The sequence below is a fragment of the Coffea eugenioides genome, chromosome 2 (genome assembly GCF_003713205.1).
Source record: "Coffea eugenioides isolate CCC68of chromosome 2, Ceug_1.0, whole genome shotgun sequence".
Classification (NCBI taxonomy): domain Eukaryota; kingdom Viridiplantae; phylum Streptophyta; class Magnoliopsida; order Gentianales; family Rubiaceae; genus Coffea; species Coffea eugenioides.
Genome location: NC_040036.1, coordinates 1,294,268 through 1,434,661, shown reverse-complemented (window position 1 = coordinate 1,434,661; position 140,394 = coordinate 1,294,268). Strand labels below are relative to the sequence as shown.

Sequence of the window (140,394 nt, the reverse complement as noted above, 5' to 3'; positions counted from 1 at the left end):
TAATAAATTTTGAATGGGTTTATTTAATTAAATTCATTTAATAAATATTTGGTGGATTGACTTGAGTCATCCATTTATATTTATTTAAATGCGATTGTACATTTTCTTCAAAAAAAAAAAGTGATTATACATTTAAACTTAATTTTTAATGAATATTAAACAGATAATTTGAATTCCCTACTAATCTAATAATAATAAAATATCATTATTTCTTATCCAAAAATAAATAAAATTTCAAGTGAGTCATAAATGAATAATTGAGTGCATTCATACTCATTTATTAAATGCCTATAAATGAGTTGAATCATTTTAATCCATTCATTAAATAAATATAAATAAATTGATCTAATTATATTCCTTACGTGATTGCACCCAATTATGACCGTCCAAACTTTTTTTTTATATATATAGGGACCGTCCAAACTCAGCCACTCGACACCTCTACCACGCGTCTCTCTTTGTCAATACTTAAACTAGTAGATTCCATGCGGCCCTTTTTTTATTGGTTCGTTCCTGCTACCGTTAGTATTAGTTCCTAACCTCGCCAAAATAATAATAATAATAAAGTTTGAGATTCTCTGCCTGTGGTTGCACATAACCGTTCATGATTGGAGATGAATAAATTTAAATTTAGATGGTTAAATTGCGCCGGGCACACCAAACCCAAACAACTCTTAAAGACATAAAAGAATAAAATCCAGTTGAGCTTAACAAGACGACGGTATCGGAAACTAAAAGAAGATTTAAGAGCCAAACCTATTGATAGTTTAATTTTTATTTTTGTGCAGGATGACTTTATTAGAAAAACAATGTTGAACGATATTGGGAAAAAGAAAGTGGAATATCATATTCCAGCATTGCTAAAAACCGGTGAAAGAGGAAAAGAAGAAGGGAGAAGAGAAGGAAACAAGCACAAGAGCGGGGAAAGGGTATTTACAGATAGTGGAAAGGGTTCAGGGGTTGGAACTTGGGAAGATTTATTGTCTTAACTGTCAATTTTTCGAATTTATTTGGTCAAGATTCTCATCATCCTTTATTAACATCGAAATCAATGTGACAAAGAAAAGTTGACCATCAAAAGGGATTTAAAATCCTTTTTAAACTGTAGGTCAAGATTTAAACCTTACACCGTACAATTAATAAAATTCAAAAAAGTGTGCTAGAGCACATTTTGATTTAGATCAGTTTATCTTTCCTCTAATCCCTTGTACAATCCAATTAGGTTTCCCCTATGTTGTTGATTTACATTAAAAAAAAAAAAAAAGTGATTTAGATCGATGATACATCAATCGATGAAGATCTTAAAGAGGCACGGTATATACCATTATGATAGTGACTGGGATTGACATCGATAATTGTGTATCGTATTTCCTTAAGAATGCGTTTGGATTGCAATTTTTCAAAGCTACGTTTTCAATTAACACATTTTTCAATCACATTTTTTAATTTATATATATCAAATCGTTACTGTAATTTTTTACAAAAAATCCACAAAAAAATGCAATCAAAATAAAACAAACTGCTATAAGACCAAGATCAACTAAGAGTTCCTTTTTTACCATAGTACCTGGTTCGGCATTTTATAAGCCTATTAACTACTACTCCCTCCGTCCTACTTTGATAGTTCTGGTTCTTTTTTCACACAGTTTAATAAAAAGTAGTTAACTTTATTGGAACAATCAATTTAAGTAGCTATTTTCCTAAAATACCCTCACATTAATTAGAGTACAACTTTATGGGAACTTGAATTGATGGTAAAAAAAGAATCAACTCTCGTTAAATGGAGTAGGTTAAAGTGGGACGGAGGGAGTATAAAGATCGGTCATTGTATCAGTTGTAGTATATATGACACCTATATACAAATCCCCACTTCAACGTTCTCAGAGAAATCAGGCAATGTTTGGGGAAGGAATGGGAGTGCAGATTTCAAAGCGAGAGGGCAACAAAAGTATAGATGGTCAAGCAAAGCTGAGCTTAAAGCTTGAACTGGGTCCCAAAGTCGGAACCCTCTAATTGTTTTAGAAAACTTTTGACACGTGATGTAATAGGAGTGGCATCCCCCTCCCCCCACTTAGTTTGTGCATAACGGGCTGATGGCTCTCTGTGGGACCCCGAAAAAAAAAGAAGAAGCCTCTTTTGGATTTTAAAAAAAAAAAGTCTCAAATGATTTGAAATTCACTTAAACGGATCTAATTGTTTTAATTGCTTAAAAGTGATCTGGATTTGTAATTCAGTAATTATCTAAATATATTTTAAATATTAGAATAATTGGTGATTTATAAATTTAAATACCTCGTAAGTAATCTAAATAACTAGAAAGATTTGAAAGAATTTAAAATGTTTCGTCAAATTCTTTAATTTAACCCCTTATTTGGTACACAGAAATTGCTAGAAAGAAAAGGTCTTTTCTGGATTCCCATTCCTAAAAAACTTAGGGAAAGCCTTTCCATCTTTATCCTAAAATGGCGAAATAGTAGAACGTCATATTTATCCTTATAAATTCTTATACTACATCATGATATCCTAGACTATTTGTAAGGTAAATTAATATTTGAATATAAGTTTTCATAATAATTAATTTTCCTTATATTTAAAATTTTTTTGTACTAGAAAACAAATGTTTTAAGATGCTTTATTTTTTGACATTTAAACAATTGTGCAAGAAATAATAAATTAAATATAAATTATAATCATTTGACTTCATGTAATTCATATTTTACATTATTAATTATGTTGCTAGTAACTATAAAATTTTAACTTAAAAATCTATATATTAGAATGACTCAAGTATTACAATTGAAGAATTTTGATATTAATTTTCATTTATTTTTGAAGTAAAAGTATCAAAATTTCACATAAGTATACAAATACTATATAGATCAAATAAAATGAAAAGCAATAAGATATATTATGTCCTATAAACTAATTCAGGGAAATTAAGTCAAATTTGTATTTAGTATATTCCATTTGGGAAATTTGCCAAATTGGTCCCTAACATTTACCAAAAACACTTTTTTAGTCCTTTACATATAAAATCAGCCAAAATGGTCATTCACATTTAAATTGTGAGCCAATGTGGTCCTATTGCTCGTTTTTGCTCATTTCTCCGGCTAAAAATAGCACGCCTCTCTCACGTGGTCATATTTTTAGGGGCAAAACCGGAAACACATTTCATTACCTGTTAAAAGTAAAAGGTGTGGACAACCACCAAAATACACATTTCACCTTTGGCCCTCAAAGTTTCAAGAAACCCTAAATTGCATCCCACCGCCACGCCCTCAACTGACTCAGCCGCCTTCTCCCTCGCTATCCCTTCTCCTCTCTCCACTGTCCGTCCTCCCCCTCCCCCTCCTCATCGCCAGCATTTCTCCAACCTCCGGCAAGCTCTCTCCTTCGACGATGATATTGATGCGAGGGACTCGCAAGACGAGGGAGAGGATGAGGAAGAGCACCAGGAGGACGAGGAGGAGCTTCTCGAGCTGGAGCCCCGAATCGGATCTTGCCGGGTCCGGGAAGCTGCTGATGAGTTGTCTGTGGGAGGTGTTGAGGAGGCTCCCGCCTCCAACACTGTTGTCGGCGGCCAGGGTTTGCAAAGGATGGAGGGACACGAGTAAGCGGCTTTGGCGGGCGGCGGAGGAGCTGAGGCTTAGGGTTCCAGCTAAGGCCCAAATTGGATTCGTGGGATCGATGTTGCACAAATGTCCTGGACTTGTTAGACTCTCACTTAGAATGGAAAGTTTAGGACTTTCGGATATAAGTAAACAAGAACCAGATCTATGGATTCATCAAGCACATCACTTATACAGGAGAATTACAAAATAATTTTCGCCACCATTCGGGGATGCAATTCAGGTTTCTTGAAACTTTGAGGGCCAAAGGTGAAATGTGTATTTTGGTAGTTGTCCACACCTTTTACTTTTAACAGGTAATGAAATGTGTTTTCGGTTTTGCCCCTAAAAATATGACCACGTGAGAGAGGCGTGCTATTTTTAGCCGGAGAAATGAGCAAAAACGAGCAATAGGACCACATTGGCTCACAATTTAAATGTGAAGGACCATTTTGGCTGATTTTATATGTAAAGGACTAAAAAAGTGTTTTTGGTAAATGTTATGGACCAATTTGGCAAATTTCCCATTCCATTTTGATATCTAAACGTTGATTACACCAAATATTGAAAATCGAGAAAACATTCAATTTTGACTTTTTCACCAAACTCTGGAACAATAAATTCTTTTTCCGCCATTCTAGGAAGAAATGTATTTTGGATGGAAAAGCCTTTCCATTTTGAGCATTCTTTCCTACCAAAGGAGAGTAAACGCGGTCTAAAAGAATAATGAGTTTACCTAAAAGGTGTCCAATAGGCACTTCTTAATATAAGAAGAGAGTCTCCCATGTTAGTTCTTTGGAAAGTATAGACTCTGTACGGATTATGTGTTTTTGAACCTATGTTTCGTAAATTTTATTGTAACAATGTATATGAAAAATTGTTACTATAGTTATTTATGGGAGTGTTTTTAAAATTTCAAATATTGTTATAATACTTTAAAAACTTGAAAAAAAAAAAATTCCAAACCTACCACCACCCTTCTCCTCCCTCCTCCACCATTGAAACCTTGTAGCCCCTTCCCCCCCCTCTCTCTCTCTCTCTCTTCCTTTGTTTTACCTCTCTATTTTTCTCCTTCCTCCCTCTTCTCTCTTTTTCTTTCTTTCTCTTCCTTCCCTCCCTTTCCTTGCCAAAGGTCGCTATCTGCTGATCGCAACCAGAGAGAGAGGATAGGGGTTTATGAAGGGGAAGGGAAGGAAATAAATAGGGTGGCAGGGGAAGGAAGGGGAGGAGGGAGTGAGAGAATAGAGAGAAGAGAGGAAAAAAGAGAGAAAGAATGAAAGAGGAGAGAGGATTGGGAGAAGCAACAAGGGTGGTGATGGTGGAGAAGAGGGAAGGGAAAGGGGTCGTCGGTGGTGATGGGTGAAAAAAAAATAGAGGTGATAGATTTTATTTATTTATCTATTTATTTTGTTAGTTGTATTTAAGATTTGTAACAATTATGTCCTTTTGAAAGTGTTCTTAAGAGTGTATTACTTTAGCATTGTATTTGGTATACAAACCCATAGTTAAGTTAAGAAGGTGGCTAAATGCTTGTCATTGTGTGTATTCATATAATAAATTAGATGAGCTAAAAAATGCCTGTGGAGCCCGTCATTGTTATTGAAGAAGAAAATCCTTACTTAATTTTCTCAAACTCTGATTGTAAGATCCTGGTTTTAGTGTTCATTTAATAGTCAATCTTTTAAATCCAAGTGCAACGTTTCTTGTAGGATCCTGATTTAACTAAATCCAAGTGCACGTTTCTTGAATGCTTGATCAATTTGCAAATGCAAAGCCTGAAGCCATGTTATGAAACCCGAACTAATATTTCAGCCATAACATCACGTGGCTATGTGTGTTGAGAAGATTTTAAGTTCGTTCTAAATCCACCTTCACAGGCTCGCTTGAGAACGGGTTCAACCCAAAAGGCACCTTTCTGGTTTTAATTAATTCTTGGGCAAAAGAAAAGAAGGCGGATTCCTAAAGGACTAAGGTTCTGTTTAACAAGGTAAGTATGTGACTTATATGGCACGTGGAATTTCAATGCAGAAAGAGCAAAAGAGCATTCTCAAGTATGAAATATGTGCTGGGAATGGATGAATTCTTACAACGTATGCGTCTTTGCTGAGCAAGGTAGAAAAGTGCACAGGTGGTGAACGAACGAAGCAGACGGAACCTGCACCCTAGTAGGAGAAAAGGGTTTAAACAGCAGAAGAACCTGCACCAAAGTAGGAAAAACTGTCTACTTTAGCACGGGAGTAAAAGACAATAATAAAATGTGATCTACAGAGCGGCAATATACAAACAAGATCCACATCATGTCAGAATGAAAAGGAAGGAAGCTCACGAATCTTGGTCCCAGTTCTTGTAGTAGTCGGGAAGTAAAATCTTCTGAATTTTCTAAGGATAGATCCAGTAACGAATTACAAAAGGAAAAAAAACAAAACAAAAAGTATAGACACATCTGCAAAAGGCATATGCTACAGTGAGTAATTACCCTATGACCTGATGGGAACTCAATATCACTGGTTGAGTGAATTCACTTTTCTGTCAAAAAAATGGTGTTAGACTCAACTTGACGATGGGAAGGATAATCCCCGTGAGTCCCGGCTCTCAGAAATTCTAACGCAGGTAGAATAAATTTGTATTTCGTTCTCCTCGCATCGTGAGCATCAATATTTAGTAGTATGCTGCTTCAGCGACCTACACAAAACGTCAATCCCATTGCTATGGTCTAATTATCATTTATAACCAGACTGGACATAATTGCAGCAATCCCCACATGCTGCATAGCCCTTAAACAAAATCTGGGACAATCTTTGTTGCTCTGGTCGGCTCCTTTCTTCTTACTCTTCTTTCTTCACAGCTTCCCCAATCTCTACCTTCTCTTCTTTTTCAGCTTCAGAAGCCCTGTCAGCAATTTCATCTGCCCTAGTGCCTGGAACATTCTGCATGACCTGTTTCTGAACCTCAGAGTCATCAGTTATAACCTGAAGAAGATCCAATGGGGTAGCCGCAGGGTCCAGCTCCAGGCAACCCTCAGGGGCGTTTTGAGCTTCTTTACCTGTAAGCTGGTAATTTGGGACCTGATGAGAGAACCGAAACATCTCCTCTTTAGGTATTTTCATTACCTTTTCTGGCTCCAAATTTGGAAGAAATACCGTCTTGAAACCAGCAACCTTGACTAGAGGGGCAACAGACACACCTCGTTCCTCATCGTAGTCAACAAGCACTACCATCATGTCATACTTGTGTATCAACTCCTCAGGTGTATCCTCGTTCCAATCAGGGGACCAATTTTTATACAGTGCCCAAACTTCTCCCTTTTTGGGAAATATGTGAACAACGCCACGTACTTTTGACCACTTAACCTTGTGGGAAAATGAATTGATGGACTTGTTGATTTCATATCTACCAAGTCTGAACTCCCCACATGTTTTATAGAAACCAGAACCAATCCAGTCCATTTTACCAAATTCGTTACTGGTTTTAGAGTTAAGCCAGCTAATTCTCAGCTTAAATGGATTCCTTGATATCACCTTATTAACCATAGCATAGAAACGAGGCATGCCATCATCGTCATCATATGCAGCCCAAACCTCATTTTCTCCAAAGGAACTCTCTGCCCTGTCCTGATCAAAATCATGAAAATCAGGATCTGGGACATTCATTGCTTCTGCCACAACATGTTCTTCATCAACGTCACCAGCAGTGGGGGTACCAGCACTCTTCTCTGCATGGTCAGCCAGTCGGGTAGCAGAAGACTCACCAGACCCATTTAGATCACGACCATGATCATTCCTGGAGTTTCTTTCTTTTTCTTTCTTTGTATCTGTCGCCTTCATTTTCTCTGTCTGGACAGCTTTGCTTGCATTCTGTGATCTCCATTCAGTTAGTTTCTTTAATATCTCCTTGCGTGCCTTTGCCATTAGCATGTTCCTGTTTTCAACTGGAGTCAGTTCTCTCATGCAGTTGGGCTTACTGTAAGCAAAAGAAAAACCATGAAGCTTATCATGTTCAAATCCAGCTTTTCTTGGTGCTGATGTACCAGCAAAACTGGAACCACCATTTACTGTGGTTCGGTGATATGCCGTGTTTGCTCCATAACAATAACCATCATCATCTAGTCGTGTCTTTTTGTAAACCCTCTCTCCATCAAAAGCAGAATTGTAGCTGGAATTTCCGTCCCACCCTGCAGCAGCAGCCTGTGATGCATCACGCTCTCTCTTCATTCTCTCCTGTGCCTGCTGAATGACATTGGCTGCCTTTGCTGCAATTGAAGGATCTGTGCTGCCAACACTACCAGTCCTAGAAAATCTATCCTGGGGGAAGTTACCTGTATAAGTCGATGAATGAAACCCTGCTGGTCCAGGTCCTGAATCCTTAGCAGAAGCAGTAGCATTTCTTTTTGGATCAAATAAATTACTAGTAGGTGCATGATTACTTGAATTTTGATGCCGATGCCTTGAAGCCAAGTTCGACGACTTGGAATAATTGAAGGGTGGAGCAGTCTCTGATGCATAAAAAGCCTCATGACAGTTTGGACAAAGAAGAGTGTGGTTGAGATATTGTTTAAGATATTCATAATGCATCTTGCACCGATGACAAATAGTCCAAAAAGTATCAGTTCTCCTAGTGTTCTGTGTCTTGGGAGCTGAAGTTGTCCTGCCTGAGTGATTGTGGTAACCATTTGATCGTGGAGGTTCAGATGGACCACTAGTCTGAGTTGGAACTTTTTGCTGAAATCCTTTTGGAGACCTCCTCATGTTGTATGCTAACCTCTTAGACTTGTCAGATAACAAGCTCCAGGCCTCACAAAGAAGTTTAAAGGCACCATCGGCACCAACAGATCTATTTTTATCAGGGTGAAGCAGGAGAGCCAATTTCCTATACTGCTTCCTTACTGTTTCATCATCAGCAGAGGGATTTACTCCAAGTACACCATACCAATCAACTTCTCCGCTAATCTTGTTTTCAGCAGAGATATAAACATCAATGGTTGTCAACATTTGGGAAAGACCATCAAGTCCAGGGTATAGACTTTGAGCTTTCAAAGCAAATTTCTTAGCACCAGTGAAGTCCTTGTTCTCTAGCTTCCCCTCAGCAATGGTTTTCGCTCGAAGGGCCTCGTCTTTATTGCACTCCATGATTCAACAATATGTTTCCAAATATGCAGGCTGCTTCTATACTCGGTGTGCCATGAGTGGCAGTCAAAAAACACAAAACCAACAAGCTTCTCAAGAAAAAAGGATCATTTGTTTGAAATAATTGATATCCGATCCCACGCTGAAAGAGGAGGTTTTGACAATCAACACCTGCAGTACATAATAAGACAAATGAAGGACAATAGAGAAAATAACCTTTGGACCGATGAAGTACCAAAAAGAGAGTACTAGAAAAAGAGGGAATGCATATCCAGCTACAAAATACAAGAATTAAACAAAGACCAAATGGAATAATCTGAAGATTAATCAGAAAATATCCGACTTAAGTAAAAAGTTCAAGAACAACGACATTACTATCTAGAATTACAATTGCGATCTTGGATTCCATCATATTTGATGCATTTCCTATAGAACTCTAACCCCACACCACCCCTTCCCCACAGGAAAAAAAAGAAAAAGGAAACAGAAACCCAGAAAGAATCTCCTGAGGGGTTGTCCGGAGAATCATCGAACTAATCAGAGTGAAGGAAGAACTCTAATTCACTTGCATTATGTCTAACATGGTTACCTAACATCATTACCAATGCAAAAGATTACGAAAACAGAAATTAATTGTGATAACAAAATGCGGTCATCAAAGCGCTCAAGCTATATGAAAGCCACAATCTTTAACCAAACATTGCAGAATGCAGGAGATAACTATCCAGATGCAAGGACTTTTGTTTCACTAAAACAACTCAGCTCATAAAATCACAAGAACAGGACTCTAAGCATCCCTGCAACTCTCTTCCCTATACCAAAAGCACTTAGGGGAGGGGAGCCAAAAAAGTACTAGCAATCGGGGAAAAACGAGAGAAGCATATCTAAGTACCAAATACAGTACTAGTTAAGTATCCTTCAAACTCGAAGTAGCAATTCCAGAGAAATACAAGTAGCAAAAATGACAATAATCACCGAGTTGATTTGTATAAGCACCAATTACTAACCACAAACAACAAAAATTAATTGGATCACCCATCATAATAGAAGACGAATCATATTCAAATTACGCAATTGGAAGTGGATCTGAAGAATTAGCGATGTCTAACCGTCGAATTGTACTGTTCATATTGAGAAAGATAATCACCAGTGAAAGAAATAGAAAACCCTAGAAATCAGCAGGAAGGTTATAATTCGCGTAACAATTGGGGAAATGAAAAAAAGACGAAATTTTTGAATAATTACCCAGGGGATATGAGCACGTGAATCGGCAAATTGTAGGTTTTTTTGCAGGTTGTTGAACTTGGAGGGATTTCCCACCAAATTGAAATGGAAAAAGACCCCCAAGAACTGAAACTTTCGGTCAAAACCCCTCAAAGGCCAGGAAGAACTCTCAAATACCCCCACAAACCCCCAAAAAAAGAAAATTCTCCAATATTTGCTGGAATAACAGGTAGGCAATAGGCATGGGCTTGGTTTTTATACCTTGACCCACTTTTGATTTAACCCTAACCATGATTCTTTAACCGTGATTGAAATATGACCATGGTTACTTTTTTAACTCTTGAATTTGGAACCTTTTCAGGCTTTTCTTGATCATTTTCCTTTTTCTTTTTTCTTTAATTCAATAGAGGCTCCAAACCTTAAGAGGGAGAAGGGAGAAAATGAAAAGTCGAACCAAAGACGTTACTAATATTTAAATATGTTGTTATAATCTTTTGTTAACTATCTTTAATTAGTTTTTTTGTTTTTTGAAAATATTATTTGCACCTTATTTTTTATTATTTGCACTCCTACCATTTGTTTTATCATATGATCTAATAAATGAAAACTATATGATTAACAAAAATGGACACTTGGCATCATTTCTTTTTTACCATGCCCTCATTTTGTTACTTCCTTCGTTCTATTGAAAGTATCATATTTTTCATTTTGAAATGTTCTAAAATGTTTGTCATTTTACCAAAATCAAAATTACTTTTGATCTCTTTTTTCAATGTTATCTCAACCTTTATCTATATTTCATACTAAATTCAAATTTGAAATTTGAAATTTTAATGGTAATTTTGGAGACAAATCTATTAACATCACTATGAAGCTAATATTTTAAAAAAAATTAAAATCCTAAAATGCAACAAACAATTTGGGACGGAGAGAGTACATTTTAGGAAGGAAGAACTAAATTAGGTTATATAATAGACTACTCTACTTTAGGGGTGTGATTGATAAAACTGGAGTTTAAAAACTGAAACTTGAAATTTGAAATGTAAAGTGTGAATCCATTAAATTATTGAATTGATAAATATCAAATCCGATAATGTGAGTGTATATCACATTAAGTGATAAGTGATTCACTTATCACTTATTGTTAAGAACAAGTTTTATCGAAGAAATTCAATATCATTTAATTAATTTAGATGCTCAATTTTTTTACTATCAAACACGTTTGAATATGTTAAGTTTTGAATCAATAAAGTTAAAATCCTGATTTGGATTATCAAACAAAATTTAAAAATAAGGGAAATTCAACTTAGTTATATAGAGGGATGTAGGAAAAAACCCTTTAGACTAAGGCATTGCATTGACACACCATCTAGATAACCCGTGGGGTGTGAGTTTAAACTGACAATCTAGAGATCATAGAGGGATACTAAAACCCTTTGGAGTCGGTGGATAGCACAATCAAAGGTTTGTTTGAGTTCGATTAAATTTGAACATAAGTTGTGGTCGAGTAATTCGAATATATCGGGTTTGATTTCCATATTATACTACTCGGGAAGCTTGTTAGCTTATCAAGTATTTACGAACATATCAATTTTTACCACTCTAACTCGATTCAAATAAAGCTTGGGATCAAGCACTCGTTCCTCATATTCTTCTTCGACAGCCAACTTATCCTTGATAAGTTAGTTGGATTAAATGGGACTAGTTGTACTAGTATTAAACTAGTTTAATAATCCATGTAAAGTAAAATAAACATAATTCCAAAAAGCAAGAAAGTATAATATGTTCAAATAGACCGAACCACTAATTTTTTTAAAACGACTTGTGCATTATTTGTAGAAACATTATAGGTCAGAGATTTGGAATTAAAATTGTAGAATGTAGAGATTTTCCGGAAGTTTTGAAATTCAGACCGTGGAGACTTCCAAGTCGAAGGGTCTGTTTGGTTGGAAGTAAAATGTTTTCCTTGGGAAAATATTTTCCGTGGAACTAATTTTCCATGAAAATCATTTCCCTTTTATCATTTTCAGGTGTTTGGTTAGCTTATTGAAAATATTTTCTTACTTCATTTTTCTGGTGTTTGTTTAACTTTTGAAATATTTTCACTTTTATCTCTATCTTTACTTTCTACACATTATAACTACATACTTCTTCCCATGCAAAATAAGAAAATTTATCTCATTGTTTAACTTTAAAAAATCTTGGAGAAATGTATATATGAATAAAAAATATCTCCTTAAGCAATAAACAAATTGCTGGCCATTTAGTGTCAAATATCAATCACATGCAATGCTTATTGTGACATATATCTTGCACTCTCACAGCTGAAAGTTTTCCTAGAAAAGAATGTCCCTATTATACATAATTAATTACTAGCATAGGATGAGTAAGATGAGATTTTTTTTTATTTTGAATATACTAGGGGGAGGGTTGGGTTGGGTTGGGTTGGGTTGGGTGGTACGGGGGAGGGAGTGTAAGGAAGGGATCTTGGGTTCGAATCCTCCTGTTTACACTAAAAAAAAAAAAAGAACATACTACAAGATGTTTTCAGTAAGTTTGGAACATACTACAGGCGGGATGCATGCATTTCGGAAAAACAACTTCAGTAAGTTTGGAAGGGAAGTTGTTTTCCATAAGATGAGTGAAAATATTTTACATAGGAAAATATTTTCAGTAACTTTTGTGCAACCAAACACGGGAAATTAGGAAAATATCTTCCTGGAAAACATTTTCACCCGAAACAAACGGACCCGAAGTTTGGATATTTGAAATTCTAGAGCAAATGACAGAAAAAGGTCACTCACCTGTTTAAATTACACCGTTTAGTGATGAAACTTTTTGTTTGGTCAAAAAGGTCACCAAACTCGTAAAAGGGTACTTTTTTTTTTATTTCATTGAAATTCGGTGTTAAGATAGTCAGAAATATATCTACACGAGCAATACACAGAGAATTTCAAGGGTAAAAATGTCTCACAACATTTAGCACGTATTAAAAAAAAGATTAACAAACTTTTGAGTTTCCAAATTTTACTAATTCTCTCCAAACATCAACTAAAATTTCTAAGCATTGTTAAACATTATTATCATAATCTGGAGAAAAATAATAAAGTTTGAAAATTAAAAAGGCCCTTAATCTTTTTTTTAGTATGTGCCTAAGTTTGTAAGATATTTTTGTCCTTGAAAATCTAAACATACTGCTCACGTGGATCCATTTTTTTTAGTATGTGCCTAAGGTCATTGTCGAGTCCGTTGCTGTGAGATTTCTTTCTACCATGTAACTTGAGTTCTAATTTCAGGATTAACCATCCCACCGTCCCAAGAAATTTGGGTCAAAATGTTGAGGTTATAAGTTGGGGGCGTAGAACGAGTGTGTTTCTAGTTACATGCCTGTACATGCTTTTCATTACCTTTCCTTTTTCTTTATTTCTTTTTTTTGGGTCTGAGAACTCATATTTGATTTAGAATCTGATTCGGATCCTCAATTCTGAATAATTTAATTTAATTTTGAAAATTTTGCAAATGAACAACTCTTGTATAGATTCCTACCAAATGATTGAAATGTAAGTTCCACGGAATTAAAAAAAAAATCCACTAGGATTTCTATTATCTGTTGCAAACTAAAGAATTCAAATAATTTAGATATGAGTATCATATTAACAAGACATTAAATTAAAATATTTTGGCATTCTTAAACCATAACTCTCACCAATAACGAGTGATATGCCTAAGAATAAAGGATACCAAATTTGAATACTACAATAGGTGCACAAGTTGTTAGTATCATAATCCTTATATATATATATATATATATATATATATAAATAATCCTTATTCTTTTTTTTTTTGGCAGCAATAATATTTGTATAATCTAATCTATCCTATTCTATAGAGAGGGGGGAAGGGAAGTCTAAAGAGACTGCGTAACGAGCTAACAGGTGTTCATATTTGACTTAGACCAAATGGGTGTTTTAACACCATTTTTAAATTTTTTTCACTGCAGGTACACCCGACCTACTGTCCAAAAAGGGACTTAGTCTATTTTTGCTGGGCATTGAGCCAAAGTTGTGGTTAAATCGCAATCCTTGTTTTTTTTTTTTTTTTCAATCGTCATCCCTACTTCTACTCCTACTACATCTTAATCTAACTATGGGGAGATCCAACTGGATTTATGGGAGACCGATGGGGGTAGAATCACCATCGGACCAGACGGGTGCATGGATTTTTTTTTAAGAACCACAATTGTGGCAAATTGGTGGGAGGCAAGGGGTTTGTTTGGACAGTAGATTATTTGGTCTACTATATTTGCTGACATCACCATTATAATTTCCAATACAGCTTTTTATCTTTCCAATTATCTCTTTGTCTCACATACTACACATCATAAAAAGTGCTACAGTAATTATTTCAAATAATATTTCAAATAAAACCCTATCCAAACAAACCGGGTTCGAACCCTTGCCTCCCACCCCACGATCGCAATCCTTGTTGGAGAGGCGATTTTGGTGTCACGAGGAAAGACACGGCAATTGATCCCCGGCATGTGCGGAAGCGAAATGCTTGTTGTCTCTCTCAACTGATCACACATGCTAAACATATGACATATATTAACTACCAACAATCATGCAGAGCTAACCGAATAAAATTCCCTGGCTAATTCAGACTGAATGGCATATCAGCAAGATTGACTTGCTTAGGAATTTTCTACATTGACTTAGGAGCCGTTTGGTTCGAATTTCACAATCACTATCAGTATCAGTATCATAAGGTGATCAATGATAATGAGTTTGTTTGGACAGCCAAATAATGGCTAAAAATTATTTGCTTACATTACAAATACAATTTTCAATACATATTTTTATTTTCTCAATTACCTTTTTATCTCACATATCCTGTAATATGAATTTTCATCATATCATAGTGTGGTCAATCAGTGATGATGGATTTTCATCATATCATTGGGTGGTCAATCATAATAGGTTTTGATGAAAACCCATAATGTGTTTGTTAATGCGCAATGAATCTTACAGTCAGATGATTTTGCTTAGGAATTTTCTACATTGACCTAGTGTTTCTCGAAACAGAAAACTGAAACTCTCTTATTACAAAGTGCCAAACAAATAGAAACTTGGAGGATGATGATATTTACAGGCGCTTGGAAGTTTCTGTCGCACCCCTATTAAATTGAGTGCCATCCATATTTTTGTCATTTAGTTTTTTTTTTCATACTTTTGCCATTTAGTTTAAAAGAGGTGTATGAATTGCCACCATTCATTCAAGTCTAGGGCCATGATTTATTATGTCATAGGCTAAGCACCAAAGCACGAGGCATTCACCCCTGCATTCAAACGTCCGGCTCCGATCTGTTATCAGCTCCTATGAGCCTATAATCGGTCTCTAACAGGACAGCCCCGTGTTCTCCAGCTATCAGACGAAACCCATTTCCACATGAGCCACCACAATTTTGGCCCCAACAAATTGTGGGCTTGGACTTGATCTGCCCAGCTTCCTTTACAACGCCAACACACCGGGTCTCCATGGGCCCAAAACTGTAAGAAACTTCGTGATCGACCGTTTCCAGGTTCTTTAGTTTTCGTTTCCCATCCTTGAACTTGTTTCGATGATGGGGCTAGAAGGGGCCTATGTTCTAGATGCATTTCTGCTATGCCCACATAAAACACAAATAACAATCAATGGGAAGAAAAAGATAAATACACAACCGAACACAGAAAAATTTCTATTGAATTTGAATTACATTACACATCCTATAACCAACCAGACAAGACATACATCGCTACAAAGCCAGCATGCCTCCAAAAACCAATGAATGAACAAATCACTGCCTTGCCGATCTGCACATTCAGCAGTTATAAACCGGCAGATTCCCATACTGGAATTCTAAACTGCAAGGTACTGCCCATGTTATGTCAACAAATTCTTCAGTCACGCTGGGATTCCTCTGATTCTGCCTTCTTATGGTGAAACTTCACAACAATGCATGTGATGTTATCAGCACTTCCCCGCGTAAATGCAGTCTCTGTCAACTTTCTAGCAGCTGCTTCTGGTTCCTCTTCTGCTCGTGCAAGTGAAACAGCGTCCTGGCACATCCAAAAGACAACAATATTGAAAAAGGGGGTGGGGAGGGGCAGGTTAGGTTTCCCATCTTTCAGATTTCACTTTTATATATAAAACATGAAGAAGAGCCGTAATCACAACTAACCTCATTAGGAACAACATCCCATATTCCATCACTTGCAAGTACAAGCAATTCTAATTCTTCATCAACCTCCAAGTCCTGAGAAGTAATCAAACAAAAAATTCAACCAAACAAATGTTACAAGTTATTTCAACAAAAGAAAGCAAATAATTATACAGCTTTTATCTTCTGCTTTTAGCACTTTTCTAAAACCTTCCCCCCCCCCAAAAAAAAACTGTAAATAGAAGTAGATTTGGTCTCCTCAATCCAATGCCTGCTTCTTCCCACCACAAAAAGAACTGAACCAGTGTTACTATTCGTGATTTAGCACAAGCATAATGGTCAAGCTTACTGAAGGAAGGGTGTCTGTTGTCTAAGTTAGAAAAGTTGTGCTTCTTTGTGTCGACATGCTGCTTCAAATTATTCTGCATTTCCCTGTACTAGTAATCTAAGTATGCCCAATGCTAGAAAGAAGTTCCAATTAAAAAATAAACAAAGGGTGAGAACATGGCCATGAAGATATATCAAGTGGGACGAAGTCCGGCAACTGCATGCAGAAAGCCAAAACAGTTTTGCAGATCACGTCTAATGCTTTGTTTCAGTAAGAAATATGCCAAGGTAAGCAAAATAAAGGAAATAGCCAAAAAGGGATAAGCCAATTCCAAATTCATAGTGTAACAGTATAAATCAACAATTCTACATGCATGGAAACCTAATGCAAAACATTTAGTGCCATAAAAAGGTAAGAACAAAGAAAGAAAACAAATTCAGTCAGATGTAACACTACCATACTAGTGTGACAGGAATCTAAGTAAACTTGCTTTGACATGAACTAACTTCAAACCAAACAAAAAAGCATAAAAATTTCATGTGAAAACTTATTTCCTAGTTGACACAGGATGCATATACAACACATGCAGTCAGACTCAGGCATTTCATTATCATACGCACCTTACACTACAAAAGAGAACATAATGATACATGTAACCAAGCAGTTGAGTGCGTCACAAATTTTCTTTGACAGGGACGCGCTGCTCGAAAAAGTACCATCAATACTGCCAGGGGAAATATTATTTGGGCCACGGTTGGAAAGACCCTATGACTCAGTCATATCTAGTCAGCCGCAGTTGTCAAGATTTCATACTACTACTACATGGATTGGGTTCTCACAAATTAGAAAATACTGATAGAATATACTCTCTTAACCTTCAGACTTATGTTGCATATGCAAGTTGATCGTTAGCTAATGGAGTGAAACTTCTGAAGCACGAAACAATGAAAATTCTTTGGCACCCTATGATTTAGCATCATTTAATCTATAAGTTGCTTTCAGCATAACTTTAATGATTCATCCTAGTCCAACCCAAAATGGACTATAGGCCTGGAGTAAGTATTATGCTCAGATCAATCTCAAAATGAAATATTTGAAGAGTTGCTCTAATATAATTCCCACAGAATGGCTACAAAAGATTGCCGTTGATTACATCTTCCAGATCATGCCATTTACAACCAAGAAGTCCACCTCCACTATTGAAACGGCACAAAGTACCTGTATCTCGGGTTCAGCCACCACAAATTGTTTCAGCATCCGGTTGCCAAAAGCACGAGACATTGCCAATACACCTCCAACCCTCCAAGTACCTATCGATCATTCAAGATAAACTGTAAACTGGCAACAACTCAGAAGCTGATGACATGCATTCAAGATTTTCCCAAGCATGTGTAGCTAGGGTTTAAAGGTTCTCTCTAAGTATGCAGTTATCAATGCTCCAAGAAACCACTTCACCTTTAATCTCAGATTACATATCAAAAACAACAAATTGGATGCTAAATTGAATTTGTAAAGCCAGGGTAGCTATCATAGATTTCCATGCAAAATGTAGATTTAAAACCTTATTTTGGTGCAGATGATTACCCATCAGTAGCAGGATACCAATCATAGAGCTTCATGAAGAATCTAGGATTAGACCTTATTACTGGTAAAGGTAAACTCATCCATCACAAGTTTCAAAAGCCCATTTGGGGAGTTATCTTTTCAAGTATCACAAAACTTCTTGATGAAAGCAAGAAACAATTCAAAGGTCTGATAATCACAAAAGGTTCAATCGCTTAAAAATCCAGTATCTTGGTTGACTTCAAACACCACCATCATTTGACATCTGAGTTTGCTAACTACAAAAGATTCAATAGCAATGTTACATCAATTCACAAGTACTTATAAACTAAGATTAGGAATAGTCTAATTTATTCCCACATATTCTACTATATACCTTCTCAAATTAATGTCCACGGTCTTATATTTTGCAAAATTAACAGCTAAACATAGGATAAATGCAAAAATTGGGCTTCACCTGCCCACATGACTACACCTCCAGCATTTTCAATTCTCTTCCTCTCGTCACTCCGGTTGGGTTTATGATCCTCAGAGAGAGGAATTGCTGTGAGGCAGAAAAATAAAGATAATATGAGAAACTAGCGGGGGGAGGCTAAATTTCCAAGAGTAATAAAGTGACACAATCACTGTTATTGTAGTCCATGAATATGAAGAAAGAAAGCAAATTAGTAAGTGCCCAAATAGCTTAAACTCATTTACTACAATATAATGATTCACTCCATTAAAATGAAGTCAAGAGCTGAGGATAAAGTTAATTTCATTACTATTCTTCCTCAACAAACCATTTCTTGTAGAAGGGAGACAAGAACAATGAACATAACAATAGTCGCTCCTGTATGACATTAAAAATTTCCCATAGAAAATTTAAACTTTATGCATTTTTCAAAAACTCTCCACAAGAACAAAAAGAGGCCACTTTATTGACACTCATTTGCCCCCTCATACCCTACAGAAAATCAAGGAACCTGATTTGAAGTAACCAAACTGCATATCTGTATACCAAATTTCTGGCATGATAACTAAGGCAGATACATATTCTTTCAGCATCAGCATTTAAAGGAAGAGAAACTCTACTTCATAAATCTCTGAAATAATTGAACTATCTAGTTACCATAATTAATGAGTCAACCATCTATTTACCATACTATCTCAAACCGTACTTCAGCAAGAAACTACTTTAATGCTGCTAATGACTTCCTTGCAAACCTTTATGGTACATTCTATCCTTCCCTAAATCAGTAAAATATTAGCCTCATCAATGCACCAAAAACATCAAATAGGCAAATAGCACTCGTAACCAGTAGTTGAAAATCTTAAAGGCTATATTTCCCAATCAAGCATGAAGTGCATAACTAGGAAATACCTCTCCCAGCTTTGGATATTATAGTTCGAGAATCTCCAACATTGGCCACATATAAATGATTGCCAACTAGAACTGCAGTTGAGGCAGTAGAACCATCATCTCTGAAAGTATCTTTTTCGGATTCCAAAAAGTCCACGTCAGTCTGTTGATAAGTCTCACCTGCAATTTTATGGTGTATTTAAACATTTCTCATGGAATGGCATCCAAAATCATAGACAACAAGGTACATGCCCTAACTATCAACAAGCTTAAAGAACATTGTGAAAAACAGAAACTACAAATAAATTACACCAACTCACTTATAGCCAGTTTTGTGTTCGCTATGAATTCTGGATGTTTCATAAGATTTTCAAAAAGATGTTCCCTCAGAAACTCAGCTGCACGAGAGCCCCCATGACCTGCAATAACCAACCACAATTACAGCGGAAAAGTAAGGATATTATAGGTCATGTCTTTGTAAAGGTACAGGCAAGGACAAGCATAGGATTTGGTCTTCAACAAAGAAGCAGGTAGCATTAAATCAGAGACCTGTCTGGCTGTACCAATGTTCATGAATGGACAATATTCTATTTGCAGAAGGAAAAAAAAATATTGAAGTTGAAAAAAGAGTTAGGTTTTGTGAACCCTGCAGTCCAGCACTACTAGCCGTCAGTCATCAAGTGATTCAACTAGATTTTAAAGTGAGTCCATTTAATGCTTTAAACTTCCACAGAGAGGATTATCATATATCTGCTTCCAATTAACCCAACAGAAAATTCAACCCACTTGACAAGAGAAGTATACTTGGCTTTAAAGACCTTCATGTGTATAAACTACCTCAGATCCATACACGGCAACAGTTAGTCTGACAAGCTAAGATTGCACTTCTTTTTTAATTATGTGATTCACTCTAGTCGCCACAAAATCATGAAGACCTTTCCACAAACATTATCATATTACTCTGTAGGTGCCTGTAAGTAGATAAAGCAGTTCATGCCAGAAACTGAAATTTCAACATGTATTTTGATAAAACTGTCAATAATCTCAAACTTGTGATGAGAAAAAAATCTAACCATCAAATATTCCAAACAAACACACTGTTTGCCCATCAATTTTTGAAGTCTTGATGTCATAGAAATCCTCCATGCTAGCTCTTTTGCCTCGGAAACTTGAATATCCACAACTGAGTCTTCCATCCTCGCTGCCACTCAGAATGACTGGAAGTAAGTCTCCGCATAGACATATACGTGTAAATGAATACATAACATGCATATTTATCTACATAACCAGAGAGTGAAGATTTCATCAACGCCATATATGTGACATCATGCCCAAGTCTAGCAGACCTATAAGCAAATATTATTGAAGAAACCAGCAGATAATCAGAAGAAGAGAAATTTTTGACAGTGAGGAGACATAAGCAATTACATTCAAATATTGAGTGCTCTAAGTGAGATGCAGCAGGAGCATTTCCAAGTTAACTATCCAATTCCAATGGCTAAAACTAGATACATCTCAGTACATACTTAGGAAGCCAAAAAAGCTGGCCCCCATCATCAATACAAGCAAATAATGCACCTTACTGCATTTAAATTATAATGAGAACGAATATCTTTAGCCATGCCTCAACTAGTAGTCCATATACGGAAATTAAATGTAAGATAACATCTTTATAATCCTACTCTTACTTGAGAACTTGCTCATCTATTAACTAGCACCTTCCCAAAGCTTATGACTACCTTTTTATTTATTGAGACATAATACACATTAGCAACAAAAACCAAAAACCTTCCCAACTGATGAATCATGGGCCAGTTACACAGACCTGCCATGACACATCCGAATATACTGCAAAAAGTTCTGTACGCGTGCAAGAATAAATCTGTAATGCATGTTTGTATAACACGATGACCCGAATCAAGGACCAAGAAGTTCAAGCCTTCAAGGGCCTCAAGAACGTCTAAAGTAACAATCCATGACAATTTGCAAATACAGCAGGAACATCAGCTAACAATGTTGCCCAGCCTTACAGGAAAGTTTTCTTATTGACATGCCAGCATTATAATGTCATTTGAATCTTCTAAAAAAAGAAAGATAAAATGGGACAACATTTTAAGCATGCTAGAAAGCTGAATCTCACCTCTTCCATCCTCCACTAGCATATCCACCATCATCGTCCTTCTCGGGGAAGACGTCACCAACGGGTCCTCCTTTTGCAGTTGCACCAGTGTCCACCATCATCTTTCTTCTTGTTGAAAATTTTAACTCCTCCAGATAACTAAAGCGCCCGGCAGCATTCAACCTTCTCCCACCCCAATTGCTTAAAAGCTTTCCTTCACTATAACTCCTTATTTTCCCAACTTGAATAGCCACAGACCTCAACCAGTTATTGCATAACATCTAAAAGATTTACTCCCTTCGGCTCTGTCACCAATTCTGAACCTAATTCACAAAAGAATAAAATTCCTTTTTAGAACCCCAAAAAAAAAAAGAGGAGGAGAAGAGCATTACAAAAATTAATCATTGATATCTTTTTTTTTTTTTGATCAACTGATTAGCTCTAAAACGTGAACTTTGATATCTTGTTTCCGATAAAATCAATAAAAGTTTCTTTTCCCCCTTTATGGGCTATTATCAGCCATGCAGAACAATAGTAATGCTGATTCAATCAATTTATTTCAAGAAATCCATTTGATCATTTTCCTAGCAATAAAAGCTAATCAACTATAATTAAATAATACGGAGATAGCTGAAACGGATACGGATCGGATCTTACCGTCAAGGAAATTGAATCGGCGAGCCCAGGGAGAACATCTTGGTATACGGATCCTATACATAACATAAATACCTCAAAAAAAATCACCACGGAAATTTAATTAATAGAAAAGATAATAAACTCAGAATTTTCTTTTTTTTTTTAATGTGCAGAAGTTGCAGCCGGAAAGTTTCGGTGCAAGAGTAATCAAATGAATCAAAGAGTGAATATGTGGGAGATCCGAATCAGAGATTCGAGTTTGAAAAGAAAAAAAAAAAGCATACCTTGAATTAAATTATTAAAGAAAAAGAGATAATAAGTTCTTATTATAATACAACAGCACTTATTAGTTATGGCTTTTGATTCCCATTTCGTAATTCGTATGGAATCGGAATAAATGAATGAAATGTTTCCTCTTTCCTATTTCTTCCTTTTTTTTTTTTTTGTCTTTTTTGTTCTGGGTGAGGAAGTGGCGAGATAGAGAGTGAGGGAAAAAAGGAGGGGACTGGCAGAGAGACGCCTTTTTTGGAGGCCCCGGGGGTGGCGGTGTCTGGGGTCTGTAGCTCCTAAAGCTCGCCACCGAAGATAATTTGGTTACGTGGCACTCCTCATGCACCCGACCGTTGTTTGGGGTGGGATCTCATGAGATGCACCTGATTTCCTTTTGAAAACCCAAATTCTTGAGCAATAATGTATTATTATTGTTAACAATTGATTAACCACATTTAATTTTAAAATTAGATACTCTTTATAACACAAGTAATATGCCTTTTATGTTAGTCTAAAGTTTAATTTCCTTAATTTTGACTATTAATAAATAATCATAAACGCCAATTATTGTTGGTTTTAGTTGGTTTGTTGCTTTTGGTTTAAAAATCAAGGATATTTAGATACATATATAAAACTTAAAGCTTGCGATTAATCAATTTCTTTAAAAAAAATTTCCAACAAGGGAAGGTTGGGACTTAAAAAGTGAATTTGAACCTATAACTTTTAATTTTTAAAACTTTAACCTTACTCACTAGATTAAGACCTCATCGGCACCTGTGAACTACTAGTAATATAATAGATTTGAAGTGACAATAATGAACGGGAAAAAATAAAATAAAATCAAAGAAAAAAAGAGAGGGTGAGAAAAGAAATAAAAAGTGTAAATGAAGGAAAAAGAGAAACAAAAAAATAATTAAGAATAAGTGATATTAGCACTTCTATAAAATGTCCTATACACTCTATTCTTTCTTTTTATAATGCGAAGAGATAACATTACCTGTCAGCCAATTTCCTCTATTCTTTTACTAATGCAATTTCCTTTAGGCTCTCTAGAACCATTAATTGTTAGTTGCTCTGACGGAAAAAAAAAAAATTTCTTCCCTAACTTTAGACCAAATTCCTTTTTGTCTTTCTCTTCAGTGTAAAAACCCATGATCTTTCTCTCTAAATGTATGTTTTATAGAAATAGCAAAAATAAAAATCATGAGGGCCTAATTTAGAAGAATTCTTTGGATATTATCTTCAATCTTTCATAGGTAATGTGTTTCAAGATTGATATTTTTTTGTGTTTTTCATTGATATCTTTCACAGGTAATGTGTTTTTTAATTAAAAGCAAATATGTTCAAAGCAATTCATGAATATACATTTCAACACAAAAAATTAACCGTTTTGACTGGGGATCCTTGTTTAGAATAGTTGAAGGTTAACAAAAATAGAATATAACATATTACAGAACACAGAGTTAATTTGCTATATTATGGAGTGTCTGAAGTTTTTTTTTTTTTTTTTTTATCATTTGCTTAACTACAATAATTGGGTAAATGGCTTGTAATTTATTTTAGACAGCAAAGTGCAAAGAGGGTCATAATTCATCGGATAAACTGCAAATTAAAGTCTTTTTTCTTTTATGGTAAAAAGCAAGGGTAATCTTGGAAACTAGACATCTGGTGACAATCAAACGTGATTTTGACTGATACCGGACAAAGTGCCTAAAAGATAACATTGAGAGTCAAAATGGTCCAGGCACCAAATGTTTGGGGCTTCGTTGCAATTAACATCTTAAGGGAGTGTAAATTACTGAAGCAACCTGATGGAGATGCGTTTGCCATGTCACCAGACCACGTGGAAGCCCATGATTGAGTGCTGCCATGAGCAGCCTAGTGCTCGCTCTTTCTGCGTCTTGATTGTTTGTGGCAATTGATGGAGGAGGAATTTTGGGCTCCGAATGTTAAAAACAAATGATAGAACACAAAGGGGACCCAAAAGAGGAAAAAAATCCCGATCTCAGGAAACAAAATGGAGAGGAGGTTTTGTTCATAAATGTTCAAGAACTTGCTCATCATATTCATTAGCCTTCTGCTTAATGCAACTTAAGGTAGAGAATATCCGCTACTTATCCATCCCACGTCGAAAGATTATGAGGTAGTTACCCTGGATTTAATATTCTTAACCACACTTCCAGTTACCAATTGACTGGATGGTATTAGTTTGTGAGCTCCACCTTAAATTGTACTTTGCATCAAGATTTCGATTGCCTCTAAGTGTTAATCTAACTTTGTTGTGTAATTTCCAGTAATTTCGATTGTTGAAAAAAATATCCGCTACTTAATTGTTGGTGTGAGACCTACATGAACGTCTGGAGTCTCATTGAATTAATAATAGCAACTATAAAGAAAATGTTTAGTAAGTTTTCCTAAAACATAATTTATCATTTAATAAGTATAGATTTGTATTTATTGTCTCCTTGCATTTAGTTGCACTTTTCAAAAAAAAAAACTAAAATCCCTCTAATCTTAGAAGGGATTTGTACTGAAAACAACCCATTAGTATATTACTTGATGCTTAAATAGCATAACCATGCAATTGGATCATTACGTTTTACACCATGGGATGGAACCTTAATTAGCTGGCTAGCTGCGTTAGTATATATAGGTAAAGAACCCATGCATTTCCATTATTATTCTGAAGCCATGGTTAAAGAAGCGGCAATGCGACATCTGAAACTCGATCAAACAGGAATTAAACCAGCAGATGCCGGCAGTCGTCTTCCTCCATGCAATCCAGAGCAGCAGAGCCGTTTCGGTTACTCGACTCTGGTCGTCTCGTGGCTTAATTGTGCTGCATGGCAGAAGCGTCGGAGTTGTTCCCATTCGCTTCTTGCTGCAGTCGATCAGCTCCTAAGTATCTAGTTGAAGAAATGACATAGCAGTATCAAATCAAGCGCTGAATAATACTCTCTATTTTTAGAGCGATACACTAGCATCCTTCCTGGCATTTTATTATGCCTTGCGTAATGAAGTAGGTATCTAGTTCGCTTTATTACATTCCGATCGATTGAAACATAAGCACTATGTAACAGTTAAATTTTTTAAAAATATTCCACATGCACACCAACACAACACCATAACCTTTTTATATTTGAGGTTTCAACGATTGCATACAATACCTTGTAATTTTGATAATTACACTTACCTCCCTTACTTGCCTGAAATTTCTATCTAATAAGCCTTTCCGAAAAAAAAAACCAGATATATACTGGGTGTGTTAGGACACAAAATTTATTTTATTTGTATCACAAACACATTTTTAACTGTTTTCAGATCATAAAAAATGTTATAGTAATTATTTCAAAGAAAATGATGCCTAGCAAAAAGATGTGATGCAAACGACATTCCAGTTGTACTTGAAGATGGTTTTCGGGGTGTATTGTGGAATGGCTATGAAAGTTCATGGGGTTTTCTGCATTTAACCCTAAAAAATAATAATAACTTTGAAAAGTCACGAGTAAGAGGCCCACAGAAACCGCCCAGCCAACGGGCACCACCGTTTACGTCTCGTAAGTCGTAACTGTACCTGCGTGGACTCATAATGCTAACACGACTGTCCGCTCCAAGGTGAAAATTTTTACCGGAGAAGAAGATAATATGAAAATGAAGGAGCATCCCATCCATAAATCATAATCCTCCAATCAAATATCTTTTGCACATTCTACTGTTACTACTCTACTGCTGTTTCCATTCTCGTACGTATGCTGCCTGCTAGTACTACTTTTAGAAATAGCGGTGGCACTTATTTATATATATATATATATATATATGTATGTATGTATCTATATATCTATATATATGTATACATATAGAAGAGGAGGGGCGAGTTAAAGAAGCAAAAAGATACTAAAAGAACTCCAGAGAGGAAAGAAATATCCAAAACCAAAATTCGGGCCTTTAAGCAAGTTGTTGACATTCCAACATCCCAAACCCCATACCCTGGTCAACATTTGATTTCATCTTCATTTCTCTCTGCTCTCTATTGCCGTCACCATCATCATCTGCAAGCAACTACTGTCTTCCATTCACATAACATTTCTGGGAAAGAAAGATAGTACTAATATAGCCAAGTTGGAAGGAAGTCTCCGCGAAGCTTCTTCTGAAATTGGACCGTCTTCTTCTTGTCCGTGGTCGTGGATTGCAGCATATTCTCTGTTCGCAATACAAGTTTTTACTAGTACTATTAGGTAGGTAGTGTTTGGAGTTTTTTCCTTCTTTGATTTTGAGTGGTATCTGTTACACACTTGATTTTGCTGCCCAAGGAAAAGCAAAGCGACAACAAGTTTCAAACGGTCTGCTTTTTTGTTCAGAGTCGGTGTTTGTTTTCTTTGTGTTTTTCTTGGTTTTTTACTCAAAACTCTTGCACATTTCTCTACCTGTGTATTATATCTCTTTCACTTTCTTTTTTAGTGCATTTTTATTTTGAGTTTTGCGGATTCCATGAATATATGCTTGCTTTTCATTGATGATTTCTTTTTACGATTCCATTTGTTTTAACTCAAATTTGTTAGCTTATTGTATTTTAGAGTGCAAGATTGATTCTTGTTGTCTGGCAATCTAATTTGCACAATATTGTGAGTAAAGACTGCATTTTTTTTCCCCTTTGCTTTTTTAGCTTTCTGGGTTGTTTTTGATGTTCTGGCTAATGGCTGCGCGTAAAATATTTAGTGAAAGCTTTTAGAAATCCGGACTTGACCTGATTGGTTTTAATTCTTGTACTTCATTAAACTCCGATAGTTTCCTATTTGTGTTTGAATTTAAGAGAACTTTAGGGTTACAAGACGGAAAAAGATTAAAAAGGAAATGTTAGTTTTAAAGTCTTTCTTGAAATGAACTTTAGGTTAGCTATTGCAAAACGAAGTTCTTTGATAATTGATATAGTGCTGTATGTCTAAGGTTCCACCCATTTGGGATAATTTGCATGCCATTCTACAAATTTTTAACTACTATATTTTTCATTTTTCATCTGCTTATTCACGCTTCCACTTCATTTTCACGTGCATATATTTCATCAAATCAAGTTAACAATTATATTTTTCATTTTTTCTTCAGACCACGTGATGTGAATTTTTTTTTACCACGTCATGTAATTAGTCACTGACATATTGAGTTTTCTCAATTATGTTGATAGCTTGCTATTTTTGGGGTAAAAATGTGATATTAGACGTTACAATTTTCAAGTTGTTTTGGATATGATATATCAAGCTACAAATGTTCCTAACTTGCTGTTTGACAAAATGGTGATAATCTTATAAAGGTTTTGACATCGTCTCAGGGTTCTGTATTTTGCGTGCTTTCTTTCTATCAATCACAACTTTTACATCGAGGACTTCTTAGTACCTATGAGAGTTCTGAGGTTGATTACGCATTGATTCCATTTTCACACGTGAGCTGGAGCTATGAATCACCAGCAGGAGAAGCTTGTTAGGTTGGTTGAGCCTTATCTCATTTACTTCTAGTTCTATGATTTTTCTTATTTCTCCAGGTAGCAGTTTTCGTACTGGTTGGTTTCTTCTTGGTTATAACTTCTCAAAGAGGCAAAGAATCAATAGGAGGCAGGAGAGCGTTACAAGAAGTCGTAGGATATTTATGTTAAGAAGAGAAATGCTTCAGAGATCCCCTTTCCCTATGTAATTGGCTTTCATGGTATCAAGATTTGCAACTAGTTAAAGGGTGCGATCATCACCAGTTTAAGTAGGAATACTATGTTATCCTAGAGGTTTATAGCAATATTGAGATAAGTTCTTTATTTGCACATAATTTGTTAACCCGATTTTGAGTTCCTAGAGGCTTTGAAAGTGGTTTTGAAATGATCAAAAGCTTAGAGCCAAACTATTTTTCAAAGTCTCGGACTTATCAACAAATTTTATATTTAGATCTGTGGTATCTTTCTAAATTAGTCCTTTATACAGGTTCCAGGGTTGGGAATCAATTGCAGGCTCAGAAGGCCAATATGCCAGTAAAGATGTTCTTCATGTTGGAAACTTTAGAACAAAAATAAACTCAGTCTCTGACAAATTTTGTGGAGGCTTTGAGAGTGGCTCTGAAAGGATCAAAAGTTTTAAAGACTCATTGCGATCCTGTTCATTAACTAGCCTTTTGCCTAAATGCTTCCGATCTAGCAACAGAACTCTTGATCCACAAGGCCTGTTCCTTCAGAAGTGGAACAAGATATTTGTACTCTCGTGTGTGATTGCTGTCTCTTTGGATCCCTTGTTCTTTTACATTCCAGTGATTAATGGCCATAAAAAATGCCTTAGTTTCGATAAAAAGTTGGAGGTCACAGCAAGTGTTTTGCGTTCTTTCACGGACATATTTTACCTCATTCATATTATCTTTCAATTTCGAACTGGTTTTATTGCCCCTTCTTCCCGTGTTTTCGGGAGAGGTGTCTTAGTTGAAGATTCATGGGCAATAGCAAAGAGATATCTATCATCCTACTTTTTGATTGACATTCTTGCCGTTCTTCCACTGCCTCAGGTAAGAGGGATTCTTTTAATGTTGACTATGAGCAGGTTAGGCAGTAGCTCATTGTGGAACTTATATACATGGGTTGAATGAGTAAAAAGTTCTTGTTATGTCTATGGTATGATGACATTGGAGGTGGTAATGGAGTTTATTATTGGCCGTCTTGTGATCTCATTTTTGTTGTTAGTAGTCTGAATGCTTTTGTGTGCTCAGGAAGATAGACTTCGAGTCATGAATTTCAGTTAGATGGACTTTATGCTAGGAAGCCTTTTTAGAATGCTTAGTTGACCTTCTGTCGTGTGTCCTAAAGTATATAGTTTATACTGCTCAGTGTTTGAGCGTGTGTGTGTGTGTGTTTTTTTTTTGGGGTGGGTGCAAATGGGATGTCTATTTTGTAGTGAATTTAAAAATGGTACTAATTCATGGGACTTGCAAGTTAATTTTTTAAATTAAAAACCTTGTCTTGAATAGCTTGAGATGTATGAGTGGATTCTAATCCTGTTGTCACCTTCACAGGCTGCAATATTGATTGTTATTCCTCGGATGAGGGGTGCAAGATCTTTGAACACAAAGAATATGTTAAAGTTTGTTGTGTTCTTTCAATACATACCAAGGGTTCTTCGTATTTATCCACTCTATAAAGAAGTCACAAGAACTTCTGGTATACTCACGGAAACAGCATGGGCTGGAGCTGCATTTAATCTTTTCTTATACATGCTTGCCAGTCATGTAAGTTCTGTAAGAAAAATTCTTTTTGTTGCTCAAGTTATTCTTTTTCTTTACATGCATTGAACAAATGCAAGTTTTTACTCAAACCTGTTTTTCTTTTACTATTGGTGCCATTAAAATAGTTTTTTCCCCCCGAAATGTTGTGTTTGGCTTTATTTTAATAATCTAATCCAAAGTGAAGCTTATGGCTGTACATTTTCCTTTCCTGTGTGTTTTTAAGTTTAAATAATGACGAAAAAGTTACAGCATGAAAATTTAGACGCAATCACTATCGGTTGTCCTATTCTGTTTTTTAGTTTTGTAGTTTACTTGTACAATCACCTTCATTTAATGATTCACTTGTCTACTTTACAGGTTCTTGGAGCCTTTTGGTACTTGTTTTCAATAGAACGTGAAACCACTTGTTGGCAGAGTGCTTGTGGAAATCGGACTGATTGCATTCATGCATCACTCTACTGTCTTGATGATCACTTACGATTTAAACAGTTTCTAAATGATTCCTGCCCCATACAAACACCAGATACCACACGTTTTGATTTTGGTATATTTCTCAATGCCCTTCAGTCTGGTATAGTGGAATCAATGGATTTTCCTCGAAAGTTCTTCTATTGTTTCTGGTGGGGCCTCCAAAACCTGAGGTACTGCCACTGTAGTTTCTACTTTTCTACTTAAAAGTTCAGTGTGAATGTCAGATCTTCGGATAATAATATGAGAGCTAAGGCAGCATCCCTGGAAAATGTTGGCATTGGCTGTGTTTCACAATAGTATGGTGCCACTTTGGCTGGAGCATTTCTAGTTTGATTGCTTTCATCTCCATCGTTGTCTAATCTATTAACGGTGCCTTAAAAGGAAATCAAATTCACCATTGGTCACTTTGGTCTCTGACATTCGTTTTTATGTTTTGAGGAACAGAATTTTTGAAAGAATAGTATTTGTTTCTTTTTATTTGTAATCTTCCGGTTTATTTGTTTCCATATCTGGCTTGGTCTTGGAAGAAAGAAAGATATCCAAACTCCCCTCCCCCTCCTCTCTTTCCTCTAAAGCTTTCCGTTCCTTCAAGTGTTTGCTTTCTTTTCTGCTATGGTATGTCCTAACGGAAGTTCCTTTGTCTAATGAGGCCCATGCAGCTCAGGAGTTATTTGTGTTACTTAAATATAGCCCTTGAAATTCTTGTTTGGAAAGAAACTTTGGGAAACATTTTACTATTTATTTTGGTTTCTGTTTTTTTCTCTCTGTCCATTTTGTGAAGATTTCAATTAGATTGTTTCTTATTATAGCTTAATATCTGGTGTTCAGCTTGGTCTTCCATATTCTTCTTTTTATTGGGTAATTCATCTTGAAATTTACCTTGTGCTGGGTTTAAAATATTTGATTTAAATGGGTGTTGTATTATAATGTTGCTCTAATTGCTGCATGTCCTGAAACTTATCTTAGTTTAGTGTCTGTATTCTATTTATAACTTCTAATTTAGCATTACATATGTTGTTTTGATATCTGCAGTTCTCTTGGTCAGAATCTCAAAACAAGTACCTTTGTCTGGGAAATTTGCTTTGCAGTCTTCATTTCCATCTCTGGTTTGGTGTTATTTTCATTTCTCATTGGAAATATGCAGGTGAAGGGATTACCCATATTTTTGAGTTTTAGTTGTTAAAATTATTTTGTTGCATAACAAGCTCTTTCTTAAAACTGGTAGCAGCTGATATTCTTTGATCATTCAAAATCCCAAGAGCCGTGCCTTTTTTTTCCCCTGAAATTGGTTTACCACTTCAAGGCTCCCCTCCCTGGTTTGTTGAATGTGATCTGGGACAGTTTCCACTGAAAAGCAACTTTAGGCTGCATGTCTAGTTTTAGTTTTTAATATATTTTGTAGTACATCGTTTTAGCTGAAGGATTTCTAATTTTTAAAATAAGAAAGTCGGTTTCTGGAAACATTGATCTTATGACTTTTGGGTACTTGTTCTGGGTCCTACTGACTAGAAACACTTATATGCAACAGGCATATTTGCAGTCTACAACATTAAGATTAGAGGAGATGAGGGTAAAACGACGAGATGCGGAACAGTGGATGTCTCATCGTTTGCTCCCTGAAAGTTTAAAGGAGCGGATCAGGCGATATGAACAATATAAATGGCAGGAAAATAGGGGTGTTGATGAGGAAAATTTGATTCAAAACCTCCCCAAAGACCTCAGAAGAGATATCAAACGCCATCTTTGTTTGGCTCTGCTAATGAGGGTTAGTTCTTGTCTTCTGCTTTTTTATTCCTTTAATTTCATTTTCTTTCCCTTTCAGAATTAGCATCCTGTCTATCATGAATTTGTTGTGGCATCAAGAAGAAAGTATCGTTCAATTATAAGCTTCCTTTTTTCCGACTTCACCATTTTTAGTAGTTTTTTTCCCTTCCAAATTCTCAGCTAAGTTATCTTAGCTAAAATTTTCCACGACATGTTTAAATGTATTCAAACAACTAGGAAATTCATTTTTTGTTTCAACTACTAATTTTTTTCCAGTTTTGGACACCGTTGAGTAAAAGAAACTATACCTGATTTTAACTAATACCTGGCATGCTGTTATATTTCCAATTCCCCCCCCCCCCTTTTTTATTTTTATTAATCTCAAGATGCTCTTATATCGATTAGCTGCACTAGTTAACTGCCACCTTTTGTTTTGCCCTCTTTATTGTTTACTATTAAGGTTCCAATGTTCGAAAAATTGGATGAACAACTCTTGGATGCATTGTGTGATCGTCTTAAGCCAGTATTATACACCGAACACAGCTTCATTGTGCGGGAGGGTGACCCAGTTGATGAGATGTTGTTCATAATGCGGGGCAAACTGCTAACTGTGACCACCAATGGAGGAAGGACTGGCTTTTTCAACTCTGATTATCTAAAAGCTGGTGACTTTTGTGGAGAGGAGCTGCTTACTTGGGCACTGGACCCCCATTCATCATCTAATCTCCCAATATCAACTAGAACTGTTCAAGCTCTCTCAGAGGTCGAAGCATTTGCTCTAATAGCAGATGATTTGAAATTTGTGGCCTCACAGTTTCGTCGACTACACAGTAAGCAACTTCGCCACACTTTTAGGTTTTACTCTCAGCAATGGAGGACATGGGCAGCCTGTTTTATACAGGCAGCATGGCGCCGCTGTTGTAGAAAGAAGCTAGAAGAATCTCTTCGTGAAGAAGAAAATTGGTTGCAAAATGCATTGGCAAAGAATGAAGGGAGTTCACCCAGTTTGGGTGCCACTATCTATGCCTCAAGGTTTGCTGCTAATGCGCTTCGTGCTTTACGACGCAATGGTGCTAGGAATTCAAGGTTGACAGAGAGAGTGCCACCAATAATGCTTCAAAAACCAGCAGAGCCTGATTTTACTGCTGGTAATTAGGTAGGTTATTGTTTGGTTAAATTGTGTATTTGGGGCTTTGCCACAAATGACATTATGTTGTATATGCTTTCATATTTGTTTGGTTAATTGTGTATATTATGTATGTTGTATATGCTTCATATCCATGCAAAGGTAATTTTTCGAGTGAGTGAGTAAGAAATGAATGATTTCCAATTTTTCTCTTTGTTTTCTAAATATTTTCAAGTTATCAATATCGAGACAAGAATGATGTAATGGAACCATTGATGACATCAATGTATTGATAGAAATGTTCTTTTTTTTGCCTGGAATATCATAAAGATTCAGAATAATATCATGCATGAAGATGAGACAGCTGTTTGAGAAATTTCTCTGCGGGATCACAGAATAAAGTTCTCCTTTTACCTCTGCAGAGGGACACGTCTAAAATTCTGTGCAGTGTTGAAATGGCTTGGAGTATATTTCTCCATTTGTTCAACATGATACAAATTGCAATGCCAAAGCAGAAAAATATTCAGCCATTAGTGCATTTGAAGCGACTAACAGAATAAAATTCAAAAGAAAGAATGACAGGAGTCAGAGAAGCAATTCAATGGGGGCATAAATGGAGCTTGTTTTAGTATAGGAGGCTTCACTGGATAATGCCTGCTGCATCCAATCAAGTGTTTTGAGAACTTGCCTCCCTCCTTGGGCCTCATGGGTAAGTTCTTGTAGGCACTCCTGACTTGATAAGCGACTCCAGAACCGGGCAAATAACCGACTGCAGATGGACAGGATATCTTCTTGTACATCTGCCAGGTCATCCCAACTCCACTCCGATGCAAGATCTCCTCTTCCAATCATAATGCCCAAGGATTTGGCATTTCCATTGCCTCCATAAGCAAAGAGGGCAAATTCTCAAATCTACCTCTTGTTTCATTCTTCAGACACAACACCATCTTCCAAATTTTATGCCTTGCAAGCTCGTGGCACAACATGAGAATATCACCAGCATCTCGGACCACAAGCATCACAAGCAACGAAGTCCAGAACCATGAGATCCTTTGAAGTTAGACATTCACATTGTAAATTACTCCTCGGGACATTTACAGCTTTTTCTAAGCCAAGGTCTAGTTCCCTGAGTGCCGGTTCTTTTGACATCTCCTGATATCTTGCCTGCTGTGCGACCAACAAGATGCTAATGAAGCTGAGCTAGTGGCTTGCAAACACAACAAGAGAGACACAGGATCGGGGCTTGTCCTCTGGGATGACTCTCTCTCTTTTTTTTTTTCTTTTTTTTTTGTCATTGCCACTTTAACTATATTATCCTACTCTATCCTAATCTAGGGAAGGCTCAATTGCGGCAGGCATCAAATTCGTTAGGGTAAAAACATCATTAGTGGTTGCACACTTGCACATGTTAGTTAACCGAGGCAAATGCATGGTTGCTGAGTTTCTGTTACATAAATTGTGTTTGCAACAAAATGCCCGAGCTTGGTTAAAGGCTACGGCCCCAATCTTGAGCATTTTTGACAGTGCAGCCACAAAACTCTATTAATATCTGTCGGGAAAAGCTTTAAATATAGAAGCATATATCCGATGACACAAATTTAATTTAGAAGCATCCCCATTCCTCTATGGATCATGGTTCAAAGTCATGGTCGCGATTGCGGTTGCGGCCCGGATTGTTCCATATCAGTCACGGTCTCGACGAAACGCGAATTTTTGAAATATTTAATATTCTAAAAATTATAAAAAAAAATGATAAACAAAAATAATTAAAAAATAATAAAAATTTAAATTGACTCGGGATGATTCGGAGTGATTCGGTGTGACTCGACTGTTTCAACCATTCACGGTGATGTCTCGGTGAGTCAAGTATCTCGGAATCGTATTGTCCCGATATCGTATCGGGAGGACCCAAGACGGTGACGACTCGGCCGAGTCTTTGAACCATGATAGAGCATGTAATCGAACTGCCTTTAGTTTGTCTAGAAGGCTCTTTTGGTTTTCTTGATTCTCATCCTTTTGAGTAACAGGTGCGGTTGTTTGCAATGGGGAAGTTCCTCGATCACCTGGAGGTGGCTTGTTCCATGTGAACCGTTTAACTTTTCTGAATTGATTGTTGAGACAATGTGATCCTCCTTCTTCAATTCATCTGCAGGGAGGCATTCGGTTCCTATTCCTTATTAGAACTCACTCTCAGCACTGACACAAATTCTAAAACTATAAAATAAAGGAGAGTTGCACACAAAAGCTCATAAAACAGTGCGCAAAGTGGGGTGATGAAGTGCGGAAGTAGAGATACATGCGCAGAGAAAGAGACTGAGACTTTTTGAGGAACCTGGGTTCCTTCCTCCTAATTAAGTCGTGACTTGAGAATATTGACGAAGTTGGAATACTTTTCTACAGGGTGACAATAACGAAGAAAAAGCGGAGTTCTGAGAGTCGAACTCAGATTACAGATAAAAGTAGCTCTTCAAACTTGAAATACCCAAGTAAACAAGAAATGAAGATGGTATAAATTAGAGCATACGAGTAGTGGAAAAAAAAAAGTGGATGGATAAATATGAAAAAGATCTTATCTTTCTTCATCACAAGACCCGCCTATGGTAGCAGACAAGCAGTACATGTACATAAATAATTCACCAGTAATCGTTGCAGGAGCATATGCCATTGTTGATATGGTGGAACCGGTTTGAATCCCTAACCACTATTTCTCTTCCAGTGGCCAGTGATATATATTTCAATGCAGAATGACAATCTCCACATACTCGGAGATTTTTAAATATCCTAATTGGCTTTGGGTGGAACGTGCTTATAAGGCCAAATGCCACGGCTAATTTCTCACTGTGTTGGAATAGATATTGTTCCTTCTGTTCTTCCTCAGCTTCATGAAGAACAAAGTTGGTATTTGGTACATAACCCATCTCCTTGATTGTGACAGCCAATCGATCTAGTTCTTTATAGATTTCCTTAGCTTGTGGATGTTCGGTATCACCTACATAAAACTTGTGCACCTTATTCTCTGCCTCTATCCAGCTACAACCTGCTTCCTTTACCAAATTTCTTGCTCTCATTCCTTTCCTGATATTTGCTACCTTTTCCCATTGACCACTGGAAGCATACAAGTTTGATAGTAAGACACGTGCTGCCGGATCGTCTGGATCCTGCTCATGGATCATTTCTGCTGCATGTTTTCCTAATTCTACATTTCCATGAACTTGGCAAGCCCCGAGCAATGTCCGCCAGACTAAAGCTTCAGCAACAAAAGGCATTGACTTTATGAGCTCAACAGCTCTGTCAAGAAAACCAGATCGACCTAATAGATCAACCATGCATGCATAATGTTCCATCCTTGGACTTATACCATGCTCTTCTGACATAGAATGGAAGTATTTCCATCCCTCGTCTGTCATGCCAGCATGGCTGCAAGCTGATAAAACTGCAACATATGTGACCTCATTGGGTTTGATGCCAGCAGAAAGCATTGCAGTGAACAATTCTAAGGCTCTTTCTGCGAAACCATGTTTTGCGAACCCTGTGATCATAGCAGTCCATGAGATGATACTCTGATCTGACATGTCCCCAAAAACCTGGGAAGCAGCTTCAATGTTACCGCACCTGGAATACATGGAGATCAGTGAATTACAAATGCACTCGTTAGACTCAAAACCTGCCTTGAGCAATCGAGCATGAATTTGCTCACCCTTGCCAACTGCGCCTACGATTGCTGCTCCACTCAAGAGACTGGCATACGTAAAAGCATCAACCACAACTCCAGAATCTTCAATTCCACTAAAAAACTCGAAAGCCTCATCAGATTTCAAATTCTTAGCATAAGCATCAACAATTGTATTAAAAGAAACCAAATTCTTCTGAAATAGAACTTCAAATGCTCTCCGAGCATCTTCCAGCTTATCACATCTGGCATACAAGCTAATTAAAGCATTTCCCACACAGTCAAAATACGCTAGACCTAACTTCACTGCATGGCCGTAAACTATCTTACCCATACCCAAACTAGTAAGATTTCCACATGCCTTCAATAGAGCAGAAAAAGTAAAATGATTGGGTTTTACTGAACCATCCTCCATCATCATGCGATTCAAATTTATGGCTTCCCAGTCATCGCCTCCACCCTGGACATAACCTGTGATAATTGCTGTCCAAGACATAACATTGTGAACCGGCATCCGGTCAAAGACCTTCCTCGAGTCACTCATAGATCCATCTGCAGTGCTTTTGGCATACATGTCCACTAGACTACAACCAACACAGACATCTGATGAAAGGCCAGACTTGAGCGCAGAAGAGTGCAATTGTTGCCCAAACGATAACCACTCCAGCTCAGCACAAGCTGATAAAACACTACTAAAAGTGAACTTGTCGGGCACAAATCCAGTCAACACCATCTCCAAGAATAGCTGAACCGCACTTGTAGGATCGCTGATTTGAGAAAATCTAGTAATCATAAGTGTCCACGAAACAGAATTCTTCAGGGGCATTTGGTCAAACACTTTCTTAGCAAGGTTCAAATCATGAAACCCTTTGGAAAACAAATCAATCAATGCACACCCCACACACACATCTGAACCGAAATACCCTGATTTTATCACAATCCCGAAGATCACTAGCCCAATTGAAGCATATTTAACATTTGAACATGCCTGGATTGCAGCCGAGAAGCAGAATTGGTTCGGATGCTCTCCATGTTCGATCATATCAAAGAAGGTAAAAATGGCTTCTAGTTCCATATTACTATGCGCAAAGCAGGAAATAATAGCGCTCCAAGAAACCAAGTCTCTCTTCTCACCCATAGTTTCAAACATGTTTCGAGCAGTTAACCAATCGCCGTTCTTGGAGTAGAGGCTAATGAGGGAATTGAGCACAATGGAGTCGAGTTGGAGCTTTGAGTCGAGGATCTTAGAGTGAATAAGCTTCCCGAGATGGAAGTTTCGGGTCCGGATGCAGAATTTGAGGAGGACGGAGTAGGATGTGAGGTCAGGCGTGAGGCCATTTTGGGCCATAAAATCCAGGGTGGAGATTGCTCTTTTGATGTCGCCGGCATCTGCATGGCGGATTAGATTGTCCTTGAGAGTTTCAAATTTGGGTTTTGTCTTGCGGTGATGAGTTGGGGAGAGGCTCTGGTGAGAAGGGGGGGTCCTGGGTCTGCGTATGGGCGATTGAAGAGGAAAGAGCTTGGCGGGAGAGGGAGAAGATAGACTTGTCATGATCTTTTAACGCCCGCATCTTTTCTTTTGTTAAAATTTAATAAGAAGGTTTTAGTGCGTTCGGTGACTCTTTTCCCTCTTTTTTTTTTCTTTTTTTTCCTTCTGTATTTTGTAAAGATTACTTTTTGTACACTGACGCATCATCATTAAAATTTCTCTCTACACTCACACATCATCGTCATTAAAATCTCATGCGTGATAGGTATAAAAAATAAAAAAAAAAACTCATGCGTGACAAGAAAGTATATATAAGATTAATTTATTTTTTAAATCTAATAAATTTTTCAAAGAAGTGTTTTACTTTTGTGTTATAACAACAAAATTAAACTTAAAAGTACCAACAACTTTATACCTTAATTGATTAGAACGAATCACTTTTACAAAAAAAAATTATGTATTCAAATTCTATTGCTATGTCAGTGGATGATTGATGATTTATGGTTCAAAAAACATTTTTTGTACAAACGTCTAATCTATAATGATGATTTGAACCAAAATCATCCAAACTTTTTCTTACCAAACAAAAGAAACAAACCCTTAACGACGTGCTAAGAATTTGGTTGGATTTTTTTTATTTCAAATAATATTTCGCTTGTATCATAAATATATTTTTATATTTTCAACTATATTTTTATCTTACATATATTACATTACAAAAAAATACTATAATAATTATTCCAAATAATACTCTATCCAAACAAACCCGACTTCTGCCCAGATCAAAATATAAAAGGGATAATTTCAGAATCCTCCTCCCCTGAGATTTCTGACAATCTCACTCACCTCCCCTAAATTTTGCAAAATATCAGATACCTCTCCTGAACTTATAGTTGGAGTAACAAGATTAGCCCATGTCAGAAAAATGAGCATTAAAAAAATATTTTGAGGAGTGAGATGATATTTGTGTTCCACATATGCCCCTTTTGCTTATCCACAACTTGAGCTAAAGCAAAAGCAAAAAAAAAGAAATAATAAGTTGAACCAGATAGAGACAAATGCAGATAGCTTCTTCAAGCAATGTTACAATGCTATTTATATTTTTTTGTTTTAGCTATTAGACATTTATTTAGCTAATATGATCATTCAATTAATTGAAACATACTTCTGGTGATATAAAAAAAATGTATAGTTTTATAATTTGAGTGATTAAAAGTATAAATTTTTATTAGTTAAGTCATAAAAAAAATTATTTGAGTGATTAAAAGTATACATTTTTACTAGTTAAGTCACAAAAAAATTTTCACTATTTGATTAATTGAGTGAATGGCAATTGCAGTTAAATAAATAGTGTAACGATCAAACAACCAAAATTCTCAATAGTTTAATAACTCTTTTTGCGATTTTCTTTGTGAAAAATGAAATGAAGTAGCAAGATACTTCATTCCATTTAGTGCTAGATACTTTAGTTGAGAATTTTTTTTAAAAAAAATTAATTCACACTATAGTTAGTCAAATTTATTCAACAAGCTTCGTTTGAATACCAGAACTTAGGTAGATCCGATTTTTAAAAATTCAATAACCCAAATTGTATCACATTACTTTATGACATGATGTAATATACAATTTATGTCATTGAATTTTTGAAAACCAAATTTATCCAAATATAAGTAATGAGTTACACTAGATAATTGTCTTACAAAAAAAAACATGAAATACATGACTTTAGAGAAAGGTAACACTAGTGCTAAACTCTTCATTGGTGATTGTACTACGAATAAAAAGTGTAAAGTGGAATAGAAGGCATATCATAAGTTATATCAAAAGTTATATCTCTATTACTCATTTAACTAATTCTATCAAAATAACTTCAAAATATATCATAAGTTATGAGGTATATCTGTCAATTCTTCATCAATGATATCACAAATAGAGCCCCATAATCTGACAAGGGAGGTATCTGATATTTTGCAAAGTTCAGGGGAGGTGAGTGAGACTGTCAGTCTGAAATTATCCCAATATAAAAACATCGTACATGCGCTTTGATTTCAAGAGCAACACCAAAAATTTTCTCAGCAATATAAAGAGATCCATCTAATTAATTTTCAAGAGACCAACTCGACGCAACTTCACGGTGTGCAATCCTCCAGTTGTTACTCACCCCAAATGTATAATAATAACAACAACAATAATAAAAAGAAAAATCGTTAAGTTATCTAGATTACCTAGCGGAGGAAGCTGCCAGGCGATCCCGACCTGCACCTACGTTATTATTCCTCTTCTCATCAAACTTCTAAACGGATAATGCAGCTGTTAAAGGTACATCATGCATTGCATCTTTTATCTAGACAGGAATGCTTAAAATGAGGTTAATGCTCCAGTTCACAACCATCCTTGGTATATAATAGAAAGTTCTGTCGATTAATCGAGATCTCTTAGGAATTAACATCAACAATCTTGAAGATCAAACCCTTCATTATATTATGGTGATTTAAATGGCCATACTAGTGGAACTTTCTCAACAACTCGATGAACTAATTGCAGCATCATGAATAATCGTATCTGAAGCCACCACAGAAGCAATAACTAATGATAAAAGATCAACCAAGTCACTGGCGCTCCTGCAGTTTGATATCACGGAGACAGCTAAGTTCCCTCTTGACAAAAGATGGCAAGGCAAAGGCTGCTTTATGGATCTGTCAAAAACGAGCAGCTCATGAGAGAGAGAGAGAGAGACGGTACTACTCACCCAAGCTTAAGGTTTGGTGAACTCTTACTTTATTGGAAAAAATAAAACTGAAGATTTGGCAATGATGCAAAACCACACTACCAGGCCGCAGTTGGCAAAAAGGGAAGTTGATCAAAGCCAAGAACCTCAAGAAAGCCTAAGTTCAAGACCACAGGCAAAGACAGTTCTTAAACCTGTCTATGGCCAGTGTGGATGGGGCTGGTTCAAAGACCTTCAGTCCCATCTCAACCAAACTACTCCCCCAATTGGTGAAGATAACCTAATGCTTTTTTAGGTTTAAGAAACTCTACAAATTAGACTTTAACATCTGAAAATACATTTACTTAATCAATTTATGCAAACTCATTAGAATGCAGCAAGATCCAGTTAAGTAGGCACCAAACGAGAAGTATAGTGAGGGATGGCAAATAAAAATGAACTACCTCTGAATTGTAAAATTTAAGTTCTCTTTGATGCTGTACTGCCCCCTCTAACTTCTCAATGGGATTGATAGGATGTAGAAAATCTACTGGGGGCCCCTCAGTTGAGCATATCAGAAATCCAATGACACCACTGCACAACAAGTACAGTTCCTTAAATATTTTCTTGGAATGTCAGCAGGTCAAGAAACTCCCAGATTTCCTCCCCTCAAATGGAGACACAAGGGCGAAATAGGGAAATCCAGGGGTTTCAAGAAATAAGCAAAAAAGAAAAACGATATGATTACACAGGTGGCAACATTAAGGGACGCTTAATTAGCAAATAAAGGAAGAGCTAAGCCAATAAATGTCTAGAGAATTTGCAGCAACAGAAAATTCTGTACAATTTTTCACAAGTATTACCTTGGATAAGTAGGAACACTCGTCCATGCATAATGAACAGAACCCTTGAATGTTTCTCGACATATAGATATCATATCCTGTATAAGATGCGTATGAAGCCACATACTTTCTGCCATATTACAAAGAACCCCACCAGGCCTTAGTGCTTTTGCAATTGTCTGAAAGAATGGTCTCTCTACAAGTTCTTGAGCAGGTCCTGCAACCAGAGAGTTAGATTTTGTCTTCTATTTCTCCCAAACTTTACCAAAAAAAAAAAAAAAAAAAAAAGTGGATGAGTTCCGACATAAACAGAAACAAAGCTTTTATGCGCAGGGCAAGGCGTTGTGCTTGCATAACCATCCAAATACTCGGATATAAGAAATGAAAAGGGGTACCCAGCACAGAGAGAGGTTGTCAGTGCCACATCTGAAGGGCATATATGAGCAACAAAGCCACTTTCATGTATACGCAAAGATAAACGATAATATATCCAACAACTTGATACCTCAAAATTGTTCCCTAATCTTTTGCAGACAACAAAGGAAACAGATAACCAAAACTCAACGGAGAATAAAGCAGTTTCCAGAAAAATATAATAATATATACTCAAAGAGACATTAATACTGATGTTGCATAAAACCGAAAAAAAAGGGGGTCATACCTACAGGGTCCGATGAGTCAACAATAATAGCATCGTACTTCCCTTCATGTGCACTCCTTAGAAACTCAGCAGCTGTAAATATCAGAAAAAAATAACCTTAACAAGACAGTAAAAATACAAAGCTGGACGAAAAGCATGTTTTATCCTACATGAACAAATCAATGTGACCACGATGAAATAAGGGGATCTCCTTACTTAGATCAGTAGGCATATCAAGTAAAGTCTATAAACCAAACTCATCATGGGTAGAACTTTTGACGTTCAAGTAGATACCATGTACCCAGATGCTGAAGAAACATGTGTAATACACCACTAAAAGTGCATATGCAAAAGGGGCACCAGAAATCTGAGCAACAGGAAGACATGTTGCAAGGTTCAGACTTACTGTATGTCTTTTGTTTATTCAATTGACACCATTTATCCAGTTTTTACAATGAAAAAAAAAAAAGCTACATCAGTGATCCGGGGGATATTTTTTGAAAAATGAGCCCACAAAAAACACTTTTAAACTTGGAAATTTTTGTTTACCACCAACAGGAAAAGAATAGAGAGGGAGAAATTGGAACATTTGACATACCATCACCAACATGAAGATGCACACGAGGATCATCAAAACCAACAGCTAGCTGTGGAAAAAACTTCTTACTAACCTACAAGCAAGAATTGATAGGAATAGAATAATATCACTAATGATACATTCCGAAATCAACGGAATTCACTTTTAAACTTACATCAATAACCATCTTATCTATCTCACAGATGTCGATCAACTTCACAGAACTGTGACGAGAAATTTCCCTGAGAACACCACCATCACCACCACCTACCACAAGAACCTGTGCTTTATAAACTTAATTAGACAAGAATGAACAATGTTGGAACAATACGAAATTGAAGAAAAAACATACTATGCAGGCAAAAAGATAGCGACTATATCTGATCACATCCTGAAGGACTAAATCATACAAGTTTAAGATTTCTTTATTTTATTATCTAAGAACGGAGAGATTTCACATTTAGGAATCAACCAAAAGAAAACCATATGACATCACCCAAGAATAAACCATATGACATAACAAGCTACTATCTATCACCATACTCCTTGAAGCTATCATCTATAAAAAGAAAATTATCCGGCCATGCTTGCCAATGTATTAGACTCCACATTTGCATGGAAGAAAATGGACAATTTACAGGACTATTCAAATTACAAACATGTGAAAAATTATGGGCCTAAAGTCACAAACAGCAGTACAAGGCACACTATCCTATGGTTATAGTAGATTAATACACGGTTTGACTAAAGCGTAGTAAAAACCATGATATATAAATTTGAATAGCTAATCAAAAAGTAAATTTCAGACAAGCAACCACAATTCTCAACCTTTACAAACATGTAGGACCAATAAGGAAGATAACATACGGAAGTTTGGAAGGAAGATAACTACTTCATTGAAGGATTTCAAAGAACATTGCCATTTCCTTTGCCAAAGATAATACATAGTTTAGGATAAGAATAACAGATAACTAAGCATGTGGTGATTCTACTTCATTGAAGGATTTCAAAGAACACTGCCATTTCCTTTGCCTAAGATAATACATAGTTTAGGATAAGAATAACAGATAGCTAAGTATGTGGTGATTCTCCAATAGTGTACAGTCATAGTGGGGAAAGGGAAAAAAAGAAAACCCATAGACGACAACAACAGACATTTTTGGGGGATTTAATTGAACAGAGAGGAAGATGAGCTATCATCTCCTGATAAGCACACTCGTCTTTCTCAGTCAACTGAACAATGCCATCTAGCACAAGAACTTTCCCGTATGATGAGGACTGCAAGATTTAAAAAAGAAATATGGAATTAGGCAATAGAGAGTACAACAAAAAGATGACAGTGTCCGACATAAATACTTTTCTCTCTAAAGTTTAAGATCCTGAACCTGGAAAACCAAAACCTCCTGAAACTCTGATCTTTCCTTGAATAAAATCTTTTCCACTCTGAGGGAATGTGCTTCTCCTACGGGCAAACAAAAACAAATTCAAATTGCACGCATAAAACAAGCAACAATACTAGTAACATGCTATTTACATTGTGACATGGGATAGCCAACTTCAAACTCCACATTACATTTTCGTTTTACAAGCAGTCAAGCACTCTTCCAACTAGGTAGTATTGCACACTGATCATACATTCTTTGTTAATACCCTCAATCCTTTTTCTGTAGTTAGGCAACAACTAAATCTGAAAGAAAATGTATAGGTTAATTCCCTTGTTTCTTTCTTTTTCCTTGACACCTGATCAGCAAATTTCTTCAGCAGAAAAAAAAATCTTTGCTTCTAATACTTTTGATGAGCTAAAACGCATTCAAACTGCATAAATATATTTAGCACTTGAAATACAGCAAAAACTTTGGGGAGAAAAAGCCATTTCAAATGTATGTAAATATGAAACTTCAATCGAGTATGTATATCCGGAAAGCATTATCTAACGTTAAGACATTGGATCATGTACTGAATAAGTTCATGAAATTAAAAGAAAAAAAAAATAAGGAATTAGCATGCAAGATTATACTCTAAAGAGAAAGGCAGAAGCATATTACTAGATCATATGAAAGTAGGGAAAAAGCAACGCACACCTGGCCACATTGGATTGTTAAAGTACATCTGAATAGGAGTTTTCTCTGTAACACAACATTAAAAGAAAAAAAAGTCAAGAAAACACATCAACTTTGACCAAAAATCATTCAAAAAGAGTAGGATAACAAGCTATTTTGTAATAACCAGATGATGTCTGATGTCCAGAGAACCATCCAGAAACAACTGTTGCGTGACATTTGGCATCACATTCAGGGTCAGATGCCCTGGCTTTCAAGCAACAAGAAGGGATGACAGCCTTGTCTGAACCATTGGTTGCATCAATCTTCTCATCCATAGTCTTCTGGCAACCCAAACCTCTTCCTTCGTGGCCCTCCATATACTATCTTTTTCTTCTTCGCCTCCAGTCTCTAATATCCACCATGATATCCAATCAAATACCATGATATCAAAAAAGATTTAAAAAGAAACAGAAAAATAAAGCATGCATAGCCACCATATCTAGATCGTTTTTGAGACCTATGTCTTAGTGGAGCATTTACATTTCAGAATGTTCATTATGCAAATAAACTGTGCAATGTCTAACAAACTAAGCATAAGAAAGCTTACCAAACAAACAAAGTGCATTGAAAAAAAAAATAAAAAGGTACTTCCGAAGTTGAATAATTTTGCAGCAGTTACCAGCCAATTACTTGCAATGGGAATGAATGTACAGTATTCGTATATACGGAATTGGCAAGAGTCTTCGAAACACGCCTAGATGCACATGACTAGTTCAAGTCAAAGGCAAATAAACTATAATATAAAATTTTGTTCTGGAGCGCAGACGCAATAAACCAAATGTTACCAATCAACCGTTCAAATGGAATGTAAATCGAACAAAATATCTACTGAACTTTAATCTCTCTCATTTCTTTAAGTCTTTTACCTATTTTTTATGCAAACTTTGGAAACATCACCGCATTAACATCATCCATCAAGGAAAACCCACATGCAACAGAAAAAATATTCCACTTCATGTATTTCTAGGAATCAGCGTAAAATTCACGCAGAAGTAAATCAGGAAAGTTGCGCTCTACAGATCAATAACGAGAGGAGGACAAAATAGAGAATAGAGCAAGGAATAGTAAAACCGTCATCATTAAATTCGCTTATTCCTCCGAGAAAATAAAGCGTGAAGCAGTTAAATGCTACTCCGTTAACTATGCTTGATTCTAGAGTTAAATCGATTTAAAATTGGTCACAAATGACTGAAGCTTCATTTTCTCTGTTTTGATTATTAATTACAGCTTGGAACACTTGCTTAGAAGTGACAGAAAGACGAAAAACGGGGAGGGCTTAACAAAGAACAGCCATTCATCCGAATATAAACGAAGAAAACATCTAAATAAAAATAACTCATGACATTCGAATTTCATTTAAAGAAAAAAGGAAAAGGATAGGCAAATTTAAATACCACCAGTCCAAACAGAGAGAGAGAGAGAGAAAGCTATGAAAGACTAAAAAAAATTACGAAAGTACCTGATTGTAATGGCTGGATGGCAGCGACGAAATGTGAATATCAAAGGCAAAGCAGACGCAATTATTGAAATATTATTCAACTAAAAATCTGTACAAATATCTTTTGGTGCCCCTGAGGAAAGAAGGAATCTATTCTCTCTATATATTGCACAGAGAGAGAGAGAGAGAGAGAGTGCTTGCGGGGAGTTTCAGTGCTGTTGCGTCGTCGTCACCGAGCGGGATTTGGACTTTTTTCCTCTTAATAAGGATTTTGGACGATGAAAATGGCGTAGACAGACGGATACTTACTCGATAATCGATTCTGGAAGTAAGTTGGATGGATGGATGATGGTGATGCTACTGCGTACAGTAGTACTATTATTTATTTATACTGCGCCACAATACCCTCCTGTATTCCACGTTTCAACAATTCAGGCCGGGGCCGCTACTTTTACTTTATTTATTGCTTTGTCCCTGGCGTACTGCTTACCGTGAGCATTCGTGCTGCATCATCAGGTTCAAATTCAATTTCTGTAATTCACAGATGAATGAAACTCATTAATTATATGTTTGGTAAGTATAAGATTTGCCAAAAAAAATTTTAATTTTGTATGCTTACATTATACATATAATTTTTAATTATAATTTATTTTATATACATCATATTATAAAAAGTATCACAATAATTATTTCAAATAATCTTCTATCTAAACTGATTTAAAAAAAGAATAAAAATATAAGGTACGATCGAGTGCAGTCTTACTTTAAAAGTAGAGGTACCAAAATAGGTGATTCGGATGAATTTTAATTGGTTAAGATGGATAATGGGTATAAGTAAATCAATTCATTTATACCCATTTAATTAGATACGTATAAATGGATAAGTCAAAAAATAAATTAGATAACCCACCTACCCATTTATAATCCATTTATTTAAATTTTTTGTAAACTCATTTAAATTCATTTTTACAAATTAAGTTATCAATTCATACTACCCTTTATATTCATCATTAGTTTTAAATATTTACTTATAATGTTTAATAAGCCTTATTATCATTTTTTTTCCATCTGAACTCTGTATCGCAGAATTACATACTATTTAATAAATAAACACTTAAGAATATAAAAATTAGAACTAAATACCATTAAAGTTAACATAAAAAATCAAAAATTTTGAACTACTAGCATTTTTTTCGTGTTTAAATTAAAAATTTCCTTTTGAAAAAGTAAGAAAAGAGGCTAAAATTAGTCTTAAATTGGTAATGCCGAAAAATTAGCAAGTTAACAAATAAAAGTAGCTAACATCATAACAAAATGAAGAATCTGAAAAAAAAAATGGGTGAGGGAAAAGAACAGGTTTGCGGAAAGACAATTCTAAATAGGTTAATTGGGTTTGATGGATTAATTGAATTTGATGGGTCTGATGGGTAATATTAGGTAATCCATTTATACCCATATGTAAAAATTTTAAATATTTATATTTATTTATTTATAAACGAGTATGGATAAATTTAGTGAAATAGATTTATTTATCACCTATAGATTTATTTATAAATTCTTTTTTTTTCTTTTAAATTTCCGGGATTTAGGGTTTTAAAGATTCTCGTCCCGACTCCTCCTCTGATAGATGACGAGCCCGGCGGCTGAACTTGTCCTGCGTTAGCGGTACTATCAAACGTAGATTAATTTTATGGTGCATTTTTTTTTTTAATTGTTAGATGTGAGCTTTTTCAGAGTTTGATTGTCTGGTACATACACTCCTAAAAATATATCATTAAAAAGGCGAGGCATTGGGTTCGTGATTGGACGCAAAGCGAATGAGCTAAAGCGATGCTACTAGTACCGACTTTCTACTTTATTCCTTGAAAACAAAAATTATGATTGTTGAATTCCCTCCATTCTTGTTGCTATTCCGATGCACCGTTCCATTCCATTTTACTGTCCTCTCCTCCGCTCATTCACCTTGTCTATCAGAGTTTGAATTGTTATTTTTCAAAGAAAAATTTAAATATTTTTAAATATTTTTTTATTTATATATATTAATTATTATAATACTTTTTTTTTATAAAAATAGCAATTCAAACGACATTCTACATATCTTAAATATATAAAAGGGGGAAGGGGGAATAGCTACAGTGGTCATGGGCCGGTTTCGATGGTAATTCTGATGACTTCGTGGGGTGTCTTAGTCTTTTCATCAACAAAATCCTCCCAATCACACAACAAAATCCATCACCCCCAACACAAGTTCCCAAAAACTAGTATAAACATAAACTCGAATGACATCCTTGGCAAGGGTAATACAAGAATTATTTCAAAGGGTGGTTGTTATAACAGTTAGCTGCGGCTTATTTCTCTGAGGAGTTTCGTAGATCAGAAGGTACTATGAATTAATCCAGTTCATTCACAAATCACGTGCTATATGAGACGTCACTTTGCCAACGTACTAAACGCGTACCCCACCCCAGCATAGGGGGTTGGGTGAAAATTGAATGTAATGAAAGGACCTGACACTAGTGACATTTTGACAAAAAAAAAAAGGACCTGACACCTTAGCAAACAAAGCCCCGCGTCCGTGTCAAATATATATGGGATAATTTCAGAAACCTCCCTTGAGGTCTTTTAAATCACACCTAGCACCTCTAAAGTTTTTGAAATCACACTTAGCACTCTTAGAATGACAAATTTTGTAACATATCAACCCCTTTAGGTAGAAATAGTATTAAAAATGTATGTAGGAGAGAGACTATAATATTCTTCTACGTTTACCCTTTTGCAAGTTGATTTTTGAATACTAGAAGATGAAAATAAAAACAAATTGATTCTTTTTCTGCTCTTTTTCATATTTCTTATGCAAGAAAAGGAAAGAAAAAAGAAAAAAAAATATTTATGCTTGATTATGCAAAAATAAAGTAACAAAAATGCCATAAAATTTGGACACATTTTGGGCATTGTTTTTTTTCGCATATGCAACCGAAGATAGGTTTTGAAGTATTTAGACAATCTAAATATAGAAAATATATCTGTTTTTAACTACAATTTTATCTTATTATTTAGTTTAATTAGTAAGAGGTGAGGGAAAAATATGTTAAAATCATTCATTTAGTGAAGAAAATGGCTGGAATGCGGTAGAAATCATGAAAAAAATGTATATTAAATATACCTATAATGGTATTCAATTATCGAAAACAAAATTTTTGAAAAATTGGTTAACAAACAGTATTCAAAAAATTTTATTTCCTTTCTATCCAAAACTTTGGCACAAATCTTATAACGGTCACATAAATCAACAAAAATTATACAATTCAACAATTATTGTACTTACACCCCCTTAATTTCTATGTAAATATTGCAGTCCTATTTGTTTTTATTTTCTAAAATTCAAAAATCAACTCACAAAAAGGGCAAAATTGGAAGAATACTATAGTCCCTCTACCAAATATATTTTTTAATATTATTTTTACATAAAAGGGCTGACATGTTATAAAGGTTGTCATTCTAAGAGTATTAAGTTTGATTTTAGAAACTTGAGGGGACTTAGGTGTGATTAGAAAAAATCTCAAGGGAGGTTTTTGAAATTATCTCAATATATATATATATATATATATATATCTCTGTGTATAGTGAAGGGTACCAACTCCATGTGTTTAATTGTCCATGCGGGAAGAATTTGTAGGCACACAATAATAGAATTCATAACGAAAAGGAAAATAAGATATATCATATATGCCAGACACGCATACACTGCATACTTGGGTGGGAGTCAGGGTGGTTTGTTTGGACACATTGGACCATTTTGCATCCCTTCATCGAAACTTGCGGCCTTTAAACTTGGACGGGTCTATCCATCGTATCTACATAAACAGGGATCAAACTTCTATGGAGAATTGAGTCAACTCCACATAGATGGAGAATAAACTTGAGAAGGACACGTGTTGATGCTGACATCAGCGTATTTATGGTAGAGAGAGGATTAACATAACAACTGGACAAAGAGTTGTTGAACGCGGAGGTAATAACCGGTGCACACGGTCAAAAGAAAAGGCACTTGCCTTGACAGACAACGCGCCTAATAGGTGTTTATCTCTCTGGCATGCATAAATGTTTTCAAAATAAAGAATAATATGCTCGTATGACAGGATTTTAAAATAAACATGGAGAAAAAATTACAAGGGAATTGTAGACAATTACACAAAAGTGTTTCCAATTTATTTGGATAAATTTAATTATTTCATATAACTAAAATTTATTTATATTGGTTATATTAAAATTTACTAATTTAAAAGTTGATTTGCATTGAAACCTAATGATTTGTTCAATTATTTGCACTAAATACCTCGCTTTCTGAATATATATATATATATATATATATGATCCTCATATCATTTCGGAACATATTTAATAAGAGGGAAAAGTTAGCCAATAACATACTTGTATTTAGATTACTTATATTAATGCATGTTAACGGGTAAGATTTGATTAGATTCCTTTAATCCAAATTTAGGCCCATTGTATTTAATTAGATACAGAAACCCTTGTGAGCCTGAAAAAGTAAATCTAGACACGTATCCTCATGGGTTTGGGCATTCTTGGATACTTTTTTGAACATACAATAAAGAACTAAAGTAAAAAAATTTTACAAATATATAGAGTTTAAAAATAACATAAATACTATATAATTTTTATTTTCAAATAATAAAATTAACATTCAATAAGTTGAATGCAATATTATGAACTCAAAGAAAGAACTAGTATCAATTACTTTTTTTTTATTTTCAAAACTTCATCTACGTCCATTGAGTCACACAATAGATGGGCGGGATTAGGCGATTTTTTTTATATTAAAAGCATATCTTTTAATTTAACAGTCATAAAATCTTAATGTATTTGATCAAATGACTATAGAATATTAGATTTTATATACATGTATGTATATGTTTGTGTGTATATCTATATATATATATATGTAATTTATACATAAATCTGAGTAGAGTCTAGTTTGGATCTGGATTTGGGTATAGATAGTAAAAAATTAGATTCTACTAGACCCATGACTCTCTAAAAGGGATTTGGGTCTGGGTAAAGGTTGGATTTGAGAAATTAAACCCAAACTTTACCCAAGCATATTGGGTTTGAATTGGATCTAGATAAGATTTACTAATTAACATGCCTACTTATATCCAAATTTAAAATTTTATTCTAATGGGCCCGTTCTTGTATCATTGATTAATATTCATTTTCATACCAAATATAAATGTATTTCTACAACATGTAATGCGAGGCAAACCAAATGAAACTTCACGCTATGTACTTTTACTAGAATCGTTTCTTTAAGTACCCATGATATTAATCTTTTAACTATTATAAAAAATTTTAAAAATTAGGTTATAGTAGTTTTGCACTTGGCAACATAACATTTTAAAAAATATGATGGGCATTTTAGGTGTAATTAAGGGTGTAAATAAGCGTAACTCAATAGAGTTACTTGCAAGTTTGAGTTCTTAATGATCGAGTTCAAATAGATCGAACAACTTGAAGAGCTCAAGTTTGAACCCAATATGTGAGTCTCGAAAATTCGTCGAGTATAAATGAGCTCAATTGAGCTTCAATATATATATATATATATATATATATATCAAAATTTTTATATTTATTAGTATAAAATATCTATCGTGTCCTTTGTTTAAAATTGTATAAAATATTAGTTTATATTACTTAAACTTGATTGGGCTCGATTAAACTCAATTGAACTGAATTGAGCTTAATGAAACTTGATTGGGTTGACTAAGCTCAATTAATTGAGCTTGATTGTGCTGGATCTGATTGAACTCAAACAAGGTAAAATAAATTCGATTCAAATTCAAACTCAACTTTCAAGAACAAAACAAACTAGAGTTCAACTTCAAGTTTTTTCTACATGTTGATGCATCATTTTTGGCAACAAGTAACAATTAAGCATTAGTATAAATTTCCATAAATATTAGTTACAAGTCTATTATCATAATTTTCATCACTTGTTTATTAATTTTATAACAAGTGTTCCGTAATTAAATAGATAATTCAAAACATTTGTTGTACTTGCGATATTTAGTTGTCCTACTTTTTCAAAAGTGATATAAATAATCAAACATTAAATATCATACTGAACTATTTACTTGATGTTTAGAAATTTTAACAATGAATACTTAAATTTTTGTATCTGTATATATAGTTGACAATAGAAAAGATTTATATATGCTTGAGAGGGTAAAACAAGTAAAAAAGGTCATAAAGAGACATCCTTACATTTTTATAAAGGCTTTCACAAGTAAAGTCTAATATTCACAAGGAACATTTCAAGAGGATATAAAACAATTCTGAAAATCCTGCTGGCAAGGTTTAATTTTCCGAGGATATAAGCACTAATTTTTAATATTTTGAGGAACTATGAAAAATTTTCTGAAATCTTGGATTTATTTATGCTCCTCAGTCCTACCATTTCACCCCACTGGCGCGTAGTTATGCGGAGTTAGCGACGCGGAATATTGTGGACCACAAAACCACCAAGATTTGACAGCACCGCAGTCCGTCCAACCAACCCATTTCAGACTGACATAGCCGGTTGCCAATTTATAGACTAGTTCATAGGGTCAGCTACAAAAGACACCTTAATTTCAGTGATTGTTTGTTGTCAGCTTCACGTTTTATCTCCCTATATAAGGAGTTGACCTGGTTCTCCGCCATAGAATTGTCCCATAAACAGAGACTTTATACTTTTACAAAACGGACACCTTTAATCCCAAGGAGATTCTTGAGTTGATCTGGCCCGACATGCACATATCACGTAGGCGGAGCACATTTAAACGCCACGTGACTTTTCTTACGTAAAATAATACATCACCAACACGTTACTGCTCTTTTTAACATAACCCTACATCGCCGTAATTATGTGGCTGTGGCTCTTAATGAAATTTATTGGCCTTTCAAAAAAGTTTGATTGATCTCCAACTGCCATTAGTTGCCTTCTGCAGTATTGTTGGAAGAAATTCGTTGGCCTTTTCGTGCTCTGTCTTTTTGTTTCTTTGCTACTATCTGATTCAACATTCAATTGCATGTGATCTGAACTCCACATATTTATAGTCCCAATGGGATCTTCAAATACAAAAGAGAGGGAGAAGAAAACGTGTTTGAAAGCTCCAACTTTACATATGAGATCAGGCAAATGGAAAAGTGGATGTGCAGGAGTATCATTTACCAAGCTTGAATTTGATTGAAGAATTCAACCAAAATAACAACAGCGATGGCTTCAACTTACGGAGTTCCACCCAAAGAAACAAAAGATTTACTCACAGAATTTAAGAAAAAGATTTCAAGCTTCACCTTGCAGATTTCCAGTCCAAAGAATAAACAAATAAAAACTATTTAGGCTTGCCTAAAAGTAATTTTCCCCATCTGAATGTGCTAACTAGCAGCATAATCTGTGGTCTCAATGGATAGATAGTACCAAAGATGATGATCCTCCACTTGTATTTGTCCCATATTCCTCAGCCATCTCGCGTGGAGCTAGGAAAGGTTTTGGAGGCATATGCACGAGATTAGCATCTCCTTCAAGCATCTCAACGAGTTTGTTCATAGGCGGTCGATCAGCTGGCTTCATCTGTATGCACCACAAAGCCACCAGAATCATCTTCTTCACCAGCTTCCTTTCTTCTGCAGTAGCACATCCCATATCTATGTCCTTTCCAGCATGAAGATGGTCATAAGCCCAAGAAGGGAAGTAAATCTGACTGACATGCTCAGCACCTGGATTTCTATTTTCCCTCCTGCTTGCCATCTCCATCAACAGCATTCCGTAGCTATACACATCAGCCTTATACGAGACCCCTCCAATGTTTTTATAGAACAACTCCGGAGCTATGTATCCCATTGTTCCTCTTGCAGCTGGGAGGGATATAAAGCTTTCATTGGTTGGACATAATTGAGCAAGCCCAAAATCAGATATTTTGGGATTAAAATTCTCATCCAGAAGAATGTTGTGGGGTTTGATATCAAAGTGTAGGATCCTCATGTCACAACCTCGATGTAGATAGTCAATCCCACGAGCCACCCCAAGAGCAATTTCAAACAGCTTCTCACAGCTCAAGGAAACAGACTGTCCCCTTGGGAAAATGTATTTGTCAAGAGAGCCATTCGGCATGAAGTCATATATTAAAGCACGTTTTAATCCTTCAGTGCAGAAACCAACGAGCTGCACCACATTTACATGGTGAATCCTACCAATTGTAGCAACTTCACTCACAAATTCTAGCTCACTAGTGATGGAGTTTTCTATTATCTTCACTGCAACAAAAGGCCCACTACGAAGTTTCCCTTTATATACAGATCCACAGGCTCCTTCGCCCAGCTTCTCCCTAAAGTTCTCTGTCATCTTCTTGATCTCAGAGTAACTGTACTTAATCGGTGCAAGGCCAGTTTGGCTTTGCAGAAACTCTTCAATGGTTTCATCAGCTGATAAGTGTCGTCTTCTCCATTTATACACCACTAATGCTATTAAGCACGTAATGCCACATAAAAATCGCAGTCCCACAAGTCCTCCTGCATAAATTTGGAGGGAGAAGATATTGAGAAAAATGGTAATGGCTGTTATATTGTTCTTGAGGAATACAAAGAGTTCCACATTTTGGAACAATTCGATTTTTAACTCCTCTCTGCCTTTATACACGTCATTATCAGAGGAAAACTAGCTAGATGTCATGTATATGGGGATCAAGTTTTTACCTAAAGCAATGGCCGAAATGAGTGCAATAATACCACCCCAGAACTCGAACTGACCTGCATTGTCAACGAGTAAGCTTTAGCAGAATGAGGAAGCCTAGAATTTCATAAATACTGCTAATAAGTACTAACCCTAAAAAAAAAAAGAAAAAGCTAGACAACTAAGCCAAGCATACGACTTCAAAAGCTTTAGCAACATAATGAGGCCAGCATCTTATGGAATAGCTATGTTACTCAGACTGTTCACTTTGCCCTACCATACCTGTGACCGACTCTTCAATTTCCACTAGAGTAGCCGTGTCGACAGGACTTGGTAGCCGAGTCCGAGGAACATAATGGAATAGAGCCAACCATTTGAGCAACTATGGGATTACAGAAGTTCTGTTTTTGCAATAAAATTGAAAAAGATAAGACAGACCCAAACTTTACTCGTTTCATAGTCACTCTTGAGCTCAAAACCAATATTTGAGTTCAATCCATCTCTCACTATTTTTCTGAATTAGGCTTAATGTTTTCAGTCAGCTAAATACTATACTAATTAGAGGCTCTTTTAGCACCCACTGTCTAAGCTGTTTCATATGTTCTGAATAGATTATTAGTCATTAATCTAGACTGAAATGGATTATCAGAATCTGAAACAACTGTAAGAGTACGAAACCAATGAACCAATCCTTCTCAGAAAGAGAATTATCGCAGCGGTAAAGCAGTTTACCAAAAAAAGATCATTTTCCCAAAATATTCAACCTACCTGAGGTTCAGAGTTCAGACTGCAGGCAGAGTAGAGTGGAGTAGTAGTAAAAAGTACTATCAAACACCTATATCATCCGGAAACCAATTAAGAAAATTAGGGGAAATATACGAATCGTACTTACAGCGAAAACCAAGTTGTGAAAGTGGTACGTCTTCAGGGCAATAATGGCGACAAGTAACAGTGTTATCTTGGAGACTGCAAGACCCATGAGTGGATTCACATTCTTGACATAACACCCTGAACCACGAGAGCTCAAACCCATAAGCCAACAACTCATGAACGCTTGCCAAAGAAGTCGTGATATCCTTCATGGGTCCACGGGATGAGACCCTGGTGAACATCTCAACCCCACAAGACTCCTCCAAATCCGATACCTTCAAATCTTCCCCAACGGCAATGTAACTGTGGACCCTGGAAGAGTTGGAAAATGCGGAACTACTACTACCGGCAGCGGCGCTCCCATTTCTGCAGGCAGTATTGTCCAGGTATCGGGAAGCATTTACGGGTTTCAGACAGTTGATGTAAGCCACGGGGATGTTGTAATCAAAGAATTTGTTGTACACGAGGGTTGGAAGATCATCGTATCGGATGGATGCATAAGTGGGGAAAGAGCAGGAATCATTGTTGTCTACACCCGGGTCAACTGCTCTGATTGTGAAGTTATCGTAAGTGATGGCCTGGACATGGAATTTCTTGGAATTCAAGGTTAGAATGGTGCGATTGTTCTGGCAGTCGAGTTCGAAGTCCGGGTCACCACAATTCTTGGGATCACCTTTTAAACGGAAGGGGTAGGCTATGTTTTTTATGTTCCCGCAGGAGGATGGAACACAGCCATGATCGGAATTCTTATTACTAGTGCTCTGGGCTTTGATTATGAGGCAGCAAAACAAGAGCAGAAAAGAGATGCAGAGGATTTGCAGCTTTGACATATCTTTATGGGCCTAGTACGTCTGGAAATGGAGGGAGGAAGTTTTGACATGGAAGTTTTTTATATAGCCATGGATTGGGTAATGGATAGGAGCTCTAGTAGAATCACTACTCTACTCTACAGATGGTGGAATGATCAATTCTCTGTTTCAAGTGGCAGTTGCATTGCGGGGCTGGGAAAACGCGCAAGTTTGACCAACTTGGCTTACCTTTCTTGCGTCGGTCATCGATAACTGCTGCTTTATATGCTTTGACGGATTATAAAATTTCCCTTTAGATTATCAAATTATAAAATTTCCCTTTAGATTATCAAATTATAGGGAGTGTTTGGATACCAAAATTATCTCAAATAATATTTCGCTTGCATTATAAACACATTTTTTAACCTATCTTTTTATATTTCTGATGCGACTGCCGAAGTAGAGGTCCGAATTGGCCTGGTGCCTGGGGAACGAGCTGGTGGGGCGTTCGACCTGCGCGTGAGCGAGCTGCGGGGCTAGGTCCCCTGTAGCAACTCCGACGATCAAGTCAGAATAGATTCGCAAGTAGAAGAGTAGAGTTTGCACTATGAGTAGCGTACCTTGTGTTTCCCCTTCGTGCGGTATTTATAGAGTCTCCAGTAGTAGTTTCATGGTAGGACAAGGAGTCCTTATTGGAGAGGAATGGTTCCTAGGGCTCCATGACACAGACCTGGAAACACGGATTCCGCAGCCCATCAGGCTCATCTGCCTGAAAGGCGGCGCCCGTATGGACCTGCGAGCTGACCTGACACTCCGGCACAGCTCCTCCTGTCCGAGCTCGTGGGCCGGACTGATGTGTTAGCGGACCGGGCCGATGTGCGCCTGGGCCCCACTACAATTTCCAATTACTTTTTATCTCACATACATCACATCACAAAAAATGCTACAGTAATTATTCTAAATAATATTTCAAATAATACACTGTCCAAATTTCTTACCAGATATGGCACTGTGGGGGCTAACCGCTCACGATGATTGATGAAGTATAGGCAAATTTAGGAATGTTGACTGCTCAATTCATTAAGCATCTCACCAATTTAACTTATGTCTTGTTTCTATTTAAAACGAAAGTGATAGCCAACATGAGACTATAGATGACTTGTTAGCACTAGTTTATGCATGGAAAGTTGAAGAATCCTTCTCCTTTTTATGTCCTAATTAACCATGTACGTCCTCTTCACAGAAAATTATTAATTGGATAGTATATTATTTTCAAAAATTTATTTGTTTGATCAACACATTTTTAAACTATCTTTCATTTTATATACATCATATTTTAAAAAAAAAAGAAGTGCTACAGAATTATTTTTAAATAATCATCCTAAATAATCTACCCTTTTTTTTTTTAAGGAAAAATAATCTACCATTCGAAACACGTGGGAGTGTTTGGATAGCAAATTATCTCAAATAATATTTTTGCTTGCATCATAAACACATTTTTTTAATCTAACTTTTTACATTTTCAACCATATTTTTATCTCATATTCATTATATCATAAAAAGTACTATAATAATTATTTCAGATAATATTTCAAATAATACTGTGTCAAAGGCTTGTTAGCTTGTGGGCAATTAGGCATCAAGTTGCAGGCGGAGGGCAGGGCAGCTAGATCATGCAAGTTGTGGCCTTCGGCAGTCCTCCAAAGTTCAAACTCCAAAGAAAGGGTCTGGCTGACCCAATGGATATGATAATTTTGAATGGTCAAAGCGTCAAATGATGGGCGATCTATACTTTCAAAGCAAGACGTACAAAGGTACGTGGAATTGTTCTACGCGCGTTCGTTTGCTTCCAGTGTCCACCTTCTGCTACTAATTTACCGAAGCCAATTGCATTTCCAGATCCAAGAAATTACTTATTGCTGGAACAATACTTCATCAACAGATATCAACTCCAAAATCTGAATCCAGAGATTAAGGGTAAAGAATTCATTACCTTCAATTCTGAATTGGTAAAGAATTTAAGGGTAAAACACACCCACCACCCCCCCCCCCCCCCCCCCAAAAAAAAGAGTTTGAAATAAGTAGAAGGACAGAGAGGAAGTTTTTCGTAAGGCCATGGCCATGCTGGTCTTCGGCTTCATTTGCTTATCATTCCTTGCAAGAGCAGAAATTGCAGCAGGCCAAGATGATTGCTTGCCCGCCAGGTGCGGCAACGGCCCTGAAATCCGTTTCCCCTTCTGGCTAAAGGGACATCAGACGGATCGTTGCGGCTATCCGGGCTTTGCACTGACTTGCTCCCCCAGCAACACCACAGAGATGGAGCTCCAGTACCCAGTAACAGCTTCAACCAATAATATAGTGATCCCTTTACGCGTTAAACTTGGGATCAATGACATTGATTACAAATCCCAGGTGTTGAGCAGTGATAGAATGAACGTTCCTGATTGCCTCCCCAGACAGCTTCCTCACGTGAATTCACCTGCCTCTCCATTTGGGGTCGTTACTGTGTTCAGTGCTGGTGGTGGCTTCAGCTTATTCAACTGTTCTACTTCTGCCAACAATGGGAGTGATTCCAGAAATGGATGGCCCATCCCTTGCCTTAGTACCCCTGATTTCCAAGTCCGATACTTGGATTCTGGCTTTGGTATTTCCGACTTCCCCCTGTCATCTTGTGCAAAGATGTACAGTATTTCTTATGTTCCATCGGCTGTTTTTACCGGGCAAGAGCAATATAATCAGACTTACAATTACGCTCTTCTTAATTGGTCCAAACCATCACGTGCAAATTGTGAGGCGAACGGAAAGCATTGCAGATTAAAGATCAACGGCGCAAACAATGAAACAGAATGTGTTGACATTCCTAGACAGCCTGGAGACGGTACTTATCTTCGTCATACTTTTCCATATGTCGTTGTACAGATTAAGATACGTATTCGTCACCAATTTAAGTAGAATTAGGTAGTGCTTCATATAATTGTTCAGTATGAAATGAAAGCACTAGTACTTCTTGGACGCCATTGCCATAAATAGAATTGTTTGACCAACATATTGGGTATCATGCTGCAGGTTCATCCAACAAAAGAGCGATTATAGCAGGTGTGGCTGTTGTATTCATAGTTCTCCTTCTGTTGTGTGTCATTTTAATATTGAAAAAAAGAAAGAGAGAGGAGCAGGAAAAGTTCGAGAAATTTCTGGAGAATTACAAAGCCCTGAGACCTATAAGATTCTACTATGCTGATATAAAGAAAAAAACAGATCAATTTAAGGAGAAATTGAGGTTATGGAACAGTGTACAAAGGCAAGCTCTCCGATGATTTTCTGGTTGCTGTTAAGGTCCTCAGCAATTTTAAGGGGAATGGCGAAGAATTCATCAATGAAGCAGGTACAATTGGGAGAATCCACCATATAAATGTGGTCCGCTTGGTTGGATTTTGTGCAGATGGCTATACACGGGCGCTTGTGTACGAGTTTTTGCCGAAGGATTCCCTTGAGAAGTTCATATCTCGCGGAAAGCAGCTACTAAGTTGGGAAAAGCTGGAACAAATTGCCATTGGCATAGCCAAAGGGCTCGATTATCTTCACCAGGGATGTAATCAAAGAATCCTTCACTTTGACATTAAACCTCATAATATCTTGCTAGATCAGAATTTCAGTCCTAAAGTTGCTGATTTTGGCCTGGCCAAATTATGTTCTAAGGAGCAAAGCGTAGTGTTCATGACCGCAGCCCGAGGGACCATAGGCTATATTGCACCAGAGGTATTCTCTAGAAACTACGGTAATGTATCTTACAAATCTGATGTCTATAGTTCTGGCATGTTGTTGCTTGACATGGTTGGAGGAAGGAAGAATTTCCGCGATGGGGCAGATGATAGCAGCCAAATCTATTATCCAGAATGGATGTATAATCAACTGGAGAAAGGAGAAAACATTGCTATCCAAGAAATTAACATATTCAAGAAATTAGCAATCGTGGGACTCTGGTGCATTCAGTGGTATCCTGCTGACCGGCCTTCCATGAAAGTTGTGATTCAAATGCTTGAAGGAGAAAACTTGCCCATCCTGCCGCCGAACCCTTTTTGCTTCCTCAAAAAATGGAAAGACTGATGACGGCTTTTTGAGCGGGGACTGGGAGGGAGATGGCATTTCTGAAGCAAGTGAAGGCAATTATTAGATCTTCGTACACTATTAATCGTTTAGTAGTGCAATGATAGGAGAAGTGTACTTATATTCGCAATAGCACACATCAAATTCATCCTTGGCTTCTTACTCTAAACGCTCAATCTGTGGATTTATTCACCCGAATTTGTAAGAATCATTGGGAACTGTCCAGAAATTGTCAATTCTTACCACTGAAATCTGCAGAAACATATCATCTTTTGATGAACATATAGATTTCATCTTCAGATTTTATCATAGGCAAAGCCCAATAATGGTAGCCAGTTTTTCATAAAGATTATGCAGTTAATTAAGACGCCATCCTGTATTGTCGTGGGTTGTCTTGGAATGAATAATTATAACTAGTTGGTGAGGCTTTTTTAATTCGCCATATAAAAAAAAAAAAAGATGATATTCATGAACATATTTTAGTGTCAACGGGGGCAATAAGCACAAAGAGCGCAAGCATAGATTTTTGGCGAAGGAACTCTGCAAGCAATCTAAAAATACCACTCTGCGTGCTATCAAAAGAGAGTGATTTCTAATTTTCTATGAAAGTGTTGAAAGTTAGAGGAGATAGGGGCTGCTACAGTCCAAATTTGAATAGAAAATCGGAGTAAAATCGGATCGATGGTTTGTTGAATTGGCGTCAAAATCGAAATTTTGAACCTGAAATTAGAACAATAATCGCAACTAAAGGTTCAAGTTCAGATTCACCAAATATGAATAGGAACCAAAGTCGGTGATTTTGGATCGATTCAAACCATCTAAAAAAGTAGTTGTTATCTAAATTTATTAGGCCAAATTTGATTTCAATATCAAAAGTCAGCATCCAATACTAACAGCCTCATTAATGGCCCAACAATTCAGTGTTCCATCCCATTGGTATGTCTAAACCCCGTAGCTAATCTAAATATAAAATCAATTCAAATTAATCAACAATGAGATTTTTTTTTAATATAAAATTTGCATCATTTTTTCCCTTGCACATAATAATATAATAAAGTTCTTTTTTTTTTCTACATTCATTTTCATATTTTCTTAAAATCAATTTTATAACAACAAGTATTTAAACATAATTAAAAGAAATGGAACCGTAATCGAAAAAACTAAACCATAATCGACATAAAATCAAAACCGAAACTAGACCAAAAAGAACCGTGACCATTCTTATAAGAGTTGGATTAGGCTCCACATTTTAGAATGACTAGAATTGTCGGTTTTAAACTGGAACCGATGGAATAGTGGCCATGTCTAAAGGGAGGGATGGGATTTAAAAAAGATGAGAAGGGATTTAAATTTAGAATCTCTAATTATTGTGAATTTAACTTTAACTATTAAACCAAAACTTTTCCATCAAATCCAGAGTCGATCATTTTTGTCTCATCGTGTTCAACAATCCTTGGCATGTGATATATGCAGATCTGAAGGATCATAATTCATCAAACATTATTATCAGAAGCTGGAGCCGGAGCTGGTTCGAGCGCCGGCGGTGACTGCTTTGGATTATTCCGGCAAACGGGACAGGCAGCGTTCAACCGAAGCCATTCATCAATGCAATCTGCATGGAAGCAATGCTGACAAGCAGGAATGGTCCTGAGCGTGTCCTTGGGCTTGTAATCGCTCAAGCAGATTGGGCAAACAGTATCATTGGGCTTGGGAAGGCGTCTGCTCTCACCCAGTACTGTTTTTGGATAGGATTCTATGATGGCCCCATCCAGGCCGGATAATAAAGTGGGCTGATGTGCCACGGCGGAGGAGAACTCAATGACTGGGTAGGGCTGTCTGCGGCAGGCCTTGAATCTTCCGCAAACGAAGCAGACGAGCCCTATGACGAACAAAAGTGTGGGCACTCCTGCTCCCACGCTGATGGCATACCGAGCGCCTCTCGGAAGCCCTGCTGCAAGTTTGAAAATTTTTAATGCATATTCATTAGCAGTGGTATTTATTCTACCGAAGAAAAAAACAATGCAGTATTAAGCATTAAACAGAGAAGGAGGAAGGTTGGGTTGGATAGTAAAGATGAGAGGAATTATAAGTAGAACGTTTTGGGTTCAAAACCTTCTACTTATATGTATATATATATATATATATATATGAAAAAAAAAGGAAGCATATAGCCATGTGAGTACATAATTTTAAATCCAAACTATATATAGTGCTATTATATAAAGGATATGTTATTGGCACTCCTAATAAAGTATCCAACACTTCCATCCTCCCTCTAAAAGCATAGAAGGGGATGGAGTGCTAGAGATATATATATATACTAGTTTTTGGGCCCTGCGCCAAGCGCAGGGTAGCCTGTGTTGGGGTTATGGATTTTGTTGTGTGATTGGGGGGATTTTGTTGATGGAAAGACCAAGACACCCTACGAAGTCATCAGAATTACCATCGAAACCGGCCCATGACTGCACTGTAGCTATTCCCCTTCCCCCTTTTATATATTTTAGTGCTGATATCATTTTCCAAGTAGAATGAGTTCAACCATGCATTTTAGTACGCAAATTTGTCTTTACTTAAAAACGAGTCATTCTACATTCTACGGTGAGACAAGTAAATACACAAAACGCAATCCAGAGTTTTATTAGATCCTTTCTTTACCATGCTTTTCCTCCTACATGGATTCATTCTTTATCATGCTTTCTAGATTCTAAATAGGCGACGGCATCTTTAATTTGTCGCCTATTGTCAAAATCAAACAGCCCGCTCGGTGCAATAATTTCAAAGTCAACTGAATCAAATAATCAAACAACCCACCTCGAGTGGATTAGGCTCAAGTTACGCCCCAACCAAACGCCATCCCAAAGTAGAAAAATACTAGTAGAAACTAGAAACGCAAGCATCATCATTATCTTGATCTTCAAATCATGAGGAAAAAAAAAAGATTTAAGAAAAGAAGCTAGTGTATGAATAAGAAGATTAAAGTCAACAACAAGAAGCAAATCAGCTAGAAAAAGCGTCGAAACTGATTATTATATATTGTTCACGTTTCATCATGCATGCATCACAGAGATTTTATAGTAATCCAAAATGATGCCGGTGTTTAAAAGCATCAACTGCTTTGAAGTTTATGAGTGAGACTGTGGGGAGGCTATCTATTTCGTGTCAACGCAGAATTAGCCGACGTTGAATGAAGGCCCCCACCCCCCCCCCCCCCCCCAAAAAAAAAAGAAAAGAAAATAGCCTGGTCTTTGACCTGTCTTCGGAACGTATCACATTCGGATTTGCGTCTAATCCTTTTGCTCGGCCCTTCTTTAGTCTTAACTCGACTTAAGTTGTTGAACCATCAGTTATGGCACGAAATTGTAAATTCGAATTGAAACTATTAGGCAAAAACTCGGGTAAACCTTCTGAGTTTACCGTGTACGTTGGTACAAATTTCGCTACATCTTGAGTAGATAAAATAGTGTGACAAATTTTGACTCACACGATCTAGTAAATTAGTAATCTACGAGCAAGGGCCTATCCAAATTTTTGCCAAACTATTATCCTACTAAATTGAGTCAATGGATGATATCTAAAGCCACTTGACAGTTTCTTTTGACTTTGAAGGCCAGGATGACTCCGGCGGCTGGTACATCACGAATAATTCCCAACAAACCCGCTACCAATCTCTAAGGTGACTACAAAATTAGACCTAATCAGTCAGATATTGCTGGATTTTTTTTTTTTGGTTGAGATTAAATCAGAAGTTGGCCAAACGCTACAGCTACGTATCGAGCCTTACGTGTGTGTGTGTGTGTTGAGGACTGGCCATTAGTATGTTAATCGACTGGGCTTATGGTAGTAGGTACATGATGCTGATGTATTTTACATAATGGGACTAATTAACAGAAAGGCTGATGATTAAGAAGAAGTTACCATGTTGAGTTATGCATTCGATGTGATCAGTGGAATTGCTCTTGAGCCCGCATCTTCCCCCCCTTGACTCGCATTTGCCGCATTGGGGTGAATCCCAAGTGAGTCTGATGTCTTCGCTGAGATCCGAGGACCAAACCTCCTCATAATACGGCAACTGAACTGGGACGGGAATGGTTGATACGACGCTGCACGAAGAAGCTAGGATCCTGGAAGCCCTCTCTGAAGACGTAGCAACAATATTGTAGCCAGAACCACCAAGACAAGCTATAGGATTGAAGTTGTGAAGTCTGTGATGGATGGAGCAATTAAACAAGGTAAAATCTTGATGGGAGACGGCCGTGAAAGGAGAACCCGAAAGATTCAAATTTAAAAGACGCTGAGGAAGGCAGTCGCCGGGATCATTTAGCCATATTTCTTGGGAGGCATAGTCTATGGCTTGGACGCTGAATCTCTGAGGTGGTGATGCATTTACATTTTGGAGCTGGAGAGATGTAATCAGAATGGTGCTGTCGCAGGTTAAGTCGAAGCCTGGGTAGCCGCACTCCTTTGGTTGGACGCTCTGCAGCCGGAACGGGAATCGAATCGTAGGTTCGTTGGGGTAACATGCTGAGACGGTGCAGATTTCTGGGGATGAGACGACTAGGACAATCAAGCTTGACGCTGAAATGAGAAGCAGAGCAATAAGTTTTTGCTGCATATCATCCATTGGGGAAACTTCCCAAGTTTCAAGCAAGGCTGCTGCTCAGTATAAAATTTTCCCTTCTAGTTGAACATCTATCTATCTATAAATTATTTGAATTGGTTTCGTAGACGAATACGAATGCAGTAGTTGTAGGTATTGATTGTGGCAGGCAGAAGACCCGGGTCCACTACTAGTCTGCGGAGGCCGAAGGATTGAGATTTTCAAACCTTTGATTGGCTGTGCTGTGCATTATTATATCTCAAGTTTCTGAGTCAATTAATTAATTTTTTTTCCTAACGATAATAATTCAAATGCCAGTTATAATTGGTTAATTAATTGACAATGCCACACTGATTGCGGAATGCAGCATAAGGGCAAGGAAGCCCATGTCCTCTTGATGCCTAATGTAATCATGGTTCAAAGACTCGCCGAGGGCCGAGACTGAGACGACTTGGTCGAGTCATCACTGGAACGGAGCTTTCCGATCTTATATCGGAACGAGATAATTTCGAGATAATGAATCGTCCGAAACGTCTCCGAAACAGATAAAAACGATCGAGTCACCCCGAGTCAACTCAAAATTTTATTATTTTTAAATTATTTTTGTGTATCATATTTTTTACAATTTTTAGAATATTAAATATCTTAAAAATTTGCGTCTCCCGCGATCGATATGCCGACACCAATGTGGAACAGTCTGAGTCGCGACCGCGACTTTGAACCATGAATGTAATGGATGTGTCACTGTCCCGATTTATATTAACTGATCGGCCCCCAATTTGACAGTTTTAAAGCGGACATAAATGAGTTGCTTTCCCTAACTCTGCAGATGTCTCTTTTTTTTTTCTCTTGTAAACAACCCGCAGGCAGATTTCAACTGGTGCATGAATCTTCTACTTTCAGTCTTTCACTGATCAGCACGCTCAGAATTTTCCCTAAGAATGTGATCCAGAATTTTCCCTAAGACGAGTGGCTCAAAGAGAGAGAGAGATATAGAGAGAGTCCAAGTCCCAAAACCAGGAATATGAATAACATAGAAAATTCTATTCCAAACTCAGTGGAAATCAAAGTAAAAACAATCAGTAAAACATTTGGCTTTTTTTTTATTCCGGGGGACGGTTTACAGAAACGAAACAACTCTGCAGTAATTCCCTCCTTACCTGCTTTTACGGACTCAAAACATGAAACAAAAATCTAAAGCTGTACCAAATTTCCAAGGCTATTCCTGTCAGACCAGAAAAGATTTTGGTTGATCAAAGTTAAAGCTACCAGATCAGATTAATGGTCCTTGATTCTAATTCGTGGTCAAGAACAAACAGGCAAAAGGGGGAAAAAAATGTAACCAGTCAATCTCTCCGGCTGAACAATAACAGTTATCTAGAACGATAAATCCTTTCTCCTCCACTTTAAAGTTTAAACAACCTGTTTACCCCCCGACAAAAAACTGCTCAAGCAAGACCAATTATTTTATTTTGTATTAGACTCGTTATCAACAAACAAGAGAAAATTTGACTAAGAAAAATTCAATATGACCAATTCAATGCGACAATTTCTCATTACCAGATTATCACACTCGAATACATATCTCAAAAACACCGATTAAAGAGCATGTATGTTTTGATCTTGATTGAAAATCTCAGGTCTATTGCAAGGTTGCTGATTTCAATTAAGGCCGTATATAGCATCACGAAGAAAGATTCAAAAATAAATAAATAAATAACAGGAGGTGTTCACACAGGTCATAAAACAGGATTCCATATCAATAACATCTTATATTCTTTATTCAGACGCCTACAACACAAACAGGATGGGGAAAATTTTTTAAAAAAAAATTAAAAAAAAAAAGAACAGGAAAAAGGAATATTCAAGACAGCCATTCCAGATTAAAAGGGCAAAAAAAAAAAAAAAGGGAAAAAGGCTCAAAAGTCGGAGCAGCGACCTTTTCGTTCCCAATCGCCATAGCGGGTGGGCTCGGGACCTCGGGGACCTCCAACCTCACCGGTCTCTTTATTCACGTCCACCTCATCATCGTCATCAACCTGATCGTTGTCTTTGTCGTTTTGGTTCTGAAGCTTTTGCTGAGTCCCTGATGCCGGAGCTTCTTCTTCTTGGTGCTTGGTCGGATGGTTTTGATGTTGTTGAGGTTGGGATAGGTGGTGGTAGGGAGTGGAGGAGTGAATGAGTCGAGTGGGTGAGTTGAACTCGGACACGGCGTAGGGCCACCGTATGCCCAATTTAGGATTCGACTGCTGGATGATGATTGATGCCAACAGACGGCCTGGATTCCTCGCCATCCTGTGTCTGTGCCACCACTTTTTTCCTTTTAAGTCTTCTTCTTGATTTCCCTACCCTTCTATTACCAAAAGAGGATAACGGAGAAAAGCCATCCGCCCGCCCATTCAATTTAACTAATTCGGTCGGGGATGGTGTTGGTTTTGGCAGGGCGGCGATTTTGCCACGTCTGGCTAGCCGCCCCAAGCCGGTGGACTAAAAGGGGTTTTTCGTGCCATGAAGCCCAGAGGCATGGCCCACCAGAAATAAGTTTGGAATGATCTTATGAGTCCATTTCTCCATCTTTCGTATTAGAAAAAATCCTTCAAAACATTTTTCACATTAATATAATAAAATTATCGTTAAGTAAAATTATATTATCTTATCATAAAAAATATCATATTATCAATTTAATATTATATATAATTATATTATATTATGTGATACACACACACACACACATATATATATATGTGTGTGTGTATATAATTAAATGAAAAGGCACACATTATGCGTGTGCATATTAAAAAATGTTAGTAAAAGAAAAAGAATAATTTGTTGATGATTATTGAAAATTTTATTAGGCTTATAGATGGGAGTGATTCCTTTTTTTTTTTTTCCAAATAAAAGAGGTTATTGGTGCTTTTGTTGATTAGTAGGCTATTAAATAGTAAAGGCCTAACATGGGAAGGGTGCGGGAGCAATTATGGCAATTTGGTAGGGATAAAGATGTGAGTATATATCATGATAAATTTTGAAAGAATACATTTAGAATAACAAATCACAACACAAATTTTCCACGCCAAACTTTCTGCTCACACTTTATTTATAGACAGATTTTAACTTCTCATTCTCCTCTTGTCTTCCGCGGGTACCAAATTCAAAGACTCGGCATAAACCACATGTATGTGTGCCAGTACAGCTATTTACCCAAAGCACACTTAACCAATCAAATGCGCGGGCTGAAGAAAGAAGATACCAAAACCGAATAAGTGAACAAAATGTCCATAACAAAGATCCACTCGAGTACACATCGAACTGAAGAGGACCATTCGTTGTCCTTCCTATTCCTATGCTCTATTGTTTAAGAATATTCATATTGAAGGTCTCTAGAGTAAAAGTATCAACAACAATCTAATTATATTATTGACTCACTCGTTAATAAGTGAATTTAGGTGCAATAAATTTTGAATGAATCTAAATGGATACCTAATTAAATTCATTTAATTGATGGATAATGGATTGACTCGATTCATCCATTTATTCCCATTTACAAATAATTATACATTTAAATTTAAATTTTAGAATATGTGATATGATCCGGATCACTTAAAGTAAAATTTTAATTAAGTTATAAATGAATAATTTAATGTATCAATACCCATCTATCGGATGAATATAAATGAATGGACCCATCTATCTTTTCAAATCCACTCCAATCACTCATTTTGACACCTTTACTCGAGAGTGAGAACCGCAACTATAACCACAACCACAATCCGCTCTAATTTATCTAAAAAAAAAACATAATTATTAAATTCAACCCAAATATTGACCTGAAGAGCTGATCGAGTCATTGGATCAAGAGTCAAACTCCAACATCACGTTGATATTAGCTTCATTACATAATATAATAATATATCTTAAATTATAAAAATAATAAAATTTTTACGTTTACGGTTTAACCAGCAATTTTATTTTTTTTTTCAATTCACCGATTCGTCCGTCTGCTGGGTGGTCAATAGATTTGCTATTGAAACGATTTAATTAAGTAACCTAACTCGATCCTATGATGGTGGGTTCACCCGTTGGCCGTACAGGCCGAGCGAGTTTTATGTAAGTAGAAGAGTAAACAATCACTAGGACTCCCCATGCATTTATTTGGGTCGCAAATAAATCGTTTAAACTGTACATTATTTTTGCTGATACTAGCACACATAGTGAGCCACGGCCACCCTTCGGCCAAATACAGAGTTGAAAACTTAATTAACACAAACAGAATATGAAGAACAGAGAAAGAAGCTTACATTGGCATCATTAACACAAAAGCTAACACCAACCCCACCAAAAATTGTCATGCTTCCACTCGGACTTTTGGTATCTGACACATGATGACAAGCCTCTTTGCAGCTTATTTCCTTGATGATCCTCCGCGCACCACGAGCAGACGACCAAATAAAAATGGTGTCTTGCACATACAGTAATTACAGTACACGCCTGCGTTCAGACGCTAGTAGTAATTGCGGCTTCTAAGTCTATGTCCTTACCGTCTGTCTGTTGCTATCTTGTTCTCTCTTGACAAAATCCTCTTGCCTTCTGCCATCAATAGGAAGGCCTGTTGTGTCTTCCATGAGATACTTGTCCACCTGTGCAGCTGCTTGCCTGCCTTCGGAGATGGCCCATACAACCAGAGACTGGCCACGCCGACAGTCCCCAGCTGCAAATACACCTTCCACACTCGTTGAGAAGCGCCCATAGTCTGCTTTCAAGTTCGATCTATTGTCTTTCTCCAATCCAAGTTTGTCCGCTATGGTCTAGCGAGGAGAACAAAAGAAATCAGTTGGGCAAGTCAAAGACATCAAAACTAGTTTTACCACCCCATTGCAATGCCAATAACATAAAAACATGTTTTACAAATCAGAATTCCACAGTACTAACCGATTCAGGACCAAGGAAGCCCATTGCTAACAAAACTAGATCAGCCTCAATCATCTCCTCTGAGCCTTCCACTTCCTTAAATTGGAACTTCCCACTAGGATCCTTCTCCCACTGGACTCGTACAATCTCTAGTCCTTTAACCACTCCATTCTCATCTCCCACAAACCGCTTGGTTAATACCTCGTAGGACCTTGGATCTTTGCCAAACTTGGCAGCAGCTTCCTGGTGTCCATAGTCTATGCGAAATACCCGAGGCCACTGTCAACCAGGAACAGAGAGAGAAGAAAAACATTAACAAACAAAAGAAATAATTACAACAAATAATGGAACCAAATAAAGCACATATCTCAGGAAACTATAAATTTCTTAAGCTGATAGAGAGTAAGATATGCACACAATTGCAAGAAACCAGCTAGATAATTATGAGATCAACAATAAAATGAAGGCAAAAATTGGTCAAACCTGTGGCCAAGGGTTGTTTGGGGCCCTAGATTGTGGAGGCTGAGGAAGAAGTTCTAGATTTATAAGACCACTGCAACCATGTCGAATAGAGGTACCTATGCAGTCAGTACCAGTATCACCTCCACCAATAACCACTACCTTCTTGCCCTTAGCTGAAATGAAATTGCCATCCTCAAGATTGCTGTCAAGCAAACTCTTCGTATTAGCATGAAGAAATTCCATGGCAAAATGCACTCCAGAAAGCTCACGTCCAGGAACAGGAAGGTCCCTGCATTATCAATAACAAGTTTTTACCATTAAACATAGTTAAGGGATCCAGTGAATTTCATCTACCATATACATCTACTCACCTGGGCTTTGTGGCTCCAACAGCCAAAACAATTGCATCATGTTCCTCACGAAGTCGGTCTAGGGAGAATGAGGGATCTTTGCCTACATTGGCATTAACCACAAAGTTGATACCTTCCTTTTCCATAAGATCAACCCTTCTCTGGACAACATCAACTTTATCAGCCTTCATGTTGGGCACCCCATACATCATAAGACCACCAATTCGATCAGCACGCTCAAACACAGTAACAGCATGACCCATCCTATTTAACTGATCAGCAGCAGCTAAGCCAGCAGGTCCACTTCCAACAACAGCAACTCTCTTCCTGTAAGAGCAAGAATAATTATTATCACGCAGCAAAATTGAACTACACCGAAAAGCACTTCTCTACTAGTGGAAGAAGCCAAATTTCCCAGAAGATAAAAGAGTTTAAGAGCATACCCAGTTCTCATTTGTGGAGGCCTTGGTACCATCCATCCCTCCTCAAAGGCTTTGTCAATGATAGTGCACTCAATGCTTTTGATGGAGACTGGATTCTCGATAATACCAAGCACACAAGACCCTTCACAAGGCGCAGGGCAGACTCGGCCAGTAAACTCCGGAAAATTGTTGGTCTCAAGAAGCCTATCTAATGCTTCCCGCCATCTATTCTGGTATACTAACTCATTGAATTCAGGTATCTTATTCCCAAGGGGACATCCAGAGTTCTCCTATATTATTTTCAAAGACATACATGATTAAAAAGATTGATAAGTGAATGAATCAGCATAGGAAAAACAAAAAGTAAATATCAGTACCAGGTTCTGTAAAGGGAAGTGTTACCTGATGACAAAAAGGAGTGCCACAGTCCATACAGCGAGCAGACTGTGTTGTAAGAAGTGGACCAGGTTTCAGTTCTTCCATAACTTCTTTCCAATCGTAGATCCGCTTGTTGGGATCCCTATATGAAATACCCTCTCTCTCGTATCGAACAAAACCTCCATTCTTCTCAGCATCAGCCACACATGTAGGCCTCTTAACTGAAATGACCCTTTCTACCTGTTAATGATGAGAACTCATGAGAAATTTCAAGATAATGTTGCTTTATAGACTTCTATTAAAACCAGAAAGAGAAAAGAATAATTTAAAAAAAGGAGCAACTCAAGTTCAACTCAGATGACCAATAACTAAATGCAATCTTCACCTGCTTAGGTAATTAAACACAGGTTTTATCAAGTTCAATTTACTAGATTACGGTAGGCGTGTAATTAAAAGTTTCCACTGTTAAAGATATTTTTTGTGAATTGTTGGTGTTGATTGAGTAAAAGCTATATGTAGAATAAGTTTCTTTTACTTAAATTCTTCAGATGATGGAATTACTGAAATACTAACCATAGAAATCTCCAGAAAAATTACAAACATATAACACGCTGCTTAAGCTGTGGGAAATGATATTTTCCCTCTACAAAAAGCTTCTTGTAGAACCTTACTATGTACTTTGCCTTCTATACATGCTTGTCGTTTTTCTTAAAAAATCAGACTACACAAGAACTTTATTGGGGTGGTCAAATATCATTCCCAAAAAGTAATTTACCCAGAAAAGTTTACCTGATTGGCTTTTTTGTTCAAGGATCCAGCTGAAAACTTTTTAAGCTCTTCAAAAGCATCTTTCCCCATCAACTCTGCCTCTTCTTGCTCCTCAATTTCTCTTGCAGTTCTTTCAGCAGCAATGTTGGCAGTCTCCTTTTCTTTCATGCTTGCAAGAACCCGTTTATAGTCTCTAGGGAAGACCTTGATAAATTTAGGCAAAAGATCATCGAAATTTGAAAGAACCTCCTTCGCTAGCTTGCTGTTGGTGTGGCGCTGATGTTGTTGTATCATCATTTTCAGAGTCAGAATATCATCTTCGTTTTCTACTTTATCAAGATCCACCAACTCAGAGTTGCAATGAGATTGGAACTTAGAATCCATATCAAGCACAAAAGCAATTCCTCCACTCATGCCAGCAGCAAAGTTTCTTCCAGTTTTCCCCAGCACAACAACAGTTCCACCAGTCATATATTCACATCCATGATCACCAACACCTTCCACAACTGCTTTGGCACCTGAGTTTCGCACACAAAACCTTTCCGCAGCCATCCCATTAAAGTAAGCTTCACCACCAGTAGCCCCGTATAAAGCCACATTTCCAATAACAATATTTTCCTTTGCATCAAACCTGCTTTCTCTAGGAGGATACACAATGATCTTGCCACCAGATAGTCCCTTACCCACATAATCATTGCTGTCACCTTCCAGCTCCAATGTGATGCCAGGGCAAACAAAAGCACCAAAACTCTGGCCAGCACTACCATTGAATTTGATGTGAATTGTATCAGCTGGAAGTCCCACCATGCTGTGGCGCTTTGTTACTTCATGGCTAAGCATGGTTCCAACAGCCCGATTTGTGTTGCAAATTCCAGTTTCGACATATACCGGAACACATTTTTCAATTCCCGCTTTGGACAGATCTATTAATTTGTTATCCATAGCCATGTCCAAACTATGATCCTGTTTCTGTATGCAGTACTGTGCAGCATCTGGCCGGATGTCAGCAGCAGGTCTAAGCAATAAAGAGAGATCAATGTTCTTGAGCTTTTCATTGTTCTTGACCAAGTCTTCATTGAGTTCAAGCATATCTGAGCGACCAACCATTTCATTAAGCGTTCGAAATCCGAGCTGAGACATGATTTCCCTGACTTCCTCTGCTAGCATAAAGAAAAAGTTTATGACATGTTCTGGTTCCCCAGCAAACTTTTCTCGAAGAACTGGATCTTGGGTGGCGATCCCCACTGGACAAGTGTTTTTGTGGCACTTCCGCATCATAATGCAGCCAAGAGTGATGAGGGGAGCAGTGCTAAAACCAAACTCCTCGGCACCAAGAAGTGCAGCAATTGCAACATCTCTTCCAGTTTTCAGCTGGCCATCAGTCTGAAGAACAGTTCGGCCACGAAGGTCATTCGCAACTAAGGTTTGGTGGGTCTCCGCCAGACCAAGTTCCCATGGGAGCCCTGCACTCTTGATGCCAGTCCACCTTGAGGCCCCAGTACCTCCATCATGACCCGAGATCAAGACATGATCAGCGTGACCCTTTACGACACCACTAGCAATTACCCCAACACCAGCTTCAGAAACTAACTTCACACTTATACGTGCACCAGGATTTGCATTCTGCAAATTGTAGAAAAACATCAGGCAAAATCACGTCTAATGAAACGGGTATACTTATTACCTTCAAGTAGAGTCTATGCTCCAGAACTAAATTAACTAATCACACGAGCAAAATTACCATGAAACTTGGGGATATACCTTCAAGTCATGAATTAGTTGAGCAAGATCTTCAATTGAATATATGTCATGATGGGGTGGAGGGCTTATCAGCCCCACTCCAGCAGTAGAGTTTCTAGTCACGGCAATGTCACCAATAACCTTGTGACCAGGAAGTTCGCCACCTTCTCCCGGCTTTGCTCCCTGCAATCAAGGAAACCAAACATTGATTATAAACCTGTCTTTTCAGAATTAAGCATGTTTTAGATCACTTTTACTCTCACCACATCCAAATGCAGATATCAATTAAAAGATGCAAAAACACCAACAGGTGCTTTGAAGATAGGGCATCATCTGCCTATGAACATAAATTCATAAAGAACAAGAGCCTATGCACTGTGGGGGCACAGGGAACAAAAGGTATAAAAGAACATGAACAGTTGGACAGCATCGCATGACATTTCTTGAAATGGATGGAGCTGTACCTGAGCCATTTTTATTTGCAACTCATCAGCATTTGTGAGGTAATAACTTGAAACACCAAATCTTCCACTTGCAACCTGCTTAATTGCACTCCTCTTTGGATTCATTGAACCATCTGGCAGAGGATCCATGCGAGATGGTTGCTCACCCCCCTCACCTGTCCCCCCCAAAAAAAGGAAAGTTATGTATGCATTAAAATGTTTTTGTAAAAAGACACTCATCCCTCGTTAAACTTTCATTTAGATCACACCAACTTCAGTGCCTTCACAGAGATGGAGAGAGAGAGAGAGAGAGAGTTGCAATGTTCAGAGAAGCATCAGCTACGTACCTGTGTTTGACTTTCCCCCAATTTTGTTCATAGCAATAGCAAGGGTTGAGTGTGCTTCCAGTGATATTGATCCATAACTCATTGCTCCGGTACAAAATCGTTTTACAATCTCACTGGCTGGTTCAACTTCTTCCAAAGGAACCCCCATCACTTCGTCTTTAAATTTCAAAAGCCCCCTCAAATTGCAGCTCTTGTTCAATTCTTGTATCCGTCTCGAATATTCCTTGTAAGCAGCCACACTATTAGATCTGGCAGCTTCCTGAAGCTTTGCTATAGCAAGAGGATCATTCAGGTGAATTTCACCACCTTTCCTCCAGTGATAATCACCAGGATTAGGGAGGGCTACAGCCTCAGCGCTGCCAGCAGGTAAGACCCTTGATGGAAATGCCAGCTCATGCAACTCAAGAGCATCATTTGCAAGTGCTTCAAAAGTTGCACCTTCAACCCTGCTTGGAGTCCCAGTAAAGCACCTCTCCATGACTTCAGATGAAAGGCCAACTGCCTCAAATATTTGGGCACCCTTGTAAGATGCCAAAGTTGATATTCCCATTTTAGCAAGAACCTTCATCATGCCATAGTTACTTGCATTGAAGTATTTTTTAACGAGCTCATCCTTGGAATGGAACTGACCAGTTGGCTTGGGTGGAATCTTCCCATCTACCTGTAGTCTCCAAATTGCCTCTATAGCTAAATAAGGGCAGGTTGCATCTGCACCAAATCCCACCAGAGTACAGAAGTGATGCACTTCACGAGGCTCAGCGGATTCAACAATCAGTGCAACTCGTGTTCTCTCAAGCCTTTTCACCAGATGATGATGAACAGCTCCGACAGCCAATAAAGAGCTTACAGCAACACGCTTTGGTGAGAAGGCTACAAAGATCACAGAATGAAAAATTAGTGGATTTTTACCACCAAATAACAATATGAAGTGAGATGGAGGAAGGAGTAGAAACTGGTGGTACCTCTGTCGGAAAGTACAAGTGCTGTATAACCCTCTTTAATTGCATCATGTGCTTCTGAGCATATCCGGTCTAGGGTCTCCTCCAAGCCCTTCCTACCATGGCCAACAGAATAGGTGATATCTATGACCTTGCTGCGCCAGCCTCTGTAGTCCATCTTCTTGATTGCTTCCATTTCTTCAATGGACAACAAAGGCCCTTTCAGCGAGAGGCGGTGACATTGTTCTTCTGTGGTTTCTGTCAGATCACCTTCTGGACCTATCATGCATTCCATGGAAGTAACAATCTTCTCCCTGATGGGATCAATAGGCGGGTTTGTAACTTGAGCAAACATCTGCTTGAAGTATTCAAAGGTGAGTTTCTCTCGATTAGACATCACCGCCAAGGGAGCATCATTTCCCATTGAACCAAGCGCCTCAATACCATCTTTTGCCATTGGAAGTAGTAGCATCTCCAGAGCTTCAACGGTATAACTGCAAACAAAACATGAAATTAAATCCAAAGCCCACAGAAATGGAAAGGCCTAGCCTAGTCCAAGCATCTGCATGACAAAGATAGATGCATACCCAAAAGCCTTCAAAGGTGCCAATAACCCATGAATGCCCATGTTTTCCATGCTATCATCATCTTTTGATGCCTAAAAGTTGCAAAACATAAACCAGAATCATAAAACAAGAAGTTGGTAATGAAATTCTTGAAAATAATGTCAGCAACAGCAAAGGATTCTCACAGGCACAACTCCTGCTATAGCTGGAGAGACCCTTTGAGATTCATGAACAGATTCTACTATGTCTTTTAGTTCTATCTTTTGCCTCTTCAGCCACTCCCCATAAGGCCTTGCAAGCGAATACTGCTGCTTCAATGCCTCATCATCTACAACAACATGCTTCTCAAAATCTACCAGAAGCATCATGCCTGGATTAAGTCTTCCTTTCCTAGATACATCTTCAGGTGGGATATCTACCACTCCAACTTCACTAGCCATAATCACCCGGCCACTGTGAGTGAGATAAAAGCGACCAGGACGCAACCCATTCCGATCCAGTGTTGCTCCAAGGTAGCGACCATCAGTAACTGCAAGAAACTTGATGTAAGGGCAAAGAATATAATCCTATTTAACTACATCAAGTCCAAAATTCGGATCCTTCTTAACACGTACACGATATGAGTGCAGGCCCATCCCATGGTTCCATAAGGGCTGAGAAATACTCATACAAGGCCTTTCGCTGAGGATCCATATTCTTGTCATTCTGCCAGGCCTCAGGAATCATCATCATTATAGCCTCAGGAAGACTTCTACCGGCTCGAACTAAAAGCTCAAGTACACCATCAAAAGCTCCTGAAACATGAGAAATGACTACCGGTTACATAAGAATCCAAATGGGAAAATTAGGATGGACATGTTAAGTACACAATTTAGCACTCCCAAGTGCACAAAATCTCCATGGGAAAGATACATATGATGCTTACCAATCTAAAGAAATTACAGGTCTATATAACATGAATATGTACAGGCACATAGAGGAATGTTGGGAATGGAAAAAGTTAAAACCTGAATCAGATGAACTAGCATCTACTATAGGCAAGAGCTTCTTCATCTCAGTCTTGGAAAGACCCAGCTCCTTGCATTTTAGCAGACCTTCACGAGCTTTCATCCTGGTAAAGAGAAAACAGAAAAAGTACATCCACTGTCACTTCTAAGTAAATGGGCCAAAACTAGATCCAGTATGCAAAAATCCACCGGCAACCCCCTCCCCTCTTCCCCCCCCCCCCCCCTTAAAAAAGGTTAAAAAAAGGTCATCTGTTTGGTACAATAATCCAAATGAGCCATGGAACATCTTCTGGAAACTAAATAGTCAGCAAATTGCTCCCATACTATGCCAAAAAATGAATTTAAATGCCCGGAATAAAACAAACATCAGACTTGCAGTACAAATGGAAGTTTTCCTTTTTATAATACCAAGAAGTGGATACCTACACTAAGAGTCCAATTTAGAGACTAACAAACAGCAGAGACAAATAAAAACTTCACTGCTCTATGCAACAACATAACATACACAGTTAGGTTGTACTGACACTAAAACCAGCTTAGCCAAATATGTGTTTTATATCAGGGAATCTCATCTAATTTGCTACAGCACTTGATAACTAGACTTTTTTGGTTTTACAAAATAATCAAGATATGTCAAAAGAAAAAAAGGAAACAAAATTTTTTGTTACATCTTGACAAAGCTGAAAAGGTGTATCATTCAATGGCAGACGTATTGGCCTGACAAAGAAGCGTAAAGCAGATAAGAGGGCAAAATCAACCAAGGGCCAAGCTTATTTTCGATTTCCACAATAAAGGATTTAACATGGAGCTCTCTCCATAAGAATTTAGCCAAAAAAAAGATTCAGAAGATAATGAGCGGCTCATATACGTTAATAATTGACTAACCAGTTCACATTGCCTCGAAGTGTATTAATCTCCCCATTGTGACCCAAAACACGCATAGGCTGAGCACGGTCCCAACTGGGAAATGTATTTGTTGAGAACCTGGAGTGTATCTGCATGAAAGTTTCAGTTGAACAACATAATCAGCAATAATACCTCTCAAATGATTCATAAAAGTGGTCTTCCTACACAAGATCAAATTGAAATTGTGTTCAGGGCACTTGGAAATTTAGTAGATGTCATTGCCAGCAAAACATCTTGAAAACCCTAAACTACCTTGACCAAACACAATTTTCTTCACACCATTAAGATGGAGGACTCATCCTCTAAAACTGATCAAGGGGAGGAAGCCACCAAGTTCTGCAAACATGATTTACTTCACAATTAGGTTCCTTACCAACTCGCCCAAAGTATCCAATCTGGCATCCAAAATCATATATTGATCAAGGGTGTGGAAGAACTTAAGAGATCATTCATACTTCAATGCCTCAGAAGTCATTCCTCAACCTTGCATCTCTTCAGTTAACTGGTTGATCCAATGCTGTTGGTTGTGAAGTATGGAGTCAGCAGACAAAATAACAAGTGAACGGAAAAAATATTTACCAGGGCCATGTAGCTCGTAAACCTTTCATTGCCAAGATCTGCATAGTAGTATTCTTTCAACTGAGCAGGCTTCAACTGACCTTTGTAGACAACCGTCCTACACAACAGCCCAGAAGCAGTAAGGCTTTTGAGCAAGACAAATGTCAATATTAGACAACCATAACCAATCATGGACTAGACAAACCTGGAGGAAAGAGAACATATGTAGAAGTCCCTCACACCACCGTGTTGGAGGTTTAATGCAGCTCGGATAGCTACCATTGAAACCCTCCTTAAAATATACATCTGTGCGGGGAAAAGAGCAAAAGACAAAATTAGGAAGATACAAAAGTATGCATGCTTTATCAACCCAAAGAAAGTAAATCAACTGAACAATGAGGACAGTAGGAAACAACCTGTTGTTCAAAATCAGCTTTTGACCTTGGCGTGGGTGTAAGAAATACTTGCTCAACTACAGGCTCGGTCTGCAAAGCAGACTTGCCCAATCCGGAGTTATCTGTTGGAACAGTCCTCCATCCAAGAACAGTATGCCCGAGTGATTCAGCTACCTAAAAGTAGAGATAAAAAAACATTTTGGAATTAGATTAAGTCCAAAAGAACTCGTTTATCATACCAAAATAACAAGAAAACAATCCAACTAACTTCCTTCAGAAACTACCTTGGTAAATACAATTTTGCTCTGCTCCCTACGGCTTTCAGATGTAGGCAAGAACAACATGCCCACCGCATATTCCCTAGGTGGCGGTAGTTCAAAGCCCACTTCTTTTGCGACCTGTTAGATCAAGACCCAGCATAAATCCACCACCAATCAAAATTCAACAATTCTATTTATTAAACATTTCAAGCAAAACTAACATCAAAAGTAAGTTAAGTTACCAACACCTAATCCACTTCTCTTCAATTAAAAATAAAATGACAAATAATACTAGCAAATACTAAATCAATTCAAGAACCTCTGTGATTGTACCATAAATACTTGACCACAAACAAAAACAAAATCAAGGAAAAACAAATTTGCCACCATGAACTTTTAATTGCAGGCTTCAAAATGATTGCTTGAACGAGAAAAAGAGTTTCTATTTTCAGCTAAGCAGAGCTTACAACACGGGTTAAAAAGAAATAGCAAAGAAAATCGCAAATTGCTAACAAACCTCCTTGTAAAAATCATGAGGAAGAGCCACAAGAATGCCAGCACCATCACCAGTATTAGTCTCACAACCACATGCACCTCTGTGGCTCATCCGAATCAACATCTCTATCGCATCAGTCACCTAAACGCGTCAAATAAATAAACATCAAACTGATTCTTCATCGACTGTAGAGATTTCGTGCGCGGATGTGTGTGTTTCTTTTTTGTCTTTTTAAAAAAAAAAATTGGTGAAATCCATACCGTTTTACGGCTGCTTTCGCCGGAAAGTTCAGCAACAAAGCCGACTCCACAGGAATCCTTATCAAAAGAAGGATCATAAAGACCGAGCGGCTTCTCTGGGATCTGAGACAATGCGGATCGTAGCTGGAACACCCTAAGCTTCGGGGGTCGACCCGGCCCATCGGTTTGCCAGAGATGCGACCTTTCCGATCCTAGAGCTCGCGGTAACCTAGCTCCAAAAAGTTTACTACTTCTTTCCAAACCACATCCACTCCTCCTCCCAGCCGCCGACCTAATGCCAACCACTCGACTTAGAGGTACTACATTCAATTGATTGTTCGCAAACGGCTTCGTCACCGACGGCAATCCAACGGCCCCGCGGCCGCTTTTCGACGGAATTACAGTTCCCGAGGCCACCGACATTCTGTTTATTTTCTCAGTGCCAAATTTAAATAATCGATTAAATCAGTCTTCAAAGAAAACAAAACAACCTTCCTGCTTCAGCTACAGATAGCACAGAAGCTGTGCTAGTAGTATCGTCGTTTTGGGATTTAATTTAACTTTCGAGTTTCGTGGCAAAGAGGAAAGAAAGAATGAATAAACACGGACGGAGATCGGACCCTCCTTCTCTCTTTTGATCCCTCAAACAAAAGGAAATCGGATATCCCGAATTCAAATATCAAAGCAGATAGTTGGTTGAGCCTAAAATACCAGATCCATAACGGTTTCAATCGACTTTCAACAAATTTTTGATATTGAAATAGTAAGAAAACCGCTCGAATACGGTCCAGATGAGAGGTTGAAGGATTTCTAACTCTATTCTGCTTTCTTTCTCTCTCTTTTTTGTGTTTCCTTACTTTTAATTATAATTAGGAGGTTGTGGCTGGTTTGTTTGTTTCCGCTGGAATCTAAAAATCTGAAAAGATGGGGTTGTTGAGCGAGTGGGTGAGGTGGGAGGGGGGTGGGAATTGCGGTGTCCTTATCCACAGCGGAGCTTACGACGAGATTGAGCTAAGAGAAGGAATACGGCAACAACTAAACTACCTAAGTTTCCGAGAGCAACAATAACAGAGCAAAATTACTACGGGGATTGTTGGGGGGAAATAAATACAGAGAAAGAGAAGACGAACACGAGGGAATAAAAGAACAGACCACAGCAGAGAAGAATGGACTGACGAGAACTGCTGCAATACTACTACCAGTCTTCTTCTTCTTATCTTATTAGCATAAAGGCAAGTGAGCGAGGCGAGGGCTGTGCATCATGGGATTTATAGAGAGAGTCTCTACCAGGGTTTCTGATATAAGTAAATGGTGGTTTCTGCTGTGTGGGGTCCAGCAGGTTGGGATTTCACAAAGTGGGGGCCATGTCCCCAGCTTCCCCCCTTCCAAAAAAAAAATTTTTTTCTGAATGACGTGACAGCTATAACCGTTGCCACGTGTTATCGGTGGCCTATGCGGCACGCGACAACCGCTAAATTTAATCTTAACTTTGTTGAGTCTGAGAGGGCAAAATAGAATAATGCATCCTAGGCTGGTTAGCCGCCGTTAGGCTCGGTTCCGAGCCTCCGCGGCTCTGGGTGGCTGGTAAATATTAGTGTGGTACTGAATAGTAACTTTTATAAAAAAAAATTCCTAACAGTTTACTTGATTGGGCTGTTTATCTCCCGTTCCCAGAAAACCCCCGCCCCCTCCCCAACACCTACTTCTTTTGTGAGGAATTATTTTCACTATCGAGCGTAAGCAGGTGGTAAATTGTCAAATCCGCTGTTTCTTAATCGGATTCACGTGCAAATACAGATATGCCAAAATGATAAACACAAATACTAATTGATAAACAGAAGTTTTTAAAAATTAACAGGCGACCCATCATTAATTTGTATCTCTTTTATATATTGCTTACAATAAGATTTTCCTTCTCCATTTTATTCCGTACGCTTTGCAAAGAAGGTTCACAAATTCAACGTCATACAAGTTTTCCAAATTGCTTTTCTTTCATACAAATTCACGTTAATGCGAGAATATCATTTTTGTGATAATGTTGTAGCGTATAATAAAATAAAAATTAATTTTTATATATTGACAATATATATACTATTAAAGTTAGATGAGTGACAATTAATTTAAATTTTATAAAATATTATTAAGTTGTAAATTTGAAAGCCATATATTAATTTTTGAAGCAAAAATAGATTATATATATATATCAATTGATTGAAAGCCATATATTAATTGTGCTATACAAATTAAAAGCTTAATGTTACATGCACTATCTATGTGAAATTTTTTGACATAATTATGTATAGATATATGATACATGAGCAAAAAATGAATTTAAAATTTGAATGATAGTGAAGTGACGTTCATCTAAATCCGTTTGTGTAAAAAACAAAAATTTACACGGACAGTGTATAAAAATTTCGATTCTGCAAATACATGGGGAAAAGAGCGGTGGTCTTTTGATAGTTGATTATTTTAGATTTTTTTTAAAATATTGTAACATTTTTTGATTAATTGTATATAAAATTAAAAAAAATAATTAAAAATATATTAATATTGATAATGTAAGTAGATAAAAAAGGATAAATAGTCTGTTGTAGATCTCATCTCTAGGGACGGAACATAATCAACCGAGGTTAGGTGGGAAGTTGACCGTGAGGTGATACGCACATGGTGACGGTTGGAGTGACGAAATTAGCGGGTTATTACGCAATATACAGTGGGCAGTATTTACTAAGTGGAGCTTCTTTTAATGGTGTGGCAGTATTAAAATACTTGGAGACGCGGAAAACAGGCTTAAGTGGTATCAAGTCGTCAACTGCCCTCTCCGGAGGGGAAAAAAAAACAAACAAATGATGTCAACTGCCAGCAGTTTTACTATATTCGAAACTGCAATGTACGCGACCAACTGTAACTGCCAACAGTTCTTTATTCGAAATCCACTAGAAGTCTAGAACTGAAAGGGCAGTTGAAAAAGGAGCTGCACGGGTTCGTTTACTAATAGTAATAAGTCAGGGAGATAATTAGAAACAAACCTATGGACTGAAGTAAGCACGTGAATGGATAGAGTTTATGTTTGATTGATTTGATTCAGTTTTAGACTCGTCAAATTTAAATAGATCCACGTTCAAATTCGAACTCCTATTGATAAACTCAAATAAACAATCCTGCGAATAGAAGTAAGCATATGAATGGATAGAGTTTAAATTTGACTCAAATTTAGACCCATCAAATTTAAATAGATTCACATTCAAATTCAAACTCCTGTTGATAAACTCATACGCGAATCTTTGTGGATTTGGATATTCAACGGGTATTCATGGCTATTTTTCTAAACATACAACAAAGAATTTAAGTAAAATTATTTTAAAAATATATAGAGTTTAAAAGTAATATAAATACTATCTAATTTTTGTTTTTAAATAATAAACTTAACATTCAAGAAATTAAATGCAATATTATGAATTCAAAGAAGTAACTATTATCAACCACTTCTATTTATTTTCATAACTTCATTTGCTTCCACAATTACATGTCAAAATTTTCATTTATTTGCCCTTGCTTTTCCTCATTTTCTTGAAAAATTTGGTACTAATTATAATGACATAGAATGCTATATTATTTTATAAATTTAATGATATATACACATACATATATATATTATTTATATATATTGGATTATTCATGCTAATAGCACATAACTGCAGCATACAATTTGGTATTAGGTGGCATGTGGGATTTGACATGGCACTAATATTTTCCTTTCTCAAGCCCTGTATGTATGTGATATATGTGCCGGTCTTCGTATTTTCAAGGGCAAAATTTCATTGGGTGGATTATGTGAGATCTAAAATAATTTGATGGTCTGTGACGTACTTTTCCCCACTTTCAATTCAATGGGCATACTTTGGCAATGGTCCCGTTGAAGAACTGCCAAACTAGAAAATTAAAGAATTGCCAAATTAGTCAATCGATGAATTAGAAACTTGACAACATTCTACAACAAAGCAATGATGTGTCGTCTGAATTTCGTGCCATTGGAGAAGAAAGTGGGATAATTAACGATTTAACTTGTGGACAAGGGAGGAAGAAAATAGAACCTGTGGGCTGTGGCTGCAAGCCTACGAGAGCAATCAGACCCGACACAGACAAGGACTCTTCTTTATCAGCGTTTCGTGGCGATCGCGAAAGAACGAGCCATACATTTACTGATTTCAAATTTCAATTTTGTTGAAAAACGAAAAGTGGAAACTCCAGCTGTAGCCTGTACAGAGTAATTCTCTTCGGAGTCCTGGCCATAAAAGCGCCACGCATGCAAAAAAGTCCAAACGTCGGATTTAGATAGATCATCGGATGATTGACTGTTTTCTTATCCAGTTTTTTTTTCCCCGAAAATTGTTTTCTTGTCTAGTTTTTTTTTTTATCAATCATCACTTTATTTATAGTATTCTACACTATTCTAATCTAAGGAGAGATCCAACTAGATCTAGAGAGGACGGCGAAAATTGAACTATCACCAAATCAGACTGTTGCATTATGCATCCATCTGAATTTTTTAAAAAAAAATCACATAATATAGCAATTGGTGAGAGGTAAAGTTTTTTTTATCCAGTTCTATACACCTTTAGTTATGGCCTATGCACAGGGCTATATTAAATGAGCACAGGATTTTGCTTTCCACTTTCTATGCAGCTTCTCCATCTTCTATGTTATTTTTTTCTCATTTACGGTAAAGCCGTAAAGCCCCTCCTCCTCCGTGGTTCACGAAGAGAAATAAAATGCTTCCTTAAGGACCTTAGACAACTTGATAATATCGACGTCTCATTAGTTGGAGCGATCGATTGAAGAAAACTCAAAACTGCCTGGGTGGACTTTGGACCACTAACTTCTTTATCGTTTCGATTCGTTTCCATCTCGATGAAACCATAGTCCCTTCATGTAATTGTTATGCAATGGAAAATGATTTGAAGATGACAGTCAAGAAACATCACAAGACCTATTTGCGACAAAGTAGTACTAGTAATTAGGATAGTACGAGTCTCCTCAGTACCCTCACTAGTTACCATGGCTTTTGAGGTGTATTGTGGGTTTAGGTTTGTAAAGTCAAGAGTCAAGTTTCTTGCAGTTTGACAAAAAAAAGACAGAAACTCATTCTCGGGGGGCTTGGGGTCTCTTTAGGTCTTAGCAGCAGGCCACCCTGTGGGGTTTCTATCCCACATCGATTGGGGGGGATTTGGGTGTTGGGTTTATAAGTCTCCTCAGTACCCTCACTAGTTACCATGGCTTTTGAGGTGTACTGTGGATTTAGGTTTGTAAAGTCAAGAGTCAAGTTTCTTGCAGGTTGACAAAAAAAAAAAAAAAAATTAGGATAGTACGGTTAAAATGTATGGCGAGTAAAACAGCACCAAAAATAAAATAAAATAAAAAACGCTCGGAGCTGATCTGTGGGCTGGTGGCAATTGACAAAATAAAACTCGGCGGCAAATTAGAAGGCCAATTACAAGGAACTGGTCCATGTTTTAGCCAATTACAAAATAGGACTTTGTAGAGTTTATCATTCTGTTTTTTTTTCCTTTTTCGTAGTTTCTGCTCATTTTTTTTTAAAGTATCTTTATCTTTTTTTAACCAAAAAAAGAATTCGTTCTCCAATCTTGTATTGCCTTCAATTGTTGATCCTTCATAAATCCTTTTGTTAATAATTTCTTCATGATGTTGTCTTGTGCTCGTAAACGTACGAATTCAATACTCCCATACTCGTGTGCGTATAAAGTTCTCTCCGCGGGCCTTGCCGTTCGACAAAATCTAAACGTGCGCACTAATTCTGCCAATGGCATATCGACGCTGGCGGTGTTAAATCAACCACGTCCCCAGATGATTTTTATAGGAGTGTTATGGGCAACTCCTGACAGGGTTCGACTTCCGACAGCATTCATCTCATCTAATTTTCTTGTTGTACAAATTTGTCATTTTGCTTCCACAGAATTTTGTCCGCTGCAAAATGCTCAATTGGGATCGGTCTCTGTATTTAATTTATACGTAGTGTTAGGATATTAAATTTTTTTAAATAAAATTTCACTTGTATCGTAAACACATTTTTTAATTTATCTTTTATTTTTTTAATTATTTTTTTATTTTACATACATTATATTACAAAAATGCTCAAATAATTATTTCAAATTATATTTTAAATAATACTCCTCACCGTACATCTTCCTAATCTCCACGTTTAAAAATTGGTTGTGATATCTCTCTATCGGAGATATTTACTACTATTATGTATTTGAGTGAAACTATCATGGTTGGAACTTAATTTGATTTTTTAAGTCACATATAGTAGAAAAAACTTATTTTTAGTTGAAGGCAATTTCCTAATAGTCACCTTCCATAAAAATTCTTCATTTTTTTGATATTTTAAAATCAAATTCAGTATAAACTTTTATGTTTAATTTAAATTGATAATTTAAATTCACATTTAATACAAAACCTCAAATTTAACTCATCTCCACGTGTTGTGTATTGTAGCTCAAGTGGTACCAGGAGCCATCCCCAATACCCCTTATCCAAGGGATCAGGGATCGAATTCTGGGGAGGCCCCCCTCCAAGCACTACCATAGCCCTAACCTAAGATGGGGCCGAGACTGATAAATTCACAATTGGCCTCCACAAAAAAGATAGACCCTTCACAAAAAGCTCAAAGTTCGGACCACGGGCAGGTTTTGTGCATTTTGCACACCGCATAACTTTGTTTGTATAAAGTGTAATTTTAGAACAAAATTTTGTAGGCTCCACAGACGTTGTGAAAATCGAAATACAAGATGTGATATGAACCATACATTCTTTTGTGACCAAATCCTAGTCATGAATTGTGCAGAAACGATCTTTCTGATGATTGTCCCCCTTATCCCGCAGAGTTCACTTCTACACTTTCCGGCAATAGACTAGGCAACTTCCCTCGCTGCAAGTCGTGTCAAGACATTTTGACTCGGCGGTTCTTATTTCTTCGCCAAAATAATTCACCATTCCCTTTTCCACAATGGGGACCGGTTCACAAGATAAGCAAAAAAGAATAAGAAATCGGCCGCCGTGGCAACTGGCCAGCATCGGCGGTCCACCTTGAAATTTCTTTTACAAATTAAAAAAGTGGACCATGGTCTGTTTGCAAAGTTGGAGAAGCTACAAAAAGTGAGAGCTGAATGGTCGTTGCAATGGAGATGTTTTCACATTCTTAATTAGGTAGATAATTGAGGAAGGGATAATTTCACAAACCTTCCCTAAGGTTTATAACAATTGTAGTCACCTCCCCTTAAGTTTTAAAAATTACATCTACCTCCTCTACTTTTATTGTTTAGGTAACTATATAGACCCAATATACTACATTTCTATTCCAAAATCCTAATGTACCCTTATTGACATAACAACAAAGAGAAAAAGTTAGTTTAATCATGTACATTTTCTTTTTCTAAAACCACTGCAAACCTGTCACCATACCAAGTCAAACGAGCAAACTATTATTTATAACTCAGTCTCCATTTCAAGTGATTTTAACAATAGTCGCGGCCTTAGAATCATTTTGCTCCCCAGAGGCTTTCACTAAAAACTACAAGATCAAATATAACCCCACTAAAAAAATGTAAAAGCTTGCCTACAACTTTCTCAACCCACTAGCAATAGCTAATCTAGCTCATCGCCACCTATATGGACACTAGAAGCAATGCCACCATGACCCAAAGAATAACCCATTATTACTCCATAATCTCCATCAGAGACTAATCCTATCTCCATAAAAAAAAATCACTATTCACAGTTGCAAATCAAAAATAGAAAAATGCATTTTTCATTTTTGTTTTTGATTTTTTTGGCAACAAATGCAGTTATGGACATCTATTAAATTTTTTTATGGATATCTAATAAATTTTTTTGAATAAATAGACACAACAATATGTCAATCATCCGGTCCCTCTTACTTTCAGGTATCAGTTTCAAATTAATTCTTTATATTTGCCATCCTCTCCTTATTTAATTTGATAATGTAGAAATTCTTTTCCCTATTCTTTGCTTTCTATTGAATTAGCATTTGCAATAGAATGTGACGAAAAAAATGAATCAAGTAATAAAATAAGAAGAAAATAGATACCAGAATTTGGAATAGACATTGGAAATGAGAAGGAATGGTGGTGAGCATGGTGGTTTAGGTGGTTGTTATGAATATAGTGATACATAATATGAGACGAAAGAGAGGAGTTAGAGAGAAAGGTGAAAGGAGGCGACTGCAGATGATATGGCAACTGAGAATGTTTTGCTGGTTGTAGTGGTATGATATATTTCTTTATGAATCAACCAATTAAGTGAAGGACATTCTAGTAATTTTGTTGCATCAAGGGAGGTCGTTGTAATTATGTGAAACTAAGGGGAGCTAAATGAAATTATTAGAAATCTCAAGGAAGGTTTCTGAAATTATCCCGTCGAGAAAATTAACCATGCACCTCTATCACGTCCTTCTCTGCTGAACTGGAATACGCATAGAAATGAAATGAATTATCTAAAAGTTCAATCGGAAAATTATTTACTTCTATGAATATAATTTTTGACTCTTATGCTAACAAATAATTGAAATTATAGTCTTCATACCTGTGACTCCCCACGTTTTTTTTTTTCTTTTTTCCCCCCTGCTCTTGCTATTAAATTAATCTCATGTCCAAGTAGCATAAGATTCTCGCAATTTCCTTCTCGCGGTCTAACAATACTGATTTTTCCAAAGTAATTTCAATTATCTCAAGGAATCAAAAACAAAAAATTTTATTGATATACATATAAAAAAAAACATTGTACACAACCGAATTTTAGTAAACTAATGCAGAGATAGATGTGAAGGTTTTGTCCAGGAAGCAGTACCACGTATAAGTCTTTAACTAGCAGCACAAGAGAGACCATCTAAGACAATTCTGAGGGGCCATGTTGTCAAATAAATTGGCATTAGCCATTTTTACCCCACCCTATCGTGTTCCGGATTTAATTAAAAAGATTGGCATTTCGAAACTGCCAACGTTGTCAGGAGGACTCAGGATCCTACACCGTTTCAGTGGAGCAATGTGGACGACTTCAGTCCAAACTCCAATAAAACTTTCGTCCAAAAACACGAAACGACTTCCAAGTCGTTTTCTGGTAAGTGGTTTCATACTTTCATCTACCCCGCTACGGACAACGACCTTTACATAGAAAAAGGTGAAAAATACTCCTTTTAATTTACAGTTTCCTCAGATGGGATTTAGAAAGAGGACATTGTTTTTTTAATTGGCAAAAAGGACCCATTTTTTAAGATTTACCCCTTCTTTTTCTTTTTCTTTTTCCCTGTGTGTTTTTGCCTTTTCTCTATTAGTAGATAGATATGGCCAAAAAAAGTAGACTCTACTAAATGCACATCTTTGCCCGGTAAAATAACGAAATCAAATCCCTGAAGTCACTTTTCTATTTAGTGATAGTTTAAAAAGATGAACGCAAGGTTAAATATTTGGGTTAAGATTTAGAGTTTTTGAATTCTGATCTCTCTTCTCCTTTTCACCCTTTTTGCTTGTTAAATCTCGTCACTTTCCTGCCCAAAAAAAATTTAAAAATAAAAAATATATGTACTAATTTGAAATTTTATTTTCATTGTTTGCTATTGCATATAGTTGTACAAGGATGTACTCACGGAGAAAGGCCGTTCTGGTTTTCAGAGTATTGCATTTCTTCGATCGCTTGAACAATGTGCAGCTGGAGGAGAGTCATTGGTTGATTTGATGCTCCAAGGGGATCATGATGGATGAATTGTATTCCTCATATTGGACGAAATTATGAGGGACACGAGTCACACAACACGAGCAGCATCTTTTTTGAGTCTTAAAAGAAGCCACAAATGTAATGGGACTTTTACTAAAGCAACTTTGTGCGTTCAAGAAAAATAGCTTTATGGAGTAATTAGTAGTAAAATGTTAGCGGAACATGATTCTAACGAATGGAACCTTGTGTCTCTTTGAAGTATACTACAATACAATGATTCTTCCGAATTTCGTTTGCGGAAAAATAGCAATGGACGAATCGTGGATAGGATCTCCAGTTATACAACAAGGAGACTAACAGCTGTGCTTAGGGTGTGAGATATCACAAGGTGCGCTCACCTCTTTCGTTTTGTCGTTCTTCTGTTGTGGTTGGATTCAGCTTTAGCAAAAGTAGTCTTCACATATCAAGGGAGATGGGATGAACTAGTCAAGGATGGAAATGCCACAATCTTGGTCCACATGCTCCTTAATCTTGGAAAGGACGGGTCACTCGTTCAGGAAAGATTGTTTATTCGAATCCCGTTCTTAATATAAGAAATATATTTGATAAGTGATCGGTAAAAATTTTCGTCAGTGATTTATGATTTCGAAAATATGCCCTTGACCTATAATGATAATCGAAATCGAAGTCATTCAAACTTTTTCTTAAAAAACAACGGCATGCACAAGAACGACAAGGAAATCCCACCCAACTCAACTGGTATTCTTGAAAAAAAAAAAAGGATTGAAATCATAATCTGTAAACCTTGCAATATCAATTATTTAGATGCACCTATTGGGCTTGCAATGTGTTGTTGACTGTTCAGTTCAGCCCTACTTTCAATAGTCAGTCGTCTACTCGATTCGATGAAACAGAGAGTTTAAATAGGTGTCAGTAGATTTATTTAATTATGGAGAGTCTTTGCACAGAATTAGAATCTTCGACATCGAATCTACATTACTTGTACTCCCTCAATGGACAGGGTTCAATTTTCTGACAATTCACCCTCAATATCTCGTGCACAACGAGAAATACATAACTAATATCTCCAGCCAAACTCGAAAGAAGAAATACTACATAATTACCCGGGATTGTGGAGCATGAATTTGAACAATGATAATCTCACCTTGCTTGAAGCAACACCAGAAGGCCCCATTAACGGGAATAAGCCTAAGTTGTGGTAAGTAATTAATGAGGGGAAACCAATATTTAGTTATGGAAGGAAACACATCATTTTCAAAAAATTGGGCGAGATACCCACCAAACCAACCACAGAAGTTCTCATTTTAGGCCTTACGGACAGGTACACACCTAACCCGCCCGCAACCGCAAAACACGTAAAATATTAAAACTCGTGAATTATGGTAATATCCGAACCTGACAAGAACTTCATCCCGAACCCAAGCTTTGGTAATGGCTCCTACAAGGGAATCCGTTCCATGGCATTGTTGATTCGCTAATAAAGTCAAGTGCTGGCCACTGGCCATTTGGTCCAGTGGTCATTCCTTTCTTTGGAATGCTGGAGGTCAGGGGTTCAACCCCTGTCTCCCACAACTTGCCACCTTATGTGGCTGGTCTTTGCCTCCACGGGATAGCTCGAGCGGTCCGCTCCCCCTCCTTAGGGTATGACGATCTTCCTGGCTTGTTCAGGGTTCAAGTTCCGCTGTTAACGTATTCGGTGTGGAGTGGGGCCTCCTCTCCCGGACCGCAGGGGATTAATCAGGTCCCGTAAGGATTGACCCGAACATCCCTGTGTCGACAAAAAAAAAAATAATAATAATAAAGTCAAGTGCTGCATTACATAAACCACAAGGAAAGAGAAACTAAAGTAGGCTCTCTTCAATCTTTAATTGTCAAATAAATAAAAAAGAAAAGTAGTAGCAGTAATTATCTGAAGCTTCTTTGATCGGGGGGAAAAGGGACATGAATAATTGTAAGCACAATTATTTAGTGGTTTCCATGGGACGAAACATGTTATTATTAGGTTATAATTTACTACTCCCTCCCTTTTTTTATAACTGACGTTTAAAAAATTTGCTCTAGTGTACTCTTATCTATCGTTTTATTATCCCCATACAATATTAATTATTTTTCACAATTTTACCCTTTTATCTCTCTTTTCCAATACAGGGTTCTTAATTACTACTCCTAGTAATTATTGCATTGCTTTTGGCATAGTAAAACAACACCATTTAGTACTCTAGTGAGAGAAAATATGGGTGAATTGGACAATTAATGAGGGTACAAAAGGAAAGTAGTGTACAGATTTAAGCAATGAAAAACTTTTCTTAATTGGTGTGCAAAACCTTAAACTGTCAGTTATAAAAAAAAGGGAGGGAGTATTAATTAGTACTTTGTAAAATATGATAACAGGGGACGCAATTATTATATATGGAGTTTACTTGAATAATGACTGAGCGTCACATAATTATTGTGAAATTATGTAAAGTAATCGATCGTGAGCTATAATTTATTCAAATCGTACTACATTGTCCAATAACGATCGTATTGTCCCAGGTTCTCTTGGCTGCGCATTTTGCCAGTTTTTGAAATTAGTTTAATTTGTCAATTGATGTTGAAGCCTGAAGGACGGACAGTAAGACAAAAAAAAAATTATATTACTACTAGCCTAGCAAAAAAGTGAAAAATAAAGTATTCAATGGTTGGCTGGTAGAATCGGTTGGGCGCTTTTGTTTATTAGAGTTGAGTATGACAGGCAGCTGCAAAACGTTAAGAAAGTCATTGAATTGAATAGAGTACTGCGGTATATGATTAATGATTTAATGGCTTGAAAAAAAATCGAATTGAATATGGCAACCGGCAAGTAGTACGGAATTTATACTGTCGTATTGTTTATTACGAAGCTAGATGACGAAGCCGGAAATAGGGGACTCACAAAATCGTGTTGATTGGAAGTATTTTGCCCTCGACAAGAATCTGTTACGGAGTCTCTTGAGAGCGGAGAAAGCGTTGTTGGATCATGGATGTACTAAACAAAACGTTGTTTTGATGCAAGGGGAAGGGGCACTTCAAGAACAGAAGCGCCTCGAGAAATTGTTCCGTTTGACGGGTAGCGTTCTGCTGTGCCCCGGTTAAGTGCAAAGTCGAAGTGTTGCCAGACCCAGACTAGTTAACTATTATGTAATGAGGCTGTCTAACCCTTTACCAAACCTTTAGGAAAAAAGGTGCAAAATCGAAAAAAAAGAAGGGGATTTAGGTATTTCATGTCATACTTTTTTCCTAATATTTTTTTTTCTAATAAGAAAGGAGTGAGATTTAGGAAACAAGGAGTAGGAAAAGGAGATTTGAATCTTGGACCTTTAGTCATACCTAACGTTAGAGTATTTAATTTTTTTTGTTTAGACATCATGTTTAGATTGAGGGATTTGACAAAAAAATTGAAATCTTCCCAAATACTCTTAGATTGTTTGAAAGGTAATCGGGTTTGCAATCCATCAATTATTTAGATGTATTTAAACACTAAAATAATTGGTATATTACAAGTTATTCAAACAACTTGAGAAAATTTAACGGATTTCAAATCTTGTTAAATCCTTCGGTCCAAATGCAAATATCTTCGTAACGAGTTTTATAAATTGTGAAAAATTGTTAATAAAGACCATCGCCTTTATGAAAAAAAAGTGACACTAAGATTTATTGAACTTTTTTGTTTTTTTAATCCTTCCCTCCCTCCCCTAATCTCTCCCTACCCCCAAACCTAAAAATAAGGTTCGAACCCTAGTCTGTCAGACAGAATACCATATCCCTAGCCAACAGCCCCAGTGGTGGTTGGTTTGTTAAAAACTAATGCGTGAGTTTGTAATGCACAAATGAGGGATTTAAAAGATCATTCTCATTTTTAAGTAGGGCGTCATTTTTAACGTCACTCTAAAATAGAATATTAGTTCTGAGAAGGATATTTGGGGAAAATGGAGCAATTTTGTTGGCTGGTTGCAAACATTGCCAAATTCTTTGGGTTGTGCATCCTAATTGAAGGCAACAGATTATTGTTTCTTTGTTAAATTAAAGGGGAAAAAAAGGTGATTAACGGAGGAACCTTATAAATCACCAGGAGCCGTCACCCGTTCAGGTTGCCGCGAGGAAATCATATGAACAAGCTTTAGTTATTTTGCACTCTATTGTTTAGTTGACAGAACGAACGAATCAACGAAATGCCCGATCACAAAAATAATCCGTTCAAACTTTGGAACAATTTTCAAGAACTCATCCGGCAAGAAAATCATCAAAACCAAAAAGCAAAATGAGGAAAAAAAAAAATCATTGATCATCATAAATGGGTCAGATCAGAACAAGGCCGTGATGTAATTGAAATTATAGACGCCACCACATGCAACAAGGATGCAAGTTGAGTAAATTAACGTCACGCTGTGTGTGGAGCCTGGAATCCAAGGGCGGCGGCTGTTTAGGCGTTCAACCTGTTGGCTACGCTTTACAGTGCAATATAAGATTTAATTAGAGGACGAAGATCGACAAAAATGAGAGGGTATTAAATTGGAGGTCCGATGCAGTGAATCATTGAGGTCAGATGAGCGGCTGTTGCATGATTGGAGGGGTCCTTGAGTCTCTCCTCTACGACTCCTCCTTGATTCCAAGGGGTGACTATCTGCTGGACGGAGAAAAAAGGGTCGGAATTTACCCTGCTGATTCCCAAATCCCTCTCTCTCTCTCACAGCGGTGCAGGTAGTACTACGTAGTTGCTACTCGTATGTGTTTGCACTTTGCATGTAAATTTTACTATATACTTGAAAATTCCACAGCGGCTGCACAAATCTTCATGGTTTCTTATTTGCTTTTATTAACACTTCCTCTAATCTGATTGATTGGTACTAACGTCATCCAACCTCCTTTACCGTAAACACTACTATTGTTTTCAATTACTAAAATATTTATTGATTCACACGTAGACACCAACCCACCCACCCAACTAAGTTTGGCCAAAAATCGATACAATGGTTGACCTGACAACCATTTGTGTCCCAAACCCGTCGTCGCGAAAGAAGTCAGGATATGTTTGCATGGGTATCAAAGGGTGTTCAACCTTGAAATAGTGCCCAAGAGAATAGAGGGATTTGTTGAATTTTTAAAGATTCAATGATCCGAATTATGCCACACTATTGAATCTTTTGAATAAGGTGGCAGAATTCGGATCATAATGGCTCCGTTTGGATTAGCTGTTTTTGAAAAATTTTATTGTAACAGAGAGTTTTTAGAGTATATTTTGAGATATTTTTTAGAGAATATTTTGAAATATTTAAGAGTAGTAGAATTTTAAAATATATTTTTTAAATATTAAAAAAAATTTAGATTACTTTTTAAAATACCTGTTAGAGTATTTTTTTTAAAAATTTTTATAATATTTAAAAAAACTATTTTTTGAAAAATTGAAGGATTCAAACACTATTGGATTTTTTTAAGATCGGGTCTACCAAGTTTTGGAGAGAGAATCAATGACTTAAGTCAACCCAGGCTCTTCACCTACTTGCTAGCAAATGATGACACAATAAGTGCGTGCAAGAATTTGATCATTGCTGAGCTTCATTAATGTCTTCAATAGATACACGCTTATCTAAATTTAATAATACTGACAAACAACTTTTAGTATTAAGTACTACCCCATGGGCCATGGGGCATAGAGAAAACCCCACCAAAACCAAACTTGTATAAATGCAGATGTACAAAGACTTTTCTCCTTTTCATTCGTATTGAATTGGTTCCTTCATCCCTTCGGGAGTTGGTAAAGCCACAAGCCCACACCAACCCTTTTACCTATATTGTCTTGGGGTCCACAGCTAGAGGCCCATATCTTTAGCCTACTTTAGCCTGGAGGATCCAATTGGATTCAGAAGTAATTCAGTTTCGGCCTCTGCTTGAATATGGTAGAAGCTACAAAAGATACGTCTGAACTCGAACTTGACAACAACACAGTCAACGAATTGTTCTATGATAAGTTAACTTGCTACCCTTCTTTTTTTTTTTTTTTTTTTAAATCTGTAATCAAGTAAAAATAGCAGCACTTTGCCAAAAAGCAGGAAAACAAGGCAAAACAGAAGACCCGAATCTCAGAGCATGTCAAGATACCTCGTTTTATTAGGACATCGTCGGGCATTTGAGGTGAGGATGCTGACTGATTAGGTAGAATAATGGCAAAGCTTACTAGCCACTCCCACCATTTTGGTTGTTGGGAAAAAGGCTTAAATGGTAGGTAGGTAGCCAGGGAAGAAAAAGTAGTCCAACACGAAATTATGCAGCATCTGCACCAGTCATGAAAGGCATTTTGAAAGACAAGGATATAATTATTTGATATAGGAAGACAACAACTTAAATGGTATTTCAGAGAAATTAAAACCAGAGTGAACAGCAACACAAAAGGACAGTTGAATCAATAGTAACTGCCCTTTGATGAGACTGAATCGCTTGTAGATTGTAGCATTTCAGTCATCATAAAGTTTAACAGCCCAAAAATCAAAGCCAAAGTTGGTAACACTTTTTCACAGCAATCCAAAAAAAGAATCGACTCTCATTAGAAAGAATTGGAGTAAATCAACTCTGTAGAGAATTTCGTTGGCCAATGGCTGCACAAACACACATTTGTATGTTGAACTGCTTAGATTTCAGTGTCAAATAGACGGATCGTCACCGAGGAAACCATCCTTCGAGCAAAAGGAATATAGCTTAAACTATACCTGAAATGGCAAACAAAGGTGATCTCAAAGGCCGTCTTGAAATAATTTAGAGTCACTAAAACAGGCAAATATATAGTACCAGTAAGCCAAATAATTCACACCGCACATAGCATGGTTCGCAATGGGACACCTGAGAAAAGTATTTAGACTCCAGGATCCCTCAAAACAACCGTTAACATTTTCTGCTACATCAGCCCACTGACAAGATAGCTCTCTCTAATCAAGTGAAATTGGGCCAATTGCATCAGTGCTCAAAATATTGGGTTACCATGGGCCATACTCAAGGCTACCTCTAGTGTATCTCCTATTTGACACAAAATTATGTTTAGTTTGTGAATTCAAATCTCCCCACACTTCCAAAGCCCAACCTACAACAATCCAAATTCCCAGGCAATGGTTATCTTCCCCAACCCAACCAGAAACCAGAAACAAAGACTAAGACACTTCATGGGAGCAGTTGTCCATCTGGAAATATTGATGGTCTTTAGAGTTGACAGAAAAATAATATCATATTCCAAGCAGAGTTTTAGTCACTCTTGAAGCGCAAGTTTTGTGTTTCTATCATAAAATTATGTTCTAGAGGTCCAACTCTTTGCATTCACCAGCCAAAAAAAAAGTGGAATTAGGACTGGGTTATCAATTAAAATGTCGCACTGCCCCCCTGGAAAACCCGCAGATAAAAAAGTAAGAGATCAATTTTGAACTCCTCCTGTCCTTAGTAGTTCTTAGTTTTCAAAATGTTATTTGCACACAACAAAGCATTAGCCACCATACATCACATGCTCTTCAAGGCTTTCATCTTTCTTGTCATCAAAAGTGTGTACTTAGTCGTCTTAAATTATAGTAAGATGACATGCAAAAATAGTAGTGGACTATTAGAGTCCAGAAAATCTTCATTTCTAATGTGACTTTTTGTAGTCTTAACCTCTAATGTTCAATGGATTATGGCCTATCAAACTGCAACAAGTCCAAGCCCTGTTGTTTCTTCAAGATCCACAAAATGCATAATTGTCGAGAATCTTCTTTAAATGTCAAAAGTTTGTTCCAATACTTTTTGGCGACAAACGTAATCTAGCATGCTGAATTGAGTATTAAACGAAAAGTAAAATGAATATAGACGTGCAACTACAATGACCATCATTCAGTTAGGTACTTACATTTTACAGTCTGTGCACTGTGAATTATTACCTGTCCCATGAAAGCAATATATTACACTGCAAATTTTACAGGCCCGCAAAATTCTCTTACTTTCAAGTTTTTACTCATGAGAAAGCTTTATTTTTCAGAACCGTTCTACTTCTCTTTATAGGAAAAATGCACTAGGATATTCTGATGGAAAATAGAACAGATACAAAACTATTGTAAGATGAATGATGTGAAACAAACTCACCAGACAAGGGCACAAATCTCACATATGATTGCTATTATCGTTAAAATCTTACTGTGGATCTGCAAGGTATCACAAAGATAAAAAAAAAAAAAAAGCTATTATGAAGAAGAAAAGAAGGAAAAGTGAAGCAGATTGCATCCGTCTATTTCTTCTTCCTGTTGTGTAGTAAGTTAGACCATCTTAGTAAAAGTAAGTCAAAATCCCAGTTACCAACTCAAGTTAATGTCCAAATATAATGCTGAAAGGACAACAGCTCTTAAGCTCAATGAGAAAGATAAATCACTAAAATCCCATACTCTTTGTGGCAATTAAAGATAATAAAATAGCGAAGGACCATAACATGTAGTTTTTTTACTTTTTGTATGCAATGAAAATGTAGTACAGTGATTGCATTGCCTGCGTTAACAATGATTCCAAACCAACAATAAGAATTTTGCAAAACTATGAGTGCACACTTGATGATTTTATGCAGCTTTTCTTTCAGAAAATCATCAAAGTCGTGATATGCGTCAGTCAAAGCATCCAGCTTACCAGAAGAGCACAGATTAGAGCTACAACAACACACCCAACATAAATGGCTGTAGCATAAATGCGTACAGGATCAAGCATCATCCTTATTTGCTGCCCAGGTCCAATGAGGAAGGCTGTGCTGCCAATATATGTCCCAATTAAGAATCTCCGCAAAGAATGACAAGAAGAAACATGTAGAGTTCGTTTTACATGTATATGTATTACATATGTGAACAATCCTGGTGCATTTTTGGGTAAAAGTGCATTGCATCGCGACAACTTCTTTTCTGAGCACACATTGTTAGACAAATTAATACCTACTGGTTTATTCAAGGAAAGCAGTAACCTACCTTCCAACAGCTAACATGTTGCCAAATGTAAATAGCAAAGCGAACTTGATGGGCTTGACAAAGACAATCAAAGACTGCAAAGAAGAATGAGACAATAGAAATCAGTGAAAATTTCATATTGTTGGTATAATTAAACCAAACTTCCTAATAGTTGATGTTTCTTATTTCTAAATTAGAAGTTCAAGTCTATTGAAACTTTAGTAGTTTATTTGGTTAAGGTATAGAATGATTATTCAGTAGTTTCTTCTCTTGTTAGTTCCCTAATTACCAAATCTTTTTATTAGGGTATCTAGTTATGATTTTTAGTTGAGAAGAGTGAGAGGAAAATTTTGTAAGGGCAATTCTGCCGAGAGTTATGCTGCTCTCAATATGAGAGTCGATGTACTTTATGTATTTGTGATTATTAAACTCCTCTTCTCCCACACATTTTTATATATGCAGATATGCTTTCCGAATGTGATTTTAGTACACATATCATACTTGTAGGTTTACAAAATGTTAACAAAAAGCAATGTAGGAATAGAGCAATTAAATCATCGGATTATCCTATGCATCTAATTAGAGCCTCTTCCCAAGTATGAATGAAAATCTCAACGTACTTGGCAAAGTCTAAGAATGAGACCATTACTATGACTGGAAACTATGATAGTCCTTTAGCCAATCGTGAGCAGCCTTTTATCGCTAGGGAATTCAGGCTCTTCAAATGCACAAATGAACAAATAAAAGATGGCATTGCACAAATTTAAGTCCAATACTATCTAGCTAAACGATGAGTTCAAGTGCTACTAGTTTTGCGCCATTTTCTAACTTTAAGAGAGAATTTCGGGACTAAAATGGCAATTAACTCTATTCAGTGCACTCTATCAGACAACTAAAGAAAACTGCGTAGCTTATTATAGCACCCGGCTCCGGGGCTTGAAAACATTTAAAGTTGAAGGTACGGTATATACCAGGAACATACAAACCAAGCCAGCTAGTAAACAGGCAGCAAATGCGTAGACCCTCTGTTCGTCCAAAACCCAACAAGAAAAAGAAAATCAACACGGATTTCCAGTAAGAATAAGCAGTGCTAAATTTGGAGCTAAATAACAAGGCAGGTGATCGGACCTGCGTGGGGGAAAGTGAAAATAGGCCTTCAGGTTCATCCAACAAGTTGTCTTCCTGCTGCTGCTGCTCTTCGTCTCCGCCTAAAATAGACTTCCACATTCTTGGATCTCGGCTCGGCTAGCTATCTTGATCGCTGAAGCCTCCCTAAAAAGATCATGGCCGCTTGGAAGAGACAAGGGCGGTATAGGGGCGTTCAGAGTGCTGGGATTTTGGAAGAGGAATCATGTTCTTATTCTAGGGTTAATTACACTTTGCCCCCTGAACTTGGACCCTTATAACACTTTGCCCCTAAACTTCAAATATATGCACTTGATCCCTTGTGATCAACTTTTTGATGGGATTAAGATGGGATTAAGATGAAGTTATATTTTTTTTAACCAAAATATCCCTAACTAATTCTTAAACACACATAATAATTATGACATAATAAATATATTTTTCTTTAATAGTTAACAAATGTATTTAAACACAATTACACTAAGCAATTTAATGTTTTAGCACTAAAATTAATTAGATAATTCACAAAAAAGAATTCTAAGTAACTCAGGTTCCGTTTGATAAAACTGAATCTGAATTCTGAAGTCTGAATTCTGAAATCTGAATACTGAAACAATTAATTTACTGAATTTTAAGCACTGAAAAAAATATATGAATGTCTGAATTTTAATGCTAAACCTATTTATGCTGTTTGATAAATATTTATAACTGAATGCTTAATAAGTTTAATTTGACAATTTTGCCCTTATATCCTTTCATTCAAAAAAGAAATAAAATCTATGATTTAATTAGTTTAAAATTGTTAGGTATGAAAATGACAATATTTATTTTTAAATCAAATTAATATAAAAGATGAAATATATTATATGAGGAGTATGGAAAAGATGTGAAAGTCATTAAAAAGGGAGAAAAGAAAAACTAAAAATCGTTAGATAGAAAATATTATGTTGTTTAATTAGATAAGAATTTTGAACATAATTAACAAACAAGGGTAGATTTGGTAGATAAGATAAGATAATTGAAATAATTCTATTGTTTCTTATCAGAATTAAGCATTTAGTTAGGATTCTTGTGCTGAAAAAAATACACATAGGTTCAGCACTACTTAACAAGTTCAGCAAATAGATTTTTATTTATCAAACACTGAAAACATCTGAATGTCTGAAAAAATTCAGATTCAGCACTTTTTTATGTTATCAAACAGACCCTCAATGTGTTTATCTCAATTCCATAGCAATTCTTATTATAAATAAAATAATACAGTATTAAATAGTGCATTTAGAATGAAAATTATTAGCTTATTTTTTTATTATAGCACTTTTTAATGTGTTTTATATTAGATAAAAACATGATTAAAAATAGAAATGTATTGAAAAATATATTTAGAGAATTTTAAGTTTTTTTTTATGTAGAATGCAAACAAAATACAAAGCAATGTATGAATGTGGTATAAAATTATCAAATAACATATTATTAATGCATGAAAATCTTATGAAAGCTACAAAGAAAATGAAAATTACTAAACTAATCTATTTACAGATTAAATAAAGAAAGATAAGCGATAGAAAACTTGTGTAAATGCTTTTTGAATTTTTGAATTCTTTTTTCTGTGAGGACTCGAAAATTTTCTTATTTTTATCTTATTTTACTGACTTATTTAATTATTTATTCACCCGTTTTCTCTGAATAATTTATTACAACAATTTTAAATCCCTTTGTATGGAACAATGTCTCCGTTATGTTTTTAAAACGTCTCGTTAGCAAATTTAATTTTCGCAAGCTCGTTTAGTAAGAAATAGCAGATACACGTTTTTCGAAACAGTATTTGATTTGAAAGTGCAGTGACCTTGGAGATTTGAGAACTCATGTGTTAGTCTTAAAATAGTTATTTTCATGATTATTTACCCTAATATTAGTTACTTATATTATCGTTACAAGAATTTCTTTTAGATTTCGCTTTATCGCACGCGAATTGGAAGTTCGCGTATATCGAGTCGGAGTGGTTAATTGGAGATTTACGAAATTTATTTTAGACTACTAAGAGTGAATAATTATAATGTTAAAGGAAGTACATTAGAAGTTTAGTGCACAAGTGAAACAAACCCGAGAGAAAACGGACACGAAACGCGCGCGCGCGATTACTATTCAAAGTTGACTTTTGCTCAAATTTTAACCACAAAACCCTCAAGCTTCTCCAAGAAGCATCAATCACCAGCCACACTCTCTCTCCTCCCTCTCATAGCTTGGCCGAAACATTCCCAAAGGAAGAAGAGCAAAGTTCATCCCATTTCACTTCCATTTTTGCAACCTTTTCACTTCAAAATCCTTCACACAACACCTAAACAACTTGGAGAGCAACTCAATCTTGGTGGATGACATCTTTCTCACGGTTTTTCTTGGGTCTTGGAGGTGCAAAATTTCTGATTTCACTCAAAGGAGTAGTAGGTAATCATCCAACCATCTAACCTTGGTTTTAGTGAGTTGATATTTGCTAGGAAGCTTGTAGCTTCATTGTTATTGTTGTTGTTCAGATTTAAATGGTTGGAGCGGGCTCTATGAAATCTCACCTTGATGGTATAAGACTGATATGATGATAATGAGTGTTGTTTGTGTTAGTTATGCGATAAACAAGATGAGATTTGTTGGAAAAATGAAAGAAAAATCGAAGGAAATTGCATAGGAAGCTTAGTCGAAATCTGCCCTGTTTTTCTCAAAGCTTTGGTTCAAATTTTTGTTGCTCAAATGATCTTGAAACTAATGTAGATATGTTATATAGTATGTGTAGAAAGTTTCCACCAAAAATTATTTGAATTGGTTGGATAAAAATTGAATTTTGGCAAGAACAAATCTGGAAATTCGTGTAACAGTGATCCTCTGGCAGTGTTATTTGAACAAACATATCTCTCTGTCTGGAAGTCGGAATTGAGTACTGTCAACGGCATTCAAAACTAAACATCCATAGTTTTCTAATGGTGTATAATGTACCTTCTAATTCAAATTGAGTCATCTGTAGTGATTGATCAAAGTTGGCTGCCCTGTTCTGTTAGCCTATCCCAGAGAAAGGTAGAAGCTGCAATTTGTGGCTCTATTTTCTCTCATTTATAAACTGAATTTCAAAACGATTTATTCTGATGAAATATAGCCTTATGATTCTAGTTTCCAACGCCACCAATCATTCTCGATTCCAAATTGTATGGAGTGAGATATGGTCCAATTTCCAAACTGTGACAAAACTGGAAAATCCTCTTTTTGGACTGGCCGAATGATTTGGTTGCTTGTGGGAGTTTTATTTTGAAATTTTGATGTCAACCAATTACCAATTATTTATAGAATATTTTTTGGATCTTGGTTTCACAAATGAATCAAAATGGGATTGATTTTATAGGGTAAAGTGTTTGAAAAGGAAAAGAAAGCAAGAAGGCATATTTGCTTTGGAAAATTTCTTGAAATTTTGGTAGTTTTGTTAACTACCTTTCCATACGAATTTTTACGTGAAATTTGATAGAGGAGTAGCGTTCATATGAAAGTTGAAATGTACCAAATTTGGTATCATTCTCAAACCATTTCGATACCCAAATGATGTCCCAAAGTTTACTTTTGAATCTGAAAATTTCACTGTTTCATAATGAAAAACTTTTAGTACTTTGAACCAAGATTCCAACGGTATAAAATTTCCAATTTTGGACCTACTGAGTGCAAGTTCTGATTTTTCTAAGTTTGTCGTGCAAAACTGAAATTTTTCGATTCGATGGGAAATGAGTTTTTGGAAACTCTTCCCTATCTTTTGATATTGGTTGACCGTTTTAAACTTGATTTCATGAAGGAAATCAGTTTTTCCTTGTGTTATTAAACCCCACTTTTGAGTCTTGATTTACGAGTAGTTAAGGCTCTCTTTCATGATATTTTCTTAGTATTGTACAAGGGTACAATCTTCCTTGTTAACCAGGGGTTTATAAGTGATAGTGTGTGATAGTAAATTATTATTTGCTCAGACGCTCAAGGGGACCTTCAAGAGAATCTCGAAGCCGAAGCCTAAAAGTGGTTTAAGCACTTACTCCCTATTTTGATTGGTGAGTGTTAAGTGTGTGAAAAATTGCTACGTGTTTAATTGTTATTATTGATTGAGTATTTTAACATGTCGAGTCGAGTATGTACTTTATCGCACTCGTTCTCGTTTAAGTGAAATGTATTTGAAGTGCTTAAAGTGAACTACTTAAAGTGAATTGTTAAGTGTTTGAGTGAAGTGTTACAATGATAATTTATGCTATGGTTGCATATGTCGTTAGAGTGAATCTCCTTGACCGACATTGGACTCGAGCCGACATGGGTTTGGTCGGGAACCTTGGTGAGTCATGGAAAAAGTGTAAAAACTTGATCTATTGGAGAGATCTCGCTTGGCATACTCAAGTAGTATCGCCTTCTATAAAAGTAGTGCGGGTCCGGAGCAGGGGGGGCAACGGTGAACGGGAAAAAATAAGTGAAGTTCTACGGACTTATAATCTACTCGATTGACGGAGTGTCAACTCGAGGAGGTTTTGGATCGTGCAAGTGAAATATAACTCCTGAGATATCCCGTGTCCTTATCAAGTGTGTTTTATTATTGAAAGTGAATTATTCGAATGCTACAACTTTCATTCTTGTTCAAGTATTATTGTTATGTGAACTATGTGTTTTGTATGTTTTCTTGGCCTCACGAGCATCCGCTCACCCCGTTATATTTGTTTTCCTTAGCAGAAGTTGGATTGGAAGGAATTATGAAAAAACCTACTTGATGGCTCTTTTGACTAGAGTTTCGTAATGTATTTGTCTAGACATCTTTTTGGGTAGTTGTATATTTTGAAAAGTGGATGTATTTTGAACGTGTGATGTAAGATTGAATATTTATGTATGGAATGGACTTTGTACCTTTATTTCGACTTTCATTGTTAGTATTAGTCTTTAACTTTGGACTGGAATTGTACTGAGTCCTGAAGAGAGTTGGGCAGGCGTCTCGCGGATACCCTTTGATTCGTCTTAGGAAGAAGTGGGGGCGTCAGATTTTCTCCACAATAAAAATTTTCAATTCTTTGGTATTATACCATCTTTTTTTATTTTTTTAAAATCATACGACTTTGTGTTTTTTGTAATAAAATGTTTCATATTTCAATTAAAAGTATAACATTATTCTATAACTATTATGTAAGGGCATTAATGTTATTTTGTTAAAATTTTGGATGGAGAATTCATCATTACGTTTGACGTAATCAATGAAAAGGGCAAAGTGTATATATTTAAAATTTAAAGGGGCAGTGTGATAAAAAGAATCAAATTCAAGGGAGCAAACTATAATTAGCCAATTATTCTATTATTAATTCAACAGCGTTCACGTTACGGTAAAAAATAAAAAAGTAAAAAATAGCAACAGCGCTCCTTAGTCCCAACCATTGTCTAATTTGCAAAATAACTCGAAAATACTCCATTATTACTTGGCACACAGTAAAAAAGGGAAAAAATTGAGGATAGAAAAGAAAAGAATAGAAAGGTTAAGTTATGAGAGAAAATAAACGATAAAAAAGAAGAAAAATATTTTAATATTGTTTGGGAGTTTATGAAAGAAAGGTGATGATTTTGGAACACATAGGTCAATAAAATTTCATTCAATAACTTTTTAAGAATAAAATGAGTAATTTAAAATTTTTTTATGTGTTTTTTGCAACTTTCCTTCATTTTTTGTCCATTTTGGACAAAAGATTTTTAATGAAACTTCCAAACGTTGGAAACACTTAGGTCTCTCTTCCCTTCTTTTCTTTTTTGCTCGAATCTCATCTCCTAAACTAATTATAAGTACATCGATTCAGATTTAAAAGTAACAATGCCATGAAATTGGAATTTAAATATTTAATTCCCGGTTTGCCTCCACAAGTCATGCACTCATGTCGTTGTCGTAGTCAAATATTAGAAATAGGGGCGAGCAAATTTGGTAATAACTGAATTCATACCCGATTTCAAATTCAATTTGGTAATTTGAAATCGGGTATTTGGTAATTTGGTACAAAAACGGTATTTACCAAATTCACCGAATTATAATGTGGTATGAAATAAGTAATGAGATTATCAATTTGGTAGTAACCGATTTCGAATTCAAATTCGGTAAAACAAAATAGAGTACCGTATTACCGCATTCGAATACCAAATTAGTTTATAAATTTATATATTATATAGATAAATGCTATATACTATTCATACATTATATAGGTAAGCCTATTAATAATAGATAATATATAGTATTATCATGTACCTATAATAATAAAAATATATAATGATGTAAAATATACTATTTTAGTATTTGCTATATGATTATAATAATACAAATATACAATAATACATAACTAGAATTAGATACTAAGTATAAGTATAGTACTAAATATTAAACATAATTAGTAATTAGAATTTACACATTGGTTCATCATTCGTGTTTGGATTATTAAATATTTGAACGTGTAATGTTTAACTTGCAAATATTAGTATACTTTAAATTTACATTACATATACAATATGTGAATTTATATTCTTTAATCACTAATATTGTTTAAACGAAAACAACTAAACAGTATGATTAAGCGGTTTAAGCGAATATATATGAATTGCATATCAACATATTAGTGTATTAGCATTCACCGTCGAAAGCAATTAAGTTATTTGCAAATTAAACATTTAAACTATATTAAAAAAATAAATGTAAGTGTAATGCAATACATCTGTAGTAAATTATAAGTGACTAAATGTATATACAACTACACAAGTGAGTCCCATTTAATTATGTGAAAATTACTATCCAATTCGGTTATAACCGTTTTCGAATTCAATTCGGCAACTGAATGAATTCGATTATTTTCAATTCAAAATTGAAAGCGATTTAGAGTTTTACAAATGAAATAACTGAAAAAATCGAATTCAAATAACCGAATTACCGAATTTGCACCGAATGCACACCCCTAATTAGAAAGTTGAATGATGCTAACTTTGTTGTTATTACTTATTAGTGTTAAGGGCACACCTAGTATGTTTGCGATTTAAATTAAATTAGTTTTGTATGAATTTATTTTACATAAAATTGTCATTGTTACATGAATATATGATTTTTTAAAGATTTATTTCCTTTAAAACTATAGTTATGTTAGTAGTTACAATGTTTATGGGTAATTATATTGGCAATGTGTGCTTTGGTAGTTAGATAAAAAATTGATTGTTGTGGAGGCAAAATTTAATTTTTGTAATGATAAAAATGAAAAAATTAAAATTAACAAAAATTTGTTTACACAAAACCCAAAGTTTTTTTCTTTATATAGAGTACCTATACTATATATAAAGCCGAGAAAGGGATTTGAAATTAACATTGGGATTAACATTTACCATGGCTTTATGAATTTTCTTTTCCCCCCCTATAAAACTATTTTTTACTTTAACTATCTATAATTACTCATGACTATTTTTACTTTTAACTATTTAACTATATGTTTTGAACATGATTACCCCTAAACATTATAACTACCAATATAAAATTATTTTATGAAAAATATTTAAAAGATTAAAGTTTGCTTAAGTAATAAAAATTTTGTTTAGAATATATGACCAAACATATTATGTATTTGTTGATTGCGCATACATCGGGTGTGCATTGAGCACTAGTATATATATTATGTCAAATATCTTTGAATAAGTATATTTTTCACTTCGGTATATTACTTTAACAAATTGTTGTTTAATTACAATTGACCCCTGAAAACATTTACAATTGATAAAAATGGATAGAACCTAATTGAGTCAATTGAAACAAATTATATTTACAAAGTTTAGTGGAGCATAAGCTTTGTGAGGCATATCTTTACAAATAAAACAAGCTAATATATCATAATTCTATTTTACTCGTATGCCAAAAGGATTATATTCATTGAGTTTTATTAGATAAGCAGAAAAAAGAAACAATGTCGGCCTGTTTGGAACCTGAGTTTTTTGGAAGTTTGTCTAAAATTTTACTGTAGTGCACTGTAGAAGTTTTTGAAAAATTTTTGTAGAAGTTATTGTAAGATGAAAAATTTTTTTGTAAGGTGAAATTTTTTTTTTCTTTCTTTCATTTTTTTTTCTTTTCTCTCTTCTTTATCTTCCTTCTCCCTCCCCCGTTACCTCTGCCTTCCCAATTCCCAGCAGCCATGGCCCTACCATTTTTTTTCTTTTCTTTCTTTTTCTTGTTCTTTCTTTCTTTCATTTTTCTTTTCTTTCCTCTCTTCTTCTTCCTTCCTTCCCTCTCCCTCTTCCCTCGCGGTACCAGACGAACCAGCAGCCCCTCTCCCTAATTTTTTTTTCCTTTTCTCCTTCCCTCTTCTTCCTCCCTGCTCCCCTCTCCCCCTCTACTCCCTTTCACCATCCCCTTTCCAAAGCAGAGAACCAGCAGCCATGACATCTACAATTTTTTTTTTTTTGCTTTTTCTCTCCCACTCTTCTCCATCTGCCTCTCCCATTCTCCTTTTCCTACTCCCCTCCCCTTCCCCCATTTTTTGCCCAATCCGGTCGTTCGACCAGATCGCAGCTAAGGAAGCGGGAGGGTGGAAGAGGGAGGGGGAGAGAGAGAGGGAGAAGGAAAAAAAAAAGGGGTAGGCCGGCGTCGGAAACAGCCGTGGAGGTAGTGGTGGTGGCGGTGGAGTGGTGCCGGCGATGAAGGTGTGGTGGATAGGGGTGGGGGAGAAAGAAGAAGAAAAGAGGAAGTTTTTTGTGTATTAGATATTTTGTAATGTGTAGGTTAAAAAATTTGATAAGTTTTTTTGGGTTCCTGTAGGTAAAGTTGTTAAAAAACTAGTAGTTAAAAAACTTGGCCAAAAAACTCGATTCCAAACAGGCTTATTGTTTGAGGATTCAACCATTAGTTGCTCAGCATTCAAATCAAACAAATAACAAAGAGTTGGTTAATTACTTATTTTTAAAAAACTCATTTGAAATATTTTTACAATTTATGATCCGGTAAGTTTTTTTTTTTGTAACTCGTTTTGTAAGTGAATTTTTTGGGTATTTGTCTAGAACTTTATTGTAACTTACTGTAGAAGTTTGTTAAAAAATTTTTGAAGTATATATTTTTTTGAATATTTTAAAATATATAGTTTAAAAATTTTGAAAAGTTTTTTGAGATTACTGTCACTAAAGTTTTTAAAAAACTTGTAGCAGACAAACTTGGCAAACAATTTGGCTGCCAAACAAGGTCGCCGCGGTACTATGGAAAAGTTTTCAACTGTCAGAAACACTGGTGACCGCCAGAACAACTAGGTATTATTAGTAGTGAGAAGAGAGTAGGTATTTGATCATCGACATCGTGCAACTGTGTCCTTATTACTGCTCTTAACTCAACGACGCCGCATCCAACGATTTCTTAGGCATTCAGCCATTTTTTCCATTCTTCTGACAGCATCTGCAAAACCCTAGTTTGCCGAATTAGCACCTTAAAGAACAGAGGACAACACAAGAATGTCATCGACCTTGTTGGAGGTGACGCGTGCATCGCACGAGGAGGTGGAACGGTTAGAAAGGCTTATCGTCAAGGATCTCCAGACGGAACCGCCTACCGCCAGGGACCGCCTTTACCAGAGCCACCGCGTTCGCAATATGATCGAACAAATTACTGAAACCACTAACAAACTTGTAATTTCTCTAAACCTCCTTTTACTTCAAGCAAATTCACCGCAATTTCGTAAAATTTATTTTGGAGAAATTGAATGAGTTTGTTCGTGCTCGACGGTTTTTGTAATAGGTTGAGATTTATGAAGATAAAGACAATGCGAGGAAGGATGAGATTGCGGCGCTTGGTGGCCAGACTGCGACTGGGACTAACGTTTTCAGTGCATTCTATGATAGATTAAAAGAGGTAAAACTCTTTAGCGTTTTTTCTCCCTTTAGATTCTCTCACTGAAAACCTTATGTGCCACGATTAATGTATACAAGTTTTTGGTAACGGATTAAATTTAACATTAACAACTGCCTGAAGACGATTGCATTTACCTTATAAGAGAATTGTTTGAACCATGAGACAATTTAGTGTCGAGAAATCCAGAGATTCTTTGTTTTTATAATCAATGGAAAAGTTGTTACATTAGTGTTTTAGATCCTGTGGAGACGTTGTTCTCTTGCCATTTTAACAAGCGATACTTAAAGAAAAACGCGTCGCTTTACATTTGATGAAGATATGGCTGTGGATTTAGTATTACACGTTTTTCATGGAGATCCTTCAACTGTAGCGGCTTTGAGCCTCTATATTCCATTTTAACCTAGGAGGTCAGCGATGTAAGCATCATAACAGAATTTGTTGTTTTGATGATATTAAAGCACCGAGACTACGTTTAGTTTGGGACAGTCCTAAACCTCAATTATAGTTTTGTAAGTGGTCTTGACTCTGAAGTCTATGTCTCTTATCTATGCAGATTCGCGAATACCATAGACGGCATCCTGCTGCCCGTGTTATAGATGCCAATGATGAGTATGAACAGATTCTCAGAGAAGAGCCTCAAATTGAGTTTAGCGGGGAGGTAAGTTGTTCTTCTATTCTTTCTTTCTTGAGGGTGTGTGGAGGGGAAGAAGAATTGGGCACCTCTCGTAGAGCATATAATCAGAGTGTTTAAATCCCTGGATAATTAAGGTTTTCATTTAACGGGGAACATGCCTATAGCTGCAAACCTTTTCTAGTATTATAGCGCGGTCTTCTAAGGAATTTCAAAAAGCAGACTTAGTATGTATATATTTTTCAGCCTTGTAGTTGCCAGGCTTTCCATTGGTTCCAGAAACATGAAATTATTGTTGAACACTATTCAAATAGATGTTGTTTATATAAGTGGAGTGCTTAGTGATAGGAATTACTGAAAATGAAATGTATGACGATTCTTTTTTATGTTTGCCATTTATTGAGTAAATGCCTGTTATGTTTTCCAGGAAGCTTCGGGACGATACCTTGATTTGCACGAGTTGTACAATGATTATCTTAACTCTAAATTTGGAGAGAGAATTGAATACACTGCTTATCTTGATGTTTTTTCACAGCCACATAAGATTCCTCAGAAGCTCAAGTTTATGAGGTACAGCGCTTGTATTTCATTTGTTTTACTTCTGTATCTGTTGTTGTTTAACTTATCAATTCTAGTTGAGGTCCCCTGTGATTTTTGACATGATATATTTCTCTGAATACTGGAATACAGGAACATGAATTGAATGGTAGCGAAACAGCAAACTCACTCTCTTACCCTTGTTGGGGTGAGAGGTCCTCTCTTGTAACATGCTTTTAATCATCATTTTACACTCTATACAATAACTAATTTTCTGACGAAACTAAATTATATTTTGGTGCAATACCAGCTAACATAAACTTTTAAGATGTAGCATCAAAAGTGGTTTTTGAGGCTTAGACATTGTGCCAAGGAAAAATAAATGGGTCAATGTTATGGTTCCTAATTATATTTTCTGGGTATTCTGGGATTAATACAGAAAGGGTACCTCTTCTGGTTTAGTAATTAGGACATTGTGGTGTTTAATCTGACAGTGCACATGGTTTGGAACTTACTCTGCCCTTGTTTATTTGGCAAAGGTCGTCAATTTCTTTGGCAACCTTATTAGAGTAGCTTTAGGATGACAACCTTTTCTTGGTTGTTTTATGGGCCACATTCTTTTGGCTAGGGGTCTTATGTGTGATTTTTACTTACATCCCTTGCCTATGTTTTGCTTTGTGTAAATCTGTAATCTGGTTAATATGTCTTGACCTCGTGCACAGGCAATACATGGAATATTTGCAGAAACTATTAGAGTACCTTGTGTATTTTTTTGAGCGAACGGAACCTTTGCAAGATCTTGGCAGAATATTCTCGAAGGTATGCTTTCTTCCCCTCACATAACACATATTTGGGAATCTGTAACTCTTTTGGATTGAGAAGGTTGTTATGAGATCGTGGATTTAACATTGGCATGAGATTTGTATTCACCATATTTCTGACCCCTTATCTCCTTGGCTACCCACTAATTATTTAAGTGAGATTTTTGATTGATAAGGGCATTAGTATTTCACAGTTGAGATGGACTATATTCTAGTAGATGTGTGCAAGTTACAATACACAGTTCGTCTAAAGCATTAAAGAGCTGGCTTACAATGCACACATGATTAATAAAACATGGAGGAGGATTAGTCTTACTACAGCTGAGAGCTTTGTTCTAGGTACTAAACATGATGTTTCCTATGCAATGCAATTCAATGCATCATCAAGGCAGTCCAAGAAGCATCACACAAAGGTTAGGGGTTCAAGTTGGTGATGAGTGGCAATATCTGAATGAGTTTTTTTTTCCGGGTGGTATTGTTGTGCGTGTTTAATTAGAATCATATGTTTATTACACCTTAGAGTGTTCAGTCACTTGAGATTAGGCTTTGTCGACTTCCAGTTAGAGATGAAAGTTGATTGCCCTCTATCTTATTGCAATTTTCCATATCTTCTGTTTCCTGAAGTTTTTAGTTTCTCATAGGTTACTACAGAATTTGAAGAGCAATGGACAAGTGGCAATGTAGAAGGATGGGAGAATGAGAGTCAAGAAAATGGACACGCTTCAGACGAGCATCCTGTGATTGATCTTGGGAAATATAGTACAGTTGAAGAGTTGATCAGAGACAGCGAAGTGGGACCTGAGAAGTTAAAGAAGGTATGAGAAGATAGCTGGATGACTTTTATATGGTTTTTAATGCTTTGATTGGATTATCTGATTTTCTTTCTTACATTAATGTTAATGATGGATTAGAACCTGGTTTTGAAAACTAAAGCATTTATGTTTTGATATGAAATGTCATGCATGGTTAATTGGCAGGGTTAATTGGGTGGCGGGTAGTCTTTTTCAATTTGCTTTTGACAAGCATAATATGGTTTGAGTATCCCATGAAGGTCATTACATGCAAAGTGAATGTTATTGTGATTCTCCAGTGGACTATCAAAATTCAAACTTGTATTCCCCTTCCCACTTCCTCTTCCCCGCAACCCCAAAAAAATCCTTTGTTTCTGCTTTTATAACTGGATATGATTTGTATACATGTATATCAAGTCCAACTGATAGCGATATTATCTCACTGTAGGCCTTGGCTGCACTGGGTCTGAAGACAGGAGGTACAGTTGAGGAGCGCGCAAAGAGGCTTTTCCTTACCAAGGTGAGCGTGCTGTGAATTTCTCCTTATAGAGTTCTATTTTTAAGAATAATGGAATATGATAGCATGGCGAATGCCCCCACTTCATTTTTGTTTTCATTCCTGCTGTCATGGGCTAATCTGCTGTGTCTTATGCTATGTATTTGGTTTGCGCTTGTCAAAGGCTTGTTGTTTTGGTGCAAGGCACATGATTATATAACCTTCCTTATTGAAAGTGATAAATATTGTTTTCTCTATGTCAAATGCTTAAGAAGCTTAGTTTTAGAAGTGACATGTCGAGTCTCAGAAATGTTCATCGCTATTAAAATTTCAAGGTCCACTATTTTGCTTGACATTAAAGCTATGCCTGCACTTAGAAATTCTTGCAGTCACTGACTAGAAAGAGAAGGTCAAACAAAAGGAAAAGAGGAGATAAAAGTTCTAGAATTTTGTCTCTGTGTATTAGCTCTTTCAGTAAGGAGAGGTTTCCTATTAACTTTCTATTTCAGAAAAAAAGTCAGAGTATACTGCTATTTCACAAATGTCATAGAGGAGAGAAACTGGCCTTGCTTTAAGATACAAATAGTTGCATATTATTTTGTCCTCTTATCTCAGTTTTGATTGCTAAAGTTGTTTTCTTACATCTTCATGTTGCAGGATAAGCCTCTTGAAGAGTTGGACAGGAAAAATTTTGCCAAAGCTTTTCATCAATCAGATCTGAATGGTGTTCTTTCAACTCCACTGTCAGGTAAAGATGCCAAAGAGATTGCGCTGATGGAAGCCAAAGTGAGCAAGCTCTGTGACTTGTTGGATGAAGTATGTTTTAATTGCTTCTTTGAGTAAAGAGCACGTCATCTCTTATTTTGTGTATTATTTGTGATTAAGCTGTTGACTTGCTAGTACATCATTTTTCTAACTTGACTGGAATAGTATTTTAATTACTAGTACTAGTAATACCTTTTTGAACTTGTGCAGAATATTGTACGGACAAAAGAAAATGTAGTGAAAAAGCAGGCTTTGACATACGAGGAAATGGAAGCAGAACGTGAAGAGGTAATGCATATATTCTTGCTTCAACCCCTTATGCCCTTCAAAAGTAACTTTAGGATCTGGATACCATTGTTCTGTTTGACGGAGATGTTATCAGTCGCTTTTAGTTTTGCTAACTAGGGCATTGTGTCGAATCTTCTTAATTTGGTTGGACGATGAGTGCCTTAGATCTACTATAAACTCATGTGGATTGCTATTATCAGTTCCAACTACAATGTGAATAGTGCATGGGGTTTTATTCTATATGATTAAAACTTGACATGATGTGACTTTCTTGCTCTCAAGTTGCCTTTCCTCTTAGGTTTTTGAACTTCTTATTCTTTTGTGGTATGTTGTGTACTTTCAGCATTGTTTTTCAGTTCTTTCTAAATACCATTAGCTGGTTCCCCTTTCAAAGGGTTAAGTGTCATGTAGGGATGCTTTCCCTCTATATGTTTTCTGTTGAATTGCTGTTTTGAGTTGCAATTCCTAATTTTGGTCAAGTAATTTAGTCTTAGTATCCATTTACTGTTTTTTTAGTTGTTTCCTATTGAATTAAAATTTAACTTGTTTTGAACTTTTTAAACAGGAGGAGGTACAAGCAGAATCTGAAAGTGATGACGAGGAACAGCAGATTTATAATCCACTCAAGCTGCCCATGGGTTGGGATGGGAAACCTATACCATACTGGTTGTATAAACTTCACGGGCTTGGTCAGGTGATTTCTCTGAAGTTTGGTAAATGTTTTTTTTTTCTAATGATCATCGTATTAATGAAACCAATCAAGGGGGGAACATCCCCTGTTACAGGGTCCTTAAATGGTTATTACATACGAGACATATCAAGCAAATGTTAAATATTTTAATCAGAAGTTGGTCGCATTTCGAGGTGTCATATTTCTTACATTTTGTATTTACCATGAGTTGTTTCCTTCTCTTTTGCTATTTGTGGCCTTGTCCATTTTATTTGAGGTCCTTAAGATGAGTTTGAAAATATTAGAACTATACGAAGTTTAAATAGCTCTGATGTGTTATATATGGTGAATATGTACAATTCTGCAGTGTGCATTCTTTTTTCTGAGTCAAAAACAATGCCAACTGTAAGTGTAAATCTTTTCTTAAGGGAAAAGTAAAACAAAGGAAACAGAGTCTTAAAGCATGAACTGGAAAGAATTGGCTTTTTCCTCGAATGGACTCCTTAATGGGCTTAACTTTGCACATCATATTTTACAAGAGACAGCATTACCTTGCTAAGGTAGTTACAACACAACAATGTCTACATAATGTGCCTGTGCCAGATCTATTAGTCAGTTGTTAATACTCGTGTGATAAGTTCTAATTGCATCTTCTGAATCCTTTGTCAGGAATTCAAATGTGAGATTTGTGGGAATTACAGCTACTGGGGTCGCAGAGCATATGAACGGCATTTCAAGGAATGGAGGCATCAGCATGGAATGAGATGCCTTGGTATTCCAAATACAAAAAATTTCAATGAGATCACATCAATTGAGGTCAGTGCCTTAATTTTTTCTTTATTGTCATCTCATAGTAACATGGAAACAAAAAAAGGAAATAAAAGTCTGGGAGTGTGAGTGGTTGCATCTTTAGTAACCATCTGTACCTATCCGCATCTCTCCACCCCCACACAACACCACCCCCCAACCCCCAAAAAAAAAAAGGGACAAATCCTTTGCGTCTTTCATCTTTTCCGGATATGTATTCAGACTGAAGGGCGAAATGTAGACTATAGATTGGTGCCATAATTTATAGCTTGTTTGTGTATACAAGGGGTTTTTGCTTTCTCTGCTGTGTGGTACTCGTGTTCTGGTCTGTAGCTCATTTTTTTTTTCAATTGTTGGGCGTGTAGGAAGCTAAGCAACTTTGGGAGAGAATCCAGCAAAGGCAGGGATTGAACAAGTGGCGCCCTGATCTTGAAGAAGAATATGAAGATCAAGAGGGTAACATCTACAACAAAAAGACATACACCGATCTGCAACGCCAGGGTCTTATTTAGATAACATAATTCTTCCAGGTTTTAGTTGAAATCCTTGGATCCTTTTTCAGATGTAGATGTAGATTTGTTGAACTGTGGATGCTTTTTATTTTGATCATCACATGGTCCATCACTTTCAACTGAAGGGTGCTTTGGTGTCTCCATTGCCATTCTTATCAAAGGCTTGTATCTACAAGATTGCGGGGACGGAATGCTCTAGGTCTCCAGAAAGCTCTTCGAGGAAATTGCGTTGCAGGTGCTATCGGTACATGAACAAGAAGCATAGCTCGTCAAAAAAGGATGCCGAGAGTCTTGTGGGCCTATTATGCCAAGTTATCTTTGTGGTTCACTATTGTTAGTAGGCTTGTCGCAATTCCATTGGAGCAACTATATCATTAAAATTCATCTCTCTGTTTACGAGCCCGGCACAGCACTTTGAGATTTGGCTTATTTGTTTGGTTCGATGTGCGAGTCAGTTGATCGGGTCTCCTACGACTCGAAACAATGGGAAGATTGCTGCATTACGGAGGAAAGAGAAAAGTTTTTAACACAATTAAACAAAATACAACTATATTTACAGTTACATGTGGCCTAATGGTGAATTTCATCATTTACACGACCTTGTAAAGAGCAAGGCCGACCCATTGACACTCCTGAGAATAAGCAACCTAGAATCCACGTATGTTCCACAAACAATTTTTGAAAGATCAAATATTTCAGGCGGAATTTGTGTGCGCAGTTCATGTATTACCTGCTGTGCCTTTTCAACATCACTACCCAACGGGCCATTTAGCATCATTGTCAGCCCAATATCACCAGACACAAGCTTTACAACTGGAAGGCTGGAAGGAAATTCCTTTATCGGAATGATCTTCTTCCACTTTTTACTGGATAAAATTTTCAGAACGGAACCCTCAGCACTCACTGTTAATGATGGAAATCTTTTTGGAGAGTCTTCCGCATCCAAGTATATCCTTCTCCCAGATTTTAATCTAAAGAAGGACTCCACTTGCAGTTTTCCACTTACTCCAACCTTGTTATGTGGCCAATCACGGCCAACGATAACAGTAAATTCAACATCAGAGACAACTGAGAAGTTTGCGTTTGGTATTGAAGCTTTAGACACTGTAAGGCGGACATCGCCAATAAGAACACGACTAGGAGGCTGACGAAGGGTCAAGCCAATGTGCCGACCAGTGGAGTACAAAAATCGCCATTTTCCAGGAAGTAATTCCAACCAATGCTGCGATTTGACAGAAATTGCATCAGTAATTAGTATGACAGCAATAGAGATATTCAATATTGCAATGGTAAGAAGATGACGGACACAAGTTACCCTTGGCTTTGAATGCAGATTCAACATCTCCATTAATTCGATAAAATGGGCAAGCCTTCTCCGCTGGAACACAAAAAAGACGCAACTTCTCAGTAAAATTCAAATTTAAAGTCGTACCTGCCCAACATGCACAAGGTAAGACTATCAACAATATTGGAGAGCACTTGTCTGCTGACAATATTTTACTCCCGGCAGGTGAATGTCCTTGGCAGAAAACTGTTTGGATAAAGTATTATTTGAAATAATTATTGTAATACTTTTTATGATGTGATGCATGTAAAATAAAAAGATGAATTAGGAAATGTGATTATAATGCAAGCGAAGTATTATTTAAAATAATTTGATATTCAAACAAATGTATTTCTATTCAAAAGTCAAAGAAGACCTCTTGTTTTCCTCAATTTAAAAACAAAAGCTCCATCCCCCTAGAAGAAACAAATATACTTTACTCATTTATTTGTTACAGTAAATATTGGAAAGTAAAAAGTGTAAAAAAAAAAAAAAGAATGTACAAAGTGTGACAATTGGGTTGGTTTGACTGCTATACTGATAGCAGTTTCCAACAATCACGTTGCAATAAAAAATAAGCTGAAATGGCTGGTAAGAAATTTCTGAAACTGTTTTATGTGGCAATTCCTTGAGCCGATGTAATAACAATGCAACTCAAATCATAATTTGAGAAAGTACAATGAAGCAAATCTTTGTGCAACATATATAGATCCAGGTGTGTGTTTTTAAGGGTATAAAGTGGGTTTCCAAAATAATCAGTCATCATGATTTGCAGATCAAGACTCAGATTCTCCATTTACACAATTTCTAAAAGGATCTAATCATGATTTGATTAAAAGATAAAGACATATATTAACCACGTTTTCAGAGATGAAGAAACTTTAAGATTACAGCTGACAAAGACAGATTAAGATGAGTCACAGAGGAACAAATATTACAGACCTGCTGCTGGTTATAAATGTACTCCTCTGTTATTCGAACTGCAGTTGAACCGAGGTTCCATTTGATAATGTCCATTGACGGGTCTATCCTCCATCTTGGTCCACATAAGAAAGGATGTCTCAAGGCTTTTAAGCAACTGTTGTACAGTATATAATGAACAGTACCATGAGATGGCATGAAAAATGTTCAACTCCTAGGCAAGGGGATTACTGATAATCATTTACTAATTAGAAAAATTAGATTAGAGCGAATGGAATGGCTATTAGTGATGGTATTGAATCCCCATTCAAACTACTGACAAAATAAGTATAGCAGAAAATATGAAATGCTGCTGGTCATAGTCTTGTATCCTACTTCGAAAATCAATTCTATTCCATGATATCCTATATATATCTGTCCTCCACAGAGATCACAGCAGCGGTAAAGCTGGATGAGAAAAGCATTTGATGTCCCCGTGGCAAAGCAAGATGCGAGCTATAAGATCCCAATAATTATTTTTACAGCTTCTTCCCTCACAACTAACATCAATATGAAAACGTTGGAGATTCTATAAGCTAGCCTACCTTATTCTCTGTGAAGGTTTGGTTGCTAGGAGAAGTGATAGTAAGTTCCAACCTGCACCCCAATTTCTATCAAGTATCTGCAAGAAAGATATTTTAGCACGTTGTTCTCAGGGTGCAAAAGAGCAGAAGTGCAGCGACTTTGGAGAAGGGATTGAACTAACTTGGATTCCAGTATTTCCAGATGAGGAATTCCTATAGATAGTAGGCAATAGGAACTCACGCAAGCAGGAGGAATCATTTCCCTACATGGAATGGGAATTTATCACTAAGAATGAAAGTAAAAAAAAAGAAATTCATTGTCTAAAGAGTTTTTACCATGAAAGCCTTTCGTACCTTGGTGAGGAATGCTTTAAACTTCATAAATACCGATGAATCCATGAGTTCCGTCAGCACCATTTTAGCCATAATGTACCCGACACACCTAAAAAATCCCGATAAATTAAAAGCAAATCCATGAAAATGCTTGTGCTGACAAAAAATGACAAAAGGCATCAGAGCTGTTTTACCTCATGTCAAATGCAATCATCATCTCTCGCCGATCGATTTTGCTATTTAATGTCTCCGAACAGCTCTCATAAAGATCAGCAGCATTTCCCAGTATCCCCACCTAAGAAAAATAAAATTGGGCTATATATAATTTCAGGAGGTTACTAAGATATAGAAGAAAATGCTTGAAAACATGCTTTGTGAATTGGGTGATTTTTAAGAACATGACAACCGTGGTGGCTTTCGTGGTGGCTTTCAATATAGATATGTATGTCCATATCTAAGGGTATTCTTTCGAGGAATGCACAATTATGTATATGCACATATATAAGACACGAATGTTTACGTGGTTACAGCGAACCAAGTAGTCTACATAAGCTTAGAAGAGAACTGGATGTTTTCACATTTTCAGTCCAGAGTTCAGCAATACTAAATAATTATCTTGCCAAAGTCCTTGTCCGAAGAGGTGCAAGTGCACAGACATGCTAACTAAAATCTCATAAACGTCAGTAAAAGTCGAAATACAGTACTAAAGCTCTTAGCTTCTTTACCAGTATAACGAGGAAAAGAGCATAATCTCACTTTGATATGTTTATCCACAGGGCTAATATGCAAATTTTCCAGTCTCAACTCTGTATGGGCAAGTCCATGGCTGTGCAAGTAATTGACCTGAGGTGGGAATGCAATAAAAGCACTTATTAACATAGAAATGGAGTAAGCAACACAAACTGAACTGTGATTGTGGATAATACAAAAATTGCACAAATAACGCACCCCAATCAAAAGATCCCTCATCAAAACCCGAATAAGTCGCAATTGTCGAGAAACGGCAGGCCCACCAATAGTATCGTCACCCACTTTTCTTGCAGAATCCTCATCTAGAGCAAGAGTAGCTTCCAAAGTGGGAAACCAGTCAGATTGTTGGAGCCAATGTCTCAAAGAAAAACTGCCATGATACTGAAAAAGGAAAAGACCAAGAGTGAATATTGTTACAAAGTCAGACACAGAGGCTTACAGTTGAGTCAAAAGCATCTAAAAGATCATGTCATTAAGAGCATGACAGCATTCAGTCTGCACATTAAAACTGCATCTGGTCTCCTTTAGAAGGACATGGGAGATACAATCGTTAGCAGAAAAACATACTCATTGTATAACAACTTACTTCATATTTTGAATGAGCTCCACAAATTTTCAATCCAAAGGGGGGTTAAACTGAGAACACTAAATAACTTGATTGCAGCATTCTTAGTTCCACAGCAGTGCAGGTTTATAAAAACACAATTGCTCAACAAAAAGCAACCTACCCCATGGACTAGCGTAAATGCGCCAGTGTCACCAGTGGAAGATGAAGAGACATATCCATAAACTTGCATCGAGTAAGAATGGTACATTAATCTACGACGAGCCAATCTCCTCAACACCTAAAATCAGATTGCAGAAAAATTAAAGACTAGCGCCTAACAAAGCGTAAAATGAAATTGGAGCGGTTTTCAAGAATCAAGCAACCTCTATGGCTCTCCGTCCTCTGCGCTTAGCCTGAGCACTTGTGAGCCTCCGAAGCACAACTTTGGTGTTATATAATGGACTGCAAATGTACAAAATGTATATTAAAACCTAAAACAACAAGTCCAAAAGAAAATAATACAAACAAATAAAAATGGAAACCTCCTCAATTTATTGCTTTACAAGGTGGCGGGTGGTAGCTGAAAATCAACTTACTTATTAACATCCTTGACGGTAGCTTCGAAGATAACCTCGTCCGCCTGAATGTATGAAGGGAAAATATTAGGTAATTGAGAGAAAAGAGGAGTGGAGGAGGACCGGGGTAGGGGAGTGGGTACCCGGCTGGTAAGGCCAACGCTGACGCGGTCAGAGATGTTGAAGTCGGACATGTTGAACTTGATGACGTGACTAAAATCGTCCTCCGCAGCAGCAACGGAGGAATCATCGGGACTACTAGAAGCACTGCCGCTGTCCCCCTGGAATTCCGAGGCGGCGGCGGCGGCGGCAGCAGCAGCAGGAGGTTGTGGTCTAGGCAGCGAAGAACAACAGGCAAATTTTGATCTGCTGCTCCGCCGCCGGGGCGAATAACAAGTAGAAGAAGTGGTAGCACTAGTAGGAGGAGGATTACGGAAGGAGTGGTAAGTTGTAGCGTGGATGGGAGGCCGCCTGAAAAGATGATGATGATGATGACGACGGCGGTGGTGGCTAGGTGTTGGGGACGAATTGATGAAGCTGAAGCGGGAGGGTAGTAATTCAACAGCACATTCCGGACTCAGACTTGAGCAACAAATTCCAATCAACTCCATCATCTGTGTCGTCTATTCATCATCCACCAACAGAAGAGCCACAGGGGGGGGGGGGGGGAGAGAGAGGTTTTGGTTGAATAATCGCTTGCTACTAACTGCAGTATAAGGAAATAAAAATAAATGAAGCTTGGATGGATGGGTGCAGTAGCCAGTGCCGGTGTCGATGTGCTAGCTAGCAATACTGCTGCTGCTGCTGCATATGTCCATGAACGGACACCAAAAATTCCAAAGCGGATTGGATTAGCCGCAACATACACTTCTTCACATGTTTTAAACGGATTCACTTGCCATCATCAAATGATCCATCCATCCAAACTACAAAGTCGTCTTTTTCACCTGCACCTCTACCTGTAGACTGTAGTAGTGCGCGCGCGTGAAATATGAGTATGAGCGAGGCGAGAAGTTGGAGGGAGGTTGTTGCAACTCTCTGACTCGAATGAATGATTCTGTAGTCCTGTCTTGTTGCTGAGTCGTAATCCTTATTCATTCCTGTATTATAGGGATAGCCGGATAGAGAAGGCGGGCAAGGGAAGCGTGACGCGTGAGAGTAGCGTGGTGGAGGAGGATTTGCTGCGTCTACGCACGGGTCTCCTCCCAACGCCCACACCCCTCCCTCCTCTCTTCTTGACTAGGAGTATTACTCTTCTACTGTCTGTCAGGGGGGTCCAATCCCAATGCCCAACAACTCCTCCCCCTATCCATCCAACGAAAACCAGCCCCCTGAATTTTGAGAATTTTGAAGCATCAAAAAAATTCTAAGTGCTTTTAATTTTTCTTTAATTGGAGAAAAGGAAAGTGATTTTATTTATTTTTTAATAAGTGAGAAGTCTGGAACAACAATAATGTATAATATAATATTCTACAGTACACAGCCACATGGAATCAAAATAACCACACATCTTTCCCAATTCTATTTCTTCCATTTTCTTTCTTCTCTTTAAGTTTAAGCAAAACACAGGGTGAGAGAAAAACAAAAAAAATTCTACACAACATATATATATATATCAAGAAATTGAAGAGGGACAAACATAACATAGCAAGAAGAAGCAGTTGAGTTGCCAAAATAATAGACTATATGACTATCTCCAACTGGTATAATTAGTCTAATAATACCAAAGTAAAGTTAATTGATTTGGGATTTAAACAAAAGCATTAGATATTGTAAGTATTATCCAAGCTATACAAAGCTGCCCGGCTTAACCTACTATTTTAAGGAAGTCAGAGCAATTATTACACTTTGGAGAGACTACCAAAAGTGAAAAGACAAAAAGCGAAAAGGAATAAGAAAATACATATTCCCCTTTTCGACCGGAAAGAAAAAAAAATAAAATAAAAATTAGTGATCCAGCTGTGAGGTCCGATAGGAGAGAAACCAATGGTTAGAGCTCCTTTGCGGAGAAACAATATAATGCCTGTAACTTTTGTGTCTACTACAAAACTAATTCATGAACTTTCGACAATTTGGAGCTTTACACAGACAAGGGACTCTGAATTCATCGCACTCGTCAGGATCGAACAAGTAATCGTACCTGCAACAATGTGGCCAAAGAAAGAATTCATAGCTGGTCAGTCTGCTTCTTCTCCTCTCTACAATGTATCAAGCGCAGAGAGAGAGAGAGAGAGAGAGAGGGAGAGAGTTTACGTTAATTCATCACCAGCAGCGACATTTGTCTTGGCAATAAGCACTATCCGGCTCTCGTCATCACCTACGCTCATGATCCTTGCATAGCAGTTCGGCATGCACTGTTCCCACCCAACACCAAGCAAACCAAAATGACTAAGCGCTAATCAGCTATAATAACTGCTAATCAAGAGACAGATAAGATCCCTCCCAGCCAAGGTAAATCTACTCTTATACCATTTCAATCTAATTAAACCATGTTCACGTATTTCATATTCTCTTGTTTTTCCCTTCCATTTAATCCCTACCAGTTTCACCGTATAAACCCTTTCTGCATTTTCTTAATCTTTTTTTTTTCTTCTTCATTGCACCGTATATATGAAAAAGTCCAAATGTACTCACTGAATGGTTAATTAACCGAGCAATGTTTCCCTTATCCGTGGCGTCTACTACGACTTCTTCACTGATCTTAAAAAGCTGCATGAGAGAGTGTCACAACAGTTTTTAAGTTTGAGAGGGTTGACTACAAGGGTTTTACCAAAGATATTCAAAAAAATGGAAAACATAGCAGTGTAAGCCAATGGTAGATTCGCGTACATAGCAGTCTTTGCCCTTATTGCGATACTGGGCCTCCCTCAGATCTGCAATACTGCGCCTGACCTGCTCTCCGCGATACTCAAGAACCTGGGGGCAACACAGCACATATCGTTTTTAGCAACTAAAACATAGTATATACGGGAAATACAACTACCAAATCATGTCAAAAGAAGGTCCTCCACATAATGGAATTTATGAAGCAAGTCTAAAGCAAGAAGGATGGGCTTCTGTAAAATCATCAAAGGACCGAAATATGATATGTCAATGAAGAAGTTATAAGCTTAGACCAAATGAGTGAACGAAACACAATAAATTCTCGACATGACTACAAAATTGTGTTGACCAGTGAAATAAGTTGAAACCAACTCAAAGGAGTTAAACATGCGGAGATCAATTGCAAAAGCAGATGTTTCCTAGACACTCATTCATTAAATGTCCGTAACAAGTTTCATTAGCCTGAACTCTTCTTTTTATAGTTCAGAATAAGCACAAACTCTGGTGACATGTACTCTCAGAACCATACTGCTATGCAGTTATTAACAATCACTGTTATAGGTTCGTTTCATATCGATGCCATTCTAGATAATCATCAGACAAGTTACAGATTACCCAAGAAGCATCCACATATCCACATTATTCCAATGTGTGCCAAATAGAGATCCTTCATGAAAATAAGAACAAAGCTGAGCTCAACTTTGTCAATGCCAACTTTCTATGATGTTTAAAACACATACCATTTCTCCTTCTAGGATATTCCTACGAGCAAAGAGGCCCCATCCATGGATTCCAGATCTACCAAAACAAACACGTTCCATTTCCATTCTCTACAGTAGTAAATTAGCTATCATAATGTGAGAACTTGAATCGAGCCACTCATAACCACTTGAGTAAGAAATCCAAAAAAAAAAATTGCCTGTAAATGGCGAAGACGTTCGCGGAAAGTAGAAAAGGTCTTAGGCTCTTCTATTTCCTGAAAGACAGAGAAAGAATTAAGCATTTAAGTATAAACTCTAGATTCCTATGTGCAAAACAATGATAAGAAGCTTACTTTGATGGTATTCAGGCTCTGTATTGCATTTAGAGAGTGATGGCAAGGTCCCATTACTCTGTGGAAAACAGCCTCTTCGCTCGTTCTCTGGCCCTGGCAAAGCAGAGATCAAGAGGGTCAAAGATTAGCCAAGTTACAAATCTGCAATTGTTCAACCATTAAAACAATTGTATAAGATAACAATAGCATAGCACATTGTAAGTGAAAACCATGTATCCTGACAGGAATGGCATCATTAAATGATTGATAGACACACTATAACACATGATTTACTCATCAGAAAGGTCTGTCATTTCAAGGTTTCAGAAAAACAACAAACGACAGAAAAATGACTTCATCTCTGTGATTTGAATGTTTTAAGTACCTTATTATTCAATCTCTTGTAAATCCGGCATCTTGCAGCAGAGAGAGGCTCAACATCAGTAACCTCCGTACTTGGGGCTTCCTCAAGTTTCAATCTGTTTGATGAAATTAACCTAGAACAGGTATTCTTCTTGTTCTGGAGAAGACCTTTTGTAGAGTAAGTACCTTTAGGAGTCTGAATAATCAAAACATTATCTGGATTTGGAGCCCTGTACCAAAATGTATAGCCATGAGGCTAAATAACAGAAAAATCACATTATCCACCCCCCTCCATCCTTCCATTCCCCTTGCATTTACAATTCACCCATGAGATTCTAATTAATTTGACAAAGACACCGGTCAACCCATCCAACTGTGCTAAACATCCCCTCCCATTACTGCTTTCAGAATGATGCTTGATATGCCAAGGATGCCTCAGATAAGAAAAATGTAATGCAGGAAGACCCTTTACCCCTCTTCCTTTTTAAGACTTGCACAGCCTCCAGAACAGTACCTGTGGTAAGCGCAATAGGAAACCATTTTGGTGATCTGTTTCCCATTTTTCTCCAAGCAATGCAACTGCAAGTTTAGAAAATAAAGACTTTATAGCCTTGGTACTTGATAACAAGAAAAAAAAAGAGCACAATCTATTAGAACTTTTAATCTAAATGCTTAAAAATCAGATTGATTATCATGTTCAACCTTTTGAACTTTCTTAATACACATTTCACACTAATTTATCTTATTTGGTACTAAAACCCATAAAAGAGTAGTATATGACAAAGCTCTAACAACAATTGGTACAAATAACCTCACCTCCATGCGATAGCCAGCCCTTGATGCACATGTTGCATGGTAATAAGTGGAACACTTGGAACATTGTGTACAGGAGCCATGAATTTGCTTGCAAACTACACAGATCTGGAAGGTAAAAAATCAATACCAGTTCTAGTGCTCACAGTAAAAGCTTCGTGTGACTGAATCAGATAATACTATGACATATATAAGCAAAAAGCAAGGCTTCATTGGTGCAACATACCAACAAATAAAAGAACTTAGTCCCTCTAAAAAACCTAGCCCTAGTTAACAATGTCAGAGTTCATCAACTAAAGTAGAATGGTTGAATTTTTAAATTTGAATGTCAAGCAGAAACTAGATGTGTTCTTCTGCAAAATTTAAGCAAAATATTATTCTACCTTGACAAAAGAATTTGAAGGAATCCTAAGGATGCCAATGGCAGGTTCCATCTTTTCATCACTTGCAAAACAAACTTCCGGTTGAAACCAAGCACATGTAATATGAACCCATAGAGGCGGAATATCAGTAGGCTTCATAGCACCACCTACATTTTCCAAGCAGTTATGAGTTAAGAGAAATAAAAGTTCATATCAATAATTCAACAGAGTCCCCAGTGATCCATTATAAGCACTTTTACTGACAGTTAGCCTATTCCCATGATAGCACATACTTTTGATACTCCAAAACATGCTTCACCCTATGCAAGTCTCTGTAAAATCAAAGTTGAGTAGAAAGGACAACTCAACACATTCTGCACAATGAGGCATGATTCACCAGTACTAACATGCGTTCATTTGACAAAGAGAATGAGGTAACGATGCTAGCAATGACTAACAACTCCTAATGGATAAAATATTTGTCAGAGATCTGGAAATTTTGGTTAACCATTTAAAGGGAAATAAAAATCTTCTTGACACCTCAATTTTTTAGCAGAAGATCTTTTACGGCTTACTAGCTCATCCAATGTGTAATAAAACAAAACAAGTGTATAAAAACATATTTTCCCCGATACCAGAATTCAAAAACCACAATAACTCTGGAGATAAGAATTTAAGGAGAGTTCATGCCTTTGACAGGGCAGAGGCAGCAGTCCCGCTCAACATCAGGTGTCTCGCAGGATCTACAGACCCATGAAGTGAAATCCTGAACATTTCTTGCACCATAGCATTCTTGATGAACAGCTATTTGACATCTGGTAGAAACCATAAGAACATCAACAACACCTTTCTAACATCTTTTATTTGCTCATACAAAGCAATATTAGTTATATACACATATCAGCACTACTTTTCTCATTAAACTTTCTTAGCTTAATCCCACAAACTTCTTGGAGAAATATATGCAAACAAATCACAGGACGCAAAAATAAAGAAGAAGAAATGATATGACTATTTAGCCCTCAGTAACTGAAGCTCTACCTTAACACTCACCTGTTGCATATGATGATTTTGTTGTAATCCCAATCTTCAACCCATCGGCATACTGCACACCTTTCTGTCGTCCACTTCGCATAAACAGGTTCATATTTCTCTGTTTAGATTACAAATACAAGTCAAATCCTACCCCCTCATTTTAACAAAGTCAATCGTTCCATCAAAGAATAACACTAACTACTTAGGAAAGGAAATACCTTGAAGAAAAGCAAGCAATTTCTGTCTCCTGACTTTAATGGAAGGACGTTTAAGAGATTTTCCAGGAACCACATTGCGTGAATGATACTCAGCTACCTTCAGCATCTGCAAAACCAAATGGATCCTGTTAGAAATTCATTGGAGAGATAATATGAATGAACAATCATCAATCACTGGGAGTATCAGCTTATTTTACATTGATGATTTAAACGAAAATATATGTATACACATTTCGGATGAGATGATTCAGGTTCATAAAACAGAACCCAATAGTGCATTAACATCAAAGAAGCAGAACATAAGTTCCTAAATAAACCGATGAAATGTAAGAAGTGAAATAATGCGCTTGAACTAGACTGGCACACTTGATCTTCAAGTAAAGCATAGAGCATAAATGACATTTAAGGCATTCAATAAGATACAAACCCATTGCTCGAGTGGTATCATGGACCCTTTGACCCTGATGCTAGTCTTCCAGTTTTTAGTTTTGCAACCTGTATGTCGTTCCCACTCACTTAGTGCCTGCTTCTCAGTTCCACAAGAGCCACACTTGCAAACAACTCTACAATGTAGATCAAAAAAGTTGACAAAGTTCAGATCATAAAAATTTACAGAAATCAGAGATATCACACTGACTGCTCTGAAATATCTAAGAAATCAGTAACTGAGTGCTTCGCATTATTGCTTTCAGTAGTTAGTTTCATTCAACAACTAAAAAATTTAGAGGTTTTTGTACAATACAAGCACATTGAATCTTTTTTCTATCATCTTGCTTTCTTCCTCATCTTTCTTTCTCTGTCATAAGTTACAACATATAAAGCATGCGAGAGCCTCATTAATATCCAATTTAACTTACAACAAAAATAGTTCTTTATGATCACATCTACGCATAATCATCAACAAAACGGAGCAAGAAAATCAATTTAAACAGAGGGAGGGACCATACAATTGTATGGTGCAATACCCTATAATCATTCAAACTCCCTTGGATGGAGAAAATAATACTTGAAACCATGTTTAGTAGCAGACTTTAAAAGGTAGAACGAAAGAGGAAAAATAAAACTGGAAAACATCTGAACAAAATCTGATGATATTGCAACACCATCCAGGAAAAAAAATGCATTTCTGACAAGTCAGATAGACATTTTCATTATGATTTCTGCTCTAATAAAATTACTTACATTCGACTTTCCATGTATGAAATAACTAGGCATCGAAAGGCGACAACCACTGCCAGCAAAATAAATTTGAGATCACAACAAATACTTACAAGTGAAGGCTAGGAAAATAGATGCCTTCCACCCCAGAGCAGACAACATTGACTTTATCAGGCAGACCATTCTTCTTGTTATGTCTGAGTCAAGAACAACATCCCCATTTGATGTTCAGAGACCAAACTACAGAATGCATAAACATACAAATGATAGACAACACAGACTTACTTGGTTTTAGAGACCAGATTTTCGGAATCAGATAATTCAAAATTAAACCTTGCTTTGCATTCAGGACAATAATATTCGGTGGTTCCCAGATCCTAGAAACAGTATAACAAACATGTTAAATTCTCATTGAGAACCAGATAGAATTGCCAATTTGTTCGAATAGAGGCAAATTTAGAGATAGTGAATGAAGAGATGACCTTATAACTACTGTTTGAAATTTTGTCACACTCGGCATGCACCCAAACTTTACAGCCATCACAACGTACCTAATTGGTCAAGGAATTATAAATTGTGATATAAGAGAGAAAAGAAAAAGAAAAGGAAGAAAACAAAGTATATAAAGGCATGATTTATAGATGTTCTGTGTGCGTGTGAGTGAAAGGAATTGGAACAATGTGGATATAGTTTGATTGTCTTACCCAAGTACCGCTATCTGACTGATTCCAAATCTTCTTGCATATGGCACAGTAATGCTTCATTTTCTTTAACTGCCATGTGGAAACAAAAACACATGAAAAGACAGAATACCAAATTATAATTTTGTAAACCTGTAGGCAAATGCATTTAACCAACCCGAGCGCAAGAAGGACACAGACGACTGCTTCCAAGATTTGAATCATTCAGTTTCTTTGGCATTTTAGGAGACATACTCAAGCCACAGGCCTCACAGGATTCTATCCCTTTCTTTCTGAGCCGCTCCTGCGCAAGGGAAGTAAAGATTAAGAATTAGAAGGAGCAGTATTTAGCTGTATCAAACCATTGCTATGAAGGCAAATAGAAGCTGAATTGGCTTTGAAGTGCTGGAAAAATGGTAAATTTTGAGAGTTTAATGCTGAAGGCATCAATATTTTATTGTTGAGACCAACTGTTCCCCATCCATCCAGAAATTACTGTGACATTGTAACTAAAATAGGACTCGCCTTATTCAATGAATTACACTCCTGATCCTGGTTTGAATCAGATGCCTCATATACCCCTCTCGTCAGAGACTGGAGATATTCTAAATTGCCCGCTGCTGCGTTGATTTCAACCATCAACATCTCGTTAAATCCATTTTCAGCCAGAAATGCCTCCTCTATGGCAGTACGCAGATCACTGGGCTTTCCATCATTCAACTCTGTCTGTCCCTGAAAACTAAACCAACAAAAATCCCACCACAATTATGGCATGAAAAAATTAGTTGGCGACTGGAATCAGCAAATGCAAGAAGCACGTACCTATCTACATAGTCTACAAAAGGAAATATCATCCCTCGTTTAACCCATGCATAATCCTGCTCATCAACATATTCAATGTCCATAAATACAAAGATCTTAGCAAGAGCATGTACTTACCACACACACATACAAGTGCCCAAGAGCAAAAACTCAGCACACTAAATATGGTAGATAAGATAACAAGCATAAACTTACCCTTTGCGTCCCATTACCAGAATAACCAAAAAACATCACGCAAATTGCACCAGCAACACGGAAATTCAGAACTTGTTGAGGAGTTTGTGTGTCCGTATCAAGGACAATAGCTGGCCAGGCAGGACAACGCCTCCCGGATATGGCCCAAACTATATCACCTGAAACAAAGTCATTGGGACCATATATCCTGCGTTTCTTTTCCACCTCCTCCTTAACGTATTCATTAATGCCACTCAAATATATACACTCCTCTAATTCTCCATCCTCCTCGATCTCTGCTTGTTGCTCATGCAAAGAAGTTAATGTACTCCGCGAGCTAGAATACTTCCTAACACCGTATCTCTTGGACCTTTGAGACCCCAATTCTTCCGTTTCATCCCCCAGATATGGAGGAACCTCACGACATCGGTAGTTAACCTTATCCTTAGTATCTCCACGAAGCTTGGAGTTTTTGAGATTGGCTCTTTCTTTATAGGGATTGAATTCAGGATCCAATGCCGATTCCTTCGCACTAGTTTTACTCTTCTCTTTCCGCCAATTATCAAGAACTGAGTCATTAAATCGAGAAGGTAGAACCTGAACTCGCCCTCTTGAAGTCCTCACCAAGGGCGGGCGAGGAGCCTCCTGCACTATTCTATCGCCGCTGTCAATACCCTTCAATTTTGACTCCGCCTCAGCCGGGCATAACGAACCTCCATTACACCAGGAAGCGGCCGTGGGCGCAGCAGCAACTCCGGCGACGCCCCCTTGTGCTAGAATACTCTGGATACCATATCCACTGAAAGGAATTACACCTGCGGCAACGTCACGGAGAAGATGCAGAGGATAGTAGCCGTTATTAGGTTTCCGTTTCTTCCGATTCCCAGAACTTTCGTCGTCCTCTGCGCCCGAGTCAGCGACTCGGCAGCGTTTCAAAGTCGGCATTACCGATTTCAAGTTCCTCTTGATTATCATCTTCCTCAATTACCTCAATTACCAGTTCAGGCCCCAATTCCAACTCCCAATCTATCCTCGGATGCCCTAATTTTCCATACTTCGAACCCTAAATACTCGAATATGTATATAGATATAGCAGAGAAACTTGGCTCGCAAGCGAGAAACACTGAATTATTTCCCTCGGGAAAAAAATAGCAAATAGAATAATACGAGCAATCGAATTAAAGAATCGAAACTGGGTGAAAATATCGGCTTCGAATTAATAGAAGAATAGAGGGAGACGTCGCAATTGCAGAGAGGTTTGGTGTGTCTGAATAGGGGATCTCTGTTCCGCGCAGCCTTCTTTCTTTCTTTCTCTCTCTCTCTACAACAAGCAACTACTCATGTGAGAGAAGGAGAGACCGAAAAAAACACAAATACTATGTATAAATTGTCGCGAATGAAGTGTAGGTAGCCTTACTATACTCGAATTGAAATAATGATGCAATATTTTAATTTTCCTTTTCTTTTTGGAAAGATTTTCTCGTGAGAGCAAGGGGTGATATATATATATATATAGATAGATTTTGTGTATGTTAATGTACCTACTATGAGTCTGCTGCGGGTGCGGGAGATTGAAAAGGGGAAAAAAAAACAGAAAAAGAAAAGAAAAGAATATGCGTGAGGAATGAGGATGACGGATTTGGGCCTGGAGTTGGTGCTGAAGAGAGAGCGAGGGGCTGACTGGCTGATGAGCTCATTTATAGTAGTATTAGTCTGACAAAAATTGTGGTATGTTGCGACTGAAGTGCCACGTTGGGGTGGGATTGAGACCAAATTCTGGTGCAGTGGCAAACATGGCTTGGGATTAACGTTAGACATGGTGGTGAGTTTGGTTGTGTTTATTTTCGGTTTTTGCAGAGGATGGCTTTGGTTTGCTCGAGAGCATGTTCCGAGGATGTTGGAGAATGGTCGTTAATGGAAGATAGATATTTGGATGCTTATTTTTTTTTTACAAATTCTTTTTTAACGATACCTCTTTTTTATTTTTATTTTTCCCGCTTCTCTTTCTCTCTCTTTTTTTTTTTTTTTTTTTGGGTTTTAACTTTTCTCCTTTATGGTGATAAACAACTTTGGCTTCTCTAGTTTCTTGAGATTTAATTGATGAACTTTTTATTCGTACAAGAAATCGGACATGAATCGATTGATTATGGAGTCGGGTAGATTGGATAATCCATTATGGTTGGATGGATCCCTCGTCGAATTTTGTCGAGAAACTCATCCTATCGGTCGTTTGGGTTTTTTTTTTTTTTAGCGAGTCTTGAGTTTTTAGCTTTCTATGTTGAATAATTCGAGTTCTGTACGAGGATTAGAGCCGCCTGTTGGGTGCCAGTAGCCAAGAACATGGAGGAATTATTTCGACCATTTTCATTCATGTTGGAAAGAGGCACGGCTCTATGGTACGATGGATTCGAGTATTCTTCAGTCTTTTTCTTTGGGGCCGAAGGGTTTGGGCATCTATCTATCTGTCTTCAAGCATAGGATGGGATGCCGGAGTTGGTGTCTGCCGGTCTGAGAAAGAAATGGTGCCAAGTTGCCAACCACCAGACTACTAGCTTCCATTATTGGACGACCAAGGCGAGGTAAAATCATCAATCTTTTTGATACTGCTGCTCGCAAATGAACGGAGCAAAAATATTTGATGTTGAATTACCCCCCGGCCCCTTTTTTTCCTTCGATTTTGTTTTCTCGTGGATGGTCTCCTTTCGTTAGTCTAGAATACGAGCTTTGGCTGGGTTTCGATTTTGGAGCAGCATCGGAGGTGCTTTGGATAAATCTCTGTAACGTTACAATTAATAATTTATTAGTATTTTTTTTTTCCGGAGAAGCTCTGATTTTGTCTAATGGGGCGGAAATGGTTCGATTCGGCAGAGCCTCCTTAGTCGTCAGTGGGCTTGTAAATTGGCCATGGTGGCGGTCTACAACGGTGACAGCCAAGATTTATGCTGCACTAGAAATAAATAAAGAGATGATGATGTATAGAAGAAAGAGGAGGGGCCACCACCCGGACGGCTCTTCCGCTTTTGACCGGAGTTTTCTGTGGTTTGAGTCACTTGAGTACGAGTTTTAATAGTGCATGAGATTAAGTGGCTATTGACCAGGATGAATAATTACGTAATTTGTCGAGAAGGGATTTTTTTTTTTTTTTTTTTTTTGGATTTTGAGGGAGTAATTTCGATTTGTACTGTGGAGGATGATTTCTACAGAGGTCAGGTGAGGTAACTTGCAGATAATAAAATCCGTGGATGACACAAAGCAAGCAGCAGCCCCCAAATTGAATGGTGGCTAAAGTTGCGGTCTTTGGTTCTTGTTCTTGAATGCTGAACTGTACATCTGACGAATGGCCAGTTGTTATGTAGATTTGGCCAGGACTCAGAAATATAGTAGGGGATTCTGTCTCTTTGCTTAATCCATCCTTGCATTTTATTATTAATTTTTTGGAAAAAAATTTTTTTTTTTTTTGTCGCAGAGGATGATAGTAGTAATATCTGATGACTCTGGCTTTTCATAATTGAGCCGGGACTGGGCGAAACTGCTTCTTCTTCCGTGGCTTGTCCTTTGTCAGTGCTGGACTAAATTCCTCTTGGTTGCAGAGAGAAATGACTGAGCAAAAGAACTGATTCTGGGCTGAAGCCTCTAAAAGGAGTACGAGAAGAAAGGTAAGCCGTAGAACGAAGCCGTACTTGGTAGATGTATTCCGGGATGCGGTGGTTACAGATAGATCGGCAGTAAAAGGATTTTGGAGGGTTGTACTGATTTTTATTTTTTATTTTTTTGGGAATTTTCGACTGCTTTTGAACGGGAGATTTGTGCAGCAGCCTTCAGACTAATGCAGAAAGCAGATGTTGTGGGATAATTTAAGTGTTCCATTTTCTTCTACTAATGGGTGGCTGGCTTAGTAGCAACGTGGTACTCCTACTTAGTAGTACTGTACTGCAAGGTCGTAGTAAAAGTTTCCGGAATACCCAGTTGCAGTTATGGTGAGGAAGTGAGGCCTGCCTGAGGCTGAGGCTGAGGGGTGAGAGACACAACACAACAACCAAGCAGCCTGGCACTAAGAAAGATTACTGTGAAGAAAGAATCGACGGGTTGAATTTATTATGCTTTGCATCCCTGAGGAGGTAACAACTAGTATAGACATTAGACAGAGACTCTTTAAACAGAACTATAGAGGGGAGGCTCTTTAAACATGAAGGAGAGAGGAGGAAGGGGCAATGGTGAGTAATGAGAGAGGAGGCGAGGGGGGCGGTGGCCGCGATCGCGATTGTGGTGGGTAGAATAAGAAAGAGGTGGTAGGATTTTTTTTTTTTTTTTTTTTTTGTTAAGTGTACTCGTGAGATATTTGGAGTGTTTTTGGGGTGTGTTGTTGTAGCATTTAGGTGAAAATTTGTATTTAGAGAAAAGTCTAAATCCAAACAGACCCCTTATTATTTATTTGGATAATGGATTATTTGAGATAATTTTTTGAAAAAAATATTATACTGCTTTTTTAATGTAATTTATATGAGATAAGAAAGTGATTGAAAAATATATTAATGATGTAAGCAAATAAATTTATGTTACTAATTCACTGTTTAAACATACTCATTCATGACTGTAGACTGGTTCTTGGTAGAAGAATTATTATGTAGTCAATCTTGCATTTTAATGGTTTATTTTTGAATATGAATGGTACCGTTAACTTAAAATTTTTTTAAAAAATGAAAAAATTTAGATAAGAAAAAGATTAACTAGAAATTTTTAGGGAGAGTGATAGGTTGGATAGTATAAGGGGAAGGAATGTAATTGATAGGTTTGAGGTGCTAAGAGGAAGGAAGAGTGATAGGGCTTAAGTTCGAGTCTTTGCACCTAAAAAAAAAAAGAGAGAGAGAGAAACTTAAAGTTTGAGGTGCTAACATCTTTTTTGAACAAGTAAATGTAGTGCCATGTCTAGGGGGCTAAATATTTTGGAAAGTGATAGTATTCACATACCCAACTTTGATATCCACACACATTTACCATGGTAATTTTTTGTTGTCTCTTAAGCCAATTTAAGATAGTTACATTTTTCCGTATATGTTTTGTAATGCAACTCCCAACGGAAATTCACTTTAGTTATCCGGGAACGAATCTTCCTTGGTGACTTAGAGACTCGTAAACCAACATCGGGCTTGAAAATTTGAACCTTGAGGTGGGATGCCAAATTGCCAATGCCATCGAGGAGGACAAAGAGGAGCAAAACATTTTAGAACTGAGGACATTAAGTTCCAACCCTTTTTTTTTTTTGCTTTGAGCACTGAGTATTCGAGACTAATTGGAATTCGACTTGTGGAGCACCTACAATAGTCTTAAATCAATTAGTACGGGTGCAAACGAGTCGAATCGAATTTTAATCTAATCGAGTCGAATCTCAATTTAATTTTACGAAACTCGAACTCAAGCTCGACGAGTTCAAATATCAAGCTCGAACTTAAAAAATAAAATAAAATAATTATTTTATTTTATTTTTAAAAATAAATAAAATAATAATTTTTCTTAATAAAATATTAAAAATATATAAGTAATTTTATTATTAAAATAAAAAATAAAAATATGCATATATATATATATATATATATATAAAATCGAGCTCGTGAGTTTACGAGTTTAATATTTTTAAATTCGAGATTGATTTGATTAATTTGAACTTAAATCGAGTTCGATATTGACCGAGATCGAGCCGAGTCGTACTCGACCCGACCCACTCGCGATCGGCTCACAAATGTATCGATTTGTTTGCAGCCCTATCAATGATGCAACCACGTCCAGACCAGTGACAAATGTTTTAGAGCCTTTGGCTCTCCTCTGTACCCAAAAGAAGGGGGGAAATTTTCCAATTTAAAAGAATCAAAATCAGTTCCACACCCCATTCAACCTACCGAAACCTCAAGGAAAAATTACTGGTGCATTTTTTTTTTTAATCAGAGAAACGTAAATAAGAATTCATAATCTCCTACACGACCAGACCACACAAAATAAAAATTCCGTAAAAAAGTAACCCAACCTCCTGCAGTCAAAAGAATCCAAGACTCAAACTTTTCCAGAGGGCGTAGCAGAAATACGGACACTCTTCCGAAAAGGCTTTCCAATAAGGAGGGAAAAGCTCGCACAGCTTTAAAAGAAGGACCGTTGATACATAAATAACTTTATTGATTTTTTATTCAACAAACTCTATATACAGCTTCAATAGGATATTTCACCTTCCGAAGAGATCACCTCAGTTTACAAACATTTTAGGATCCAACTGTTCCTGCTTCCCCATACATTATCTAACACCAGCTACTAAAATATTACAACGAATCTCCTCATAGCTTCATCAGGTCTCTAACTACTAAACTGCTACCTTTCTACACTTTTTTCTTAGTTTGTCATGTATTAACAGCTATTGCTTCTTGGAAGAATCTGTTTCTTCCGTTTTTGCAAATCTCCCACGGATCCTTGGCTGACTGTCTGCCAAAGCTTTCCTGCAAGCGTACTGGAGTACAAAAATCATGAGCGCACTCCACATTAATTATCTCTACAAGACATAGTGTGATGGAGGAAACTCAAATGTCAAACTTTTCAAAGACGGATTAGGATGAATTGAAAATGCCTAAACTAGGCCTCAAAACTGCGGATGACATCCAAGTTTTTTTTCCTCCCCCCTGACAAATACAATCCAAAAGAAGGCGTATAGCAGAAGACGCATCTGATTTGAACGCTTTGCAGCTGATGATACCCATCCAAGTCAATTGCTAGTAGTAGCACAGACATTAATTGGAATACAACAGTCAAATTTATTTGCAACTTACCTTTATTTTTCTCCCAAAGTTCCTCTTTGTCCTCTTATTCCTGTATCTAGAGAGCTTTTCCTGGCGATCTTCAGATGTGCAACTGGTAATGATTGGTGGTTGTTGTCCCGCTGGAGAATGGAATAGGTTTATGCTGCCATTACCAAGAGTCTGTCATAAAAACTCAGTATCAATGACCCAGCCCCATCCTGCTGAAAAGGCGAGAAACATCTAAACATTTCTCAGTTTGTAGACTACACCATGGAAGCAATGCATGCGTGGGGAGCAATCATAAGCAGAATTCAAGTGGAGTAGTTTCATTAGTGCCATTTCTAGGTGGACCGGATAATCTAGACAAGTACCATTTTAGCCAGCCATACCAGGTCCAACACACAAATTTGCTTCTAAATAGCACAGGTCTGGTGATTTCTTATACACATTTGTGTCAAAGATGAAGGGCAAAGAGTATGGCTGTGGTGGTCAAGGAATTAATGTAGGGTTAACAGCAGCCAAAATTTCAAAATGTAAATTACAGACCATATGTTGAACGAATCAGCCTCCAGGTACTATATGAGCAAAATAAAAAATGAGGCCATTGATGCAGTTACTGCTTGAGTAAAGCACCCTCACTTGGCCAGCAGGAATCAAATAACTATAAAACAGCAATAATAACAACGCAAGACTAATAGATGAAGGTCTTGAATCAGCCAGTCTTAAATAACCAATGGCAGGACAATTAAATTGCTATGCGTGCAAATTATGCTTCTAATGCCCTACTTGATTCATTACGTTAAGATTATGTTCCCATCCCATTTCGAAGTGTGGACGACCTTATTTACCTTCTTTGCCAAGAAGAACATCCTAGACATCCTCACTCACTCCAACTGGATTGAATATCGGGGAAATTTTGATATGATCAATACTGGAAGGAAGACACTATGGAAAAGAGTAATTAAACTTGACCTTTATGTCTCCTTCACTGTATGCTCTTCGCATACCATAGACAGCCCCCAGGTCCAATCCAGGAAAATCAAGGAAATTAGGCCTCATTGGAGCACCATGAATCCATTGCATTGAGCTTAGACACCCTGAACTAACACTTTTCTGGAATGATCCTTGAGAAAGAAAATCTCCGCCTGCAATCAACTTTTCTTCAGGAACTTTGACATCCAGAACTTCAGAGAATGTTGCTTCTGTAGCTTCTTTTGCTAAAATGTCCTTCTTGCACTCATAAAAAACCTCACTGAGAAGTTGTCCATTATCTATTGATGATTCAATATCCGACACCTTGAGGTCTTGAGAAGCAATAACATCTCCACCACAAGAGATCATTGAAATTGCAGCTGCCATTGGATCAAGGCCCATAACTGGCTCTTCAATTATGGGTTCTGGAGCCTTAAATAGATCGCCTTCTGCCCCAAGGTCATACTCTGAGATCGAGGATGACTGAATCAGGTTACCCTGCATCAGAATTCATAATCAGAAATTCAGGAGAGACATATGGGAAGCAAGAAGTACCAAGATCATTGGAGAAACCGTTTGTATCAACCCTGTGCTGGACAGGTATTTTGGAGATGTCGACTGCTCGATAGATAATACCATTTTTTGAAGGAAAAGCTATGGTGGCAACTACCAGCCAGCTTATGACCAAATATTGGTTACTAGACCTGTAAAACTAATTAATACAAAACTGCAGAGAATACGAGCGTCTATAACTCCTTGTTGCTGTCAGTTGCCTATTTAAAAGAGAACTGAGTTGATGTTATTATTCTCCTAGATCTTTCTCTCAACAAGCAAATGCCATGTAGTTGACTTCAACACCCTAAAATGAAAAAAGAATCTCAGCCTCCAAGCACTCAAAAGGTGTATGAAGTACAAAATCTTCCAACGCTCAGCAAGTAATAAGTTCAGTGTGACTTTTCCAAAGGAACAAAGATAAATAACTAAAGACACTGGAAAAATAATGAAAAGGGGTAGCTTTTAGCTTTTGCTTTTTCTCCAACTTTTGCTTCTTTTCGTTTATATAAAGTGCGGTTAAAAGTAAATCCTGAACAACAAGGAGGCATCAGAATAGTTGAAAATAGTTAAGAAAGAGAAGCCGACGGGGAGTGAAACAGTGGCCAATAAGGTCTTTTTAAGGGGAAGAAAAGGGAGAGGAGTATGGAGCACGGAACTTCTGATTGTGATACATTGCATTCCTTTTCTTCCATATTTACAGATCCAGCACACAAAAGAGGACTTAAACTCTTTCTATATATGTACTTTCTATTACTCCACCACCGTTTCTAAAAGAATACAAAATAAG

The 140,394-nt window shown here is 37.0% G+C and overlaps 14 protein-coding genes and 1 pseudogene across 26 annotated transcripts in view; 3 read left to right on the top strand and 12 right to left on the bottom strand.

Annotated features, from left to right (window-relative positions):
- Positions 1-5,625: 5,625 nt before the first annotated feature.
- LOC113763633 lies at positions 5,626-10,155 on the bottom strand. 3 transcript variants are annotated; one of them, XR_003467376.1, is made up of 3 exons: positions 9,977-10,155; positions 5,935-8,902; positions 5,626-5,805 (listed from the first exon to the last, which is right to left on the bottom strand). XR_003467376.1 is itself a non-coding variant. In XM_027307508.1 (2 exons), the coding sequence occupies exon 2, from the start codon at positions 8,732-8,734 to the stop codon at positions 6,434-6,436; it is 2,301 nt and encodes a 766-aa protein (XP_027163309.1). In that variant the 5' UTR covers positions 8,735-8,902; positions 9,977-10,155; the 3' UTR covers positions 5,912-6,433. The 3 variants fall into 3 exon arrangements, 1 of the variants encoding a protein (XP_027163309.1); XR_003467377.1 differs by having other exon boundaries at positions 6,085-8,902; XM_027307508.1 differs by lacking the exon at positions 5,626-5,805 and having other exon boundaries at positions 5,912-8,902.
- A 5,505-nt stretch (positions 10,156-15,660) lies between these two features.
- On the bottom strand, positions 15,661-22,617 carry LOC113763557 (probable protein phosphatase 2C 76). 3 transcript variants are annotated; one of them, XM_027307389.1, is made up of 10 exons: positions 22,424-22,617; positions 22,161-22,213; positions 21,525-21,826; positions 20,458-20,585; positions 19,705-19,803; positions 19,406-19,564; positions 18,500-18,586; positions 17,698-17,789; positions 16,173-16,247; positions 15,661-16,050 (listed from the first exon to the last, which is right to left on the bottom strand). In XM_027307389.1, exons 3-10 carry the CDS (start codon positions 21,782-21,784, stop codon positions 15,892-15,894), a joined length of 1,059 nt encoding a protein of 352 aa, XP_027163190.1. In that variant the 5' UTR covers positions 21,785-21,826; positions 22,161-22,213; positions 22,424-22,617; the 3' UTR covers positions 15,661-15,891. The 3 variants fall into 3 exon arrangements, with proteins under 3 accessions (XP_027163190.1, XP_027163193.1, XP_027163191.1); XM_027307392.1 differs by having other exon boundaries at positions 21,525-21,820; XM_027307390.1 differs by lacking the exon at positions 22,424-22,617 and having other exon boundaries at positions 22,161-22,392.
- A 3,694-nt stretch (positions 22,618-26,311) lies between these two features.
- On the top strand, positions 26,312-33,321 carry LOC113760730 (cyclic nucleotide-gated ion channel 1). Of its 2 annotated transcripts, none has more exons than XM_027303415.1 (8): positions 26,312-26,644; positions 27,733-27,885; positions 28,370-28,937; positions 29,442-29,654; positions 30,009-30,292; positions 31,155-31,266; positions 31,651-31,887; positions 32,347-33,321. In XM_027303415.1, the coding sequence occupies exons 2-8, from the start codon at positions 27,857-27,859 to the stop codon at positions 33,040-33,042; spliced, it is 2,139 nt and encodes a 712-aa protein (XP_027159216.1). In that variant the 5' UTR covers positions 26,312-26,644; positions 27,733-27,856; the 3' UTR covers positions 33,043-33,321. The 2 variants fall into 2 exon arrangements, with proteins under 2 accessions (XP_027159216.1, XP_027159217.1); XM_027303416.1 differs by lacking the exon at positions 26,312-26,644 and adding an exon at positions 26,733-26,749.
- A 2,218-nt stretch (positions 33,322-35,539) lies between these two features.
- Positions 35,540-38,234, bottom strand: LOC113760403 (pentatricopeptide repeat-containing protein At3g49170, chloroplastic). Its single transcript, XM_027302963.1, has one exon. The coding sequence runs from the start codon at positions 38,232-38,234 to the stop codon at positions 35,646-35,648; it is 2,589 nt and encodes an 862-aa protein (XP_027158764.1). The 3' UTR covers positions 35,540-35,645.
- A 2,306-nt stretch (positions 38,235-40,540) lies between these two features.
- LOC113763003 (spermine synthase) lies at positions 40,541-46,823 on the bottom strand. Of its 2 annotated transcripts, none has more exons than XM_027306678.1 (11): positions 46,499-46,823; positions 45,164-45,387; positions 45,019-45,063; positions 44,323-44,399; positions 44,093-44,215; positions 43,113-43,217; positions 42,959-43,031; positions 42,382-42,453; positions 41,742-41,937; positions 41,343-41,472; positions 40,541-40,867 (listed from the first exon to the last, which is right to left on the bottom strand). In XM_027306678.1, the coding sequence occupies exons 2-11, from the start codon at positions 45,354-45,356 to the stop codon at positions 40,781-40,783; spliced, it is 1,101 nt and encodes a 366-aa protein (XP_027162479.1). In that variant the 5' UTR covers positions 45,357-45,387; positions 46,499-46,823; the 3' UTR covers positions 40,541-40,780. The 2 variants fall into 2 exon arrangements, with proteins under 2 accessions (XP_027162479.1, XP_027162480.1); XM_027306679.1 differs by having other exon boundaries at positions 42,959-43,007.
- Positions 46,824-53,745: 6,922 nt separating this feature from the next.
- LOC113760634 (rust resistance kinase Lr10-like) lies at positions 53,746-56,952 on the bottom strand. Its single transcript, XM_027303289.1, has 3 exons — positions 56,104-56,952; positions 55,235-55,288; positions 53,746-55,051 (listed from the first exon to the last, which is right to left on the bottom strand). The coding sequence occupies exons 1-3, from the start codon at positions 56,909-56,911 to the stop codon at positions 53,943-53,945; spliced, it is 1,971 nt and encodes a 656-aa protein (XP_027159090.1). The 5' UTR covers positions 56,912-56,952; the 3' UTR covers positions 53,746-53,942.
- Positions 56,953-58,984: 2,032 nt separating this feature from the next.
- On the top strand, positions 58,985-60,973 carry LOC113762318 (annotated as a pseudogene).
- A 1,195-nt stretch (positions 60,974-62,168) lies between these two features.
- On the bottom strand, positions 62,169-65,658 carry LOC113762305 (putative RING-H2 finger protein ATL21A). 2 transcript variants are annotated; one of them, XM_027305692.1, is made up of 2 exons: positions 64,889-65,658; positions 62,169-62,924 (listed from the first exon to the last, which is right to left on the bottom strand). In XM_027305692.1, exons 1-2 carry the CDS (start codon positions 65,592-65,594, stop codon positions 62,467-62,469), a joined length of 1,164 nt encoding a protein of 387 aa, XP_027161493.1. In that variant the 5' UTR covers positions 65,595-65,658; the 3' UTR covers positions 62,169-62,466. The 2 variants fall into 2 exon arrangements, with proteins under 2 accessions (XP_027161493.1, XP_027161494.1); XM_027305693.1 differs by having other exon boundaries at positions 62,169-62,921.
- Positions 65,659-67,307: 1,649 nt separating this feature from the next.
- On the bottom strand, positions 67,308-68,021 carry LOC113762501 (succinate dehydrogenase assembly factor 4, mitochondrial). The gene has a single exon (XM_027305972.1). The coding sequence runs from the start codon at positions 67,862-67,864 to the stop codon at positions 67,490-67,492; it is 375 nt and encodes a 124-aa protein (XP_027161773.1). The 5' UTR covers positions 67,865-68,021; the 3' UTR covers positions 67,308-67,489.
- Positions 68,022-69,688: 1,667 nt separating this feature from the next.
- Positions 69,689-81,975, bottom strand: LOC113759283 (glutamate synthase [NADH], amyloplastic). 3 transcript variants are annotated; one of them, XM_027301850.1, is made up of 23 exons: positions 81,906-81,947; positions 80,775-81,177; positions 80,536-80,655; positions 80,043-80,156; positions 79,780-79,932; positions 79,569-79,669; positions 79,385-79,481; positions 78,785-78,894; positions 77,900-78,003; positions 77,507-77,686; positions 77,078-77,421; positions 76,914-76,984; positions 76,351-76,820; positions 75,389-76,258; positions 75,063-75,217; positions 74,620-74,781; positions 72,880-74,481; positions 72,115-72,330; positions 71,734-72,002; positions 71,312-71,617; positions 70,962-71,229; positions 70,500-70,757; positions 69,689-70,375 (listed from the first exon to the last, which is right to left on the bottom strand). In XM_027301850.1, the coding sequence occupies exons 2-23, from the start codon at positions 81,174-81,176 to the stop codon at positions 70,097-70,099; spliced, it is 6,651 nt and encodes a 2,216-aa protein (XP_027157651.1). In that variant the 5' UTR covers position 81,177; positions 81,906-81,947; the 3' UTR covers positions 69,689-70,096. The 3 variants fall into 3 exon arrangements, with proteins under 3 accessions (XP_027157651.1, XP_027157650.1, XP_027157652.1); XM_027301849.1 differs by having other exon boundaries at positions 80,775-81,975; XM_027301851.1 differs by lacking the exons at positions 79,385-79,481; positions 79,569-79,669; positions 79,780-79,932; ... (2 more) ...; positions 80,775-81,177; positions 81,906-81,947 and adding an exon at positions 79,179-79,301.
- Positions 81,976-96,869: 14,894 nt separating this feature from the next.
- LOC113762576 (vesicle transport protein SFT2B) lies at positions 96,870-100,792 on the bottom strand. Its single transcript, XM_027306083.1, has 6 exons — positions 100,607-100,792; positions 100,450-100,503; positions 99,500-99,573; positions 99,171-99,288; positions 98,640-98,698; positions 96,870-97,249 (listed from the first exon to the last, which is right to left on the bottom strand). The coding sequence occupies exons 1-6, from the start codon at positions 100,703-100,705 to the stop codon at positions 97,171-97,173; spliced, it is 483 nt and encodes a 160-aa protein (XP_027161884.1). The 5' UTR covers positions 100,706-100,792; the 3' UTR covers positions 96,870-97,170.
- A 9,125-nt stretch (positions 100,793-109,917) lies between these two features.
- LOC113753774 (splicing factor SF3a60 homolog) lies at positions 109,918-117,209 on the top strand. Of its 3 annotated transcripts, none has more exons than XM_027298032.1 (13): positions 109,918-110,269; positions 110,379-110,492; positions 111,046-111,150; positions 111,551-111,693; positions 112,383-112,479; positions 113,123-113,296; positions 113,721-113,792; positions 114,426-114,584; positions 114,744-114,821; positions 115,387-115,515; positions 116,161-116,307; positions 116,664-116,828; positions 116,972-117,209. In XM_027298032.1, exons 1-12 carry the CDS (start codon positions 110,096-110,098, stop codon positions 116,808-116,810), a joined length of 1,539 nt encoding a protein of 512 aa, XP_027153833.1. In that variant the 5' UTR covers positions 109,918-110,095; the 3' UTR covers positions 116,811-116,828; positions 116,972-117,209. The 3 variants fall into 3 exon arrangements, with proteins under 3 accessions (XP_027153833.1, XP_027153825.1, XP_027153818.1); XM_027298024.1 differs by having other exon boundaries at positions 116,936-117,209; XM_027298017.1 differs by having other exon boundaries at positions 116,664-117,209.
- Positions 117,210-117,320: 111 nt separating this feature from the next.
- On the bottom strand, positions 117,321-123,023 carry LOC113753758 (probable plastid-lipid-associated protein 14, chloroplastic). Of its 2 annotated transcripts, none has more exons than XM_027298000.1 (13): positions 121,967-123,023; positions 121,845-121,888; positions 121,632-121,710; positions 121,430-121,546; positions 120,900-121,082; positions 120,708-120,794; positions 120,146-120,246; positions 119,973-120,060; positions 119,801-119,881; positions 119,640-119,716; positions 119,077-119,212; positions 118,117-118,188; positions 117,321-118,032 (listed from the first exon to the last, which is right to left on the bottom strand). In XM_027298000.1, exons 1-13 carry the CDS (start codon positions 122,435-122,437, stop codon positions 117,397-117,399), a joined length of 2,172 nt encoding a protein of 723 aa, XP_027153801.1. In that variant the 5' UTR covers positions 122,438-123,023; the 3' UTR covers positions 117,321-117,396. The 2 variants fall into 2 exon arrangements, with proteins under 2 accessions (XP_027153801.1, XP_027153809.1); XM_027298008.1 differs by having other exon boundaries at positions 118,126-118,188; positions 121,967-123,022.
- Positions 123,024-123,552: 529 nt separating this feature from the next.
- On the bottom strand, positions 123,553-132,778 carry LOC113763680 (histone-lysine N-methyltransferase ATX4-like). The gene is made up of 23 exons (XM_027307576.1): positions 131,326-132,778; positions 131,131-131,186; positions 130,834-131,047; positions 130,487-130,612; positions 130,333-130,401; positions 130,111-130,179; positions 129,914-130,005; positions 129,742-129,825; positions 128,898-129,033; positions 128,471-128,576; positions 128,271-128,370; positions 127,908-128,032; positions 127,239-127,384; positions 126,859-126,963; positions 126,557-126,621; positions 126,065-126,272; positions 125,701-125,793; positions 125,566-125,622; positions 125,387-125,476; positions 124,653-124,739; positions 124,458-124,532; positions 124,077-124,177; positions 123,553-123,963 (listed from the first exon to the last, which is right to left on the bottom strand). The coding sequence occupies exons 1-23, from the start codon at positions 132,277-132,279 to the stop codon at positions 123,873-123,875; spliced, it is 3,249 nt and encodes a 1,082-aa protein (XP_027163377.1). The 5' UTR covers positions 132,280-132,778; the 3' UTR covers positions 123,553-123,872.
- A 4,677-nt stretch (positions 132,779-137,455) lies between these two features.
- LOC113764188 (zinc finger protein CO3) overlaps positions 137,456-140,394 on the bottom strand; it is a 3,800-nt gene continuing 861 nt past the window's right edge. The window contains exons 2-4 of the mRNA XM_027308274.1: positions 139,053-139,550; positions 138,111-138,260; positions 137,456-137,794 (exon numbers count right to left, since the gene is read on the bottom strand). Coding sequence (XP_027164075.1) covers positions 137,702-137,794; positions 138,111-138,260; positions 139,053-139,550 — 741 coding nt within the window. The 3' untranslated portion in view covers positions 137,456-137,701. The remainder of the gene's footprint in view (positions 137,795-138,110; positions 138,261-139,052; positions 139,551-140,394) is intronic.

Bases quoted from the DNA above. Each gene is read 5' to 3' on its own strand.
- LOC113763633 (XM_027307508.1), bottom strand. From the start codon at position 8,734: ATGGAGTGCAATAAAGACGAGGCCCTTCGAGCGAAAACCATTGCTGAG.
- LOC113763557 (XM_027307389.1), bottom strand. From the start codon at position 21,784: ATGTTATGCAATAACTGGTTGAGGTCTGTGGCTATTCAAGTTGGGAAA. The intron at 16,248-17,697 runs GTACTTTGTGCC...ATTACTTCTCAG, and splicing joins TGGCTGAACCCGAGATACAG to GACTTGGAGGTTGATGAAGA. The intron at 16,051-16,172 runs GTTAGTTGTGAT...TGGATGTGCCAG, and splicing joins GGGATGTTGTTCCTAATGAG to GACGCTGTTTCACTTGCACG.
- LOC113760730 (XM_027303415.1), top strand. From the start codon at position 27,857: ATGAATCACCAGCAGGAGAAGCTTGTTAG. The intron at 27,886-28,369 runs GTTGGTTGAGCC...TCCTTTATACAG, and splicing joins CAGCAGGAGAAGCTTGTTAG to GTTCCAGGGTTGGGAATCAA. The intron at 29,655-30,008 runs GTAAGTTCTGTA...TCTACTTTACAG, and splicing joins TATACATGCTTGCCAGTCAT to GTTCTTGGAGCCTTTTGGTA.
- LOC113760403 (XM_027302963.1), bottom strand. From the start codon at position 38,234: ATGACAAGTCTATCTTCTCCCTCTCCCGCCAAGCTCTTTCCTCTTCAA.
- LOC113763003 (XM_027306678.1), bottom strand. From the start codon at position 45,356: ATGGAGGGCCACGAAGGAAGAGGTTTGGGTTGCCAGAAGACTATGGAT. The intron at 44,400-45,018 runs GTGTGCGTTGCT...GTTTGCCCGTAG, and splicing joins TAACAATCCAATGTGGCCAG to GAGAAGCACATTCCCTCAGA. The intron at 43,218-44,092 runs GTCTGTTGTTGT...TATAAAGCACAG, and splicing joins CAATTAAATCCCCCAAAAAT to GTTCTTGTGGTAGGTGGTGG.
- LOC113760634 (XM_027303289.1), bottom strand. From the start codon at position 56,911: ATGTCAAAGCTGCAAATCCTCTGCATCTCTTTTCTGCTCTTGTTTTGC. The intron at 55,289-56,103 runs GTAAGTACGATT...TTGACAATGCAG, and splicing joins TTCACAACTTGGTTTTCGCT to GTCAGTTCGAGTTCTGGGGT. The intron at 55,052-55,234 runs GTAAAAACTTGA...AAATTTATGCAG, and splicing joins CATTTCGGCCATTGCTTTAG to GAGGACTTGTGGGACTGCGA.
- LOC113762305 (XM_027305692.1), bottom strand. From the start codon at position 65,594: ATGGATGATATGCAGCAAAAACTTATTGCTCTGCTTCTCATTTCAGCG. The intron at 62,925-64,888 runs GTAACTTCTTCT...TCAAACTTGCAG, and splicing joins CGAATGCATAACTCAACATG to CAGGGCTTCCGAGAGGCGCT.
- LOC113762501 (XM_027305972.1), bottom strand. From the start codon at position 67,864: ATGGCGAGGAATCCAGGCCGTCTGTTGGCATCAATCATCATCCAGCAG.
- LOC113759283 (XM_027301849.1), bottom strand. From the start codon at position 81,176: ATGTCGGTGGCCTCGGGAACTGTAATTCCGTCGAAAAGCGGCCGCGGG. The intron at 80,157-80,535 runs GTTTGTTAGCAA...TTGATCTAACAG, and splicing joins CTCATGATTTTTACAAGGAG to GTCGCAAAAGAAGTGGGCTT. The intron at 75,218-75,388 runs GTACGTAGCTGA...TGGGGGGGACAG, and splicing joins TGGGGGAAAGTCAAACACAG to GTGAGGGGGGTGAGCAACCA.
- LOC113762576 (XM_027306083.1), bottom strand. From the start codon at position 100,705: ATGTGGAAGTCTATTTTAGGCGGAGACGAAGAGCAGCAGCAGCAGGAA. The intron at 98,699-99,170 runs GTAAGCTGGATG...GATACCTTGCAG, and splicing joins CTCTAATCTGTGCTCTTCTG to ATCCACAGTAAGATTTTAAC. The intron at 97,250-98,639 runs GTGAGTTTGTTT...TTGCCATTTCAG, and splicing joins GAGATTTGTGCCCTTGTCTG to GTATAGTTTAAGCTATATTC.
- LOC113753774 (XM_027298032.1), top strand. From the start codon at position 110,096: ATGTCATCGACCTTGTTGGAGGTGACGCGTGCATCGCACGAGGAGGTG. The intron at 111,151-111,550 runs GTAAGTTGTTCT...TATGTTTTCCAG, and splicing joins AAATTGAGTTTAGCGGGGAG to GAAGCTTCGGGACGATACCT. The intron at 113,793-114,425 runs GTGAGCGTGCTG...TTCATGTTGCAG, and splicing joins AGAGGCTTTTCCTTACCAAG to GATAAGCCTCTTGAAGAGTT.
- LOC113753758 (XM_027298000.1), bottom strand. From the start codon at position 122,437: ATGATGGAGTTGATTGGAATTTGTTGCTCAAGTCTGAGTCCGGAATGT. The intron at 119,717-119,800 runs GTTAGTTCAATC...TCTTTCTTGCAG, and splicing joins CTGGAAATACTGGAATCCAA to ATACTTGATAGAAATTGGGG. The intron at 118,189-119,076 runs GTCTGTAATATT...TTTGTGTTCCAG, and splicing joins ACATTTATAACCAGCAGCAG to CGGAGAAGGCTTGCCCATTT.
- LOC113763680 (XM_027307576.1), bottom strand. From the start codon at position 132,279: ATGATAATCAAGAGGAACTTGAAATCGGTAATGCCGACTTTGAAACGC. The intron at 128,577-128,897 runs GTTTGTATCTTA...TTGGTTTTGCAG, and splicing joins TGATACCACTCGAGCAATGG to ATGCTGAAGGTAGCTGAGTA. The intron at 125,623-125,700 runs GTAAGCTTCTTA...TCTGTCTTTCAG, and splicing joins AGAGCCTGAATACCATCAAA to GAAATAGAAGAGCCTAAGAC.